Source organism: Dermacentor variabilis, chromosome 11 (genome assembly GCF_050947875.1).
Source record: "Dermacentor variabilis isolate Ectoservices chromosome 11, ASM5094787v1, whole genome shotgun sequence".
NCBI lineage: Eukaryota > Metazoa > Arthropoda > Arachnida > Ixodida > Ixodidae > Dermacentor > Dermacentor variabilis.
The window spans coordinates 30,195,073-30,339,251 of NC_134578.1; the positions used below are offsets into that span (position 1 = coordinate 30,195,073).

Here is a 144,179-nt window from a genome sequence, read left to right on the forward strand (position 1 = left end):
GAAAAGCCGGAAAAAGCCTAGGTGAAATAATTCAGCACAAATTGTAATTACGTTTCATGATCATATGACCTTACTAACGCCCACGAAAGTGAGCTGATTAACCGGAATATCGTAGCACAGTTTACATACTTGTTTCAACATTGGCACAATGTATGAGCATTACCTGGGCCATCAGCATCAAGCAGACCTCCCGGCGTCAATGCTTCATTGAGCGCGTTCTGTGGGATTTTCAGTGCTGCAAGGAGATCAATCAGCAAAAAAAAAAAAGTAATGACGACCTGCACCATTTTTATTGGACTGTATGATTACTGGCTGAAGTAAACACAAGAAAGAGACCAGTAATGCAAAAAAAAAACAATTTTTTTCAGTCATGTCTCCATTTCATTCCTGTAGCAGGCTTTATTGACCTCTTCGAATACACGTGACGCTAAGACATTTATTACTCTCCCCGCCTCAAACTATCAAGATTCCTTTTTTCTTGAAATCACTAGTAATGAAAGAATCAATTCCAACATTGCTACTCTTCATGTGAAAAGAACCGAGATACCGTGCTTGTTTACAATTGTATTTCATCGAAATGTGAGCGTCAGCTCTTCGCAACCAACCCGAATACGCAAGGTCCATCCGACGTACAATGCTTTTAATGACCCGACCAACAAGCAAACTGAAATAGTTCGAACAAAAAAATGTATTATTTCATTACTCTTTTACCCATTCAAGTTAGAATAGCCAGTGTCCACGTCTCGTAGGACGCTACGAGCGCCATTTATGGAAGAGGCCGTGCGGAGAACGAGCGTATACGGTCGTATTAGCCTGTGCTGCTGGGTCGCTAAACATTCTAGCTCGTAAAGCAATTCGTTTATAAAGCATGCGCTGGTTCCGCGTTTACGAAACTAACGCTGGCAGATTAGAAATCGAGTGTGTCGTAAAGGAAACATTGCGAGAGAAAAATTGTAAACCTTATACCATAATTCGCGCGCACAAAATAGGACGTCTATATTATTATGGTACTCTTATTGCGTTAGTTTTTGCGGTAGTGGTTCTCACGTAACAAGCTATGTTGCTGCCGCAAGGCTTGGGCCCAAGTCTCCCTGAACTCATTCCTATCTCCACTTTCAATCAGGGTTCAACCTGCCTACGCTAAGCTACAATGGCTGGTCAGAGCAGCAACGCAACACACATTCCTTTAGATTACGGATTAAAGCAAACGCACAATAACTACTGTTCCCCGCAATCCACCGAAAGAACACGGGTTATCAGCAGCTGTCAAAGAAAAGACTTCTGAAGGTCGACCCTGGGAGTCAGTGTTTGGACGAAGGGGCTCGCTCTCGCCTGAGAGCCGCACACAAATGTGATTGTCTCAGCGCTGTACTCTAGTCCGGTACGTTCTGTGTTATACCTCTATTGACTACGTCAATTCGTAATTTCACGTGAACTTTTCTCCTATTGAATCATAGATCCCTTAACATGGTCTGGAAAATCAAAAGTGCAACTCAGCTGTCACTGGCTTTCCGTTCCTCCTTAGGGAAGCTCCGCCGAAGGAGAAACTTGTTATATAAAGACGCACCGTACGCTTTCGCCATATCGGAGGAATAAGGAAAAGCTATGAATAGCTATGGTTCTACAATTTCCACCGAGTGACGGCAGCTGCCAGACTATGAGAATTCCAGTTCGCAAAGGCGCGACAAAAATCAGTGACACTGTGTGCTATGAGTTTCTTCTTGTGTATGTGCATCCGCCCGTTCATCTCGTGCCAGAAACTTGTTCATACGTCGAACCGATGACACAAGCTCAAAGCCAGAAATAACAGTCTAAATCTGACAGCGACTCTGTAAGGCTGCGATGTGCATAGTGTGGTGAGATTTTCACATATTTCTTTCTCGGATGCCGCGAGATTGGACACTGCGAATGGGAGTTGTACACATAATTCGAGTTAGCTGGGACTTCGTTTTCCCTATGACACTGTACAGAATTCCCCTTTGTGCCCTCCATCTAGTCAGCAGTCAATCATTCCCGCAAACGCTACACGAATATCCTTACCGTATATCCTCCTAAGAACATGAAGTTAGTTCCCTAAGAAAAAAAAATGTCACACTTGTTTCAAAGGAATTGGTCCTAAGACTAGCTATATTTGCCCACTTCAGGCGTTCTAAGCCTTCCTATCTTTGTAGCCTCTTACGCCATCAAAGCGGCCCAAGCTGCTTCTAAAAAGCGCGACTGGGTATGAGAGTGTGACTGGGATGTCGTCTTGCTCATTACGCCGTCGTCATTCCAACATCGTCATCTCACTCTGGTCATGCTGTTGTCGTCCCGCCTACCATGCCGATCAAGTGGCCTATGATAGAGAAAAAAAATTCAACAAGAGGGGACGCTCGCCGAAAACTGGCAACAGGAAATGCGTCACGCTAGTATTAATGTCATTCGTCAGCTGCGGCGAGCAACGAGAAAAATAAGGAATGTGAAATGAAGTCAACAGGCGTTGTGTAATTTTTTATTCTTTCCTGCTAGAACTAAAGGGCTGTGCGCACAAATGAATTTATACTTTGCGACTTATTTTTTTGTCACCTAGCAACAAGCTAACAGCGGAAGCCAGACGAGCCAGATGCACGCGCCATGCGCCAGACACACCACCGAGGCGAGCGAGGCCGCCTGCGCATGCGAACGTCACCTGTTGGGCGACCTGTCTCTTTTTACAGCGGACGCGTTACGTTTTTCGTAAATCTGTTTCGTGCCCACAGAAAACTCGGCCCAGCTGTGCGTAGCCGGGCTATACACCACCTCCTGGCATCACGCACGTGTAATGTGTAATAATGCGTAAAAAATACGAGAAAAACGTTTACGCAGAAACTCCTCTGGGAGTTGTCCAAGTATGCAGTGTTCCACTTGCCCATCTCAACGCAGCGCTGTGTCATTACCCTAGTTACGAAACTCGACTCGACTAGCCTAAACCCTCTTCAAACCTCATCGGCCGTTATCAACCTTATCGAACATGATCTGACCGTTATCGACTCTTATCGGTTTTTATCAACCTGGATGTCCAGCGAAGCTGTTGAAAATCGTCACTACACTTGCTGAGGTGCTATTCCATGCTTTATTGATGATTCGGATGCTTGTTTTGAGCTTCTTCTTTATTGAAACGTATGCTCTTCCGTGTGTGTTATAGGCGATTTCGATGAATGTGAGCACAATTCGTTTCACTGTGCAGAGTGCTTGTAGCCTCTTCCTTATGTGGGTATAAGCCATTGCATTTTTGCTTGCTTACGGGAGCATCATCAATTGCTTATAGGGATATGAACAATAGTTTCGGGGGGGGGGGGGGGGATTGAGCCATTGCATCTGTCATACTAGGAGGATGGACAAATTTTTGGTCGTGCAGGCATAGAAATGTTTACAACCCCATTTCCACAAATTATAAATTCGAAACCGATAAAGAGTCACAGACCTAGTCTGATGAAATATCCGACGTTTCGGAACCGCGTACGGGTTCATTGTTCACTGAGTTGGGAAGAAAATTCACGTCACTTTTGTAGCCAGCCCGTGACATAACGAGCTTGCGTAAATGGAACGTATAATCCCTGCTGTCCACTTCATCGCAGCTGGCGTCGACTGAATGATTAGCGATTCTAGCAGCCACCGGGATGGCATGTTCTTTTCCTTGGCGACAACAGTGTCATTGTGCTAGCCATCTTTTTATTATGTTTTTGCGCATGCACGGCAAAGGCGTTCGTCTTGTGATCTATTTCTTACGTCGCGTTTCTGGTCTTTGAGCTGCCAGGAGAACTTGCCTGTTCCGCCAATATATACATGGTGACAATCAGCTTGGTACCTTATACACGATTCCTGGAAATGATTCAATTGGGCAACTTGTCTTCCTCATTAATAAGCTGGTTCCGCGCCTTCCTGGTCGGGATGTGGGAAATGCGCAAGTCGAATTTTAAAAACACGCGTGACGATGCCTCGCTGACACCTTGTACGCAAGAGATGGGTGCACGTGCGCAGATTGTCGTGTTCTTCTGTAAGCTTGGCTGTAATTAAGGATGTAATTACAAAGGATGTAATTAACGCACATCGATTGCATATTTATTGTTCGTCACTCACAAATTCCCTACTTGGACGAAATATACATAAAGTACCCAGAATTGTTCGCCGAGGAGACCAGTAAAACCGACCACACGCCTCGTATATGGCATAAAAATTGAGAAAATACAAGTATTCAATCGCAAGTTTTAATAGTTATGAAACATATGATTAGCCAACGCCCTTAGACCTTTCTGTACCATTCATGGAAGTTTTCAAATTAATAATAGCTAAACATATAATTAGGCAAACTACAAAAATATTCTAATTTACTCCAAGTAACAACAAGTAGCATTACCTTGGTTTGGTCAAGCTACATGGTTCTCGAATACTTTTAAATTATGGCAAAATTACTTGCGACACATGGTATATACGCGAAGCGGGCTTAAGTGACGAAAATTTATCTTAAGAAGCTCATTGTATAACCCCGAATAATTAAGGAAAAAAAACAAATTCTGTGCTACCCAATTCCCTGCTTAGATGGGAGGCTGAAAAAAAATTATAGCATCCACATTGCCAATACTTCGAGGCAAGGCTGTAAAAGACAACAGCAACAAAAAAGGTAAATCTACGTAGCACATGTATGTTACCCTCCTGATAATGTCCAGCGCAGGACTCGTTCTTCTAAACTTCACGAACAATTCTTGCCTCTGCAGGGCTTATAGCAGGTAAGTCAATTGCACATGTTGGGTGTCTTTATCTGCTGCGCCACGCGCCCATGACTTTCATTCAGCACGCCCTATTTTATCTAGAAACATGGGGGAGCCTAAAGCTATTGTAATCGCTGAAAGTAGGTATTTCTTCCAGTGGAAAGTTATTATAGTGTTCCAGGCAAGGCCTGACGCTTTTGCTAGTGTTAGAGCCAGTCAGCCAAAAAATCAGCCCCCAAGCCATCCCTACAGATGGCTAACCAGCGAAGTTGAAACTTGCGGTCGCGGCGTTTATCAATGGGCTAACCCCGACGGTTCATTAAACAATGTCTTGGTAGGCTGCCGGACCCTGGGCACGCAGTTGCTGCTTGCGCTCGGCTGCACGTGCCTGTTCTTGTGCCCCGGCTGCGGCATGGACACCGCGTAGAAAGGCGTGTTCCCTGTTCTGCTCGCGGCGTTGCTGATCGAAAGCTGCCTGCTCCTCGGGAGTACGTACGACGTGTGGCGTAACCATTTCGCAGCCGGAGAGAAACTGCTGCGCGCGTGCTTGGATGCGACGGAGAGCAACGACATCACTACTGGCGCAGCTAATCCAACACCACACAGATAGCACAAGGCCTTTTCACTCCGATCCATAACGTCATGTTACCAGGCCCGAATGCAATGGAATCCCATGGAGGCACTCTAGGGTAGGTAGCAGGGATTTTGACGTCACCACTTTCATCACGCCGGCCTTCTCAATGGAAATTTCGGGCCACGTAGCATGACGTCATGGATCGTAGTAAACAGGCCTTGTGCTATATTAGTGGTGTTGGCTAGCAGCACTGCTTTCTATCTCTCTTTTTTTTCGAGCATGCGCATGGGGTTGCACCGGAGCAGTTGTCGGCGTACAGGCGACAGAAGGACGGACGGACGAGTCGGCTAGCCGTATACAGTTTCCCTCTACAACATTTCTCTCACTGAGCCGCGATGCAATGTGCTGTGTGAAGGAATGGCAGTGCTAAGGTTCTCGCAGGCTATACGGACAATGACGCACAAGAACGCATCGAGCAAACTCTTCTCGCTGTGTACTCTGTGTACTACGCATACAAACACAAGTGATGCATGCAAATTAATATTTAGTACTAATTATGGCTGTTGTATGCCGTCACAGTCGTCGCCAAATACCGTGAATGAACCTAAACAGCAAAGAAGCCATTCCTTACACGGATTCCCACAGTGCTTGTGATCTGCAAAAATGTTTCATCTTCACCTGCAGTTGACTGTATACACCTAATAGTGGTCATTTTCTTTAATATTATTGATCACCTGCCCGCTAAATTTGTTGTGCCTTCATTGCCATGATCTTGGAAATTGATAAATATAGGAACTCCTTGGGCACTGTCCTTTCAATATTTGCATCAGTGGTGTGTAGGAATGTTAGAGGAGTTGGCATTCGAACGGTTCTAGAAGGTTGCTGACAAAAATCTGGATTGATCACAGAAGCCGTTCGTTAAGCTTTTGCTAGAGTTGAGACAGAGAGCGTAATCAAACGGTACTGAAGACCCTTATGACGTAAACTATTTCTAATCAGTCAGCGAGAGTTTGATCTGACATGATTTTCCCTCAGCCATATTGATACACGCAGTTTCTAAAGCTTAAGATAAATCTTATAATCAACGCCTCAATTTTCTTTCTAATTGCTCAGTGTGGAGTGACAGAAGTTAAACGGACAAGCACATCGCACTACCGAGGCCTCGCATGTGAATCTGTCATGCAGCACAGCATCCTACTTTATAAAATGTAAAAAATGATGGCGTCTGAACACAGTCTCAGAGTGTGTGAGCGTTCACGAATATCAACATTGAGAATTTTTTTCGTTATTGCACTTAGCCCTTCTCTAGATTAGTCAGAGCTAGCGAAGGCTGGCTGACGCATTCATCTGCTTCCAATTTCAAAAGCCTGAACCTTCGTGCGGAGATTACTCTTTCTACAACATGCCGATTTTAGCGAACATAGAGAACATGCTATTTTTATAACAATACTTTCCTTGGTCTTCCAGGAAAAGGACCGCTTGACGTTTTCATAAACAACATCTGTTTTACAAGCTGACTCGCACTTTCCTGGAGCGCTGAATAGAGAACTACAGCTGCATACGGTCATGTCTTGGCACCACCCAGGCGCAAAAATGTCCACGCACACAATACACACGGCGTCTCGCGGTCGCTGCTGCGCTCTATATCGATCGAGAAAGATTGTCAAAGCTTGTTTGCGCAGCGTTTCGGGGAGCTATGTTTCTTTTTTTGTGAGATGAAATGCTACTGAGTCAGGTTAATAGCTGAGACATCACTCTTGCCTGCAAGCAATGTAGAAGGTGCGCGAAAAGTTACCCGTTTCTACAAAGTGTTCGAACAATCGTTTAAACATAATAGTATCTCGCTCTCTCTATCTGCTAATACATATTCTCGAACACTCATATTATTTGCTTCGTCCTAATTTTGGGGGGCAACACAACTGCTACCGCAAATGATGAAGGTGTTTCCTGTAACCCATTGCTAAGCAACTGCCGACCTGTGGGATTCGTGCTAGCGCTGAGTGCGTAATGTTGCATTATTTTGCATGCAACCTATTTCCATATCCAACACCCACTATATAGGTTAACAAAGTTTGTATCGCTGTCTCGATAAGTTCTCTGAGCTCGATGGCTCACAGAGATAGTTGTCAGCAACACCGCACGCACATCAAATGCCAAATAACTGAGATAATTTCTTAAGCTATCAAAGGGGCCATTTTGGCTCTAAGACACTGATTTCCGAAACCGGGATGTGCATTATAATACTGTATTGAACATCTTCCTTCTGAAAACGTGACAATGAGTGCACTGTTCAGGTTTTCCTTGCGCCAACTCATTACACAGTAACACAGAAATATTGCGGAATATCACTGGCTTCGCATGTCCCTGTCATGGTGCCATTTAATGCCCTACCCATGTCGTCTGTCTTTGGCATGCTGCCTAAGACACAGTTAAGAACCGTCGACTGGGTAGCTTCCTTTTGTCGCCGACCTTAAGCATGTCTATCCTATACCTACTAGCGCTGCTTTAAGAACTTTTCACATTCCTTGCTATCAATCTTTCTGTTACTGACTTGAAAAATATACGGCAAACAGCAAAAGAGCTGTATAGTACTGGATCCTTTGTGGGTCTAGGCAATGACTCAAATTGCGAGGTCTGTGAAATCTGCTTCTGCTGCAACATATTGAAGGGTTTTCGTTTCATCTAAAACTTGACCACTCCACACAATTCCAACATACGGGTGCATCATTTGAATTCCTGTACCTGCGTGCAGGGCCAGGCAGGATTTCGTAAAGGCTACTCAACAATAGACCATATTCACACTATCAATCAGATGGTATAGAAATGTGCGGAATATAAACAACCTTATATATAGCTTTCGTTGATTACTAGAAAGCGTTGGATTCAGTCGAAACCTCAGCAGTCATGCAGGCATTACGGAATCAAGGTGTAGACAAGCCATATGTAAAAATACTGAAAAATATCTATAGCAGCTCCACAGCCACCGTAGTCCTCCATAAAGAAAGCAACAAAATCCCAACAATGAAGGGCATTAGGCAAGGAGATACGATCTCTCTAATGCTATTGACAGCGTGTTTACAGGAGGTGTTCAGATACCTGGATTAGGAAGAATTCGGTATAAGCGTTAATGGAGAATACCTCAGTAACTTGCGATTCGCGGATATTGCCTTGCTTAGTAACTCAGGGGACCAATTGCAATGCATGCTCACTGACCTGGACAGGCAAAGGAGAAAGGTGGGTGTAAAATTAATCTGCACAAAACTAAAGTAATGTTTAACAGTCTCGTAAGAGAACAGCAATTTACGATAGGCAGCGAGGCATTGGAAGTAGTAAGAGAATACATCTACTTAGGCCAGATAGTGACCGCGGATCTGGATCATGAGACTGAAATAATCTGAAGAATAAGAATGGGCTGGGGCTCGTTTGGCAGGGATTCTCAGATCATGAACAGCAGGTTGCCTTTATCTCTCAAGAGAAAAGTGTACAACAGCTGTGTCTTACCAGTACTTACCTACGGGGCAGTAACCTGGAAGCTTACGGAAAGGGTTCTACTAAAATTGAGGTCGACGCGTCGAGTTATGGAAAGAATAATGATGGGTGTAATGTTAAGGGGGGGGTTAAGGAGAGAGCAGATTGGGTGAGGGAAGAAACGCGAGTTAATGCCATTTTAGTTGAAATCAAGTAATATAAAATGGACATGGGCAAGGCATGTAATGGGCAAGGCATGGTCATTAAGGGCGGGCTACGGTCTGGATTCCAAGAGAAGGGAAGCGTAGCAGGGGGCGGCCGAAAGTTAGGTGGGCGGATGAGATTAAGAAGTTTGCAGGGACAACATGGCCACAATTAGCACATGACCAGGGTAGTTGGAGAAGTATGGTAAAGGCCTTTGCCCTGCAGTGGGCGTAGCCAGGGTGCTGTTGCAGATGATAATGATTACCTGCGTGCTGATCGCCTCCCACGACCTTATTTATAGCGCCGTTTGCCTTTGTAAAAACACTTGCTCTCATGTTCATGGTCCCCATAATCGTCGTGCATGGGTTCCTTTAAGACTGTTGAAATCTACTGAGGCGGGCAGCACGTGTCGGCCAGGAAGTCGCGCTCCCCTCGTCTGCTACCTGGCTTTGCACAAGGATGCCAAAGATCCCGGCATAACAAGCTTTTACGCAGATTGCGTGATCCTAAGCAATGTAAGGAAACCCGAGACAGGCAGACTCTAGCACGTCGTTATTTTTTGTCATCTTTTTAAATATAAACTTAATTTTGATTTTTCTAAATTAATTCCTGCGAACTACTTTCCTGTGCACAACGCGTTTATGAAGCAATGCATCATCTTAGGTACACCTCTGTACTCCTGTAAAACATAGTAACCTCCAGTATGACCTGAATAAATTACGGCGAACGCCTGGACACTGGCCAATGATGACCAGCAATGAATCAAGAGGGCAGCTACGATGACGCCGTGATGACGAAAATGGGATAACGTCAATTCGCTAAATGAAATAAATAAAGTCTGCATTTGAGACAAGAGCGCTGACGACAGGACAATGATCTCTGCGCAGAAAGCTACGTTGGTTGGGTTGCGGCTTTAAAATTTTGTAAATCTCATTCCCCATTCATCGACATTGCCTATGCTTATTCTTACTTTAGTGCATCTTTTATCTAGCCCTCGAGAGCACTAGCTACCTCTCGAGAGCACTTAACAACGTGGGCTTTGAGTGTTAAATCGAGCGTTACACTCGATGTAACCCGCAAATTGGGCAAGAATTGTGGCTTCACTCGTTACTCAAAAGTTTGACATTTCGTGTCATCCCAGCTTATTGTTTTCGTAATTTGCGAACTCCTAAACGGCTCCTCATAAAAATTTTTGTGGTGCACTGAGCACGGCGTCTCGTTCCTGTAAGTTCCCTAGGTCATTGCGCTTTTCGTTATGGAAATGTGTCACCAGTAAAAGCAAACTCAATAAAAGTCATCTCTCGGGGTTTTTGCGAACCGGGACTGTTTTAAACGCCCTGCTTGCCATTGGGCGGCGCTTCGCGCACACACATCTGCTGCGTCTCGAAGTCCTTGGAATTCCTATGCAGCATCTGGGTGTTGCCCAGACGTCTATTATTATTTAGGATTTTTATAGGGTTAGTTGTCGTTGCATATAAAACATTGCGCTGAGTCAGAAAAAATTGTAGAAAAGAAGTAGTGTTCCGTCTACCTTGCCCCCTCTACTTTATCGTATATTTTTATTCTCGGTGCAATCTTCAATCTCTGTATATTTTTTTTAGGTGTCACTGTGCCTGTCTTCATTATCACTATGTCACGGGGTCTTCATTATCAAATGCTTGCCTCTAAACATCTTGAGGATTTGGTGGCCCATGACAGGTTCTCGCTGTGATTGAAGCATTACCTAACTCAAGGATTCTGAATGGTTACGTCTTTCCTGATTTTTTAGCGATATATTCAACCTATTTCTGACCCGCTCCAGCTTTCCAGGAGCAGATTCTTGTTTCTGAGCTTTATGAAGACAGGGACTCTCTTACTCCGAAGAAATTAAACAACGTACTGAAAGTGTTGCTGCATGCAGTGAACGTCGTAAGACAACTCAACACTTACCATTATTGATTTTGGTTGCAGCCACCAAAATCACAAGCGCACTCAGGAGAACCTGTATCTTCATCTCTTCTGATTCCCTTCTTTGAGATGCGCCCATATGGTACAGCATTTAAACAAGAAATTTCTTTCCAGATGTACCACGTCAACTTCTGCAGAATGATGTCGCAAAGCCAAGCTCCGATCGACTCCACAATAGTCGAAAGCTGACTTATCACGTATCGTGCAAGCTTTCTTGGTACCTTCCTCGCATTTCCAGGACCAATGACGGAAATAGAAAGTTGATACAATGCTTGTGCGCTCCAGAATGTTGTCCAGCTTGCGCATCGCAAAACGAAACAAAAGCTCGACGGTTTTTCCGCAGGAGCTATGAACCTAATGGAAGACCGGGTATGATAGCGGTGAGCAGAGAAAAACAATGATGCAATAGATGCAGCTGCGTATGCCTTCGTTTATGAATCGGTGGCAACTTCATAGTCATGTAAAACACCGAGTGCTCCGTATACCTACCCTCGGTGATGGCCTTTTCCTCACTTTGTAATTAAAGTTTTGCAAACTTTACAAATTAGTTTACGGAGATAGAGATTCCATATCAAGAGGCCAAACAGAAAAAAAAATTAATGCTTTCGTTGAGGATTTCCGTTTCGAGGCCCGCATTCACAACCACCTTCGTTCGCTAAATCTGTCCTAAAGCCACATTCGAACCAATCGCGATATTGGACCAATTATTTGTGAAAGCGGGTGGCCAATGGCGAAGAGCAGTTACTAACAAAAAGCTTCGCGAATTCGGCCTCAGTTTCCAGTCGGGGAAAATGATGTACTCCCAAATACGGCTCCAGTAGCCGATGACGTCTCTGCTGGCGATTTATTGGCGCCGCAAGAATAAAAGAAAATTCAGCACACATCACCGACTCATTTCGCTCTGAACCTAATTACTGCGGCAGGAGCAAGCCCTCGTTGAATCTCACAGTCGATACCAACATTATTAAGCTTAGCTTTCTTCCTCGTAACGTAGCTGCGTCGACATCTCACAAATTGTACCCGCTTGATTTGGTGTTTGCGTTTATGCAATGCTTCTGGCCGGTATGCATTAAAGTAACATAAAAACTGTATGAGGCTAACTTTGTGACCCACGCAGCGCATCAACCTTGACGTTTCAGGTGAATAGCGGTGTAACTTGTGCGGTTCATAAACACAAACAGAGCATGAGATTCAAGTAGTGACCGGTGCATTGCATAAATATAAATGTTGCATGAAATCACATGTTTCATATGTTCAAACTGAAGGACCTTGTATTCATCAGATTTATTTGCATGGGGATATAATTAGCTACCTCATTCAAACTTATTTTGACAGAATGTTCGTTGTATGTGCGATTTTTTTCAACAACTTGAATGACAGCACAGTCCTTGCGCCCGCGCGCTGGCTGAGGCTACCAACTACACATTTTCTAGGGGCAGGAATCTGACCCCCTTACCAGTGGTAAGCGTTTTGTAGTTCTGAGCCGTATTTGGTCAGGCGGAATCTATGGATCAAGGTGAAGTCGTCAATAACGCGATCACCAAGGGGATATTGTGAAGACGGCGCGACAAGAAAGTTGGCTAGGTGGACAAGCCGTAACCGCAAAACCAGTTTCGAGTTTTTAACTGCGGTCTAGTAAACTAGGTGATTTTGACCGTTATCTTTGCGCGTTGAATCTTATTTCGCGGGGAAGTTATAACGTCGAATTCACCACGCTCAGACTCAATTCTACATGAAAATGGGGGTTATGCAATATTGAAGGGAGCAGCACCGACAAGCACAGAGAGTCCATCCACACTAGGAATCAGTTTGAAGGAGAATACATGGATAATTAATTTTACACGCACCTAATGAAAGGATGAAATGGATTAGTATTAATGAAAGAGATTGGTACTATACCTTATGCGGAATACACCGAGTTTTTCAGGAAGTGCGGTCGAAATTACTTGAATTTAGGGAATCTGAAATAATAAATAATTTGCTGTGGATAAATTTCAACAAATTTTCACGATTGAATATGATTCGATGTATCCCACTGGCCCACCAACGTCCTACAGATGCCCAACAGAGATCCGGAGCCAGACATTCGAACGTCCCTAGGACATGCTTAAGGAGCTTGTGGTTAATTCTTGGATGTCCGTTGGACAGTTCCACGGACGCGAATCGATGTTCATAAAAACGTCCCACAAACGTCATAATGGGATATTGCGACGTCGAAGAGATGCCTAAATATGGATTATTTTATTGCATAATCCCAAGTACGTCCTAAGGACATTTTTGTCAGGATGTAGGACGCTTTTTGAGAAATTTTGTGTTGCCTATGGTCCAAAGGACGTTTGTCCGACATTTGGTGGTGGATTTAGGATACCCACAGGACGTGATAATGATGATGTATGGCGTTTTATGGCGCAAAGGGCCAGGTATGGCCTAAGAGCGCCATGTCTGTGGTAATGAGTTTGCAGTGTAGTTATGATTACTATGAAGTTGGTGTGACGTGGCTGTAAAGGGGCCTTAAAATATACGCTCTAAAGTGCGTAAAATCTGTATCATAAAATTATGGCGATGACTTATGACTTGTACTATGAACATTTATATGCATTTAAAAAGAATGATAAGATACGCAAAATATATCAGATTATAAGAAGTGCTAGAGCACTACTGCCTCCTTAGAGCCCTTGAAACACAAGGGTCTGGAGGCATGTGCTATACAGTACAGCTATCCCAGCGGCATCCTCTAAAGAGAGGAAGCGCTACGAATGCATGGGGCTAATAACATGTAAGTCCACATCTCTTAGGAAACGTAGGACTGTGTCTGTATTAAAAAGCGGTTCTGGGCCGAGGAACATTACTGGATGAAGAGGAATGTGCTGTCTGTATGCTAAGGAAAAATGTCTCATTCTCTCAGATTCGGCTTCCCGACACTCCAGGAGGACGTGGAGCACGGTCAGCCTCTCCCGGCATCTACCACAGGTTGGAGGCTCACTTCCGGTGAGTAGAAAATTATGGGTGGCAAACGTGTGTCCTATTCTGAGACGACAGAATAGGACATCTGTTCGGCGCGATTTTGTAGTAGAGGGCCAGAATCCTAACTGTGGTTTTATCAGGTGGAGCTTATCATCCGTTTCCGCGTCCCACATGCGTTGCCGGTGGTCTCGCAATCTCCTTCGCAAGAAAGGCCTCAGATCTGTGACAGGCACCGCAGCGGTAGGGTTAACAGCTTGTGATGCGATTGACGTGACCATCTCGTCCGCCAGAACGTTACCCTCGATGCTCCTATGACCAGGCGCCCAGCATATAATGATAAGCTGGTTAGATCTGTACGCTATACACAAGACGGAATACAGTTCATTAAGTACTGGATTTTTGTGTGTATAGAGTGACATCAGGGCCTTCACGACACTTATGGAGTCTGTATATATCGCTGACTTTTGGAGTTTTGGTTTTCTTATATGCTTCACAGCAGACAGTAATGCGTAGGCCTCGGCCGTAAGTATACTTGTTTCGGGATGCAGTACACCGGATTCTGAGAAGGATGGGCCGACGGCAGCATACGACACCCCGGCATTGGACTTCGAAGCGTCTGTGTAGAACTCTGCGCAGGAGTGCTTGTGCTAGAGTTCTAGGAAATGAGTTCGTATTTCGATCTCTGGCGCGTCTTTTGTTACTTCTATAAAGGATATGTCACATTCTATGACCTGCCACTCCCAAGGCGGTAACAACTTGGTTGGATGCATTAGGCGAAGCTCGAGGAGTGGGACACGCGTTTCATCAATAAGCTCCCTCACTCGAAGCGAGAAAGGCTTTCTTACAGAGGGGCGATTATGGAAAAGTGTAGTGCAGGTCATATCGTTAACAGTGTTAAAACATGGATGTTGATGATTGGAGTGTATTTTAGGAAATATGTAAGGCTGATGTAAGATCTCTGTAGATGGAAGGACCATTCATTTGATTCCGCGTATAAGCTTTCAATCGGGCTTGTTCTGAAAGCGCCAGTGGCTAAGCGGATACCTAGATGGTGGACAGTATCTAGGATTTTTAGTGCGCTCGGAGGGGCAGAGTCCAATCGTGATCGAATTAGGCTCTTATAAATATTCATCAGACACTTCCTGTCGCTACACCATGTTGAGTGGGATAGAATTTTAAGTAATTTCATTGTCCTTAGACATTTTTGTTTAAGATATTTAATGTGCTGTATAAAAGTAAGCTTAGAGTCCAGAATAATACCTAAAAATTTGTGTTCTTTGTTGATAGGTATTTGATGTCCACACAGTTGAACACTAGGATCTGGAACCAGGCCTCTCTTTCTTGTAAAAAGAACAGAAGAGCTTTTGTGGGGGTCCATTTTGAATCCGTTTTCGTCTGCCCACTTGGAAACCTTGTTCAAGCCCTGCTGTACCTGTCTCTCACATACTGTGAGGTTGCAGGACTTGAAGCCTATGTGTATATCGTCTACGTATACAGAATAAAAAATGGCCGGTGGCAGCCCACAGGACGTGCGTACTGGTTATAAATAAACATAATAGGGACGTTCCTCATAACGTGCCCTAGCGGTGCAGCGGGCTTGCTGCATATTACATACCATTGAGAAAGCTTGGCCTGGTTTTGTGTTGGCCTGTGGGCCAATGATGAAAAAGAAATGCATGGCTCTCGAGGGTCCACCCGCGTGGTCCAATACGGCGGCCAAACATTTTTGTCAGGGAAAAGCTTCAGTACCAGGAGACAGGCCAGGAATACAGACCACCGCATGTTAAAGCAGGCTAAAAAAGGCTGTAGTCCAGCTAAGCATTGTGCACATAAGTCCCTGCTACGGTAAGCTAATACATTTTATACAACTTGATAAAGCAGTAATAAGTAAAAAAAATATAGACATGCAAGAAATACGTCTTTCTCCAAGAAGGAACGAAGCTAAAGACAAGATTCTACACGCCGCTGAATCATTTGACGATCTCATTATAATGAGCATTTATTTCAATAAAACTGTTGCAGGGAGATCGCAAGTTCAGCCCTCAAATGCACTCAACAGTTTTCAATAAAGTGCATCAATTCAAAAGAATAAAATTAATTAATTTCTTCATACCAGCTCAGCGATTAGTGGTTATTTATGATGCAACATGGCTAGTAAAAGTGTCCATGAATTAAACTGTTTGCAAATGCACTTCGGGTAGCAAGAAAACTTAAGGATTCGCAGTGGCGCCACTACGGATGTTACCATAAGGCTTGTTGTGGGCTCACTTTCGTCGTAGTAGGCACTTCAATGCAAAATTTGCTGAAAAGTTCAGATATGTTAGCCAGTTAAGTTACCAGAGCCTTTCTCTAGGCCATACTTAGTAGGTACACACGCTAACACGAGTTATGCTAAAGACGTCACAACTACGTTAGGCATTAACGAAATTACTTGAGACTAGTTCAGTGGTTTTATATAGACACAAACAGGTGCTGCAAGATCATCCATTAATATAGCAAATGTACTCTGTATCCGTAACAAATTACGGGACAGGTCACCAGAGCAAACATTGACACTTTCATGTAGTGGCGAGACCACTTCAGTTGAGCTAATATTTTGCTGATGCACCTCGGCCAGTAAAAGAACTTTAAAAGGCCGCTACGAGGATGGGGGTACAAAGGAAGTTAATAGGAGGCCTACTACAGACTGGCTCGCTTAAGCGGTCGCAGGCACATAAATGCAGTATATGCTGCAAAGTCATCACCCGATGCATTTTTTTCAGCAATCAGTTCTAGCCAATAAACTTTGTGAGCTCGTTTTTTTTCTTTTCTTTCTTTTTTGGATTTCAATGTAACGCGTTTGCATCTTATTTTGTTTGCTTTGCTTCGCAGTAACCTTCTGTGTGCCTATGTGGTTCTCTGTCGTAACTGCTACTGTTGTTGTTTTCTTGATGGACCATTAATATGAAAAGCGTCATGTACCCACTCCTGCCCTGGCTACCAAAAGGCGGCCGGCAGTATTGAATAAATAAAAATAAATAAATAAATAAAGTTCAAAGGTGTCTTAGCCGCGAAGGAAGCCTACTCTAGCCCCAGTGGTGGCACACAGTAATATTACTAATGATTTGTAGATACACTGGTCATTAATAAAATTGCCGAAGGATTACTTCATCAGTTGAAGGCACGTACATTGCCGGAAAGTTCACAGGTACAAAATCAGTTACAAGACACTTGCTTCAGCACAAAACGAAACTGATTTCACAGGTATTAAAAGTTGCAAGATACTTGCTGCACTTGAGTGGTCACAGATACGAATCCACTCTAAGTGTTCAAATGCTCGAAGCACATTAGAAAGTAAACAGAAGCTGAATGCGACCTTCCGTGGTCACAGCGAAATATTGCTGAAGCCGTTGCAGGTACCTAGGCGACTACACTATTAACTAAAAGCTTGCAGCGTGCTCGCTTCAGCAGTCGTAGACACAAAAATGCATTGTACGAATTCACCTGTACCCAACGTTAACGGATGATTTGTGTGGGCTTTCTTCAGCGGTCACTCACAAACACAAGTTCATCCTAAGAATTCACGGGTGTTCACGGGTAACCAATATTAGCGAACCACTAAGCTTCCCCAACAGGATATCTCACGAACTCTACCGTGAAGCTGTCACTTGCCCATGACAATGATCCCCCGATGGCTTCGACATATCTTATCTAATTTCATATTATGTTTATCTTGCGGTTAGTTTTTACCGTGAACTTCCTCTAAGGCGGTTGAACAACGCGTTTGCCAAAGAGATCAAATAGCATAATATGGAAATTTAAGCATTTTGCTTTGGTGCTCATACTTGTTTTTTCTAGTTTTCTGCGTATGTGAAATGTCTGGTTCACCTTGTGCCTATATAGACCTTCCGGGAAGGAAATGGCTGCTACCAGTTCGCAACGGCTCTTACAAGAATATTTTCCCTTCGAATTACATTTCCCCTTCCTGATTAGTTCTTACTGCATCACGACATACTTATTTCTGGCATCTCCAACACTGCGTGACCGATGACAACAAAAAAAAAAATACAAAACTTCCGATGAAATTTCAGACCCTGTTTTATTTTTACCCTGTACATTTCTCGACTTTTCTCCAGTGTGATCAATATATTGCGAAGTGTTGTCGAGCCACAATAGGTTAGAAATCGTGTTATGATACGTAGGCCTTCACGTGTGAGAAAAAAAAATCATTTTTTTTTTGGCGCGGAGGTCTGTGCAAGCGCTTTTCACCAGCACCTAAATAGCGTAGGTTTGGTGACTCCAACAATACCCATGTGCATTCCTTTGTTGAACTGCGCCACAGTAAGACGCCACAAACACGGTTGTTTGCGTCTAAGTCTACGGTAACGCCGTATTCCGTAAATGATAATACGCCTAATGACGAACTAAAATTGTCAGCCGGTGACTTCCGCAACGAGAGGGCATCTGGTCTCAGCACAAGGGGGAGCAGAAGTGAAGGTTTCTGCATGCAACATTCATCCCTATGGTCTGGTGAGGCAAGCTCCGGCTTATAATATAACCTGAAAAGCGTCGTAGGCAGGTTTTGATTGTCATCGAGGAGGAGGAGGGCAAGGACGAGGAAAAACATTTATTGAAAAACGAAAGGACAAGCAGGTGTCTTTCTGCTTGTGCGGAAGGCGCCCTTAGTCCAGGGCTCCTGCGGCTCTTGCTGTCTCCCGTGCCCGCCGCACCAGGTGCTGCTGGTTACGAGGGTCCGAAATAGTCAGCACGGCTTCCCACTGCTGGGGTGTGGGGTTGCGTATTTGTGGGGCTTCCTTCACCTTGGGGCACGCCCATGTAGTGTGATATAGGCAGGCGTAGTCGTTACGAAGGGGACATTTGTATGAGTATAGTGCAGGGTCATTGCATGTAGTCTGCTTAGAGGGGGTATGTATTGGTTTGTAATCGTCGTCATATTACAGCGTCTTCACGTGACAGGGTCTTGTGTGGATGTGGGTATTGCCGTCTGTTCACTCTGTGGTGTTGTAGTATGGCGTTGTTTTGTAAAGGTACGGGCTTCATAAATGCGGCCGTATCCCTCTCTTGTGGCGCCCGGGAGGCATGAGCTCGGGCTACAGCGTGCGGACGCTGATTTCCACGGAGGGACTCGTGTCCTGGAGTTCATACTATTTCAACGAACGGCAATTGGGAGGCTTCTTTGAGAAGTCGATGGGCGATTGGAGGTATTCTGCCTCTCGCGTAGCTACGGCAAGCTGCCTGGGCGTCAGTAATAATTGTGACGTACTCACTGGTCAGACTAGAGGTGATGGCCAAGGCGGTGGCTGTCCCCATCGCTACGAAGGCGCTGGCAGTGCGGACCATCATCGAGACCACCTCTTGAAGGTTATAGTGGGCAACGCTGGCCGCAACGGCTGCTTTTTGGGGGTACTGCGTGGCATCTGTGTAAGTGTGGTCGGGACACTGCCATATTTTGTCTGTAGAGTCTTTGCGCGAGCTTGGCGACGACCGGCATGATGTTCCGGGTGCATGCGTCTGGGCATAAGGGCTACCTTGATGTGCTCTCGGGAGCTGGGGCCCAGATGGATTGCTTGTTCGTGGCCTTTGCCGTGTGTGGGGTAGCCTAGGCGCGCTAGGACTGTTCCTGTTGGTGTGAGGGCTGGGCGTTCTGGTTGGCTTGTGAGGTGGGCGTCTATAATTTCTGTTATTGTATTCTGGACTCCTAGGGCTTCAAGCTTGGCTGTCACTGTTCCCGGTGGTAGGCCGAACGCTTGTTTGTATGCTTTCCAAAGAAGTACGTCTAATTTATCTATCTCCTTGGGAGTGAAAGCTAAGTAGGAGCAGCGTAGACAATGCGGCTGATAAGGAGGGCCTGGGCTAGCTATGTTATGTCGTCTGCTTTCAGTCCGTATTGTTTGGTGAGGATGCGGCTTACCATTCGCGTGATTTGGAAGATGGTCTGCTTGAGGCGCTGGATGGTGTACTCGCCTCCACCTTCCTGTTGTATGTGGAGGCCGAGAATCCAGAGGCGGTTTACTGTGGGTATTTCTTTGTCGTCGAGGGTTAGTGTGATGTGGGGTATTTCATTGAGTTTTCTTCGTGATTTCTGTGATTCCTGATTTCTTACTTCACGGGGGAGCACCGGAGACCACTTGTTTTGGCACATTGCTGGGCGACCTCGGTCGTTTGTTTCTCTCCTTCGGAACCAGTGGTGATCTAGATAGTAATGTCATCGGCGTGTATTTCATGCCTGATTCCTGGTATTGCGTTGAATTTGTCAGGTAATTTCATCATAGCAATGTTGAAACGGGTGGGTGATAGAACAGCACATTCTGGGGTTCCTTTGTTGCGGGTAGGTAACGTCAAGGTTCTCAGTGAGCCAATGTCTATTGTGGCCGTGTGGTTGCTTCGAAAGGCGCGTATGTAATTGTAAGTATTATGACCACAGTTCATGAGGCTTAGGTTTGTAAGGATGGTATGGCGAGCCATATTGTCGAAAGTACCTTTGAGATCGAGTGCTATAATCGCTCTGGTGTTGTGTGGTCAGATGTGTTCAAGGAGTTGTTCCTTCAGCTCAAGTAGGGTGTCATGGGTAGAAAGGTGGGGCCGAAATCCGAACATAGTTTCGGGAAAGAGGTCGCTGGATTCTAGGTGAGGTTGAAGTCGGTTCAGAATGACATGTTCCAGAAGCTTGCCTAGGCATGAAGTCAGTGATATTGGTATCATATATTTTAAGCTGGTGAGTTTGCCTGGCTTACGAATGAGTATGATGTCCGCGTCCTTCCAGTCTGTGGGTAGCGTATCCGCTTCTCGATGATGATTAAAAACGTCAGTAAGAGTTTGAATGCTGGCATCATCTAGATTGCCAGGAACTTGTTATTTATTTTGTCTTTGCCTGGGGTGGTGTTTCGTGTGAGTGCATGGATTGCTTTTTGCACCTTAGTGATAGTTATTGGCTTGACGAGGTCGTACTTGTCGTTCCCGCGGTACGTAAAAGAATGTCCTTGTGTGGGTTCGAAATCGCCTGTACCGCGCCAGCAACTCCTCCAGAACCCGGATGGTTTTGGAGGACACGTTGTATTGTTTTCTGGCTAACTGCCTTGCTTTGTGTGGGGTCAATAAGATGGCGTAGCATCGACCATGTTTTGGCCATGCTAAGATTGCCCTGCAACTTGGTGCATAGTTGTCGCCATTTGTGATGGGTGAGCTCCCCAGCATAAAATTCCGCGGTTGCTTTGAGTTTCGCAATACGTAGTTTCAGTTTACGATTATGTTTTTGGCGCTTCCATCTCCTCACTGGACCTGGACGTGCTTCCCACAGGTGAATAAGCTGCGGGTATACGGCTGGTAGGTCTGTGGTGAGTGTGATCTGTTTTAAATGTCTGTCTACGTCTTGTTGAAGCTCTTGAACCCACTGTTCGAGATCCGTAATACCTGTTGAGGAGTCATCCGCTCGCTCTTTGAGAAAAGCTGTCCAATCTGTGAGTGTTCGTTTTTCTCGGGTGGCGTGCATGCGTAACGTTCAATGTGGGGACATGTATGCAGTGGTCACTGTCCATAGTTTGCTCCGTGTTGTGCCAAGTAGCTTGTTGTATCCCTTTAGTGAGGGTGAGGTCAGGGCATGTATCTTGGTATACGCTGTTTCCTAGAGGTGTGGGGTATGCGTGGTTTGTGAGGATGGTGAGACGGTGCTACCATATCATGTACTGGAGTGCAGTGCGTTTTGATGTGACTGTCGTGTAGCCCCATGCCTGGTGAGCCGCCTTGAAGTCGCCTACAATCAGCAGACTATTGTTTTTGGCTATGCCAATCGTTTTAAAGATCAAGTGGTCGAACTTGGCCTTCTTCTGCTTGGGTGGGCTGTAGATGTGCAGTATGAGAAGGGTCTTTCGGCCTCGTTGTAGTGGTAGGATATGAATTAGGTTATGATCGACGTCACTGCCGTCTATTGTGTGTTGTGCGGTTGTGAGCGTTGTAGCTGTAAGCGTGGCCACGCGGCTTTCAGGCGTGTAGTATGTGTTGTAGCCAACTTTAGTTGGGTGTGTGCCTGTTTCCTGCAGTGCGATTACGCTTGCAGTCGTTTTGACGCTACTTATGTACTGTCTCAATGATCCTTGCTGGCGTTTTTAGCTGCGACAATTCCAGTGCCACATTAGGAGTGGGTTTTCGTTCCTGTGGTTGTTTTTGCTATTCATCCTGGTTTACGGGTGGATCGGCAGGGTGTCCCAGCTCTACTTCCTGTTGTGCCAGTGTTCTCATTTTCTTGCATCGATGATCTTTTGCGACCCGTGCCTCTTCAATTACGCTTGCCAGTTGATGGATGCTTTGTTGCTGCTAGAAGCTACCGTTGCAGTACATCGACTTTCTCCTCGACTTGTGCGATTTCTGTCTGTTTTGCTGATTCCGCGAGAATCGTGGGTTCAGAACGTTCCGAAGATGATGGCATTGAGGGTGCGGTTATTGGTGTCGAAGGCTGAGGGCAAGTACGATTGGCGTATAGTTCTGCAATGTGCATGCGAAGTTTCTTGTTTTCTTCATGAAGACGTTCGTTTTCTTCGCTGATGGCCCTTAGTTCAACTAGAATTTGCAGTTGAATATCAGTATTATGTATGGGTGAAGAATTCTATGAGGTTTGTACTCTGTGTAGACGTGATGAGAGGGTGTTGTCTCGGTGGACTGTGTGAGAGGAGAAAAGCCGTGCTGACCAGCTCACCGCATGTGATCGCGGCGCACCAGGTCCGTTGAGGCTCCGGATCGCTCCTTGTAGGTTCCGCGAGCAGGAGCGAGACCTGGAGTGAGAACGCTTGCATTGTAGGTCTGTGCGTGACCGAGATTTCGATCGTGACTAATCCCGGTGGCTGGTACTTTGGGATGCTGAGTCAGTCAATCAGGGCACTCCTTGGAAGCCGTAGGATGAGGTCACTGGCATAAGGCGCACCGGGGGTAACAGGGGTGGTCCTGAGGGGGCTTCATATACCACACTGGGGGCATACGTTTACTTCATGAGTTGGACATACATCGGTTGGGCGGCCGACTCGGTGGCAGATGGGGCAGAAATACGTGGTTGGCCCGTATGGTTTGCATCGTACTTCATGGCTGTAGTATCGCACGTAAAAGAATACAGCCTTGCCAGTGAATGTGATCACTGCCGCTTCGGTTTTTCCGAACATACCGGCGTGTAACATTTCTCGGCCTGGTGCATAGAGCCCGTTAAGGAAGACTTCTGTGGGACTTCCTGCAGGAATGCCTTGAATGACCGCTTAAACGAAGTTTAATGTCATCAACTACACTCGAAAAGTTGAAGCTGCGCCTTTTTTATTGACGGATGTGTTGAAAATTCTCGGGAGAATGTACAGGTCGTCCGTCCCCTCCTGGTGTGATGAGCTCCAGTGAAAGGTCAAGCTGCCATTAAAGTCTATGACAGCAATTCAGGAGCCCACATCGAACCCTGCGACCGAAAGCATACGTATGATACCTGAGAAAATACGTCATACCTGATTCTGTGTCGGTATTTCTTGTCCTCGTTTCATAATTAGCCGTACAGAGACATTTCACTAACCAATCCATTATCGTGGAGTAGTTTCAGCAGTATAACTCTACTGAACCGCTTATGAGCGATTAATGTAAGAGCCTTCGAGTGCACGTCGTTCGACAGTTACAAAAAATCATTCATCTCCTTGATGTTACAAAAATAAGATCCCCTTTCCGCAGTATCTAAACGTCTTCTAGACAGCATCGCCTTCCTCAACGCTGACTCTTCTGGGACTATAACGTTTTCATGCTTTCAAGAAAAGTAGTATTAAGCAACTTCATTTCTTACCTTTAATGGTACGCAGCTTTCCCAGTTGCTTGTTCTTAAAAACTTTGCTGATATTACGCAACAAATGAGTTCATAAACACGAAAGGTGGTTCTGTTTGACAAATCTGCCGACACGCATATCCAAATGTAGCTATAGGCGCACCTCTCTCGCGTCTGTTCCATGTGAATGGTAATTTTTTACACATTTAACGAGCTTCCTCTATTCAGGTAATTTTTGAAATCTCAGACAAGCACGGTTTACAAGGTGGTTTACGCAAGGCGCAATTGGTTGAATTTACTAACGACTTGCATGCGCTAATTTATTCTACGTTTCTAATAGACTGCATATCTTTAGGCTTCTGCCAATCTTTCGGAAAAGTTAACCATAATCTTAATAATACTTAAAGGAATGCTGAAACAACAATTTTAAGGCTTTGTTTTTAGCGCTTCCTCAGTAGCAATTTACTGTACTGTAAAAGCACTGTAAAAGTGATGCGATACGTCGATGACTTTTTAATTTTTTACAATACTACCACTACTGACGCGCAGCCTGCTGCTGCTATAATATTTGACTTGTTCCGCACAGTTCTAGATTCTTTTTAATTGACCACGGACCATCCGTCAGACAACAAGCTTCGTTTACTAGACTTGGAGCTACCGTTCTCAAGCAATCATGTATGTTGGGGTTACGCTCCTCGGTCTCATAAGACCCTTCTCCCATTTTCGTCCGCGCACTCGAAGATAGTCAAGCGCGGTATAGCAAGATCCTGCATGAAGGCGGCCCTCATCCGGTCTTGTGACCACCAAGTGGATGTAAGCTTCGAAAAGCAAGTAGCCAGGCTGAAGCTCGCAGGCTTCCCGGTACCGCTTTTGACCAGCATCGCTGAAAGCCTCGCAACGAACCTTAAAGGAAAGCAGTCGGCAGCTGCTCTATCTGCGAATCGCTCACGGCAGATGGTGGCGGTTATACCATATGTGCACGAGGTTGCGCACAATCTCAAAAAGGTTGTCAGCAGGGCAGGAGTCAGGTTGTTGTTCACTGCGAAAAATAAGTTAGGTAGCCTGTGCCACCAAGTCAATCGGGTAACCAAGAACAACAAAAAAAGTTGTAAAAAGCAGCATAGACAGAGGTTTGTTGGTGACTGTTGTGACTGTGTGGTATATAAGATCCCCCTTTCGTGCAAGAGTTTTTATATCGGCCGAACGGGGCGGTGCATCAATGACCGCATGCGCGAGCACTCAAACAAATTTGAAAAATGGGCAAAAGATAGTCAGTTGTCACTGCATTGCAATGAATGCGGCTGCAAGCCATCTTTCGAAGGCGTGACCTACCTGTCAAAATACCGCGATGACCGCGCACGCCTTATTTCCGAGGCTTTCCACATTCACGTTAGTGGCGGAGCATGTGTAAGCCTTCCCTTTATTTCTCTCCTTCCGAAGGAGATTGCCTTCCTATCGCATTAATTGCAATCCCCCTGCGCATGCCCAATTCTGTTGATTCTGTGGTTTCAGATAGCCGCGGAGCATATATATGCTGACTGAAAGAATAAAGACACTTTGGTTGTTAGTCAGCGCTGTTGTCTGTGTCCCTTCGCTCGTCCCGTTGTTTAGCGCTGTTTTTATTGCTCGTAATGGTAAGGACACTCATTTGCCACAGCGCGCGACGATTGTTTAGTTACATACTCGTACATGACGACCAGTCGCGGTTTCGATTTCGAGGAGCACTTGGCGCACCATGACGTAAGAGGCATGCTTAGAAACCGCGATGATCACGTGAACGCGCAGACCAGTGGAGTATGCTGGCTTACTGTCTGCAATACAATGTGTTCTTGTTTCTTGCAATATTCAGTGCGAAACCTGTGCATCGCTAAGCCATCGCGATGCTTCGTTGCATAGAATTCCACTGCCGAGTATGATTCTGGCAATAATGAGTTTTGGCGTTTCCGTAAACTTCTCAACGTGCGTGGTTTCTAGTGTAAATAGAGAGGATTGAGGCAGGAACAACATCAGTAACGACATCTGATGACGCAGTGTCTAACCAGACAGCACACAAAAGTTATACTGCAACTAATATATTATGCTCAATGCTGGTTTAAAGCGTCTAGAGCGACATAACAATTCTCGTACCCAACTTGACTAGTGCAAGTCAATACAGATATAATTTGGGAACGCATGACATTTAAGTAAATCGTCACAAGAAGTTGCCGCGAACTTTACTACTGCCGGCCAAAGCTCAGAAACATGGGGTGCAAACGGTTAGAAATTTCAACGTGTGTTTCCTGTGTGTTCAGTGCAACACACGCATGCAAACACTGCTGAAACGTCTTCCGAACGGTGACAACAGCCAGCGACGTCGCACACAACCGAAACTTATTACGTAACATTAAAGAGAAAATTGTCATCCACGTGAACTGTACCAGAAGAACAAAAGCCTCTCAGTGCAAGAAAACTTCGCCTTGATTCGGGATTCGAACGCGGCACCTGCGCCTTTAAGGGGCAGTCACTCTACCATCTGAGCAACCCAGTAGGGCAGCAGATAGCAGAGCGAATGTGAATTATTCGGCAACTCGGCGCACTCGGACACTGAATTTCCAAATCAGTTCTCCGGAAGCCGGCATGGCGGAGGAAAGTACCTGAAATGGAAAAATTGTCATCCACCTGCATTGTATCTCGAAGCTACACAAGGTGACTGTCCCTGAAAGCCATTGGTTCCGTGTTGGAATCCCAGACCAGGAATAACTTTTATTCAGCTGGGACGCCTTCTTTCTGAGAAACCTGTATGGGTCTCCTGTAGCTTCTTGCTACAATTCAGGTGCATGACGTCTTCATTATACAAGAAGTTTAAAAGCTGCTCATTTATTGATACATTAGTTGGGGGGGGGCAGAGGAGGTAGGGGAGCAACTAGATCTAATCCATGATCACAATTATCTTCTGCTGTTGATAACATCACTTAAACATAATCTTGGCGACCGCGCAACAATAACTGTTAGCAACCAGCACAAGTGTGCGTTAAGACAGTGGCAGCCATCATGCCATTGTCTACGTAATGTTCACTTGTTCGATGAAGAAGTATCCCATATTTTTGTAATGTTAAATGTTATTTAGCACGGTTTAAATATTTAGTTTTTTATGACAGTTACAGTTCTTTTTTTACATACAGGAAACGGGATGCCTACCAGCACTGTCTTCCTTGCATTCTATCAACACACTCAACCCATTTTCTTTGTTTGGAATAATGGTGGCTCCGACACAGCCTACAAGAGTTAATAAAAATGAGCGCACGCGTGAGAAATCTGCTGATACATATAAACTGCTTATAAAATTTCCGTGGGTAAGTTTCAGAATACCATCCAACAACAATAGCCTATTTGTTGCTTTTTTTTTATTTCATACTGCAGACTCAAGCTACAAGGAAGTTAGGCCATATAGTGTAATATATCTCAGCGACACACAACAAAACCGACAACAGTGCTGTAATCATACTAACTTTATCTCGCAGTTTGATCTTCTGTTGCATAAAAGAATTCCACTTATATCATAGGGGGACCCTAAATTAATAACTTTGCCGGTTTAATGTACAGCACTGATGGCGCTTTCAAAGTTGGAGCATTCCAAGATTAGGCATACTTCATGTAGGTATACTTATAAAGGTTATGTATACGCTAAAATAATGGGTATACTTTTTTTCATGGTTATAGCCAATGTTGAAAGGGTAAGTGTTCCAAGCAGGGATGGTTGTTCTACCTAAACTATTCGTTAGTTTGCACTCAAGTTTTGCAGTGAGGTAGCACTGCGCCGTGGGCACGCTTTAATACTATTTCTGAGACCTGGAGACCCCGTCTGTAACTGTATGTATAACACTGTCTCCTTCCGGGACAGTTCCAGACGGGGTCCCTGCTCATCCCGGTGCTAGCTAAGCACGTGTGTCCTAGTGTGTACGCGAGTGGCGTGTGTGGACTGTGCGCGAAGGAGAGAGCCACCGCGGCTCACATCCTTTGGGACTGTAGCGTAAATCCGAGAGAAGCCAGCAAGAAGACGACGATCCCGCCGCAGCCAGGGGCTGCAACGAGAAGCTATGATCAAGAGATACAACTCAAGGCCGTCCAGCAGGTCTCGGCAGCTCTAGAGAGGCAGCGGCCGAACGAAACCGAGGAGAAGTGGGGCAGCACCCCCAGGACGGGGGCGGCGGCCCTCTCGAACCTGCGGAAGTAGCGAGGGACCAAGATCTCGATGAGCACAACGCACGAGACTGACGTAGTGACGTAATGACGACTGACGTAGTCCTCCCTGAGTGGAGGGAGCCTAACCAATTCTGCAGGCATTTTTCAATAAAGTTGTTCTCTCTCTCTCTCTCTCTCTCTCTCTCTGAGACCTGGGGCGCTATAACGTAAAACTATTCCAAACGTTTCTATTCAATTTCTGCAATCAACTCTCCGCGATTGGTTAAAAACTTTTTTGAACCACCCCCCCTTCACTTGTCTCTCACGCAACTTCACGAAAACCGCGATAGCTCCCCATCTGATATGACGTTTACACACTGATCATGCAGGAATTAACCGAACAAAAGAAAACTGGTTATTTATGATTCGACGCCTTTTCGCCATTAGCCATGCGATATTGGTCAAAAGTTTTCGGGCAGCACCAACCTCACCTGCCTGCCACGCGACGTCACAAAAGCGCAAAAACTAACCGCGTCAAAGTGACGTGTACGCGTTAAGACGCTTTAATATGCCGAACAAAACTGAATTTTTTCCTGAATCGCCGCAGGCTGCCCCGTTCCGAGAGGAATAAAATATGGCTGCCGCCGATCGCTCAGGCACGGGCTACTCGCACCTGACGGAGAGCATGGGTTTATTTTCGTATAATAAAACGTTTTGAGTGGCCGTGTAACGTTTTCGAGCACTTCGGCACGTTTACGCCCTCGTTCTGTCAACTCTTCTTTACTGAGTAACCGTTTTAGCGTCATTCTTAAGTTTCCGTAGCATGCCGCCGCGATTTTTGACCAACCACCGCAAGCTAAGTAAGGGAAAGCGGACCAATCGCAGACGCCGGCACCACCCACTTCACCGGTTATCGATATTCAGTGCAGTGGCTCGGCCCCATCGAATGCCCTCTCCACTTGAGCGGGCTCCTCACCTCTTGGGAGCCAATTAGATAAGGCAAGCCGCTCAGTGTAGGTAATGTTATTCGTTTTGCAAGCAAACAAAAGTAGCCTTCTATGAACGAGGAAAGCGTTTGATTGGTCTGTTCAGACAACCCTAAGGGCGACCACCCGATGCTTGCGTCGGCGGTTACGCAAAATTGACGTCATGAGATTGGAATCAAAACATATTGGAATAGTTTTACATTATAGGGCCCCATTATTCGCGCGCCCAACCTGCGATAATAGTCAGTGCGTATCGCCAGCGGTGGTCCCACTCTAAAAACGCGCTTCTGGCTCGGCAGTGGCAGCGCCACGCGTCCCCCCTACAATAACTCAAAGCATTCGTTGTAGTACTGACAGAGTACCCCCGTCGTTCCAATAGGGCGAGACTGATATTCAAATGCGGATCATTACTGTCGGCAATCCACGCATTTATTTCTACCTCGGTCCAACCAAATTTGGCCTACAAATTAGTGTCACTACGGGCAGCTGCATTCTGAGCGATCAAACAATCAATCTCGGCATGAAACGTGGACATACAATGTCGGATCACACGTATCTCGAAAGCACATAGGCATCTCATTTGAAAAGTGCAAGGCTGCAGTCGGTTCTTTTATTTGATTATATTTCTTACATTCAGAGTGCAGCATTTTTTGGAGGAGCTGGGCGTATGCCACGGCGTACTCCGACTAAAACAGTAGAACAATACATTCACCGACAACCAATGCAAGTGTGTGGTCTGTTTTGCGCAATGAAAATTATGTCACAGCATAATACCTTTACATATAGTGTTGACTCACAGCTATCTACAAGAGCACATATCTGGCAAGGTAATCGAGAATAATAAAAAGCGACCTTTCTTTACTTTCCGGATTTCCTCTATATTTCGGTTACCCATTCTTCGAAGATGCGCTAGCTATGCGTAGCTGCGTCTGACCCCATTGTTGGACGATCTTCTAGTGTTGGTATGTGTAACTGCGGAAGAAGGTTGTATGTGAGATACGTATCGTAATTTTTAAGCCTGCCCCTTCCCCCCTAACAGCTGTCATTACCACTCTTCCCTCGATAAGCATCATACATAGTCTTCGTTCTCGCGACAATGCCGCATCGATATCTCGCACTATGAAACTGCGAGATTTGTTTGCATTTTTGCATAGTTTTTTATCTTTTTACAAGCTTTACACGAGATTAACGTTGTGACCAGTTCGACAAAACACTCTAGCGTTTCTTCGCTCGTGTAATACAAATAAGACGTCGTGTCATCACCATCATATTGTCACACCGCTGTAGGTTGAGCGTGTTTGTGTGCGAGCTTCGATTACATGTTAACTCTAACGAAGAAGCATAGAAAAGGGACCAAGACAGCGTAATTCGCTGACTGCGACATTTATTACATGAAGAAAATTTATACTTTTGTATACCATGCATAATAGCAGCACTCCCTGTGAACACGTAAAACTGCTCTTTCCAAACATGCTGTCTCTTTATCGAGAAATTTGACAGATGTCGTAGTTACGAAACGCTCTCCACTTTACCTGATAGTCTGTGCCTCTGTAACTTCACGCCCATCCTTATCTTTATGGCCTGGCGAGAATCGCCCAATCAGCATACAAGGGATCCCTGGTGCACCGCTAGCGCATCGTGCTGTCTCGTCTCCGTTCCCTCATTGTTTGCTAGTGCTAAGGATTTCCATAAACCATGCTTCCCTCCACATCTCATCAGTACTGTAACACGCACAGGCCCACGTCACACACACAATTGCTAGCCTTACATGAACACGTCGGTCCGACAAATAAAGCTTTGCAAAAACTAAGGCGACGCTGGCTAGCCACAAAAAGCTCCAAAAAGCACCTACAAAAAGCTCTGGATAACGTGATGATGATGTATGGTGTTTAGTAGGCCCCTGAATACACCCATTTCCATAGTGATTGGTACCCTCGTAAAGGTTAGTGGCCATGCCGCAGGCAACGCGCACATGAATTTATCCTGGATGAAACAGGCAAGTAATGGAATCAAACAAGTAATAAACCGAGTCCATTGCTAAATGCTCGCTCTGTGCGAAGCTTGAGCCCGATTAGCCAATGCTTTAGCTTGAAAGGTAATGCAACCGAGTGTTATTGAAACGTGCTTCAGAATAGTAGTGCCCAGCCCGCAACAGAATCTACCCCGCCACAAAACTCGCAAACATTACTCCTAGCCCAAAGCTTCGAAGACTGCTCAGCGGCGTTCAATTGGACATTAATGCTTTCGCATTCTCAACTAATAGGAAAAGCTGAGGTATCACTCAATCTTTTTTATTGAAAGTAAGGTACATAAAGAAGAATTGGTAAATAAAAAATGCATGTGCAATATGACTCACCGGCTAGATCTACCTCAGATTCGCTTCTTTGCGCAGACGCCTTCGCTCCTGTCGTTGCCACCTCCTTTCTTCTCTTAACCACCGGCGTTCTTCGCGTCGTCTCTCCCGTTCTGCGGGATAGCAGAGAAATGAAGGTGAGCCTCTTCCGATGAGCAGCAGATTCCGGTCGTTGCAGTAATTATGAATTGATAATCACCGCCACACATAGAATAGCGGCACTGTTCGTAAAATGCAAGCCCTATGATATCTGCAAATTCTAACAGCGTGTAAATCTTTCTTATTTGGAAAACAATACGTGAACTCCCAGATATTACTTTCTAGTTTTCACAACTTGAACGTGTATTTTTCTGTTCAACACTTCTTGGAGTCTCGAGGGACGTATACCAGCGCAAGTGTGCATTGTTCACGATTATTCTGCTGCAGGATAGCTGTGGCAGAAAATAGAATTTGCAGCGGCTAACTTTTGTACAGTAAGTTCAAGTCAATCAAACGCATGTCTGCCTTGAGGCGATTTGTTGATTTGGGCAAAGGAATGTATCTTTTGCCAATCCAATTCCACTTGCATCTGTTTAACGGAAGCGCAGTTCTGTAATGTTACACTTGGATCATTCAGCAAGTACAAGAATCTGTGCAGCTGTATGCAGTTACTGTTCTCTGCTTTAAATACTGAGATTGTAGTGGCCAAACATTGTTGAAGTTGTCATTCACGGGCTCCTCAGTTGGCCGGACGCTCATTTGGTAACGACGATAAATGCATGCATCAAGTAATGTAAATATGATTTTTTTGTTAACAGCACGACCTCGAACAAATTACGTTTTTCCTTTCTTAGCAATGAGGAAGCTTTTGCTGCTTTATTTGACGTTTAAAAGTAATGCATTAAAAATGTTACATTCAGGTGACTTCGGAAATTTTCTTTCGAGCTCACCGTTAAGACTGAAAATCGTTTTATATTATTCAAGCACTTCATGCCGAAATCCAGAATTGCATTTGAAATTAAGATAGGCTATCTCAGAAATTGCCGCGAAAAGCACTTCAATGCGTTCAGCAGAAGCGGAGTTATTGGCAATCAAACATCCCCTTCATGGTTTGTCAGCTCTTTCTTCAATGACTCGCACTGCGAAGGCTACGACAGAGCAGGGCGTGCTCACATCTCGCCGCCTACTGACCGTCACCGTGGCGTGCAGTTCAAATTTGAGTGTGGATGCTCACGTAGGCGCAGGTACTTCCGCTTTTTCCGCCTACGACGACGACGACGACGACGATGATGACGATGATGATGACGTGTCAAACGCGGTTGTCCTCAGCGACCGGCAGTGCGCACTGCCAGCGGACTCGTCACGGTACCACGCGCAGGCCTCGGTGCCGACTCAGTTAGCAGACCGCAGCTGCATGCGACTTCAATGCGCATGCGCAGCGTTTGCATTGTGCACGACAGGGCTTCAGTGCGCACTCATGCTAATATGCACTAGTCTGGCCATACTGCGTTGCGCGGACCGGCTTTGCCCTGCACCAGCTTGCCCGACGGATAGTAGCCACATCAAACCTGAGCATTTCCAAGCGCTATCGATAGCTCAGTGCGAAGCGAAGTTTGCCAAGGCCTCTGACCAGGAGCTCCCAGGAGTGAGTATGCGCTCACAAGCGTGCATGTGGTCTGACCTTAAGTTTTACATGGTTCCGAGGCGAGTTGAGCAGTCAAAAATGGTCGAAATTAGTGAGACGCGATGGCTACGACACCGATAAGCGGGGTGGCCAAAGTTTAATTCCTACGCAGGTGTTCGCGGCTGAGCGTGAGCAAACGACTGTCGCATTTTCCAGAAGTGCGTAATTATTATCGAAATTCAAAAGCAGTTTTCAGCTTACTTCAGCCTGTTTATTGAACGGCGTCAATGAACATGCACATTACCCGTCGGAAGAAGCCCACTGATCCAAACACATTTCTTGATTGACGTCAGTTATTGACCAATAGTAGTCGCGTGTAGGAACCTACTATATTACGAAATGAAGCGTCCGGATACAGCAAATAGCAGAAAAATTAAATTATGGTGTTTTACGTGCCAAAGCCAGTTTCTGGTTATGAGGCACGCCGTAGTGGAGGACTCTGGAAATTTCGATCACCTGGGGTTCTTTAACGTGCACCTAAATCTAAGTACACGAGTGTTTTCGCATTTCGCCCCCATCGGAATGAGGCCGCCGTGGGCGGGATTCGACCTCGTGCTCAGCAGCCTAACAGCATAGCCACTGAGCAACCACGGCGGGTAACAGCAAATAGCAGGCTTGTGTTGAAAAAGAAAAAGGGCGTTTCAGGAGAAGGTAACTTTTCCGCTTGCGAGCTCCGCGTGGCGAGTACGACTGCAAAATTTGGCTGAGATGTTCACAGTAGCGTCTGCTATCCGTGTACTGTGCTTTTTCAAGAAGGCCTACAGGTGATTCAGAAACCCTTTAAATTGAGCAGGCTGCAGTTGTGGATATGAAGGCGTGCATTCGTTCACTACAACAAAGGTTGTTTTCATTTCATTTTTGTCTTTCTTACAGAAGAAAAAATTCTAAGTCCGTAACTTCGCTTAAATCGTCAGGTTCGTGAGCTGAGGAACCCTGGTTCAACTCTACCTTTGGACACCGAATTATTACTTTTTTATTGAAGAGACCAGAAACAAAGCGAAGCAGGAACATACCTACCCACCGACCTACTCACCTAAAGAGAAGAGCAACGATTACTTCATGTTTAAAATTGTCGTTGACTCGTACTAGCTAATTCCTGTATTCACGATGATATATTGGATGGGGTAGCAATTACGCATACCTTGTGTAGGAATGAGCCCCATAGAGTATGCCGTAATCCCGGTCCTTCTGGGTAATTGCCCGCACCCGAGTATTCGGATACTTCAAGCATTAGGTTTGGAATTCAAGATTGAAATGGGCCCAAAAAGTGTCACTCGAACACCTAATCTTGCATGGAAAGTCGTCTTGCCTATTCACAATTACTAATCATAAGACGACGGGCAGAAAACGTTCATAGTATTCAGGAGTGAATACCGCTAGTCGACAAGAACAAGATATTTTCATAATATAGTTTAAGTGCAAGTACAAGCGCATTGGTGCATCTTCTAAATAAGTAGGTCTTGATAAAATGATGCAGTCGGTGGAAAATGCATGCATTTATGATTATTAGTGTTGTTCTTGCATTGCGCGTTATTTTTTGGGCAAGTGCTGCGTTAAACCGCCTTTTCGTCATTGACCTACGCTACGTAGCAGCACTGCATTCCGCCCTGTTGATTTACGTTTGCACTTTTTCACTTGCCCCTTACCAACGACCACCTTGTCGCCACACAGAACCTCATAAGGAATGGTGAGGGTAATCTAATACATCGCATGCTGATGCAGTCTCCGTTAAAGCAGAACTGTGCAGCATTTCGCTTAATGATAATTGCAAAAAGAAACATGTCGCTAAGCGCAAGCGTGTTTTGGCGCATGTATCCACTTTAAGGCAGCAGTTTATAAGGTAAATAACAAGAACACATGAACTTCCATAACGTAAATGAGGTATATGCGAAGCGACAGATGGACCGCGAACTCAGTTTAATGCATGCCGCCAGCATCGTGACTCCTCAAACAAAATTATTCGCATAAATGGAAATATTACAACCTAATGCTAGGGATGACGAAGACGATAATGTTGCTGCCCCTGGAATAGAGCATGCAAAAGACGGATAGGCTTGGAACATATTCTCGAAAGAAACATGGCACAAGTAATCATTCCAAGGGAAGAAAAGAAATATGCATCAAGAAAAACGCCATAAGAAGAATAGTGCTAATAGGGCCGTCGTACCAACTGAACAAAATTGTGGAAAAGGTGCACGAGAACTCGAGCTGAAAAGCAGCAATAATAAAGATAAACAGAATTGCAGAATAAATTACTTCATTCTATTAATCGGGGAACACAGAACAGCAGAATAGACCAGGAACAACTAAAAAGACATTGAAATTACCACGTCAACGTTCTTCGCTGCACGTAAAGAAATCAAACACCGAAGGTGCGCGATGCCTACCCTCTCTTCTCCGTTGCCGACGCTCCTCTCGTTCCTCCTTTCTGCTGCGCCTCTCGTCAATACCAGTTGCGGCACCTAGATCGGCACCTCCACCCATCAGACCTACGCTTGAAAATACATTAAGCACTTACGACAAACCTTGTCTCAGTGGCTGGACTAAGTTTCTTCTTCGTTCCACGTCCTGTCCTTGTCCGCGAAAAAATCTAATAAGAACCAGATATATATGATCCTCCAATGACATCGCGCAGGTCAAGGGATACACACACAAGAGAAAACACACACAGCGCTGACTCCTGACAGGCGTTTCTCAGCGCCGTATGTCTCTTCAGTGATCGCCTCTCATTTCTCGCGCTGTTATTAGATGACCACGAACAACGGACAAGCTCTAATATCCTTTCTAGTACAGAGAGACATGATGTATTTTTGTCTGACTAAACGGATTGCTTTTTCTAAAACGGCTGTGAGCATAACGGTCGTGGCATTTCTTAACTAGAGTACTAAGGCGTGGCGAATATAACGCGAGCTTCAAAAGAATATTTACCGAAAACTTCTTACTTAAATTTTCATAAGAATCTTGGAGCAAGTTATTTATGTCGCCAATTTGGAGGCAGTCACATTTTACTGCAACGTCATTTTTTTTAAATCTTGAAACGCGTCTAATTCAGATGATAATCCCCCCCGTAATCAAATTTCAATACTCAATCCTGGCAATTTCTAAACCGAGCCAATTGGGGGCGGGGACACGTCTGCCCTCTTTGACGTCACAGGGGAACGCCCCGTGACAAAGTGCAGGACGAAGTTTGAATGGTTTCATGTTATGTAAATCACTAATACGGCAAATTGCGGCAGCTGCTTGCCAAGCGAAACCCGACTTATCAGTATCGGCCTCGACGTGCAATTTCAAACTTCGTCCCTCTTTCTGGCATCTGGTGTTTGCACCTGACCTAATGGCAAGGCTGCTTTATACGCTTTCCCGGTGCGTTTGGTTTCGACGCTACCGAAATTGCGCATTGAATTTCGGTTATTTATATCTCGAAATAGGTGTGCATTTGAAGATGTTGAAAAAATGCGGGTAACATAAAATATGATTGCCTCAGAATTTACGTATACACAACCTCCCGCAAGGTTCTCGTTAAAAAAATGGTTCATTCTTAAAATTTTGGTGATTAGTACTTTGAAACTCCCGTTATAAGTGCCAATGTATGTCCACCAAGTCTTGCTAATGCTCCGAAATAACGCCACGCTCCGGAAGCTCAGACCATTTTAATAAATATTTTGTATATTTCACAAGACTACCTTCTATTTTGTGCAATTTGAGTGACTGAATATGAATTTTCACCTCAAGCGGGACTCTAAGAAGAAGTCTCAATTTCTTATTTACCAAGTAAAAGATTATTATTTGCAAAATAGTTTCATTTTGGCAGAAGGCACCACGTGAGTAGCGAAGTGAGCTTAATGTTACCACACCTGGCTCCCATGATGTCGCTTGTTCTGACAATGACTGGACCAGTGAAATTGTTGTGTATTAGCAATAAAACATACACAGTGTTTAAATGCATACGTCAGTCTAGCTTGGGAACTACTGCTGGATAGTTTTCGTTAAAGTGAACAAGTGGGCCCAAATACAGCAAAATCTGAGAAAGCACAACGTCATGACAACCACACAACGAATGAGAAATTATTATACTTATGTGCGGCGTTTATTTTCCTTCCTTATTTAGGGCATGTTTCATTGGAAGAAATCAGCACAGTCTCTTAATATGACTGTAATTGCAGGGCTACTTCTTTTAGGAAGGTGGAGTGGACAGCTCATACCTGTTGAATAAATACGCTTTCTGGGGCTCAAGTTTGTCTCAATGTCATGGTCAGACAGTTCGCGATTGCAAGCAAAATGTGGGTTCACGCATTTCTGAATGTTCCATTTGGGCAACTGCGAAGCCCATGAGTGTTACCATTCGCAGTCTATTCACGTCCGCTCAATCTGAGCCGTTCTTCTCACGCCGTAATGGTACGTCAGTGCTAGGGAGATTAGGGAAAGGGTCATGGGAATGCGCGTCTACGCTGTTCCAAGTCCAATAGTACACTGCACCTCAACGCTACACCGTGGTGTGTCAAGAGAATCGAGCCATCAAAGAATGAGTATTCAGGCTGTGCAGTTGTCTTGACGCGTTAGTTGACGTGACATGCAGTGTCTTGACGCCACTGAACCCTTCAGTAGTGGCTCAATAATGCCTTCAGAAAATTACAAATCTGTAAGAAACCTTAAATGCGCATCAATGTTCCGAACTCTTAACCCTCCTTGTTACGGTGACTCAGCGGCTAGGGATACAAGAGCAATGTGGTTACAAACCTCCGATTGGTCCAGTCATCAATCCAGAACCGTAGGGGCCCAAGTTCGTCAGAGCACCTCCACCCAAGATGTTTCCACCATAGATTCCGGAACCTAAATTCGGTGTGCGTAAAACGCGTACAATGAAAAACTCTCCGGTCACTTAGGCCTAGATGGACGTCCTTTGGTCGTATATGTCATACTTCAACTGAAGGTCAACTTGGGTAATTAAAGTACTGTGAAACTCGGTAGACGAGACAAAGTAAGGCGAGACAGACGAGGGAAAAGCGCTGATCCCGTCTGTCACGCCAGGCTCTGAACCGTTTATCGCAGTTCACCATACTCAAATGTTCCTCATATTCATCGCAAATTGGCCCAATGCTCTACTTTTCAAGTTATGAAAAATATAGACATGTAGAGAGAGAGCGAAAAAAAGATACTACCGCCAGCAAATCACGGCAGCACCATGCAATAAATGTATTGCACGTGAAGGGAACTCCAGCAATACTCAAAGATAGTATGGTAGTTGCTGCCACAACTACTGAAAACATATAGAATCATTTCTGACTTTATAGCGACCACACTTTCACAGAAAAAAAGTAATAATACACTTGCAAATTCCAAATTCTACTGATTGGGGCGCAGGGCAAAATAGGAATGTTTGCTCTATATCGAAGTTTGATAAAACATCTCTAGATTTCAAGAGCGCTTTCGAAATGAGGTTATATAAAGATACAACAAGATATTCCTTTAACAAAGCATCGTAGCATCTCCAGCTAGCAAATTTGTTGCTAAAATCTAACACTGAAATCGCACGTTACGAAGCATTGTGTTTTGTCCCGTTTATTGTTTTCATTCAAAAGTTCGAACCCCAAATCACACTTTCAAGAGCAACTACGTCATTTCCGTTGAAGCGCAAAGGCTTGTCGACTGCGCATGCACTAATTTTTCTATTCATGCATTTACCGATGTTCTTGAAAGCGCACGCTGCGCATTGATTTTAAATTTCAAACCACTCTAATCGCCACAAGGTTCCTAACTCTCACTCTCTCGAATTGTGTCAAGCCTTCTAGTACTGACTATACTGTATACTGTAATTATTCGCTAGCTTCAGAAACTCATAAGCAACATCCAATTCGCACTCGCGTGCTATATTTTGTTACTTCAGAGACGTCCAATAGACACTTCGCGCCAGTCAGGCAACTTTGTTGTTGTTGATGCCAAAGTAAGATTTTTACCAACCTCCGTAGTCGACACCGGGAATGCCGTAGCCTGTACCTGCACCTGGCTCCATTTGGCCGAGGAAGCCGCCAACTGGTAGCCGATGGTCATAATGAGAGCACAAATAAAAAGACAATTGTCGTTTTTATCAAATGATTCTACCGCATGTTGGTAACCTCCAGCAAGTTTCAGTTTGTTCCTTAATTAAGTTTTCTGACTCAAATACGTACAGAATGAGGCGGCATTCTTACCAGACAATAGCTGTGATGTCGCTTTTTGGACTATTTCTTACGTTGTATTTGCGATTTACTTATTCTATCAGGCTATCTCTCCGTGCTCTACGTAACTGATTTACAAAACTTTTGAAAATTACGCGCCATTTGGTACAACTTTATCGAAGCACCCCCCCGCCCTTCTGTTGCAGTTTTTTGAAAGCGATTTAAAGCGCCTACAGTGATCTAGAGACTGCTGGGCGGGCCAAAATTAAGTATAAGTGGCTATTAGCAAACACCAACTAATTAGCTCTGCTATGACGAACGTATCATTTGGCTGCAACACGTTTGATAGCTCAAAACTGTGATATAAGCATCGAAAACCAAATGCATAGCGTCTATCAGGGATTTTGGTATGCTGTACCGAGTATTAAGAAGTGTGTACTTCAGCAAACTAATTATGAGTTAATTATTACTGCAATCATGCTGAAGCTATACTCTCAAGTGCTATATATTGTCACGAAGTAGTGACGCTGAGTACCGCTTCATTATTGTTTTCCCCCAGATGGTCAGAAAAAAGAGGAACCCGTTGTTACAATTTTCCTTGATGTTTGATTATGTTTGCCTTTCATAGCGTTAAAGTCCGCAGGTGCTGCTACATTACGACTTCGGCTGTGTCAGTGCACTATGACGTCACATTAGTTATCTCTTTTTGTCGGAACGAAAATCGAGGAAACTAAAAGTGAATGTAGTTTACGTTGCGCTCCTCTTTCTGAGAATTTGGTATTTATTCGGACATCATACTTATGCGCTGTTATTCTAAAATTATTCACTTGTTCAGCCATTTCCTTTATTTGGGCAAAGATCCTTACGTGTATTCTTTAAGAAGCACAAGCCTCAAGAGGGTCACTTTAATTTTTGAATATATTTATACGTTCCCTTCAAGACTCTTACGGAACTAGTTTAAACCAATCGGCAATCATAAGAGATAAGGGAGGTGCCACACAAGACACGAATTATTTTATGGCCCACAGCCATCGAAGCTTCAAGCTATACGGCAAAGCCAATTTTCCTGAATATCAGGAAAGAGCCCAGGTGAAATAATTCAGCACAAAATGTAATTAAGTTTCACAATCATAGGACCTTACAAATGCCCACGAAAGTGACCTCATTAACCGGAATATCGTAGCACAGTTTTCATATTTGTTTCAACATTGGCAAAACGCATGAGCATTACCTGGACCACCGACATCAAGCTGACCTCCTCTAAATCCTTCATTGAAGACATCCTGCGGGATTTTCTGTGCTGCAAGGAGATCAATCCGCAATCAAAAAAATAAGAGCAATGACAAACTACATCATCTGGTACGGGAGTGTATGACTACTGCCTAAAGTAAAAACAGGAGAGGGACCAGGTATGGAAAAAAAAACATTTTTTTTCACTCATGCCTGCATTTCATTCCTGTAGCAAGCTTCTTAACGTCTTTGAGTACACGTGAAGCTAAGACATTTATTACACTTCCCGCCTCAAGATATCAAAGCACTCATTTTTTTAAATAACTACTAATGAAACAATAAATCCCATCATTGCTACTCTTCATGTCAAGAGAACCGAGATACCCTGCTTGTTTACAATTCTATTTCATCAAAATGTTAATGTTAACCCAACCCAAGTACGCCAGGTCCATCCGACGTGTAATGCTTTTTAATGAGCTCACCTGCAAGCAAACTGAAATAGTTCGAATGAAAAATTTGTTATTTCGTTATTCCTTCACCAATTAAAGTTATAATATTCACTGTGCGCATGTGCTACGTCTCTACGAGCGCCATTTGTGGAAGAGGCAGTGCGGAGAAGGAGCGCATGGGGTCAGATTAGCCTGTGATGCTGGCTTGTTAAACATTCTAGCTCGTAAAGCAATTTGTTTATAAAACGTGCGCTGGTGTCGCGTTTACGAAACCAGGGCTCGCAGATTAGGAATCGAATGTGCCGTCAAGGAAACCCCGAGAGAGAAAAAATGGCAAACCCTATACCATATTTCGCGCGCACAAAATAGGTCATGTTTACTTTTACGGTGCTCTTATTTCGTCAGTTTCTGTGGTAGTGTTTCTGCCGTAACATGCGATGCTGCTGCCACAAGACTTGGGTCCAAGTGTCCTATACTCTTTCCTATCTCCAATTTCTAGAATATATATTGCGCTCACGCTGACCACAGTGTTCAACCTGCCTACGGTAAGCTGCAATGGTCGGTCAGAGCAGCAATGCAACATACATTCCTTTAGGTTACGGGTTAAAGAAAACGGACAATAACTGCTCCTCCCCGCAACCCACCGAAACCACACGTGTTATCAGCAACTGTCGAAGAAAAGACTTCTGAAGGTGGACCCTTGAAGTCACTGCTTCGACGAAGGGACTTGCCCTCGCGGGGAGCCACACACAAATGTCATTGTCTCAACCCTGTACTCAAGTCCGATGCGTTCTTTGTTATACCTCTGTTAATTACTTGAATTCGCAATTTCGCGTGAAGTTCTCTCCTACTGAATCATCGATCCCTTAACATTGTCTGCGAAATCAAAAGTGCAACCCAGCTATCAGTGGCTTTCCGTTACTCCTTAGGAAACTCCGCGGAAGGAGAAACTTGTAATGTAAAGCCGCACCGTACGATTTCGGCATTTCGGAGGAATAAGGAAAGGTTATGAATAGCTATGAATCTACATTTTCCGCCGAGCGATGGCAACTGGCAGACTTTAAGAATTACAGTTCGCGAAGGCACAACGAAAATCAGTGACACTATGCTATGACTTTCTTCTTGTGTATGTGCATCCACTCGTTCATCTCACACCAGAAACGTGTTCATACGTCGAACCGATGACACAAGCTCCTGGCTAGAAACAACAGTGAAAATCTGACAGCGACTCTGTAAGGCTGCGATGTGCATAGTGTGCTGAGATTTTCACATATTTCTTTCTCGGATGCCGCGAGATTGGACATTGCGAATGGGAGTTGTACACATAATTCGAGTTAGCTGGGACTTCGTTTTCCCAATGACAGTGTATGAAATGTCCCTTTGAGCCCGCCATCTAGTAAGCAGTCAATCATTCTGGAAAATGCTACACAATGTCCTTACCGTATATCTGCCTCAGAACACGAAATTAGTTCCCTAAGAAGAAAAACTGTCACACTTGTTTCAAAGGAATTGGTCCGGAGACTAAAATGATATTTCCAAAACCAGTGGCAGCTTCGCAGCACATCCACAAGCGCAGTGTCATACATGTGCAGTCTTTTGTTAATTACGGTTTCACTAGAACGGTGAATCCCAGCGATAGCAACCACGTGTGATCTGTGGTGCTGCGCAGCGCAAAGTCTTCCAGGCATCATAAGTACATCGGCGGCTACGGTCAGTCTGTATGCGCCAACGAGCGATGAACATTGCCACCTACCCAGAAGGCTGACTGAGTGCGACAATGAGACACTTCCAAATGCTACCATGTTTAGCATCCTTCTATAGCATATTGTCCAAGCAATTACTCAGTGGTCCAATGGAAGACGTCTAAGTGTCCACATTGAAACAAATAAACGTCATGAACAGAACGATTCCTTAATAAGTACAACCTTTCTAGCCTTTTTATGCTTACTTACTTAACAATTAGGTAGCCACAAACTGCCAGAATATGACCGAAAAGACACTTTTAAGCACTAACATATTCCTACGCTTCTATGGGTGCGAGCTTCCGGCTATTTTCTAAAAGATTACTCAGGGAAAAATTGTAGCCAAATTACCTCCTTTCAACGAATACATGTCCTAATCAACACAATTCCTTCATTAAAACTAACCTTCCTAACCTTTGTATACCTACTCGCTTAAACATTATGACAGCAAAGCATCGCCATCTTGAGTACTTGCATGATGATGATGACGTGATTTTCGTACACCTGACACATTTTTTATGGGCCCCATCGTAAAATACTTCCATGTTAAAATGAAACGGCACGATAAAACTATCACCCAAATCTATGTTCTTGGCCCATGACGCCTTAAACTCTCGAAATTTACTACTGACGCCACATTGAAACGACATCTTGCTTGTCACGTCCGCGAAATGAGCAGCTTTTTAATTGGTCAGTCTAGGCATATTAATTAAGGTGTATTAGGGTATGCATACACATCCTTGCTTTGAAGATCTAAGCAAGCGCAGGAGGTACCGCCACTGTAGAACCTGATTGGTTAAAACTTAACAGCAACAGTAAACCGAATGGCCACCAAGTCATGGCGAGACTTACCACAGGTAACTCTTACTACTGCTAGTGCAGCGACCATGGTGTTCAGCATTGCCAGCGACTTCATCGTTTCCCACTAGCTTGTTCCACCTGTGCAACCGAGTGCGCAACAGGCTACACTACTAGAGAAGCGGTGTTTTGGGCGCGAACTTATCAGCCTTGTTTCAGCAGCATTGAAAACATCAGTGCAGCCTGGTAAACAACGGCGCGGGAACAACCTTCCTTGTCGAACACATACCTCTAGCGCCTTGTCATCGTCATATACGATATAAAAAAAAGGCTCAAAGAAGGACAATGACTGTGGCCTCTATAATTGTGCACCCTTAGATCAGTTGGCGCACGCTATAAGGAATAACACTTCGACAAGTACAAGAAATGACAAGACCCTGGGCGGCCGACAGAAACGACAGTGTATCGCCATGTCAACCTTCGTTGAATATTAATATAGCTCTCTGTCTTTCTTTGATATCGACAGCGTGCCATCTCCACAAATAACTTTTCTTTGGCCTTCATGAGAAAAAAACATATCGCGTCTAAGCGTATGTCACAAGGAACATCGGCGTTACAGATGTGCAGAAAATGCTGAAAGCCTAATATCGCAAAAGCGTGTTCAAACTCGTTTTTCAAAGCTGAACTCACAACAAGTGTAGTGAATCCTCAGTAAACGCAATCACCATATGATGCCATGTTTCGTGGGATCATTTATGTCGGAGACAGTACGCGGCTAACACCACTTTGATAGCTGAATTATTTCGGAATTTGCGACTGCTTAAGCAGTGTTTGAGAGACTGGTCAGCAAGTGACAGCGCATTAGTTATCCTTTAAACTATCGCCACACACCATGTTATTTTTCTCTCAATTTCCAAAGCAAAAAAGGAGTCTTGTCTGAAAAACCGATGTAAAGTTTCATGATGGTTGATGAAACAAGGTGCTATAACTTGTGGGTTCTTCGTTGTAGAAAGGGAGGGTGCGTGGCTGAGTTGCAGAATTGCTTTCATGGGTTTTGGCCCAAGGATGGCAGTTTAGGATGCAGTAATGTACAAGCTTGCGCCGCTAGACGTTATCATTGTCTCCCTGTTTTATCAGAGGGAAAAAGTGTGAGTAGTACGACTCCTTTACAAAAACTAAGGGAATAAAGAAACTAAGAATCGCAAAGCAAACGTTAACATTGCCGCAGGATCTAGGCATTAATTGAAATCGCAGAGCTCATTGTTCTGTATAAAACCAAGAAGACTCGCGTACGTGGGCTTGCTGCTCAACGAACACCATATTTTCTAGGCTCAGTTATTTCCGCCACAGAAAGTCCCTGCAAAGCCTACGGCTTTTGGTCGGCCAACGAACCGCACTCCAAAAAAAATGTTCCAATTGTGTTGCAGTTTGAAGGCCACATAAGTGGAATTTCGTATGTTCGTTCACTGGGCGTGGTGCGTCAGGATAAGTGGTAGGACCGCTCTGCCTTGACGCCGTCGATAGGCTACAGCTGGGGTTATTTCTGCTCCAATTTTTACTCTTTTAAGGGCGACGGAATGAGGTCGTGCGAGGGCAAGATATCTATTTCTACCGCAATAATAGCCGCTTGTATTGTACGACGGTCTTGTGCGCATACAGCCGTCATTAGGCTCATTCATGCGTCTTGGGCCAAAGATTACAGTTGAGGATACAGTAATGGTACAACCACAGTGAAAAGTTAGAACCCGTAATTACCTTGCCTTCTGACCTGTCTCCAGATTCTTGGTCTCATTGTTAACCCACCAGTCACACCAACGCAGTCAAAACGCTGACCCTTCATTGTCGTCATTCCGCCTTAGTCTTCCGGCTCTTGTCGTACTGTCACTGTCATGCCGTCGTTGTCATACAGTCATAACACATTCGTTCTTATGAAGACATCGTGATGAGGTAGTGACCACTCCATCGTTTTCACGCCAGCATCATCAAGCAATTCTCGTCATGCCGCCGTTGTTACGCCTTCATCGTCAATGAGCCGTCGTCTCGCATTCGTTTTCATACCGTCGTCATGATCCCAACGTGGACGTTCCATTGTTGCCAATTTAACTTCGTCATCTGACTCGTCACGCTTTCGTCGTCATAGCATTGTTGTAATATCGTTGCCGTAACGCTGGAATTCTAACACCCTCCTCATTCGGAAATGCCAGCCCATGGTCTTCATGGCATCGTCTTTGTATGGCCTATGTCGTTTTATTGACGTCATTGAGTCTTCATCAATCTGTCACAATCATGCTGTCGTCATTTAATATTGATTATGCCGCAGTTTTCATGCCATCGTCGTCATTGGGTTGTCGTCAGGTAGTCACTCTTAATGCAGTCGTTCTCATACCATTGTCCGCATTTCTTCTTGATTGTGCAGTCATTGTCATTCCAGCTTGTTCAACTGCTTGCCGCCACGCTATTATCGTCTCAAACTCTTCATCATCCCACTGACTTCACGCCGGCGTCATCACGCTGTCCTCGTCATAGCATCGTTATAATTTACGAATTTTCATCTTGTTGTGTGAGGACATTGTCGTCTTACCGCCTTTGCCATGAACTCCATTCCGTCCTCATCTTTCATCGCCGGCAATGCTTCGTCGTCATAATATAACCGAGCTGCCGTCATACTCCTTGGCGACTTCGGCGCGCAAGTCTCGCAGAAATGCGAGCTGGAGGCGACAGCGAATATTCTATATAGCTGAAGCAAGGAAACTCTCGGAGTGATCACTACAGATCACGAATAAACATTATTTGAGCCCTGTCGTCTGTCTCTATATTGCTTGAACGCTAATCGCATTACTGTTAACAGTCATCATGAGATGGCTTCTGCCGCAATTTTCGTATATTTTGTACATCATCATCAGCTGCAGCAGCTTTTACTTATGCGCACTACAGGACGAAATTACCTCCAAGCGATCTTCAATTGCACCTGTCTTATGCTAGCTGATTCCAACTTAGGCCTGCAAATTTCCTAGTTTATTTTTTTACCTTTTTATTAGGCTGCCTTCACTTCTTGTTCGAGGTTATCAGAATACTACATTAGAGGTCGCAGACGTCAGCTTGCGATCGCGCTCAAGCGGCCTGGCCAGCCTTATCGCGATCCTCGGATCATGATCAGGCCACATCTGCATCCCACAGCATCACAACCGCAAATGCTTGTATAGTAACGCACGATCCTGATCAAGCTGGATCCGGATCGGCCTCGATCGCGATCATAAGTCCACGGGTAACACCAGTGTTACATATACCGCCACATTGCAATGCGCAGGACATGGAGACAACTACATACACTATATGCTGGGACAACGAACGTATGACGAGTGCATGATGACGACGGAACGACTAGAGTCGGACGACAAAACTAGAATGACGACGATGTAGAGATCACGACGGCGTCGAGACTACGAGCACATGCATTGTCACACAAGCTGTCAGACAACTTGGCCACTTGGGCAGTGTAGTAGGCGTAACGACGACAGCATGGCGTGACGAGAGTCAAATGATGAAGCTGGAATGACGACGATCGATCACCGCGACGGTATCACCACCAAAATCACAGACGCAATGACCCTTGCCGAAAGACAGCTTGGGTCGCTGTGATGGCGGAAGAGGATAGATAGATAGATAGATAGATAGATAGATAGATAGATAGATAGATAGATAGATAGATAGATAGATAGATAGATAGATAGATAGATAGATAGATAGATAGATAGATAGATAGATAGATAGATAGATAGATAGATAGATAGATAGATAGATAGATAGATAGATAGATAGATAGATAGATAGATAGATAGATAGATAGATAGATAGATAGATAGATAGATAGATAGATAGATAGATAGATAGATAGATAGATAGATAGATAGATAGATAGATAGATAGATAGATAGATAGATAGATAGATAGATAGATAGATAGATAGATAGATAGATAGATAGATAGATAGATAGATAGATAGATAGATAGATAGATAGATAGATAGATAGATAGATAGATAGATAGATAGATAGATAGATAGATAGATAGATAGATAGATAGATAGATAGATAGATAGATAGATAGATAGATAGATAGATAGATAGATAGATAGATAGATAGATAGATAGATAGATAGATAGAAAAGCAAACTTACTGCTCAATTCCAGTAATCGTTGCATGGCTGTGGAGTGAAGCAAAACGGAAGCTTGTCTTGAACGCATAGCGTCAAGCAATATTTATGGTCATGAGTACAACCAGGTTGAATACCTGATAACGACCAGAAGCTTCCCGCACAAGAGACGGCACAATGAAAGGAAGAACGAGCGTTTTAGAATGGTAAGCACTACTCTGCATACAAATTGACGAATATCTCTGCAACTACGTCTTCCGCCTTGACTTTTTTTCGAATGCCGATATTACCACGATTTCATTAAGAAACTTACCTTGCAATAAAAATACATTCAACCCTATTTCATACTCTTGGCTTAGGCTGGAGATTCATGGTGGCTAAAAAAAATAAAGGACCCCTATGTCACCACACCGCTGTTTGACTATCCCTAAGGCACATGAAGTGCATGTCACAAGCGACCAATTGAAATTCTCCCTTTCCATGCATTCCCCACCACTTTTCTTGCGATAAATAGAAACCTTCGCCTTGCCAAATCTCCGCCTCGAGGAGCATGTTGGCAGGCCTATGCAAAGTGCTTCTCAAGCCCCATTTCACGGCTGATTTATTTTTTTATTAATCCACCCTCGTCATCGTTCTGAGAATTCAAGACGAAGTGAAGTTCCTTCTATGGGCTTCGTAATAATGTTGCCAAGTTCGCAGTGCAAGTTTCACAATATATTGTACCTAGCTGCGCACATCACAACACTGCAAGTCTTTTTACCGATGGCTGCCGCCCATCTTCGAAGTTTCTGGGAACAGGCCCTGAAATTTATTTCATTTTTAGTTTACTTCATGTTGACGGATTACATCTCATTGTAATCCTCTGGCTTTGTTTTGAAACTCTCAAGGTAGTTTCAAGAAAATATAGCCTTTTGGTATCCTTTTATTTTCTTTGTTTACAACTGCAAACTTTGTTGGCACTGTTTTGCTCAAAATTAATTACAGGAGCTCCTACTTCGTATCGGACGCGTGTGAATAAAGTTACGCTAATTGTGCAGGCGAAGGTATATTGTGAAACCATTTGCATACAAATAAACTTGTTGATAGGATTTGCAAACTCGATCGAGGTGCTTTGCATCTGCTGACCTTGTTGCGGAGATTTAGGCTCACTGCATTCGAAAATCCAGCTGGAACGATTTGCAGCTGTGAGCTTCAGATGGCAGACAGATCACACAGTGGTGAGTTGCACCGACGGAAGCATAATTGCCAGCTCAGGTATGCCGCGTATTTTGCGTGTATTTGCTTATTTACTACAAGGCCTAGCACTTCTTTATATATCTGGTGGGACTACACAGTTACAAAACTTGTTACGCAATTGTAGTACACTGCACGATGGTACTCAAGGCAAATTGTAGCTACACAAAAATGAATTGGCGAATTATTGCGCAGATCAAGCAAGCACTCAAGCCTAAAAATTGAATAGAAATGTAGCGCGGCCATTTTAAGTCAAGTAAAACAAACTCCTTGTTCTACATGTTTGAAACGCCACACAGAGCACAAGATTAAATTGGATGTTGACAGCGTAGCCTATAGGAAAGGTCAACGTTGAAAATTGTGTTTGAGTGTTCGCAAAAAGAAATACTCATTTCAGTATATGATTTCTCACTCTAATGTCCACAATTCTCCAGGCACGCACACAAGATTAGAGATATAGCGTAGCGGTGAAGTTATAAACACCAACCCAACAGAGCACTCTAGGTTTTTGAAGCGAGCAGTTGGACATTTATCTTCATCGCTTATATTCTAAAAAGAAACTGGTAGTTACAAACGAATAGTGAATGGTGATGGTGGTGGTTCTGCAGCAGGCACCGTGTGCCTACGTAGCTGATGTGTAAGGTTTTATCTGGTTATACCCGTGGTTCATCGTGGAATAAATGCGTTACTTCACAATCAGTACAAGAAAATTTTTCCACATGCCAGCTTTGATTACTGTTAGAAGGTGCTAAGGCTAGCCCGGCATGCTTGGCCTGCAATTGTTCTGCCTCAGTATCTCATACGATCATAGCAAGCGTGTATCCCCAAAAGGTGGCTAATTCCTGTGGCCCTGCTTTTAAGCCATCTTTCTAATCTGCCTTTCTACGTGGGAAAAAGAAGCACCGAGCCCCAACGCACGCACAACGGGATTTCATGGAGTAGTTTTTCCTGATGGGATTGGAGTAATCAGGAAAGATTTTCTATCCCTCGTGAATGTCTTCTGGACCCAAAACTAATCGCCAAATTATGGCCTTGCCCACTTTTGTGTGCGTAACAGGAATCTGATTAAATTCTACCTGCTTGGGTTCCATGTGGCAGACAACTGATGGTGCTTCGGTTGTATTCAGTCAGTGAATTCAATGAAATGCGGTACATGACATGAGCCCTCAGAAAGCGTTGCTTAATTATAAATGGCGAAGTACTAAACTGTTCTATGATTTACCATTCTATCACAATTTCAACGCAGTTTTATCCCTACTATATTGCAGTTATTTGATTGGTTTCTTCACTGATTCAATGCACTTTATTCTTATAGAGAGGAAAGCACGACAAATAGCAAAAGAAGAGTTTCTGGAAACGTTGTCCAGTCGAACGCACGTGTACACAACAGGTGCTTGATGGCCTCCTACAATCTACAATAGACGCACGTGCCAAAAGCAGCTGTGTGATGATGCAGCCACTCCTGTTTTCTATCCTTCCAGTTTAAAGAACACACGTCCTACCCGCGGCTGTTGCTTAGTAGCTATGGTGTTGGGCTGCTAAGCAAGAGCTTGCGGGATCAAATCCCGGCAATGGCACAGGCATTTCGACGGGTACAAAATGCGAAAACATCCGTGTACTTAAGGTTAGGTGCACGTTAAAGAAACCCAGGTGGTCCAAATTTCTGGTGTCCCCCACTACGGCGTGCCTCATTATCAGATCGTGAATTTGGCTCGTAAACCGGATAATTTTTTAAAGAACAAGCGTCCTAATTTTTACCTCATGTATTTTATTGTTTAGTAGGCGTATGTAAATTACAATAATGCCGCAGCTCCTTCATTCTGAGTCCTGTACCATAGCGCACAGCTCAATGGCTGAATCATCAAGCATTGCTGTTTTATTATAGTACGTCATTTATGTTATGGCACCATCGAACTAGCACCAGGCGTCAAATCAGCTGAAGTGCGTTCATTGATTTCTTTACCAGCATTTCATTTTGGGCTTAGATCAATGACATATATTCGATTATTATTGAGCGACTGCTGCGCTGTGGTAGCAACGATATGAAGTGAGAAGGTCCATGGTCCACTCGGTGCGAGATCAGGCTAGAAATATTTATTTTATGCGGGAGCGTACATTTTTAGAGCGTACATTTCAAGTGCGAAACGTTGGCATGCCTACAGCTCACCCCTTTTATCCTACTTCTTGATTATAAACGTCAGCTAGCCCTCCACAGCTCCCTGGATTTTAAGACCATAGCCAATAGCTTTCAAATTGCACAGTTAAATTCGAGCGCGGTGGACAGCTAATAGAATCAGAAACGAAAGCGGAGTGCTGTGGTGATAATTTAAAGTTGGATAACGACGCACTCTTATAGACCGCTAAATATCACGCTCACAATCAATGTTTCAATTATTATGCTGCGCAGCTACTGCTATCAGCGCTAGGTGCTCTCACTTGTGTCGCCTCCCATTCCCTTTCTAAGACAAAACTTACCAACGGTGGCCTAATCAGATCAGCCATATTGAACTTACCATGATCAGTGACCGACTCAATGATGACGTTAACTTAAGAGAACATTGCAGTTTGGCGGAATATAAGCCAGCACAGCCGTCCTTATACTTCCCTGTCAATACTTGGGAACACTACATAGACTTGAAATAATGCGTGAAGCGGCTCTCGAGAGGTGTGAGATTCACTGCAACCTACATTATTGATGTGAGTGGACCCATTGGAGCTAACTAATGTTTTTCTGCATGACTGAGATCTAGTCTAAGCAGCCGCGTTTACGTATGGCAGGACAGGCCCATTTGACTGCTTTCAACTAATTTGACGTTCTCGGGATTTGTTCAGCGCGCACCTTCTTGCTGCTCAAAGAGTGCTCTGAAATGATAAAATATTGATTTCGAACAGAGCAATTAAATGCGCGATATCCTTTGTAGTACCCTTAGCTCCATGTCTTTGATTCCCTGCAAGCTCGCTTGTTCTTCTGAAAAATGTAGTTATCTTTTGTGCCACCCATATCAGCGAACCGTGGCCCATACTTCGATCGCCTGCGCCACTTCTCATTTGCAGTTCGTACTTTGCACGGTGCAGCTATGATTAGAAACTGCACGTGGCAGCAGAAGTTGTATAAGCGCACGCGAACACAGCTGCTTTCCTCAATTTTTTGTACGTGGAAGAGAAACGTCTTGCAGCTGCGCTTATATAAGGTCACAAGTTATACGGAGCGTTTCATGGGCATGATGAATTAACTGTAGAGCGCCGAAGAATGAGGACAGACGAAAAGAGCAGAGAGGGCGAGCGCTTTTCTTCTGTCCTGTCTTCACCTGGTGTCGTATTTCGGCGATCTAGTTATTTCGTCATGTCTTACATACTCGCGCAAGCTTCTGTGCTTTTGAGGTTCCATGGACGTTGTAGAGGCACTTGGCATTGCAGTGACGTAAAACGCTTCCCTTGCTTCAACGTAACTTGTTTCTAATCTTAAAGAAACTCTTTTATCCTACGTGTACCTTCTAATAGAGTCGTTGCGCCAGAATAACGAATTAACAGAATGAAGCGAGTACACACACACAGGACAACGGGCGGAAACTGTCAGCTGTCAGCGGTTGTCAATTATCAACTATCAACAGACTCACTTTTAATCGGTTCAGTATGTTCATTCGTTATTCGTCCGCACAAAGCTCAAGTAGGCTTAACTGAGTATCGCACTGCAGAAGTTTCGTCGTGTTTCCTTTCCACAGCGAGGCCGGAAGCCAGCCAGGTTCCTCTTCGCAGTAAATGGGGGGGGAGGTCACTAACCAGAGCAAACTGGGCGCCACCATAATCCACGCTCAGCTGCTATCAGCAAGCTTGTTCATCTGTTCAAAAAAGCGTTGACATAGTGGCAGTACTTATTTTCTGAAACGTGTTGCACCAGTAAAAAAAAACGCATGTTCTCGCTTGCAGCAATAATCATGGAGAGATATGCATCTCGTTTGCGGAAGCGTCGAGCTCGCTCAGCAGTGCATTCCGAGTCAAAAGAAAGTAAGTGGAATGCATGCTCTATCGCGCTAGAGTACTCGCATGAGTGCTAGTACAGGCATGTTATGAAACTCTTGCGCAAAACCAAATATTTGTGCACAACGAATCGTACATTCTCATGTTGAGCGCAATGACCTCCAGTATAACTGCTTTCGGTCAACCTACTATCTCGAGGCACCGTTCATTGAGCTAAATCTCGAAACTCTGACATCTTCCCCCCTCCAAATTACCTCTAAAGTAAGAAGGACGACGTTGTGCTATTAGAGTTCTGCGCCTAAGCACCAAAACTTCGTTAACCTAGCACGAAAATCACCGCCCCTTCCAGCCCGTAAAGATGGCCAAACAGCGAAGCTGTGTTAGTTACACCGAGTGTTAAACCACGCAAGTCAAACTTCGCAAGCAGACTATATTTTGAATCTTTTGTTTCACCAGTCTTTCTCTTCATTTTCGCTTTTGCGTGATTTGCGTGGTGAGCATGCTTTAGGAATGATGCCCTTTAAACTCGGCTCTTTTGGCGCGCAGCTCGAGGTCGGCCCTACGACGACGAATCCGCTCACAAGCCAACTATCGCTGACGCTCACGGTAGGCAGCGTCTTCCTCGGGCGTACGCACTACTCGTGGTCTTCCCATAGCTGTAGCTGGAATGGCATGCAAGGTAAATGTACCTGGTAGCGACGCTTCCATAGGAGCTTATACGTTCGAAACATGGCGGTTCATCGGTGGGTCATGGGGCTTAGCTCCATCTGTATGTGGAGGGAACACTCCCGTCGGAAGAAAAAATAATGTGACGCCATATCCGTTAAAAACAGAGGTGACGTAATTTTGTTTTCGAAGGCGCGAAATTTGTTTTGTTGGCCTGACTCTAGAGCTATAAATTCAAGTACACCGCCATTCGACTCTATGGGCGTTTAGAGTTTTCAGCGCGGAAAGCGATGCAGGAAAAGGCCAGCCGTACGGTTGTCGAAGTCGCACCCCTGCACAAAACATACTTTCTTTGAAGGCTGACGAAAGCTTTAGGTGTAGAGTGCTGATATCGTCGGATGCCAAGCCCGTCGGCCAGCGCAGTCGCACGAAACCGACTACACAATCTGGCGGTAGTAGCTCACTACTTTTGACTGAACATGTTTAGAAGCGATGAAGCTTCTAAGGCAAACTACGACAAGCGAAAAAGGGCAACGTGTGAGGGTGGGGCGTACTTCAACAGTTGAACTTTACGAGCGCGCCTTTCTGCACATTGCAAGACGTGCATTGCATCGCGAGTGATAGCGGCGTCAACGCCCCCTGCAACGATGGGCGCTGAAAAGAAATATATTTATTAATAATCATAAAATGAAGTAAACATGTATTTTGTTAATTCGTCGCGGATATATAAAATTGACCAGGAATTTTATTTTCGTTGAATGAGTCTAACTGTGTCTCGCTTGAATTTAAAAAAACTTTTTCTTTCCCAATGTTTGTTGCCTCCAAACATAATCGCGATTCAATCGCTGCTCCCATAACCACCCTTGCTGATGTCGGTGACAATTCGTACTGAACCGCTTTTCGCCCGAAGCTTCGCGACCTATTTGGATCGGCCTTGTGGAATGTGTGGAACCACTAATCCAAAGCTCCCTATATTGGGCACAAGGCCCACCACTGAAGGTGGACCTTGGATTGGAGTGGTTGGATTGGTTTGACAATAGGCGGAGCTGCATTCTTGCTGGCGCAAGTAGTGCCGGTATTCACGCGCTCCTAGCATCGCGTTTCAATAGCTGGGCACCATTCCTGGGCCGCAAACCGCCAGCACGACATTTCTTTTTTATTTCGTGGCAGGGTAGAATCAATCGCCGATATATTCGATGCCGATCGGGCTCTGTCGCCTAAAATGCAGCGTGTGGCAACCGCATAAAATTCGTGTATAAGATAGCGTTTTCACATGGGGAAAGGGGGTGACTCCAACCCCTTTCCCCCTGTTGAGCGCTTCTTTTCCTCTCGCTAGGTCACGTGGTCCCTGTTTAGCGAAGTCCGACAATGACGACGCAGGGTACGTATAAACAGCTCGCTGTAAAATTATCGCACAGAAATATTAACCGGGATTCTTTAGAAAGGTTTATCAGAACATTCAGAAAGACTTCATTCATAATCTCTGCAGAGAGAAACTGCATGACGACCAATCATCTCAACTCAAAGCAGCAAAGGCAGCTGTGAAGCCCAGCAGGCCGCTTTGAAGCGGTCTCTTGAAACATTATAACTGTCAGACTGATTTCCTCACGTATGATTTAGTAGACGCTTGCTATCACAAGCAATATATGAAGCTAACAATTAAATAATTCCGCCCGTTACAGCAAAACGCAGTTCCAACATTGGGTGAAGACAGTTTCGGAGTTATCACATCGATAATTTACTAAAGAAAGCGTTGACAATTTCTTGGCGATGAAAAATGGCTTGTGATAAATTGTAGTATCGGTCTCTGTAGCACATCCCAAGCATCCCTTTAAATGAAGCTTTGGTCACCACCAACCATTAGCGACTTCTTCCATTATATCTTCAACGTACTTGTCACTATCTGTGCATGCCCACTGCCGTGGCGGCTACTAGTCCAAGAGACTTTGTGATCCTACAGCACTTTTGATTACATTTGCCCTGTGGTAGTCTTGTTTATTAGCAATGGTTTTTGCGGGATTGTACTGGTTGCCGAAAGTATCTATCTGTAAGTTTGACGGGTGATAAATATGTTCTGGGAAGTCGCACTGATGATATGAGCACCTCAGCTTCGATAGAACTTGAATTCTCTCGATTCTGAAGCCGGCGTTCCATTCAATGTGCCATCAGGACTTTACTTTCTTTCTTTATTAAAAAATATACGTGCACAAAATACATTGTTGGGCCACTTGGCAATAGAGCAATCACATACACGGCACATATCACACGAATTCAATGCGAAAATTTAGGATAAGGAGACCTACGCGCGCCAGGGGGAAAGAATGTGATTCTGCGTTTTGTGCTCACCATGCTGCGATCTTGTACTTTTGAAATACAGAACATACATTACTCTCATTATACTCTTTAATGCATGGCACGAAATCAACAGCTGCGCGAGCGAGACTTTATTGGAACTTTTAATGTCTGTGTAGCGTGGACATAACTATGTGTTCAATTTTGACATTTATGCCTAGAGCGCTGCCTTTTTCTTGTCTAAAGCGAGTGCAACAATGCTGCTACAAATGGACGATTTGTGCTTTAATGACTCCCATGCACTCTTCACTTGAATATGAGTAGCTTGGGAAACGTTCCACTGCTGCAGAACCACTGCGCGGTTGTCGCAAATGCCTCATTCCTCATTTATAGCTCAGATATAGACCAAGAATGCTGTAAAAGGTCAGTGACTGCTTAATTTGACATCATGCAGTGCTCAATGGAGTCAAGAAAAGATTGACGTGGAAGCGCGTTAGAGAATATTAAGAGAGAGAGAGAGACATATTGTGGGCGCTTGTGGCCGCAAACGCGAGGAGTTATGTTTGACACCATAGTACTCTTGGCAACGGATGCTGAATGTGTGACAGCCTTTTAGGTCGTGATCATTTTCCTACAATTGCTTATTATATATTATGCTATAAACTCTAAATGATGCGTCGTGATATGACAACACAAGGCGTACAACTAACTAGGTGTCTTGAGACTAACGAAAGTTTCGAAAAGGCCATCCCCCAAATGTACGCATCTACTGCATCTAATGTGTGCTTGTATGCACTGGTGTGTCAGTGGTCCTGTACTCTTTCAGGAGTCCAAGATTTTTGTCTCACACATATATCGGTATGATATCTAAAATATTGCGCTTTCCCCGAGTGTTCCAAAATATTGACAAGCTCAAGCAGCGTATGGTTTTGATTACAGGGATGCAGCACGTGTGAAATTATTTAAACAAATATAAGCGATATATGGTACTTGCGGTTCTATTTTCATGACTCCTATTGCGGAACAGGCTATCGCGCAAGAAGCGTGGCAGAAAAAGCTCTAAGGCACTGCTGCTGCTTTAGGCTCGATAATCTTTCAAAGCGTTCTTTGGAGAAGTCGCTTCTGTTCATTAAAAGGTGTTGACTGTACACGTAATCATAAACGGTACCTGAGATAATCACCAGAAAGTCTTCTTCGCACATCAATAGCTTGTGCGCAGCGTTCATGGCACATTCAACACATGGTTACTTTGATCATGAGTACCTCGTATGACATCAAGAAATGGGAAGCCATAATCAGTATATATCTGCTCTTAAGTGAAAATCCCTATAGGAATATAAACACTATTGCGTGTCATGAGGCTTTCATGCTTTGCAGACGAGTTCCTGAGACACCAGGACCATGAACACTTGAAGGTAGCGCTAACATGGCCGAACAACTAAACTTTTAGGCTGTGCATGCATCGTCTTGCCTCCGGCATATCGTAAAGCCTACTCATGTTACCCGCTATAACTAGCACGCTCCTGCTTATATGAAAGCAGTGATTCAAAATGATGTCGATAAAACCTACCAAACCTTTTAAAAAATTGAACAGTGGACTGAGTGAATGCCTGCAATCGAAAAAAAAGGTGAGGTGCCGAAGCCATTGCATTGGCCTGGTACTGGGATTATTAAAAGAGGCATGCTACTCTTCATAACACGCAACCAGAAAGGGACAGGGTCAGAGTAGGCGTGCCAAAAGGAAAGTTCACAGAAATTAGGTCATTAATATTAACTTTATCTCTTCATATTTGCGTGTCCTGACTTGCTAATACCTATTGCCGTTCTTCTCGCACTACGAGAATCCACACGACATTAACATTTTCTATCGTTAGTTTCGATGCCTCGCAAGCACGACTTAAAAAAATATATTAGTACTTCATGATTCACCCGGACTCCATATACATCAGAATTTTTAGCAATGTTATTGACATGCGAACTTATAAGGAAACGTTTGTTTGTTTTTGGTATCCTTAGCCATTTCATAAGAATGGTGCTCACCACCAAGCTTCTTAGTCTAGTTTGTTACCTTTAACTACAGTACTGTTGGCATAAAGGTTCTTCATTTACCAACATTAAAGAGAATGAGGCTGTGGACTAAACAGATGCGCAGCCATACTACAATCGGAACTCTGACCAGACTAACTCGCTTGGTGCCGGCATTTCAGTTCTGCGGGGGGTGTTTGTGCCATGGTTTGTTTGCGTCATGGCGAACACCCAGCTACGTGCTACCAAGAGTCCAGACTACGGTCATCAAAAGCGTAATTTTCTTCTGCTGGCACAGCACCAACAGGTAATTTATGCTGCACACCAGAAGCACCGGCTCCTGTTGCTCCGCCTCCTGCAACTTCGCTCTTCCCTTGCTGATGGTTCTGGTCAGACAGATAGGTTGGCGAAGATAAACTCTCACTCTCCGTCACAGGCTGCTGTTGAGTCAGAAGGTCATCCGCTGCCTGCTCGCGTTGGGCCCAAATATGTGTCATTGGGTCATAGATGCCGGGATAGAACATTGGATATCCAATCGGTATCAGACTCTCTCCGTAGAATGGTTGTTGTAGTGCAGTGTAAATTCCATAGCCACTTGGATAGTTACCAGCTAACAGCTGAGCAGTACCTACTACAGGCAAAGAGTACGGAAACAAGCTGCCTAAGGAAAAGATATTCGGCAGGCCACGGAAAGTTTTTCTTCTTAGTTGCACACCAGAGTTAATAATCCTATACACTACGCTCCTTTTTTGATTAGTCGCAACACCGGCCGTGCTTTCACCTGGTATTATGCTTCCTTCTACAGTTTGTTCCCTGTTACCATCACGCGCTTTCGAATCTTGTCCTGTCAAATCTTCTGGTTGATTCTTGGAAGCAACAGTGGTGCCAGGAAGAGGAGCAGAAATTGTTGGTTTCTGCAATTCTGGAGCGTGCGACAGCGGTATCTTTTGTGTCCTATTCACCCCACCATCGTGTGTCATGCGACGGTGACGAGTTAGCGAGACCTTGCCTGTCGAATCTTTTTCTTTTGGTTGCTCTTTAGAATGAACCGTGGCACTTGAATCAACAGCAGCCGCTGCTATCTGTAACCCTGGAAGCCTTGAAAGTGGCTCGTTGTGTGTTGTCCAATTTACTGCACTGGGCTGTGTCACGCTACCGTGATGCGTTTGCGAGCCTTGGTGTGTAATAGTCATGCTTTGTTTTTGTTCATTTTTGGAAGAAACTGTGGAACTAGAAAGAGGAACAGACGTCGGTGCTCTCTGCAACCCTGCAGTACTTGAACGCCGCTCCTTCTCATGCACCCATTCAGTCGCACCAGGTTGTGTCATGCTAACGTTACGCGTTTGCAAAGCTTGTCTTGTGAAATCTGTATTTCCGTTTTGGTGCATGATAAATGGCACAGTGGCAACGGAACTAGGAACCGAAGCTGTTGCTGCCTGAAATTCGGGAAACCTTGAGAGGTGCACGATTTGCGGTGTGCGGTCAATCCCCTCAGGTTGAACGGTGCTAGCGCCAGGCGTTTGAGGGCCTTGGCCTACGAAATGCATGCTTTGTTGATTAAGGGAACCAAAAGTGGTACCAGAGAGAGGAACAGAGCGTTGGTCTGTGAAACCCGTCCTTTGTTTTTCTTGGCTGAGGTAACCAAAAGTGGAACCAGAAAAAGGAACAGACGCAGTTTGCCTTTGAAATTGTGGACGCATTAGGAGCACATGGTTTTGTTGCGTCCGACCAAGTGCGCCGCGTTGAGCCGCGCTGGCTTGATGTGCTTGCGATGGTTGGCCTGTGAAATACATGCCTTCCTTTTCTTGATGAATGGAGGCCACATTGGCACCCGAGAAAGGAACAGCAGCCCTCGATGTCTGAAACGATGGAAACATTGAAAGCGGCTCGTTTTGTTGTCTCCAGTCAACTATACTAGGTTGCGCAGTGTTACTTGGACGTATTTGTGCGCCTTGGCCTGTAAAATCTATGGCCCCCTTCTGTGAATTAGAAGGACCAAAATCAGCACCAGAAATTGGAACAGGAGCCGTTGTTCTCTGAAACTGCGAAATTCCCGAGAAGAGCTCGTTTTGTTGAGTCCAATCAACCGCACCAGGTTGTGCCGTGTTGCCACGGCCTGTTTGCCAGCCTCGACCTCGGCTTTGCGAACCTGTGCTTTCTGCTTGTTGATTAGTAGAGGCAACAGTGACACTAGGAAAACGTAAATGAGCAGTTGCTCTCTGCAACTGTGGAAGCCTTGACGACGGCTGCTTTTGTTGTGTCCAGACAACCACATCAGGTTGAGCTGTGTTGGCGTAATGCGTTTGCGAACCTTGGCGTATGAAATGTGCGTTTTGGCTTTGTTGATTAAGAGAACTAAATGTGGGAACAGAAAGTGGAACCGAGACGGTTGCTTTTGGAGACTCTGGATGCTTTGAGAACACCTCGTTTTGTTGCAGCCAACCAACAGAGGCTGTTTTGTGCTCCCTACCACCCTTAGACCCAGCGCCTAATATTTCTATCTGTCCAAGATAATTCTCATTGTTCACTGTGTTTTGGCTTTGTTCATTAAGAGAACTAAATGGGGGAACAGAAAGAGGAACAGAAACGGCTGCTTTTGGAAACTTTAGATGCCTGGGGAACGCCTCCTTTTGTTGCACCAAATCAACAGAAGCGGTTTTCTGCTCTATGCCACTTTGAAGCGGACCTCTTTTCCCACCTTTTGAGCCATAGCCTAATATTTCTATCTGTCCAGAATTTTCATTGTTCATGTTAATTAGGTGCCCGCCGAATGCCGTCCCCTTTGCACTAACACCTCCAATATTCGGAAGTTCCCCTACTGGAGGTCCGACACCGGGAATACCAGCTGGAGGACCAGTTCCGCCTAATTTTCCTATATCAGGTAGTTTCCCCACCGGTACCCCAACACCGGGAATATTGCTTTCTTCTTGGACGCTACTGGGTAGGCCTCCTTTTTTACTGCCCCCTTTCTGCAATATTTGTTCATCGGGAATCCAATCCTCAACCACCTTGCTCGACGTCAGGCCTTCATCGCCTTCCTGGCCTTTGTTTAGGTCAGGGATGGTCTCAGTGCCTTGCTGCCCAGAAAACCAATCCTCCATGTCAACTTTCGGACCTTTCTCGTCGTTCAGACCTCCCAGACCCGAAAGCTTTTCGTCACCATGAATTTTTTTCCACTGACCAGAAGTACCTCCCAGTTTGCCTCCCAAAAATGAATCTTGGAGCAGCTGTGAACCCTGATCTTTTGTACTGTCCAATTCGCCGGGAGAAAGAAATTCTTTAGTGCCCAGATACAAGTTATCGTTCCCTTTAGGCGCAGCCTGTTTCGAGCCCGGCTGCCCCTTGTTCAAGCGCCAAATATTGTTGCTAGCAGAAGCTTCCTCTGTCTCGACTCCTTGCCCCCCTTCGAGGCCAGTTTCTTCAGGATTCAGCACTGAAACCAGGCCATTTTTATGACCGAGATTTCCAAGCGCAGGAAACCTTTTAGCACCCAGATACAAGCTATTATTGTTCTGTTCATGTATAGAGTCTTGCAAGCCACCCTCGCCGTTGCTTGAGCCCCGAATATTCGCACTACCTAAAGCTCCTCCCTTCTGGCCACCTTTTCCACCCTTAAAACCAATTTCGTCAGGGTGGAACGCTGAGATTTCACCATTTTCGAGACCAAATGGTCCTACCGGAGGGAATTCTTTAACACCCAGATACAAACTATTGTCAGGTTTTTTAGCTGTGGAACCCTGCAAGTGAGGTTGGTCCTTATTCCAGCCCCAGAAACGGCCACTGCCCGAAACTTGCCTTTCATTATTACGCTGGCCACCCTTGAGACCAACTTCCTGTTGACTAAGCTGTGAGCCTTCGCCAGCGATATGACGCAGGTCTCCGAGGTTAGAAAACCGATCTACATCGAGATACAAGTCTTCGTCATTTTTTTTAGGCACAGAACCTTCAATGCCGCGTTGGCCGGTGTTCCATCCCCAGAAGTTGCCGCTTCCAGAAATTCCGGTTCCGTGACTTTCCTGACCGCTCTTCACGCCAATTTCTTCCTGACCTAGATTTTGTCGTCGGCCTTTTCTTTCGCCCAAATCTCCGAGGGGCGGAAATCCTTTAGTGTCCTGGAACAAATCATCGTCAACTTTTTCAGGTACCGAATCTTCCAAGCCAGCTTGGCCCTTGTTCCAGCCCCAGACGTTGTCACTGCCGGGAACAACTTTTCCCTGAACAATTTGACCCTCATATAGGTGATGTTTGTCTCGACCCAATTGCAAACCTTGGGCTTCCTTGTTACCCAAGCCTCCTAGGGTAGGAAATCCCTTGCTTCCAAAAAACAAGTCATTATCAATTTTTTTCGGCACCGACACCTCCAAGTCCTGCTGGCCCTGATTCGCGCGCCAGAAGGTGTTCGCTCCAACGCCTATTCCTTTAACACTTTGGGCTCCCTTCGCTTCAGGTTTTCTGTCAGAGCCTTTGTCTTCGTCAGGGAAACTGCACATGGATTCGTGTATGCACCAAACACGGGTGCGAACGGTGCCAAACGGTGCCCTGAGAACGAAGCCTTTCTTGCAGGAGCAGCCGGGTCCTTCGTTCGTCTCTGAACAGCTGTCTTCGCGAGCCACGTTGCACACACGAGGGCAGCGTTCGCGCTCCATCTCAAATGTCATGTAAGCTGGACATTTCGGCGGGCAGGTCTGGATTGGGACGCAGGGTCCTTTCTTGTACTTCCTGCAAATAAAGGAACGCCAGCGTCAGTATTGTTAGGCCTTCATAAACTGAACCATGGTAATGAGGTCCGCTGGAGCAAAATAAATCATTCTCTGTTTGGAAATGCTGATGGGGGCATCGATAACGATTACTTTTCAACATTGCAACAAAACGTTGTATTTGATGGCTTTTAATAATACATTTTTCACATCACAAAACAATATATCCACTATGACGTAGATCACAACGGGCGGCTCCGAAATATTACTGCTTAGCTGGGATTTGTCATGGTGACCTAATCAAACCACCCAAGCTTTCTTGTGCACTGCGCCATTATGAGTGATTCCCGCTATGGTGCAAAATCAATAGCAAAATATGGTGAGGTAACACCTGTACTGCTCCCATCGTTCTGCCTCCATCTTAATGCGTCTACCACGGCTACATATTTTCTGAGTTGACCTCGTGCTCGACAGTATATAGTGGAATTCAAATATCCATCTCATGGGGTATAAGTCACGTAAAAAAAGCTAGGAGGCTGATTTCAAGTGTAAAGGGGATATAAAGGCGATAGCTAAAGGTTTAAAGCCATGCCTCTTTCATAGATGCGTTAATGAAACCATTTACTAAAGCAAGTAAGTTTTCTTGCTTTCTATTGGCACTAGAATCTGATATATAGAGACTTGTTAGGCACATTTCCTCAGACATCTGTTCGAGGTTTTGTATTCATTAGACGGAGAACCTGACGGCCGGCACAGAGTAGTATTTCGTTGTACTGTCGCGCACGTATTGTTTCAGTGCTTACAGTACAAGGCTCTAGTACCTTGAAAAACTGACCCTAGATCGCGTGTATAATGGCATCATCACGTACGTGTAGTAGGCGAATATTTGCACGACTACAAATTGCTTGTTTTTTGGTGAGCGGTTTTTCCCTGTCAATCGCTGTCAAAATTATATCGCTACTCGCAAGACGCGCGTTCATGTATTGGAACTCTCTCGAACGTTACCGCCAATTTTGTAGGCCGTTTTATCAACGGCGCCACCATTTTTCGATCACATTGTAATCTATCGTACGGTGCCATGCTGGCATGTGGATAGAGCTACAGGGTCCATAGCGAAAGTACTGTTTACAACGAGTGGCAAGCTTTCGCGTTTTGCCGAGACTTGTCAACAAACTTTTGTAATTGGGAAACTTCTTAGCGTGTTGACACTACGCTTTGCGCGTCGACATAGCCGTAATGTGGGCGACCATCCTAGAGGTGTTGCCACAGCTCTGCCCGTGCTCTAAGTACGAGGCGCGTAAACTCCGAGCATAGTCGATACATAACTTACGTGGAACGCGTTGTTACTGAGGTCTAGCCTTCAGGCCTGTTAAGGTTTAGCGCTAGTCCTGTCTCCATCTAGTGTTCATCTGTGTCACTTCGCACTACAATCCAAGATTATGTTACCATACCAACTCGCCCAGGTGTCTCCGTATGGCATGCCGTATACCATCATCAGCTAAATTCCAATCAATGTAGCTAGCGAAACTCCGGTTAAATACGTTTTGCTTGCTTTCGCGCTCCTAAAATTTTTCATGGTGCAATTTTCTAAGCATTGTTTACCTGCAACTAGGGCTTCAAGCTTTGCAAAATAGAAGTGTAAAATACTTCGACTGGAACAGCTGTTAAAATGGAGTACTCAATAAAGCGACCTGGTGAATGCGGTCGTGAATATGCCACGTTAAACAAGACGTACGCAACGCGTTGAAAGAATATGCACAATCTTACGTATCGAGTGTGCCTCAGCAAGGGCAATTCTCCTACTCAAGAGCACTGAAAAGCAAGAAACCGCTCTCGGAAGCAAGAACATTATTTTCTGAAGTAATACAGCGCGCAATGCGTATCGTCAGCCAGTTCACTTGCCGGCGAGTTTCAGAAGCACGGGAGAGGCTCTCCATGGGAGAGACCCATCTGAACTAGGGGCGATGGGCAGACGGTAGGCAAGGCTTTGGTTACAGAACAAAAACTGACAAGAACAACGACACGTACTGTCTTCATATACGCCCCCGATCACCTTCAACCAGAACGTTGTTTTCCAAGCGTGATAATCTTATAACAAATTTCAGGATAGTGACTTTAATACAAGTGGACGTAGAAATAGTTGACTATTCGCACTAGTTGACCGAGTCGAATACGCACCCTTCGTTAATATCCCAGACTGATAATAAGTGCTGAGGCCGTCGACGTGCGCTCACTGGAAACGAAATCTTCGGAACATACACAAGGCGAAGCTGATAGCATCAAGTCTTTTCTGTTTATGCTGGTAGTTCGAAGACGAGGCTTAGCTGCTACCAAAGTGGTGAAGTCCACGAAGTAACCGCGGCTGAAGATGCACTTCACGTGCCCTTCTAAAAAACAGTTATTGTAGCCGAATGCAGTAAAATGGTAGCACGTTGACTTTGTGTCATCTGACATCGCAAAAATTACAGATAGAAAACCTTACAACCACAGTAATTCACCCTCACACCGCCACCGTTCCTAGCTGTCTCTGTGAGAATCGGCGATCCGCACATACAACTTCGTCGAGGAGAACGGCGCGGCACCCGCGTTCTGAGTTATAAATTCCTCATCGCCAATTAAACGGTCAATTGAACTCTTGTCTAATCAGACTGCATGCGTGATGCGAATAGGGTTTGCATTCCGGAATTCACGTGAGCATCAGCGATTACACTAGATCTAGGAGAAGTGATGGATAAAGAGATGATGCGCTTGACCCATAGATAATACTTCCTCGACCGATGCCTGCGCTTGGTGCTACCGCGCTTTGAGTGGCACCCGTTTTTCCTGTGCCCAAGTTCGCCCAATAAAATATGAAATTTTTTACTCAAAGTTTTTCTACTGTCTGTTTCTTAACTGTCGCTTCAACGTGACATCTCGCAGAGGTACTTTTCCATGTTTTACCAGAGGCCCCGTACGAACTCGATTCTTGCTTACAATGTTAACGTCACCAGCTATCAGCAAGTTATGGGCAGGCTGCAATGATTTCTGTCGGCATACGAGCACCTTCCTGAGAAGACCGGGAAGTTCACTCCCACGACCGCTCAGGTACTGCGGACACTGATCGTGCTGCAGCAACACAGGGGCTCATCGGCCTTCTGAGGATGACCGCTTGAAGACCCTCAAAGCTAGCTGAAAATATATGAAAGAGTTTCTATGTTCAACAACTGGAACTGCGGTGACATGCAGCGGCATGTGTATTTATGCTTGGAAGACGCCGTCAGGACATGGCTCGAGAGCTCGTCCTGATGGCGGTACACCGTTTCTGCAGCACCTTCATAAGTACCTTCACGAGCACCGTACGAAATAAGACAACCGAAGCTCCACTAACGAAAAAGTGCGCGAAAAAGACGTATACGAGAAAAGGGAAACGGCAAACACGGGCGATTTTCTTTTCTCTTTTCTCGTCTACGTCTTTTTCGTGCACTTTTCCGTTGAGATGGAACAGCACCAACTCGCCCAACTCTCAGTTTCGATGACGCTCTACTAGAAGTTCGTATGCAGCTACTTATTAAAAATATCATGGAGGATTACGATACTTCCTAATGCGAAATTTGAGTGCAGCTCTATACGTGTTCTCATTTCCTGATATGTTGGCTGACATGGACAGTCGACCTCGTGCGGCAGGTGCCTCGCTTATATGAAGGTCACGGGGGCACGCGTGGGCGCTATTCACAGAAGCCGCCACCGACAAAGCTCCCAGACGACGTGCGCAACTCTGGCGCCATTCCGCAGCCACCGTCGCCACAATACGCTTTCTTTCTCACGCTCTCACCATACCCTCCTCCGCTTTGCGCCTCGAGGCTCCGCGGCACTCTGCTCTCCGCTTTCCTCCTCGCACCTCTTCTCTCTCGCTGCTTTCTTCAACCCTCGCTGCATGCTGTGTTTGCTCTGATCTTTCGCTGTGCTCGTTCGCTTGCTTACGCCGGGAACGCCGACGCTCGCCGTATGAATGGGCGCCTGACAGCTGCGCTTTAAAAAGTAGTGGTTTTCACTGAATGAATCCCTCACGTCTTTCGACACACCAAACCTAACACGTCTGAAACGAAGAAAGTTCGCTTTCGGATGCGCATTGCTAAACAAGACCTCTTTGCCAGATAATGCGCAACCCACCCAAGACAATCACGGATTTGCCTGCCGAATCCAGAGCCACCAATAAGACGCTGGAAATGGGCGCAAAGATTTGTGTACGACTAGGCTTTATAGCCAAACAGGTTCTCAGGCCGCAGTGCCAACTCCAGGCACTTGGTTTCAGAGTCCTTACAGCGACCATTGGGTACATTTTGCGCGAATAACCGCGCAAATTGTTCCCGTGTTGCAGCCTCAACAGGCTTCGATCTCTGCCATTGTCCAAAAAAGATCTAGCATTTCTTCCGAGTTCCCAAAGTGCAGCCCGAATTGCCGCAACCCCAGCCGGAAGTGGTGGGCGACGCCGCTGGCGCCCACCGTCACGTTCCCCCGCCGTGCCCGCGTCAGGGCGCGTGGCGGAGCTATTCCGCCGGCAGCCGCCGCTGCCAGCACCCACGTGGGCCCGCGCGAAGCCCCAAGAAAGACGTACGTGTGGCGCACCCCCGACCGCCGCCTGCTCAATTATAGATGAAGAGAAGCCAGCAAAGTGTGCCGTGCGCATATCGCGAGATAGGACTACGAGGCTTCCCCATCAACGTGTCGTGCACATCAAGGCCAGTGACCACGTGACACCACTGGCTACCTGGCAACAACTCAGGGGAGACATCGACGACCTTCCCATTCACAGTCGCCAGGCCGACCGTAGCTCGCCGCAGTGCCTGCTGTGCACGGGTCCTACCCGGGGCTTGTCCGTTTCCCCATATTCGGAAATTGGAAAACAGCAAGTGATGGACGTGCGGTTGCTGTTCGTCGAGACGCCACACATTCTCCATCAGCGACAACGTCGCTGCAAAAGCCATCCCGACGACGTAGCAATGATATGCCGCCACTCAGGCAAGGCCTCGAAGCCGAGAATATGCCGCTTAAAGAAGACCTGATGTCGCGATGTAGCATGACTGGGACAACGCGATGCAGTCGTGATCTTACGCCATGACCTAACTGAAATGCAAGGCAAAGAACCACTGACCTCAACGTGCTTCTCGACGGCTACATTGAACTACTCTATAAGACACAGGAGCCGACTAGGCTGTCATCAGTGGATGCTTCGCTGCCAAATCGAAGAAGGTTAACACTTCATGGCAAGGCCCTCAAATCCGGGCAGCTGGAGGTCACCTAATAAGGCCCTTTAGAATCCGCATGGCAAGACTCACAGTTCATGACCGGAGCTATTTTGCAACATTCGGTATCCTGCAACAATGCCCACGGGACGTATTTTTCAGCATGGGCTTGCTGAGTCAACACAGGGCAGTCATTGACCCAAACTCAAAGTCAATAACGCTGACTATAGACCAAGCGATTTGGCCTGAGAAGGTACTTCGGCACGATGTCTTAAACGTACTCGACAACCAAATCACTATCACGCCTCGCGCAAGCACCATAATTTCCGTCAGCTCAGTAGCAGTCGAAGACATGGGAATCAACGTTGAGAGCGATTACCACCTGCTGCTCGACCGTGACATCGGCATCGCAAGAGGAATCGTCTAATTACAGGGAGGAAAAGCGCATGTAAAGGAGACAAACTTTTCGTCGGGAATGTAACCAACCCAACAAAAGCACGAAGACCACCTACACGGAATTTACGGCAGTCGGCAATGGGTTTGTTCTCTCGAATTGTATCCCACTTTCCTCGATGGCCCAGTTACGTGAACAAGCTTTTCGATTTTAATACGAGTCTTCCCAGGAATACACAGGACTAAACAAGAACAGCGTAAAAGCATCCGCCAAAGACACAAAACTGCTTTTCGACATCATCAGATTTGGCGAGCACCAGTGGCTAAGCATCGCGTAATAATTGAAGTAAGCGCATGACCACTCCGCGAGTTCCCGTATCAACTTTAGACATCAGAACGAAAAGCCATAAAGCCACAAGCTGATAAAATTCTGCGTGGTGAAATTATCTAGCCGTCGAAGAACCGATGGGTGCATTTTGTGGCTTTAGTGAAGAAGGATCGAAGTCGGCATTTCTGCCTTGGGTATCGTGACCTGAACATAGTCGCGAAGAAGGTCGTTACCCTGTCCCACGGATAGACCACGCATAGACCTGCTCTGAAGCACAGAGTATTTTACAGCGAAGCTGCCGATGGCTAGGGGAAACCGTTTGTTAGTGAGCAGAAACCCCTTCTCCACAAGGCGAGTGAGTGAGCGCAATGCCGAGACTGAGGGTGCGAAAAAAACTACAAAGGCACATAGAACGTCAGTTTTTTTTTTCGAATTGAAGCGCGGTTTCAGCGGCTACCTGTGGCGGAAACTACGTGTCTGTGACGTAGTTGTCTCCGACGTGGAGCCACAAATGGACAGAGATGCTCTCGCATCGAAGCACGCGTTTAGCGGCCACAAAGGGAAAGAGACCGCTCTCGCAACTAAGCGCGGTTGTAGCCGACACCTGTGTCTGTGACGTTGTGCCCGTCCGATGCGGGGAGAGAAACTCATTTTCACTCCAACGTTGCCATGGGACGGCCGTGAGTATTTCGTACTCCCGAGGAAGATCGAACGTACGAGGAACGACGCCGAGAGCAGCGGCCGGAATGTGACCGTCGACGTCGTTACGCCGTCCCGGCGGTAAGAGTTCAGGCGTTAGGCCGATCCGGCTGCCCGGGACAAAAGGGTGCCCGCGGAGCCGAGCACAAAAGACGGCCTCGAGACGGCGACGACGATGCCGACGCCGATAGCCGTAACAACCACTTCGCTGGTGACAAAGTGAGGTTTCGGAGAGACTTCTGGACCGTCACTTTGGATCGAGCTGCCGGGTGTGCGACAGACTATGGTTCGACAACGATCTGTCCAAAGTTAACGGAATTCGATCTGAGGAACAACAAGCGGCACGATTCCTCTCGTAGCAAGTGTGCCTGCGCTGCTGAAAAACACTTCCGTGTAACTCAGGGTTGCATGTGCAGTCGTACCACCGTGCCGCCTAACACAGCTTCGCTGGTGAACCACATTCACAGGGTGGAATGAAGTTCCAGTTTTTTGGTCTACAGGTCTCAAGTCTGGTTACTGGCAAATTAAAGTCGACAAGAGGGATCGAGAGAACACCGCGTTTACCACGCCGGACGGCCTCTTCGAGTTCAAGGTTGTACCATTCGGGTTTTGCTAAGCAGCTGCAACGTTATAGCACGAGATGTGCACTGTGTGGCTTAGCTTGAAGTGACAGAATTTTGGCGGTCTCGTTTGATGACGTCATCGTCTTTGCCGCAAGCTTTGACAATCACCTCAGGTGGCTTGGAACTCTTCTGGAGGCACTGCTGTCATCCTGGCTTAACCTGAAGTCGGAGAAGCACCACTTCGCAAAAAAAAGAACTCCTGTCCCTGGGCCATGTCATCAAGTCTGGAGCTGGTCCCGGCCCGGGAAAGACAGCCGCCATGTCAATGTTTCCACAGCCTGTCGAAGGATGGCGGCACGCAGAATCTTTCGCATGCGTGCCTACATTAGGCACTTTGTCAGGAGCTTTTCCCGCTTTGGCCTGCCTATTACTCATCGAACGAAATCAGACCTTGATTTGTAGTGAGACACACCGCAGGTCGAGGCATTTCAAGAAATAGAACGACGACTGCAATCGCCACCAGTACTTGCTCATCTCGACGAAGGGGCCCATACGGAAATCTACACCAATGCAAGTAGCGTAGGGCTTGTTACTTTGCTAGTCCAAAGGAAAGACGGACTTGAAAAGTAATAGCTGACGTTAGCCGGTCGCTGTCGGAAGCGGAAGCTAAATAGCCTACGGCCGAAAAAGAATTCCTCTCCATCAATTAGGCTATGGCAAAATTTTGGTCTTAGCAGTAGGGTAGAGAATCCAAAATTGTCAGCTACCGCAACAACTTGTTTTGCATTGGAAACCTAAAGGACCCTTCAAGCTACCGCGCACGGTGGAGCATCAGACTGCAAGAAATCAACGTCACCGTGGTCTCCAAGTCCGTACGCAAACACTTGGATGCCGACTACCTGGTTCGCGCTTCCATCGACGCGCCACCGAAAAACCAACAAGGCGGAGACGTCAAGCTCGGAATCATAAAAGCTGATGACTTCACCGAACAACAACGAGCCCACCCGCAACTAAGAAACCTTGTTGATTACTTGGATGGTAAGAGCTACTTTGCACCCAGGCCATTTAGGCGCGGGTTGTCCACGTTTCCATTACAAAGCGACACCCTCGTAAAGAACTTGTCGCTAGTCCATGCCAACTGCCGTCTCGTGTCGTGGTGTGTTCAGAAATGCGGCCTGAAGTTCTGCAGCTTCTCTGTGATGGACCAGTGCAAGGTGACCTCAGGCTTTTCTGTAGCTCGCAAGGATTCAGGAGAAGTATTAGTGGCCGTTCAGCACAATGCGTTGGCGGGCTAGTTGGTCGTGCCTGAATGCCAGCGTCAGCCCTTGCGTTCAAACATGCCGAGGTGGTCAGCGACGCAAGGCAAAACTGACAAAGCCTGCGCGATTGCTAGAGCCAATGAAGCCTCCTTGCTAACCGTTCCCGCAGATCTGAATGAACTTACTAGGGCCTGTGCCGACGTCAGCGTCTGGGAATAAGTGTATCGTCATCGCTGCCGACTCCTTACCCCCTACGCCAAAACGAAAGCCCTGCCTAAAAGTAGCGCGGTCGAAGTTGCGAAATTCTTCGTGAACATCGTGCTGCAACAAGGTGTTCCAGAAGTCCCCATCGTGGACAAAAGAACTTTTACAGTGCAGTTTACTCAAGCTATACTGCAATACAAGCAGACAAGTCAGCGGAGGACAGCGACCTACCACCCGCAGACGAATCTTTTTTAAAGAATGCCTGAACAAGACACTCGCCTACATGTTGTAACAAAAAACCTCGACGTCGAGCACAAAGAGGATGCCGTCCTTCCATGCGTAACCGATGCGTACAATACGGCAGCGCAAATAGCAAAACAGATAACACCGTTCAAGCTGGTTTCCGAAAGGAGTCCGGCACCGACGCCATGCTGCCGAACTTCTGCGACGAAGACAACCTCGACGTCATCGCATACCTTCAGCGTGCAGAAAAAGCTCGACAGCTCGCCTGACAGCACATCCGCCTGCGCATAAAGAACCAGCAAAAAATCGACAACTGGTACTACAATCATTCACAACGTTACTTGGAATACCAGAACGGCGACCATCTTTGGATATGAATGCCAATACTACGACGTAGACGCAATGAAAGTTTTCTGCAACACGTTTTTCAGAATGTGCAAGATATTCCGACGTCTCCGCGCACTGCACTGTGAAGTCAAGCCCGTGGGCATTGCGTAATTACAGCGGCGCCACGTACGAATTGAGCTTATTCACGTAGCACGCCTTAAACCATTCGACAAGCACTAGCTTAACCTCGGACTTCGTTTCTTACTTCTCTTGTTAACTTTAATTTTGTGCCCGTACCTTTTTCTTTAGTTTGTTGTTTTGTTTGGAGAATATATGTAGATTTTTCGAAGGATTTTGACCACCTGAACCACAAGTTACATTTAAAAAATCTTCAAGTATACGGCTTTAGAGGAACGTCATTGATGCTTTTAAGCAGCTATCTCGGAAGTCGACAACAGTATGTTGAAATAAACGGTCACCGATCCAATGTTAAAACTCTCTCTTCCGGCGTACCGCAAGGCAGCATTATGGGCCCGTTTCTTTTTAATATATACGTGAATGACATAACACAGATAGACAGAGAAATAAAAATGGTCATATATGCTGATGATGCCAGCCTCTTTTCAGCCTCGTCTGCCTCGAACGTGGTCATGAAAGCAAATACAGCAGTTAGGCAGCTTGAGAAGTGGACAAAATATAACGCTCTAAATATTAACACTTCCAAAACAAAGGCCATTATTTACCATCCAAAAAACAAGGATGTTCATATCAACGACGATATCATCCTTAATAATTTTAAAATAGAGATAGTAAATTCCTTTAAAATACTAGGTGTACTTTTCAATGAGAAAATGACGTGGGATGACCATACAAATTACGTAGCATCTAAACTGTCACGTGTCACTGGATCGATTTGCACTCATAAGCACCTCCTCCCTATAGAAGGGAAATTCCTACTTCATAATTCATTGTTCTGGTCCCATCTAAATTATTGTCATTTGGTCTGGGGGAAACATCCCTCACGAATCTACGAAAATTACACGTTCAGCAGAAAAGAATGCTCAGAATAATATACAATGTAGCATATGACCACCCATCTAAACCGCTCTTTATGAAAGACAACATAATGCCGATTCATGATCTGTACGCATACCGCCTAATCACTAAATACATTACCGACGTCAAAAATAACGTCTCGTTCATTGCACAACTGCCATCACTGCAGAAAATAAATTTCACGTACGCAACCAGAAACACAGATATTTGGTACATACATTCATTCAGAACAGGTTACGGACAGCATATGCTTAGAAACACTCTTCCACATCTCTTAAACCTGTGCCAACATTACAATTTAAATCTCCAACGCACCCGGCCAAAAGATTTGCGTCATTTTGTTTAAGTTATACGTGAAATGGCGGCACCTTCTGTTTGAAATGTACGACATGCTATTATGCACATTCCTTTGTTTTTGGAAGTGTACATTTTTGTAAAAATTGTCGTTTGTGATATTCCTTTTTGTCTGTACTCATATGCTTGCACTGTTTGCCTTTTCTTCTAAACATCATGTATTGTATCGGGGAGGCGAGAGCCTGTCAAGCTGGATATCTAGCTTTTTCTCTCCCCCTTCCACATCCTTGGGATGGAAAATAAAGGCATTATTATTATTATTATTATCCGGACGATGTTTTTAAGAGAAGGCGTTGACACGCGTATAAAGTGTTGCTTTAGAACGCAGCCTTTAGGCACCCGCTTTTGCGGTGAGCGTCGGCGTCGGCGGCGTAACCGAGCGAACGAGCACCGCCAAAGATGAAAAAGCGAGTAATACTTGTTGGGGGGCTAGTTGGTGCATGTTTCCTTAGAAGAGGGTTATAGCACCGAAAAAACACAACACACTCTCGCATTAACACAACACAACTCTCGCATTAAAACCCCAGGTGGGCCTTTAATCCCTCCCTAGGCATGCTCTATATTCATTCAGTGGTTTCGCCACGCAAAACTCAATAGATTTGTTAATCCCGGAGACAGCCTAATCAGTTAAAAGAAAAATACAGAAGTGTACTCATCCATAATTTTGTGCAACATTTTTTTCGCAATCGATTCTGTCATGCTCATTACCAAAGGACTTTAAAGTTAGCAAGGTGGTTCCATTATTTAAGCCTATCTACGTGCGTTCACCTTTATATTAGAGGTCAATTTCTCTAACAAGTGTGCCAAGCAAAATTCTCGGGCATATAATATACGCTAATCTCGTCAACTACCTAGAAACAAATTCATGTTTTTCATCTCGTCAGCATGGGTTCCGTAAATCGTTTTCCTGTGATACTCAACTTATTTCATTTACACATGGCATCTGTGCCGCGTTGGATAATGGATTTCACATTGACCCCCCCCCCCCATCTTCTTAACTTTTCTAAAGCATTTGATCTCGTCTCTCACCAATTACTTTGTCTAAAATTAAGTACACTTAACATTGACCGGAATATTATCTCATGGATTGAACACATCTTATCCAATAGAACACAATTTGTCTCAGCTAACAATTTTGACTCTTCGCGTTGTCCTGTCAGTTCCGGGATGCCGCAAGGTTCTGTTCTCGGACCCTTGCTTTTTCTCATTTATATTAATGATTTGCCTAACCGTGTAGCGTCCTTCATAAGGTTATTTGCAGACGATTGTGTCATTTAAAAAGTAATACGATCAAATTCTGACACTCTAAAACTATAATCTAATTTAGACAAGGTAACTAACTGGTGCGACACTTGGAAAATGCGACTTAACAGCCCAAAGTGCAAACTAATGAGGATTTCCCGCAATACTGCTTCGTCTAACCTATCCAACTATCACTTGAAGAACTCGGTACTCGAAGAAGTCAGTTCATATAAATACTTAGGCGTCCACATAACATCTAATTTTTCCTGGCAAACACACATAAACCACATCACTAACAATGTTAACCGTACGCTTGGTTACCTCCGTCGCAATTTCTCTATGGCACCCGCTAACTTAAAGCTACTTCTATACAAAACACTAATGCGTCCTAAGCTTGAATATGCCTCTTCTGTATGGGACCCTGGCTTGGATAACTTAACAAATGCAATAGAATCTATACAAAATCGTAGCGCGCGTTTGATTCTTACTAACTATTCTCGGACATCAAGCGTAACATCTATGAAGGCTACTTTAAACCTCCCTCTCCTCTCATCCCGTAAGCACGCTTATCACTGCTGCACAGAATTTATTATTACAATCCGGAATTAAAAAGTGTACCTTTGTCCGAACCTGCATGCATATCATCTCGTACTGACCATCGGCATAAATTGAGCGTTCCACACTGTCGCACGAACCAATTTTTTTTACTAATTTCTTCCTAGAACTACCAATGAATGGAATCATCTGCCGGCGTCAATTGTTAACATAACCGATACATCTGCTTTTAGAACTACTATTGAAGAATACTTTTGTTAATCCGCACTTTCTAATTTTTTTCTTGTTATTATTACACCCTGTTATCTGCACATGCTCTGTATTTTGTTCCACTCCCTTCTGTAACGCCTTCGGGCCTTGAAGGTACGATAAATGAAATAAATGAAATGAAATGCGCGGCCACGTGGTTGACGTGCTGAGTATCTCCGCGCCTTGCCGTCTTTACTGGCACGCTTAATTGCTATGGTAAAAAAACACTGTGCATAATGTAATAAGTTGCATGGTATTTTTTACCGCTTTATGAAAGTTTCGCTTCCCAGATTAGAGCATGTGGATTGCGTCTGCATAAACAAATTTTTCAAGGGAAGCACTGAACCGCCTTCCCGAACCATCTCTTCACAGATATTTCAACATGTGTATTGGATCTGCACAACTTCCATGCTACTTTTGCTAACAGAGCTCTGCAAGAACCCGTAAGTGGTTTTCTCTATACCGCATTCAGGCTGTCGTCATTAAAAATAAACAGAACAAACTTTCGTGTCTTTTTTTTTGCTGTTTACAAATCCAACATTGTTCGCAAACATTGGCAGCTGAGCAAATAAAGAAAGAACTAGGACACAGTGACGAACTGCTCTAATAACGACAACAATGCACCTCACGGAGAAATCTCTGTCAGGCGTTTCATGGTTTTCGTCAAAAATAGGTCCTCTCGTCAGAATATCGGCCACCTCGTCAGATTTCTTGTTTTCCTTTCACCCTTCATGCATTTGAATATGTAAGGGTTAAAATTTCTTGCTCAAGCTTACCATTTAGGCAGCGAAATAATTCCGTTTGCCTTCTGTAGAACGCTTAACGGGAACCAAGCAGCAATTATGCGAAATAAGTTTTAATTTCCGAACAGTGGCACTGAACTGCCCATGACACATACGCATTTATCAGAGTGCATGCGAAGCCGTCCCGCTAAGTGACCGAACGAAGGAAGTGTTTGGTTATACCTGATGTATCCCTTCATGCATTCGCAGCCAGGAACGCAGGGCTTGTCGCACTGCTGTATCACTCGCTTGCCGCAAACCGACTCGCAGTCGTTCACGCAGCTGTTGAAGCGCTCGTGCTTGGAGATGTCGCACTGGCCGCAGCGCCTCGCGTCGTAGCAGTTGTTGGTCTCCTCGTCGCGGTAGTAGCCGGGCTGGCAGATGCAGCGTTGCGCCCGGCGCCGGTACTCCAGGTGGCGGCCGCCGATGCAGTACTGCTCCATTCGCTCCCACAGGCGGGCCCGTCTCTCGTGCGGCAGCACGCAGCTTCGGAAACGGCTCAGGAAGTTTCCGTGCACGCAGCCTGCGCAGTTTGTCGCGCAGTGACAGGTGGTTGCACTACAAAATAACCGCAACGCCGTCATGCCATACGGGGCGTGATCGCAGCAGTTCTTTTCGAAGTTGAATGTTCGGAGTAAACTGGTAGGTATGTGGGGTCGACCCTGGGCCGTAGAGTGTTCGGCGTAAACTGTGGGTGTGTGGGGTTGACTCTGGGCCGCTGAAAATGCTACCACTTCCTTCCAAGTAGTTTTGAATTCACGTTTCGTCGGCGGTATCCGACAGCACTTTGCCAGCGTTATTAGCCGGGTCGGCTTGTCGTGGGAAATAAAAAATATTCCGCAAATGTCATGCATAAATTAAACTGACTCATATTTATATATGCAAATATTTGTCATATGTGCTGACATGCCGTCAATGAACAACCATTGAGCCAATCGAAATTTAATTTTCATACAACTTGACAAGAATAAGAAAGTAATTATTGTAATTACTTTCTAATATTGTAATTATTGTAACTAGTAATTAGTAATTAGTAATATAATTATTATAAAGTACATAGGCATAGGTGCTACCAAATAATGTTATTCTATTTCGAGGAGGGAGCGCGAAAATTTGTCTTCAGTGGCACTGCAACGTAAGAGTATTCCAAACTGTTCGTATTTAATTTCTACAATTCGCCCTATACGACTAGCCACACATTTTTTGGGACAAAGGAACTTCACTGTCGTACAGACGACGTCACGAAATCCACAATAACTAGCCCTCTGATATGACGTGTACACATGATTTATTCATTATTAGACCAAACATGAATAATATTTGCGATTGAACACCTTTTTCGCTGGCAGCCCTCCGCTATTAGTACAAAAGCTTTCAGTCTGCGCCCACTTTGTCTCTCTGACACGCGAGGCCTTGAAAACTGCGAAAACTAAGCACGTCAAAGTGGCTTATGTGCATTAAAGGTGAAATATTATGCCAAACAAAACTGAATTATTTTTGTTATATATGACAGCTCTCCCGTTCCAAAAGTTATAGAACATGGCTGCCCACCGATTGTTTGCGCATTGGCTATGGTAGCTATATCTCAGATATTAAACCCCTCTCTTCAACGAAATTACAACTGGTGAAAGTTTGCGCCCTGAACCCGCACCACAGCGTTTCCTACTATCTCTTGTGTATAGCTAAAAGCACTCTAGCAGGAATGTTGTGGCCACACAAGAATGAGCTAGTATGGCAACGCAGAACCTATATATATATATATATATATATATATATATATATATATATATATATATATATATATATATATATATATATATATATATATATATATATATATATATATATATATATATATATATATATTACATACATACATGCATACATACATATATACATACGCATACACAAAGCTTATAGTGCCACCGAATGCAGTGACGTTGAAAATGACAACAGAGAGGATGACACACTACTGCTCGAGTGAATGAAACACAAAACAGTTGTCTTTTTGGCTGCGTGTTTGATCAACATGACCATTATCCCTAGAAGTATATCTGCGCGGCATTCCTTCTGAAATGGGCTCTCCTGGTACGAATGATGAAACCAGAAAGAGTTGTGTTTAATAAAACGACATGTTTGCATTCTTGGCGCTCCTCACTCATGTAACTGTTCGCTCACATAAACGGGATAACTGTGGTTGCAATAGCGTAAAGAACAACCACTCTATCCTGATAAAATAGCTGCTAAATAATTGCTAACAAAGCATTCCGAACAATTATATCGGGCACACACGACACCCTCTAGCTATAAGAATGCTATGGCAATGATAATAGTATGACAACAGAATTGTTGTAAATTGCCTTGAAATGTACATTTCCAAATAAAGGATTGAACAGGATAAAGTAGATCCTAGTCACGGAGCATTTTTAACACTTCAGAACATCTTATAGCAGTTCTGTAAGCCAAAACAGGAAATAAAATTGAAGGATTTAACGTGCGTAAACTGCACATCTGGTTATGAGGGACTTTCTGTGCAGCAACTTAATTGTACCAAATGTGCACGTTAACGTTGGAACACTATACCCCCTGCCATAAAATAGTTCCCAAGAACCAACCTCACAATGTACTTTCTTTTATTTATTATAACAGGTACTCCGTTACAACAATCGTCATCTTATTGTTTTGTTTTGATACGCTTGTGTCCCACACTTGCATCTCTAATATTCTATGCACCATTATTTTTCTGCACATGGCAATTGAATATTGTCCAGAATTGTATACCGGCTTATGCTTGACACTCCCCACGCTAAGTGCAAGTAAGTTACCCTATTTCATTTTCCTACACTATAATTCAATCGGCCGTCTTTCAACTCTTGTATTACCGCTGGTGCTTTGTTCAAGACTTCCTAATTCAATGAGGTACTGTATTGTATATTTATGTCAGCTGCACATACGCCTTTGTGTTCCTACAACGTAGCTCCATGGTTGTTGTAGGCTTGTAGTATTTCTGGAGTGTTGTAGAAAATATACGTCATGCATCTGTAGCTTATGTTCTAATGTTAGTTTAAGAAATTTGCTATTGTACGCCATATTTTTACTTGGCTCTGGGTATTTTGCTCTTTCATTTTCGCTGCCATGCATTATATGTACAAAGTAGACGAGCTCACATATAAGCCTCGTGACATTACACTTGGTACTGTGCTTAAAGCTTCTAGGAACACTTGAGCAACAATAAAAAATCATTTTTAGTTTTACCTGACTTCCTCTTGTACAATCAGCATAATTTTAAACGTTTACCAAAAATAAACTATCATAATTTTTTACGCGCAATGAAACAAGATTGCGGCATGCAAGCCCTTTGTAGATGGCTTCTAACCAAGGCGCAGTCCCAAGTCCCAAGTTTAGGACTCTGGAATAGGCATGGAGAAAGGAAAAGTTAGGAAGGAGCACTGCGCTACATGATTAAGGCCAAGAATTGTTGACACAACACGTCATCGAGATATCACTGTGTACGGTAGGTTTCAGTGCTTATGCTGAGCAGTCAAAGCTGTAGCAGTGCAGCCAAACAGGGACCCATCCATTAGCAGTCATTCAAAACTGAACGGCTGACAAGCGAAATGAGTCGAAATTGCGGTAATCAGTTCTATGTAAAATCAGTGCACTGGAAATTATGGCGTTCTTTTTATCCAGGCCTCATTTTTGAATGCAAGCTAATGCAGTGACGAATAGGCCAAGCCGGAGAATGCCTGTACATCCCCTGCCTGAGGTCTGCCGAAGGTGAAATCCTGACATGCCGAGACTGCAGCCTAACACGTTCCTTACGGAAATAATGCTTCCAGAGAAACGTATTCATGGATTTAAGAGACAAAATCGGTGACCACGCTGTGGATATACAAAGATGTTGCTTAGTTGCACGTGCGTCCGGCACGTTACAAGGTGAAGTCGCGCTAAGGTAAGTCCAAAGAAAATGGGATCTCCAACAACTTCAAAGATAGTGAGCTAAAAAATAAAATTGTGGGGTTTTTCGTGCCAAAAACCTCTATTTGATTATGAAGCCCGCCGTAGTGGGGGACTCCGGAATAATTTGGACCACCAGGGGTTCTTTAATGTGCACCTAAATCTAATTATGCGAATGTTTTTGCATTTCGCCCCCATTGAAATGCAACCTCCCTGGCCGGGATTCGACCCCGTGACCTCGTGCTTAACAGCCCAACCCCATAGCCACTAAGCAAACACGCCGTGTAGTTCATGAGCTCAAGAGGGCTTTGGGTGTGAGCAAAATGTGCATGGTAGTGGCTGCACGGGCCATAGGATATGCGCTACACGGTGTGCAGAATAGCGTCGTCATAATCGCTACCCATCATCACCATCACCATCATGCGTCATGGTCAACACCACGGATCGATCTCTGTAGCTCGGCTCGCAAGTGTGCAAGGTTTGCTAGACGAAATGCACTCTTTGTCTTCGCCGGCTGGACGCCGCGGGCGCCGCTCTGCTTCCCCTTCAATCTTCTCAAGTAAAAGTAGGTATGATGACGCCCCATGTCTGCCACCATCACGTCGTCGTTACCTACAGCTTTGCGCAGGAAGTAGGCTCCCAACGCATGTCGTAGCATCCCTGCCATAACTCGCTGTGGTGGCGTAATGTCTACGTCATCGCAATGCTAAGTCCGAGGGCTCGGGGTCGAGGCCCGGCCGCGGCGGCCGCATATGGATGGGTGCGAAATGCAAAAACGCCCGTGCACTGTGCTTTGGACGTACGTTGAAGCGCCAGAGATGGTCAATGTTCAACCGGATACCCCCGCTACGGCATATCGCGGTTTCGGCATGTAAAACTTCTCAATTCCTGTCATTCTTACCAGCGAGCAGCGACTGCGGCTATTTTTTGGCGATGCACCAATTTTACCGTGATAGGTGTACTAGACTCAAGCCCATAGTCATTTCGATGTCCTCCTAGGTCGCGGTTCAAATCCACGGCAATCATATGAGATTAGCGAGAATAATATAAATACAAAAGTCGCACTGCACTAGGAAGGCTCGAGTACCGGAACCACAAATTTACAAAGATTTTAAGGATGAGTCAAGTCCTTTTTAACCTTAACATTGTATATGATAACTACAGAAGCGCTGGTCTATGCATCGATGCTACAACAAAAATTCATTTTACGACTCAAGAGCACGATGGTGCCGTCACATGGGATATTAAGGGCTGCCCCCACGTTCGGTATATAGGTTATGCGTAAACCAGCATCCAGGTGAAAGAATTTAAACGAAGCGAACTGTAAGAAGCAAAACACAGGTTATGAAAGATGAAGAACGTATGTGTCGTTCTATTTCACCACTCGGCACTGCCGCCTCTCCGAAAGGAGCGACTGGGCCAAAGTGGTCAATATTTCCTTTCTTCTCAAAAGCACGTCTCATGCCGATCTGGGTATCTTTATTCCTCTCTCTCTCTCTCTCCCTCTCTCTCTCTTTTCTTTTTGACAAAGCCAGCTTCTGTATCTTGCACGGCGATCAAGAAAATCCGAAACGCAGAATGTCGTGCCAGTTATGGATGCATGCTTGGCTACAGTGAAGCCCGATAGTCCGGACAGAAGCAGGCGAGACACACAGTCGAAGTGCTAACAGCTGAATACTTATTAGAAATTGGAAATTGGGAATGTAAGGAAAGTTCATTCTCCCTAACATAACATGTCATGAAAATTCCCTGTAGCTATTATGGTCGATGGCAGCGATTAAAAGCTTCTGTGGTTGAATGCATGTCTCTCCGTGTGTGTGTGTGTGTGTGTGTGTGTGTGTGTGTGTGTGTGTGTGTGTGTGTGTGTGTGTGTGTGTGTGTGTGTGTGTGTGTGTGTGTGTGTGTGTGTGTGTGTGTGTGTGTGTGTGTGTGTGTGTGTGTGTGTGTGTGTGTGTGTGTGTGTGTGTGTGTGTGTGTGTGTGTGTGTGTGTGTGTGTGTGTGTGTGTGTGTGCGTGCGTGCGTGCGTGTTTGTGCGTGTGAACTACTAGCGCAGTGCTTCCTCCACCGTAAATTCAGCAGAATGCTCGTCGATCCTTTTCCTTAAATTGAAGAACCTCCGGAAAAAAAACAGTTCACAAACAAGGCAGCACAATATTTTCAGGCGAGAAGAGCAACCGCTGCACTGAAGCAACATAAAGGCCACATTTCTGTCACAATCAGGTCCATTTCATCACCGACAGGAGTTTTACCAAAGAAGAAATGACGGTATTGTTCCATCGAACAATAGGAGCTCTATTTATGCTAGCCCAACCTGGGGCATTATATTTGCATGTAGCAAGCCTACACGACATGCAATACCTCTATCAACTGCAGACCAACAGAAGGCGCAAGAATGGGTTTCATCGCAAACTAAATATTGCCACAAGTCCTGCAGAATCCGCACTGTTTTCTGAGCTATAGGTGCACGCTATATTGCTGAAGGATTTGCTGAAGGATATTTGTTCCCGCAGTTCAGTCGCGCTTTCACAATAAACACACACATGAAGGCACATTTTCTTGCTTCCCTAATTGCTATCTTGCGCCAAATGTCTGCTTTGCATAAGCCCATTTCTCCGTATCCGGTCTCGTGAGGTGCTTTTTCAGCACTTCAGATTTTTTCGCTGATCTTTTGTGCAGATCTTGCAATGAGATTGCGCTCAAATGAACGTCATTGATGGCACACCGTTAAATTATCGTGTTCCCGCACTGCCATACTCTCATGCTAAGCTGATAAGCGTAGTTAAGGAAAAACGTAACAAAGAGCTTGTTTAGCGTACTTATGAAGAGATATAAAGTGCAATTGATCCTTTTTCAATGGGTAAGTATACCTTAGCCCCAAACTCGAAGCGCATCACATTCTCTATCGATATTGTGCAGCCAGTCCGGCAATGATGATTCCTATAGTATGAATAAGATGCAAGCCGCCGCAGTAAGGTACTTTTAGTTCTGAGCCTGAAGTTATCTGCACGTCGACGCATGGTCTCAGAAGTTCACGCCCATCAGCCGGCCCGCTGAAACGATGCTGGGGACAGCAGCGAGCACAACGGAGTGGTCAAAGGCCCAGAAGGCAGCACTATTGCTTCGCGTGGCAGGTCAGGATGCAGTCAGTATTTCAACTCGTTTCAAACGACGGCTGAGTAACATGACAATAAGGATTTAAGTGTGCAGAAGTTGCAAGGCTATTGCAGTCCGAAATGGAATGAAATATACGACCGCTATGCCTGCGGAACGCGCCAGCAGCTCGAAGACGAACCATTCGAGCAATTTTTGAGGGAAGTTCGGCTAAAGCCGCAGAACTGTAATTTCGGAATGCTGAAAGATTGAAATGGTTCAAGACCGACTATTGCGCCGCGCGAAACACACCAAATTGAGGGCGAGACTTCTGCGAGAGCGAAACCTTACGCTGGAGAAAGAAATACGGCAGAACGGCAGGAATTAATGTCAGACGAAACCAAGATTGGGCAAAAGGCGAAGCCCAGCTGAAGGCAGTACAAAAATAACAACGGAAACTATGCCCAAGAAAGGACTGCCTTTACTGTGGGTCAAAGCATCAACCAAAGTTGTGCCCGGCTTGGGACAAGACGTGCGACATCTGGCACAACACGAATAACTTCGCAGGCTGCTTCAAGGCACGAAAGAAAGGTTCAGAAGGTTCACTCATCCCGAAAGGCACAAGAAGAAACTGAGGACTCTAATGATGAGTTAAAAATCTAGCGGTGAGCGTCAAAGACGCGCCAAGAAGCTTGGAATGGGTAGTCACCACTAAGCTGGTTGATCGTGACGCAAGGCCTAAGATTGACAAGGTCGCGCAGGCCAGCCTTCTTCCCCGCACTCGTTCTCAAGCTTAGTAAAAAAGTGATAACTGGACCCTCAGCAAGGGTAGAGACAGGCTACAGTGGTGGCGTAATCAACCATTCTAGGGTTATGACTCTACCGCTCAGAATCGGCGAAATCGAGGAGCTCACGGACTTTTTTGTGGGTTAGAAATACGAGGAAGCGCTTTTGAGATTGGAGACTTCTGAACGCTTCGGTCTAGTCACAAGGGTCCAGTGCCTTCAGGTTCAAAGAGACTGGGAATATCGAGGTCCTCAACGAATTTCTACTGGAAGTATGCGCAAATAGCGGACCACAGTTTGGTTCAGAAGAATTCCGTTACTTTGAGAAAAAGTGCCACTTCACACACGTATTTTCGGGCCTCGGGTTCCTTCGTTCGAATGGGCTGGCAGAGAAGGGAGTGCAAGCCACGAAACTGCCGGGAACCCGATGTCAAACAGCACACGTAAGACAGCCGGTCGATGCATCCGCTTCCACTATTGACAGAAGGCAAGCTAGATACAATGTTATAGCCGAGCGGCTGGACTACGAAGGTGTGGGTCGAAAAGCCTCTCTCACCGCGGTCTTATCATGCCCGCACGGAAGATGGAGGCCACCTTCGTCGAAATTCTCAACACCTACTTAGGATCAACGATGATTTCAGCAAAGGTCAGATAACGCACGATAAGTGAGAAGATGCCACAGCAGCGCAATCGGAGAACATTCGGCGCGCTCCGAGCGGGAGCGCTCTGCAAGACGACCGGCGGCCGGACTGCGGCCATTCTGAAGCAGGTTATGCACCACCAGAACCACTGCCAGCCGCTCCACGGTCCTTACAATCCGCACTCAAAGCTCACCATCCATTCGGGACTTCCCTGGAACTCCGAGCTGCAACACTGCCCCCGGCTCCCTGACCCCGCCGGCCGCCCGCGATCCTGGCGTTACTAGCTGAAGTACGAGGACGAGAAAAGAGCCCTCTCGTCTCGTGTACGTAAGAGACCCGGCAGATTCCTTAATTCACGTTTGTTTTGTTCCTACATTTTACCTCCACAGGACGGGACGTGCTTCGGAATTGTGTAGCCAGTCTGGCAACGATGACGTCTATACTATGTATAAAAGCCAAGCAGCTGCAGTAGAATACACTATTCGTCCTGGGCCTCATGTTATCTGAATGTCGACGCAGACTCTCGCCGTCTTCAACTGGTTCGCATTTGAACTTGCACTGAGGTTCACATTGGTATGAACTGTTCCTTGCAGACGCCACACGCCGTGAGAGTTTATTGCAATTCGTCATGCTGTTCCTTTTTTGTGAATGGTGGTGTAAAAGCTAAAATGGGTAGGCTAGAAAGCAAATGTAAGTATATTCTGTCTATAATATCCGCGTGCTTTATACTCAAAGTAATTATGCAATGGCGCGAATAAAGTGACAAGTTTAAGGAGCATATTGTAACAATAATGGAATTCTGGCAATCCCTTTAAGCAGGAGTGACTGCAGGACGGTTAATTCGGTTTTCCCTAGCTCTCGTACCTGTGGATGAAGTGCTTATTTTTCCTGCTGGTGCCCACATCGAAAGAATCCTACTAAACATACCCGATTCTTCTTGAACTAATTGCTTAATATGCATTATCATGTGCGTTATGTCAGAGTGTCAGTCTGTTGCCTTTGCTGCTGTTCATTCCTGTTTCATTTCTTCTATTCATTTATTGTTGTTTAGATGTTCCATGCCGCTGTCATCAATAACTTTTCTTCTTGATAACAGTGGGAGAAGAAAAGCCGCCGCCGCCTGCAACCAGCGTTTTGCCAAGGTACTTTTTTGAGTGAAGCTGCTTGTGGCTAGGATCCCGGGATTTCTTCGTGGCACAACCTGACAGAAAACTATCATAATCAATAGCTCATATCCCCAAGTGTCATGGCTCATACGACCGTAAGGTAGAAGTTACAGGCACTCAGCAAAGTGAACACTGCATACATTGTTTGGAACGACACATACAGCGTAAAGAACAGCATTCAATAAAGAACAAGCTCAAAACAACTATCCGAACCACATATTTGATAACAAGGCGCTCCTGCGCCTACCTGCTATGCCAAGCAGGTATCGCTCCCCGTATACGTTTCCCGGTGTAGAATATTGCTGCACAAGCCGCTGCGGTTACGGTAGCTTGACTGTAGCATGTTAAGTAGGGAGTGACGTAACTATACTTTCGTACGTAAAAATCCCGCCCAGCAACTGATTTCTGTTCTCACAGTGCTATGAAAAGGCCACACATGGAGAGGCCTGCTCAAGAGCAGCGTGCACACGAGGCGTAGCGAATTTCACCTCTCTCTGGTCCACTCTCTGTAGGTGCACCAAGTAGCATCGCAAGCCACATCGCAAGCCATCGGAACCTCCTAGGCTAACAGTTAGGTAAAGTACGTGTGAATGTCGCCATGTGAATAATTCCCACCTACGTCGCAATGGGTACTCGTTCTAGTTGTCGCTTACAGCTTCGCTGTCCAACCACCTTCACAGCGTGGATTATAGACCGTTTTTCTTTCGCCAAGTTCTCTTCAAATACGAATCTCCTTATCGAAACGTTTGCTCCCCGTTAACGCTTTGCTTGCTAGCTCATTGTTCATTAATTCAAATGCTCTCTGCTGGACTGCTTTTGTCTCCTCAGGTCCGGTGATACGCTGCCATATTGCTATTCCACAGTGTTATTTGTGAAGGGTTTCTTTTTTTCAAACACGTTTATTTACGCCAGCATGAAGCCAATAGTAGGCCCGCAGTAGCGTTCAAGACAAATAATAATTTAACTCTGAAGTCAGTGTAGTACAACTCTAGAAAACAAAGCTAAGTTTCCGCAAAACGAATAATCCCGCCAGAAAAGGCGCGAACAACCTATTCTTTCTTATTCAAAGTACGCTTCCATGCCCACATGTAAAGATCAAGAAAGGTGGTACACTACGAAAGTACGCATTCGCGCCTGTGCTGTGTTTAGCGCTTTCTGCCGAAGACACACACTGACTGGTGAAATCACAAAGCTTAGGTACACCAGGTTGGTAGAGTTCACGCAAGGCAAGGGTAAGGTAATGTTCCTGGGAGAGAGTTTCTATTCCTGAAATGTACTTCAATTCATGCACATTAGAATGGTTATCCCGTTAACAGCATTTCTGGGAGATGGAATTTTATTCCTCTAAAGTTACCTGACTTTATGCCGTTGAGAATGATGACGGCATAATTTTTGTATACATATTTGGGTCCAAGCATGCTTATGTGCAACCGAATCAGCAGTACCTTCCGTTAGCAACCATAGGCACCGCGCCGAATGCACCAATCTTCTCTTTTAGAGGCTATGCATCACCAAGGTTCAAGATCCAGAGGTAGGCTTCTCTGTGTGCTTGCTAAAATTGCGTACATTTGTCATAGCAGGAAATATATAGGAAGGTACCCGTCGCGATTTTAATCCTCTCTGCATTAAATTTGTCCTTGAAAAGAAAATAGAGCAGGTGGATGTATGCAGCATTGCATGCAACTTCAGGTGCACCAAGTGCAAGCCTTTATTGACGTAAAAGTCCTTTATGTTATGCCAATGCATTGCAAGAAACTTTAAGTGCACCAAGTGCAAGCCTCTATTGAGGTAAAAGTCCTTTATGTTACGCCAATGCATTGATCGCAATACGTTTCACATATTGTTTGCAGGTCGTGGAAACTGGCGCGAAAAATTTTCCCTGCATACGTTGTTATATTGCACAATGTTGCCCTATTGAAGCAACACCGGGCAAACCTGCGAGATCGTTGCAGCTGTAAAGTAGGTAAAATAAAAAGCGATACTTGTGACCATTTATTGCGAGAACGTCAACGACTGGCAAAAGTATCAAAGGTGGTTAGCTAAAGTGTGAAATATAATAATAATTTCCGTAAATATTTGAATTATCGCTTAAAACTCCCATTATTTACCTTTTGCACATTTTGTATTTTGTGGCACTGCATTTCCCTAGCGTTGTGGCATAAAACCGCCAACACACTTCCCTACCAATGGTTCACTGAAAACACTTTACATAGTTGAAAGAACGCTTGATACAGCTCATTCTCTAAACAAGTTGGACATTTTCAACTTGAAGTACCCGTGGTCAATATTTAGGTTAAGCGCTTTAAGGTAGCGTGGAAGTTTCAGGTACTCGCGTCAAGATATTAAACACAAATCTGCAATATATTTGTAGAATGTGTACAAGTTAATGCATATGTCTGTTCGAAGAAAATGCTGTGCAAAAAAGGTTCTTTTTACTCAGTGCGATTGTTCTGCTGCTTCCGAGAATAAAAAGTAGAAAATGTGTTTCATCGGTTCCAGCAAATTTCCAGGAACAACCAACATTACCTTTTAAAAAAGGTGGCGTTTTGAGGTTCAGCTTAAGAAGAAGCTTCAGCGTGTGGCCATGTGTTTTGTCTACTAAAATAGTTGTCAGAATAAAGTGACGCTCTCCTCCGTCATCTATGCAGCGAATTTTGATGGAACTTCACCTGCCCTAAGAAAACTTCTAATGCTAAGGGTCGATAGGAGCAGGTCTGTTGTACAAAGGTTTACAGTCATTGCAGAAATCGGTGCCGTTTGAAACAAATAAGAAAATGGAAGTGACTATTTCTTTTTTTTTACTAATTCAGAAGGAAAAGTGATGTCAAAGTCGTGCAACCCACTCCAGTGGGTTGTGATGTGGGAGTGGGTTTTGAAAAGTTATGTATAGTAGACAGTTCCACAAGAAACGTTATATTGTAAACTGTACTTTCCTAATCTTCCCATGATGAAATAATGTTTTCGCACCCAAAAGAAGTGTACGAAGTTCACATCAATTTTGTCTGCTTTCATGGCTCATTCAAGTGCTGTTTATATATCTGAAACTATATATATATATATATATATATATATATATATATATATATATATATATATATATATATATATATATTGTTACGCATGAAGAAAACGATCTGTGAACGTGCTTGCGGTCCCGAGTGGGGGAAGGAAGAAGAGAACGACGCTGAGTTGATCAACCAGCTGGCCATACCACGTGGTCATACGCTGGTTGCAAAACCGCGGTATATGACCAGGGACACCGCAGGAATAACACACCGGGAGAGGTCGAAACCTTGGTCGTTCGTCGATGAAGCGGATATTATCATTTTCCCGCGTGTAGTGGGTCGGTTCGTGGCGTGTGTCACGACGATACATCGGGCGTCGAGAAGGCGTGCGCTGAGAGCGTTGGTCATAGCGCGGTGTCGGCGGGCGTGTTGTCATCCTCGACTGTGGGGCTGCGCTGTACTCTACGGCCGCTGCGGTAACCATCGGTTGCCAAGAGGCCGAACGTGGCGCCCTCATAGCCTCACGTGACGTGTACACGCCATGGTGGTCAGCAGTTGAATGCAACAGCTCTTCGCTGTGGGAAAGTTCCTCGCGGACAATCTGTCGGATGGTCGAAGGAAGGTCGAGGCAAGGACTCGTGTCCACACTGGCAACCGTCGTAACGTTTGCCAACCGACCAAACTTTGGCGCAATCCGACGCATCTTGAGCGTTTCAAACGTTCTGCAGTGCCGAATGACGTCGGACGCAGAACTGAGGCTCTCCTTTCCAATTAGAAAATTGTACACATCCTCAGCCACTCCTTTCAGCAAATGTCCCACTTCTTCCGACATGCGAGCATTGACCACCTTGCACAGCTTTAACACTTCTTCGATATATGTTGTGCATGTCTCACCTGGTAGCTGCGCCCGTTGCGACAGTGTCTGCCCCTCACGCTTCTTTTTTGGTAACCGAGTCCCCAAAACACGCCTTTAGCTCGTCAACAAAATGTTCCCACGTCGTAAGCGCGTCCTCGTGGTTCTCGTACCACATGAGGGCGGTATCGGACAGGGAGAACACCACATTGGTGAGCTGAGCGGTTGCATCCCACCCGTTGGACTTGCTCACTCGTTTGTAGTGGACGAGCCACTCTTCGGCATCTTCCCCCGCTTTGCTTCCGAAGGTGGGTGGAACTCGGTAGTACGGCAGTGCACTGCTAGGTGCTGCGCTCGGAGCGGCTCCTTCTTCTGGCATCTCCAAGACGGTCACGGCTGATGGCGGGAGGCCGGCAAGTCGACGGCTTCGACGAAGCTGCGGCAGTGACGGTTCCGTTGTTGTAAGCGGTACCCCGCACCTGCACCACTTTGTTACGTGCGAAGGAGACCGTTTGTAACCCTTACGGATGAAGGGGACCGTTTACTTAAGCTCGCGAAGGTGAGCGCAAGAGCGGCCAGCTGGTTGATCAACTCAGCGTCGTTCTCTTCTTCCTTCCCCCACTCGGGACCGCAAGCACGTTCACAGATCGTTTTCTTCATGCGTATATTTTAATACATTAGCATTAGGTGTATCAAAGTCTAGAAAAGCATATATATATATATATATATATATATATATATATATATATATATATATATATATATACATTCCAAGGCTTCGAAGTATGGCACGTTAAGTTCACCATGTTTGAACATGTCACCCTAGTTCTGTTCCTAAGACGATAAAACCATGTGCTGCAAGACTTCTCTCAAATTTTATGTTTTTCCTGTTGCAGCAACAATTTCTGTTGAAATTAGTGAAGTGGGCAGCTTCATACGTACTTGAATTGACAGTGTAAGGACTAAAGCTACGGAAACTCAATAAATGAGCAGTCTAAAGCCTCAAAATTAAGGCGCATTGTAGAAGTTAACACGTCTTACTTATAGGTGTTTTTTCGTAAAGACCTCTTTGGATTGCCTTCATATTTTATTATTCAGAGCAAGAATGCAACTACAGCATTAAGAACGTAAGTTACTAGACGCAGAGGTTCCTTTGCAGTTTGTGACAGGAGTCAGCGATATAATAACTTCATTATTCGTTAAACTCATTCCAGCGTATCCTGCTACTTCATGCGTTCCAACTGCGAAAGTTGGCACTGGAAGCACACTGTCGCACAATACCGGCTTGCTATACATGGAGACAATGAGAGTTCTCTCACAGGCGCCTCGGGTTATATATAGCAATGTGGCGATCCAAAGAGAAAGCATGCGAAGTGAAAGGGCTAAGTGACAGCTGCTGCTGGACCTGACACACGTTATCAGACTACTCGTGTTAATGACCTTTCCACTGAATTTCATGCTCTAACACATTTAGAACGTTTCCGTTACTGCTTTCGTGTCTGTATTTGATGATATATACGTAGGGTAGGGCACATGTGCAAACACTAGTTCGCTTGAAAACATCTTCTAATGAAGGACCTGGCCAAAATTTAGGATGTTGGTCTTATTGGCATATGTGCACGTGTGGTGACGTTTGCGAAATACAATAGAAAAGAAACACTTATTTTACTCAGATACCGAGATCAGCAAGCGACTTACGCAATGTCTTTCTCACTTAGAGGCTATGCGCAAAGGCTGAGAACAAGCTTAATTTTTCCGTGATCTGCGCATTCCCTGAACTTACTCTCACTGGCAAAACTTGTGGTCTGTATGACAGGGAGCACCTCAATTTACATTCGCTAGACAATCGGAGTATAAATGCATGTAAGTAGCACATATGTGTGTAGGCCTACTTTGAAACGATGCCACGAGTCTATGTGTCTGCCAGCAAAACATTCCGCTTCATAATCACAGGCGCCGTTCCCCGCTTTCCGAATGGTCGTCAATCGAATACAAGTTATCTGTTTAATCTCACAATGCACATAAGTGTCCATCTTTGTCTCTTTCTGTAGCCTCACATGATGCCTGCGACGTTTTGTGGTTAGCGCCGTAGCCACGTCTCTACGACAACACAATCGCTCTGCTAAGCTGTTGCACGCCGTGGTATCGCCATCGAAAGTAATCGTCGGTCCGGTTGTCTATGTATCGTAATCTGGCATCAGCAACATTTACGTGAGCCTAGGCTATCCAGTTAGCTTACTCCTACCTTAAAGGCCCATATCCGCGCATTTACTAATATCGTTAATACGTCTCAAGGTAGCCCAAGCCATTCTCTTTATGTAATTTTGCTCTGTCTAGACCGCTTATCTCCTGTCTTATGGAGTATGTAGCGTGAGCGACTCCACTTTACCTTCTTTAATTCCACGCTCAATTGTCAATCAATACCCAATCCATCTTCGAAAATTACATCGCTCATACTCGGAACCATGTAGCTCACCTTGCAAAAGCGCGCAGGCTACGGCCAAGGCCAGGATCCACGACTTGACGGACGCCATAGACTGTTTTGGTTTTGTTTGTTCTTCACTCTCCCAGAGTCGCGGCTTGTGGGGTGGCAGCCTGACACCCAGGCCGCAGAATCCAACACTTCGACACCTCTTTCTTTCTTTTTTCTGCCCTCCTCTTTTCTACGGATCGCTTTCGCCGTGGCTGCCGCAGCAGTAATAACAGTTGAGCACACTCGCTCGTCGAACAATGAGCGAGTCGCTCGAGAAGGCATTGTGAGTGTCCACGAAGGCGCGACATGTCTGCAGTACAAATAGAGCCTGAGACCCCCCCCCCCCCCCTTCTCTCTCGGCACATGCACACACATGCACGCAGGGGTCAGCTATGGCGCAGGTGCGTCGAGAAGCTATGCAACGGCGCTGAGAAGCACCTGATAGAGGACGCAAAGACGCAGCTGCTGCTTGCGCGCGCGCGCGCGCACGGCGACTGAGGCTCTGCAGAATCGGAGCGTAAAGTGCTGCCTCTAGGGTGACTTTCGTTTTTCGTTTGTTCTTGTTCCTTCGTTCCCCTTAATGCATGTGCGCTTCGTGCTCTCCTTGTTCTCTTCGCACCTTCTTGCTTGTTGCTCTTCCTCCTCCTGTTCACTCTCCGTAACTGAACATTGTAGAGCCACTCATATGGAGCCCCCGTAAGAGGAACAGAAAAGAAAAAGCACTCAGTCAATTTCGACGGGCAAAGCATGTTCTCAAAGTTACACACCTGTTAATATCTGTGGAAGGGGTTCATTACTAGAAAAGTCAGTGAAAGGTAAAGTTAAATTTTCTTGCATTTTGCGCCGAAACCACCACGCTGGTTCGTCCGTGGTATGTCAAGAAGCTCAAAGTAGTTATTTTTTTTACTTCAACCAATGTAGCTCAGCTCGCGATATTTGATTTGGTTCTTTTAGACCGCAATATGCTACATCTTTGCCAATAGGAAATTGACAAGCCCGAGCATAGACAATCGAAATCTATGAGGCGCCACCCATTTCTCGGTTTTTCCCATTTTCGGCGTTATTACGCCTTCTCTTGTGGCAAGAGTAGATTGATTTTGGTATTATAGAATACCAATTTACTTATTGTTCATGCCTAAAACATTGTGACTATGATGTATTTCAGGATCCGCTATCATTTTCTGTGTATGCAGCCTTTAGAAGCATAGCCTTCGAGATCTGTTTCTGACACTTTGATGGAGGCAATGCTGGCAGGGTCGTTGAGTTTGACACCACCTATAGAGCTCCAGCAACGTTCTCCCCTTTATTGTATATTTATGTGCCACTCATAACCGCTGTAGCGGTTATGAGTGGCACATGAGTGGCACAGACAAGAACGATGATAATGATGGCGACGGTAAAATAATGACGGCGGCATGAAGACGTTGGCCCTCGGCAACAGCACGATGACGACGCGATGACGTTACAACACTTTGCATTTACTTAGCAGACCCTCTTATTCTTTTCTATAGAGCCTCGACTCTTGCACTCAGAAAAAGAATGACTTTACTCCGCCATAAATTTATTGTTCAGCCCCACAGAACAGGTCTGCGAAATTTTCATCTCTCTACCCTCTTTTTTACAGCAGAAGTCGTTTTTATCGATGCATCCGCCGACTTCTGTTGCACGGATGAGATGGAAATTACGGCAATGTCTGAGGTGGCGCCATCGGGCTGACCTAGGCCCGTACGCTTCATGCCCAACGGGTTGCCGTTTGTAATCGGTAAATCCTCTTCACGGGAAGTAAACGGCGCCGTACAATTTCGCTACACTTTATCTCACCTCAGCAGCAAAGTTGGGGCGTTATTTCGGCGATCTTCTTGAGATCGGTTCTCGTTGTTGGGGTGTCACGGTCTAGCTAATCTTCACATGCATTTAGTATGCGAGGTGAGTGCAACAAAATCGTGGTGTCATCTGTAACAACTAGGCAAAACACGGTGAAACACGCCGCTCTGTGAAAGCCGGTCACCAGTGGCTTCCCCATTTTGTTGGAGAGAAATAGGCATCTTTTGAGCCATTTCACCGCAGACGACGGGTGCGTGGCATGGCCCTGGATTAGGTTTGCTGCCAGCGCCTACCCATCTACCCATCGATCTAAAAACGTTGGCTATGAGGCCGATGATGATGATGATGCCAGACTATGGTGCATATCCATAGGATTGGCCAAGGAAGCGGCTAGGTAGGCCCCTGGTCACACAACAATAAGAAAAGAAGTGGGAGAGATAGCAGTAATATTTATGTTGAGAATATTAGAAGGTAAAAATTATTTATAATACTATGATGTACATGAATATTTCTTTAAGAATACACGATATGAAGAAGAATGCGTTGCACCCGCCGCAGAGGCTTAGCGGCTGTGTTGTGCTGCTAAGCAGGAGCCGCGGTATCAAATCCCCGATTATGGCTTGCCTCATAATGAAACCGTGCTTTTGGCACGTGAAACACCAGAATTAATTCATTCATTCATTCATTGGAAAAATGTGTTGTTTAGCAGTCACTCTGCTAATGAAATAACAGAAGGAATTCAAAGCTAGAGAAAGAACATAACAAAAACACGGTGTACATTCATTTGCATTTCCTTTTTCCTATTTCTATATTGCACTTGCCAGTTCTTGGCCAATACCCAGAGAATGAGTATGTCACTAACATCTAGGCTGCACATCTACATCTACGGTTTCCTTGAAGACGACATGAAGGAAAAGAGAAAGAAGAAGCCATCATCTGGTGTGGATCGGTGCTCGGCAATTACTCATGGCTGAGAGGCGCGAATCTCAACCGCGCCGCAAGTCAACAGGAAGGCGAGAGTCCTCAGCCCCTCGTGCAGAGCGCGCAAGCGCGAAGACAAAGACCGCAGGCTCAGAAGCTCGCGAAACCCATGGGGGCCCTGATGAGGGCGGTTCTGGGCATGGTAGCCACGGATCCGGCAACGTCGCGCAGGAAAGGTGTGTGCCTCAGACTACGATGCTGGCGTCATTGAATTCACCAAGTGTGTGTGTGTGTGTGTGTGTGTGTGTGTGTGTGTGTGTGTGTGTGTGTGTGTGTGTGTGTGTGTGTGTGTGTGTGTGTGTGTGCGTGTGCGTGTGTGTGTGTGTGTGACGCTACTGAGCCCCGCCAGCAACTACCGCATCAGCAATTGCCCCACAAGGCAACATAAAGACGCTGCTCGGCGCGGCAGCAGCAGCGAGCGAATTGACCCTCGCGCAGCGCGTCGCGTCGACGTGAACTAAGCGTGGAAAGCACAGCGCATACGAAGCTACCGGAACTCTGCGCACTTTGTACACATCGCAGCACACTTTGGAGATGAGGCCCGCGCGACCGTACGCTTTGTCCACATCGCAGATCGCTTTCAAGATATGGCTGCCCCCGCGGCGTACGCAGCAGCCGCCGGTGGTGGCAGGCTAAGCATAGTCCTAGTTTGCCCTTGGTTCAGCTTGAAGGTCAGATTTACGGAAGCAGACGTTTTGTTTTTTTTTTTCATTTGTACCTGAAGTAGCAGAGCTATCACTCTAAAACGCAGAACGTTCTCTAAAATGTGTGTTTCATGCTGGCCGTATTATCAGAAAGCTTTAGCTCACATAAACGCTTAGCTCACATAAACTCACATAAACGCTTTAGCTCACATAAACGCAGAAATGCATTCGTGAGATAACGCCTGGGCAAAATTTAATATTTGCGGCATTTCAGACAAAGATAGATGCTAGTCATTGTCTAAAACGGAATTTGGTATATGGCCGGAATTTTCGCAGAAATTTCAGAAAATCTCTAAGCTCGAAAGAAACACAAGCACAAAGTTCTGGGAGGAAGAAGAGGTGGCCGAAGAAAGTAGATGCACTTCACGTCGGCTCCGTTGTCGTTCAATGATTTCGCAGGGAAGTCACCGAAAATCATCGAGCTTTTGCTACCATCTCACGCAGCAAGTTACCAAGAGTCTGCCGATACCAACTTCAAGGTGGGAATCCCATTTTTCGAACTTCTACGCCACATGTCCGTCTGTGCCACACCGGCAGCCACGGCAGTGGCTGCCGAGAGCCTAGGCCTATAGGCGCCCCCGCAAAAAAAAAAGTACGCGTGGCGCGCGCACACGCTCGCACGCAGACGGAAGAAATGGAGGTTCTCGTGCAAGGGGAGAACATTTTTAAAGAAGAATTTGAGGCCGGCACGGGCTGGAGTACCTTCGGCTCGAAAAAGCAAGCCGTTAAGAGATCCAATACAAACAGTTTCGGCGCCCACCTCGGCACCGGCGGAAGAAAGAAGCGCGAGCAGAAACTGAAACAGCAGTTAATCAAGGCCACCCGCATGCCATATCTACCGAAGGGTGATTTCAAGATTATCATCCGCCCAAAGAGAGGCCTCAAGATTGGCGAATTAGGAGCGGCCCGAGTAGCCTCGTGCGTCTACCAAGCTGCTGGCATACCCGGGGAGCACAGGGAAGACGACACCGTGTGTCTCAACGTACAACAGAACATAACCGTAGTGAGTACCCCCAGTGAAGCCAACGCAGACCGATACCAAAGAGTCGAGCGCCTCGTGGTCAACAGCCAGGCCTATGAGACCAACGCATATAAATCGGCACCCGACTTAACTTCCAAAGGAGTCATCAGGGGTATACCTCTCGAAGATTCACCCCGGGACGTCACCGCCCAGGTCGTAACCCCCAAGAATCCTACGGCGATCGCTGCGAAACGACTCAGCAATACCACCAAGGTCATCGTGCTGTTTTCCGGACTGAAAGTTCCCTCCTTCGTCCGCTATGGAGGCGCTCTGATCAGGTGCGCGTTGTACAGAAAACAACTTGACCTGTGCTTCCAATGCGGGAGACTGGGCCACCGCATGGACGTGTGCCCCAGTCCGCAGGACCGCATCTGTAGAGGCTGCGGCACGGCCAACCCAGGTCTCGACCACCAGTGCAACCCGCTTTGCCAACTTTGCGGGGGTGAGCACTTAACGGCCGATAAGAATTGCAAGGCTCGCTTCAAGACAGCATATATAGTCAAGAGACGACGATGGGAAAGACAACGACAACAGGAAGAATTCCTAGCATCGGAGGCTACGAGGGAATCAGTTGGACGCCCTTCCAGAGAGACCACGCCCCGTTCACGCTCGAGGGTACGCTCGAGAACCAGAAAGTCCAGATCACGGAGCCGCACACCCGGACCGGCCTGAACCGGATCCAGGAGCCGTACGCGTTCGCGTTCCCGCCGCAGCGGAGGCGGCCCGGCTGTAGATGAAGCCACCAACAAGGTGAGCTGGGCAGAAGCGGTCAAAGGCTCGTCGCGCCGCGGCGGAACTGAGGAGACTGCAGCTTCTAAAGAAATAGCAGAAGTGAGACGGGAAAATGCGCAGTTGAGAGAATTAATCTCACACCTCGCGAGAAATCCAGGAACTTAAGAATAGCCGAAGGGTGGAGATATCTCCCCGTCTGAGTACTTCTAGCTCAGGTGCAGCTGCGATAACTCCTAATAATAGCATGGAGGAGGACGACAACCCTCCGCCACCTAAGAGAAAGGCTCCAGCCATTAGCAACCAAACCGGATCACAACTGGCAGACCTAGGCCAGAAATTAACAGAAATGCGAAATGTACTGAAAGAACAAGCGGAAGCCGTCGGCAACCTCACGCTGGCGGTCTCGACCATAATGTCGAGACTTGACAAATTCGAAAGCAACGTTGCCAACCTAAGTCTTAGAGTAGCCAAGCTGCAGCCAGTTACCACCGCAGGGGCCCCCATAACTGGGGTCGCATCTAATCAATTCCACGACACCCCTGTAAACACCGCAGGAGCATCTGGGGTCGTTCAGACCTCCACCCCACGATCAGACCAAAATAGGCAAGCACGGTAAAAGAGGCGCGCTGACGATATGGCAGTGGAATTGCAGGAGTTACGCCGCAAAAAAAGCGGTCCTGCAACAACACCTTAAAAGCAAATCGAAACCCGATGTAATAATGCTACAAGAGACACACGAATTAGCAAAACTACCCGGTTACCAAGCCCCGGTCCCCCATCCGGGGAGGACCAAGCGGTAACTACTTTGGTATTAAGGTAGCGCAGATTGAACAAGTATTCGTAGAAATTATACCTAAAAGCAAGAGCCAATGCAGCACGTTTATCCTCAATCTATACAGCAAGCCAGCGCACATACGACAGCGCTTTCTAACCCTTTTTAGGAGGGCCACCGACTTTGCGGGCTCCCATCCCCTACTAATCGGGGGAGATTTTAACGCCCCGCACGGAGCGTGGGGCTATGCCTATACGAGAGCCAAAGGCAAGGCTTTATGGCAGGATATACAGGAAACAGGCCTGACCCTCATCGCCGACCCCAGCTCCCCCACCCGAATGGGAACAGGGCTGACAAGAGACACGACGCCCGATCTAACATTAGTGAAGAACGCAAGAGGAGCGAGTTGGAATAACACATTCGAAAACCTTGGTAGTGATCACAGAATTCTCGAAACGAAATTATTGGAGAATTTAAAGGTCGAACCAACAAAACCTTCAAATGGTCGGACTGGACCTGTTCCGCAAGAATCGAGCGGAATGACGCACGCGCTCATCACAGACATTCAACAATGGGCCGAAAAAGTGATGGCTGACGTCAATGAAGTAACAAAGACCGTGACGCCAGAACTTCCCGTCGAGAAGATCGACAGCCACCTGGTGCACATGTGGGAGGCCAAACGATCGCTTCAAGCCAGGTGACAGAAACAAAGACACAATAGGAAGTTGAGGAAACGCATAGCGTTACTCAACAAACAAATAGAAGAACACTGCAAAACCCTTAGTAAAGAACAATGGGATGAGATCTGCAACGAGATGGACGGACGGATTGGCACCGGTCACACATGGCGCCTGCTCCAACACCTGCTAGACCGACCAAGACCAAGGCAACATATAGGGAAACCATGCGCAAGCTAATACACACACACACACACCAAGGGCGAGGAAGAAATCCTTTCCGAACTCTGCGACAGATACGCCCGCACAGCCCAACTATTCAACACGGAGAATACACTGGAAATCCCAATTTCTCTCTGGACAGAGACTTGGCGAGGTGGAATCCGGGCCGCCTTGCAAAAGCTCAACACCAAGTCGGCCCCGGGACCGGACGGCGTAACTAATAAGACCCTTCGTAACTTGGACAACGAGACCATCTCCGAACTGACCAAGTACATTAACGATTGCTGGACCCGAGGATGCATCCCCGACCAGTGGAAAAGAGCAAAAATGGTGCTCATCCCCAAACCAGGGAAACCCCCAAATCTGGCCAACCTTCGACCAATATCCCTTACTTCGTGCGTCGGCAAGTTGATGGAGCACGCCTTCCTCACCCAGATCAACGCACACTTGGACGACGTGGAAGCGTATCCAGACACCATGCTCGGGTTTCGAGCTCATCTCTCCACGCAGGATACAATGTTGCAAATCAAGCACCAGATACTCGACAACAAGACAAGAGGTACCAGGGCCATTCTAGGATTAGACCTCAAGAAAGCCTTCAACAATGCAGCTCACGCAGCCATACTACGCAGCATTGCCGCACTCAATCTAGGAAACCGAGCGTACAGCTATGTTCAGGATTTTCTCACAACCAGGAAAGTCTCCTTAACGCTGGGCAAGCTCGCATCCGAAGACAGGAACATAGGCAGCATTGGCACCCCGCAAGGCTCGGTCATCTCACCGATGCTCTTTAATCTCATTATGATCGGCCTACCCGAGCGCCTCAATGCCATCGAGGGAGTGCATCACACAATATACGCGGATGACGTTACGATCTGGGTGTCCGAGGGAAGCAACGGAGAAATCGAACAGCGATTACAGACGGCGGTCGAGGTGGTGGAAGAGTACCTAGTCGGAACCGGTTTCGTCTGCTCGCCAGAAAAAATCGGAACTCCTCCTCTACCGCCCGACGGTTAGGGGAAGACCCCCCAAGGCTTACATCCAGCATACTGCATACGAAGAAATTTGCATATGCACCAAAGACGGACAAGAAATACCCAGGGTGAAGCAGATTAAGGTGCTCGGACTCATCATAGAATCGAACGGCAACAACGGAGAAACGGTCAGGCATTTGGAGACTAAGATCACGAACACGATGAGGCTCATCAGAAGAATCACCAACAGACACCAGGGTATGAGGGAGGCCAACGTCGTCAGACTCATACACTCCTTCGTTATTAGCCACATTACCTATGTGGCCGCCTACCACAACTGGTACGCGGCCGAATATGCCAAACTGAACACCCTCATTAGAAGAGCACACAACATGGCACTGGGCCTTCCAGACAGCACCAGCACGGAACTTCTGCTACAGCTAAGCGTCCACAACACGCTTGAAGAGTTAATTGAGGGACACCAAATCTCGCAACTCGAAAGACTAGCGAAGACACGAACGGGCAGGAGCATCCTGGACAAACTCTGTATAAGTTATCACAAGCAGCACGGCGACAAGACATCCCTTCCAAGCGCGATGAGGGAAAAGCTGCAGGTGGCTAATATACCCAAGAACATGAGCCCCGAATTCAGTCAGGGTCGAAGAGAGAGTAGAGCCAAGGCTTTACTCAAAGCCTTCGGTAGGGACAAGGAAGCGCTCTACGTAGACGCGGCAGAATACGAGGATCGACGTGCTTTTGCAGTGGCCGTCCTCAATACCGAAAAACAATTGGTCAGTTCTTGTAGCATACGTGTAAAAAACCCCGAGGTAGCGGAATAGAGGTGGCGATAGCCCTAGCCATCGTTAACCCCAGTTGTAGATACGTACTCAGTGACTCGCAGACAGCGGTCAGAAACTATGCACAAGGCAGAATTTCGCCGAAGGCTGAGGCTATACTCAAAGCCAACGCGAACTATGTCACCTCCGAGGAGACGGAGGAACGACACATTATATGGTTCCCGGCTCACACGTCCCCCGACACCCCCGTACCCAACCTCAACGAGGAGGTCTACCGCGTAGCGCGAGGTCTCACGTTCCGCGCCCGCGAAGAAGGATCCCTTCTTGGGGTTGGAAATCCAATGGAGGCATGGACAGAGAGGGACAGAATGACCAGATACTGTGATATTACAAAATTTTATAAAACTCAAGGCGGGTTTATCCGCCCCCTAACCCCAAACTCGACAGGGCCCAAGCGGTAGACTGGAGGCAGCTACAAACAAAGACCTTCCCCAACCCCGTCCATCTCAGAAGGATATATCCGGACATCTACTCAGATGATAACTGCAAATTATGCAGCAGGGATCACGCATCTCTTAGACACATTCTCTGGGAATGTTAAATTATATGCAAAGAAAATGCAGTTTCCCCAGATGAAGCTGCGGCGCGATGGACGGCCGCGTTGCGCAGCTCAAACCTCGAAAATCAACTATGGGCCATCCAGCAAGCCCGTGAGGTGGCGAGGAGACAAGATCTCCGGACCTCCTCGGGGGCGGCCTAGGCCCAGGCCACGAATTTGCCGGATTGTTAATAAAGTTGTTACCACCACCACCACCACAAAGTTTTCAAATCCGCAACTCTGCACCCAGTACACATACCGCAGTTCTGTCAGTTGCATCCGTCAGAACAGCCAAAACGGACATAACGGATATATTATTTCGTATCTCAAGTAAATCTGTCCCAATTCTTGCGAAGGGTTTGTAAAAGTCCTACTAGCACATTAGGGGTGTATTGGAGATGCATGTCTTATACTTCAAATTTGTGTGCTTTAGATTTACTATGAATGCAACTTACACAATTGCCATATTGTTTTTCATTGCTGAGTTGGAGACCTGTAAATTTGATAGTTTTGGTTCCTCGAAATTTGCGATCTTCAACAATTGAAAAAAAGATGCATTGACGATCCAAATTAAAAATTCCGCTTCTAAATGTCACCAGAGCTTAACCTTTATTTTTTTGCAAGAAACGTAATCAAACTTGGTGCATTGATTGATTTGTCCTTTTCCACGTATTTAGATATGGACCGCTCGAGCTAAAGCTTCCTTTTAAGTAAGTTCCTCAATACGCCATGTCCTTCGCAAATCCGTTCTGCGGAATCCTGCAAGACGCAGGAATATGCATGAAATGCAAAATTACCATCCACGTGACCGGGAGTACGAAGCTACAAAGCAAGCGAAAGCTAACCTGTGGGGGTTCCCTGTGTAGCTTCGTACTATAGACGGTTTTCCTCGCGCGATAACGGCAGTGAGAGTGCGGCCCCAAGAAACTTCCGTTCATGGGCCTTATCAGTCTATTGCCCCTGAAAACAAACGCATTTTTAAGTTGTTTCACTGTGCTCAAAGTGTATGTTTTAAGTTTTGAGATAAAAGACGTGCACATTACGCCTTAAGACTAACATATAAAATTTTTCCTATAAGTTACGGCAACCTTGACTTGTAAAATTGTTGTTATGTAGAGAGAAAAGTGTTGAAAATCGGCGTGCTTAGATTTCAGCGCACTCCTGCAATTCGATATCGTCGCCAATGCCTTTATTTCTCGCTACATTTAGCGGGCAAAGTCAGTGAGCAAAACCGGAAGCCGTCCAGGGTCTATGTTTGTCAACGACGATAGCGTCGATACAATCGCGCGCATGACAATGTTCCATTTAACATTACGTTTCAAAGCGAAGCTTTGTTTACCTTTTTTCGACTTTCCTGCTACTGCTGCTGCTGCCGCCGCCGCCGCAGCCGCAGTCGCAGCCACAGTCGCAGTCGCCGCCGCCTTGCACGCCGCTAACGCCGGCCACGTGGGGACGTGGTTGAGGCGTGGTCATGTCACAAGATCATAAAAGGCATGCTCTGTCGGTGTCTTCTTTCATGACAGTTGTTTATGAGCTGTCATTCTCAAAATTCCGAGGAACCACTTTGTGAAGAATGTAAGACAAGGTCAGCACCACTTGGAGCGCCTGCGCAATTATGGTTCAGAATGATTGTTTGCAAAGCGACGCCTGCAGCGTCAACACCGGATTTTCTGCGACACATGGCCTATTGCGTTAGCGCGTTACAGGAGTGTGGCACAAAGGAAGGACGACCGAGAAGCTCGTGTCAGCATTTACTCCGCGTCGCACGTGCACCATGCCCTCTGGACGCCCTAACTGGGCGTGACCCCCCACAAATGCAGTTCAGGAGCTGCCGCGCTTGTCTAAATGCTCATCCACAACAGCAACGTCAGTAAAGGGAGGAGGTGGGAAGGATATTAGCGAGGGAATAGACAGAGACGGGAGGCAGTTTTGTGAGCTACAACCCAGAATAGCGCCGAAGCGTGCGCTTGGTGCCGAGCAGATGAAGGAAAGCTTCGAACGGAGCAAGAACAAACACGAGCGCAGCAGGCAAGGTAACATTTCATAGCCCGTCACGACTGTCGTATGCCATCGATATATCACCGCCAAATAACGCCTATGAACGCAAACACCAAACGAAGCTTCGCTTACATCGATTGCCACAGTGTGTGGGATCTGCATATTTTTTATTAAAGCGAAAGCTCTACTAGCCGCGAACTTGCGATTTCGCCGTGGCGGGGCTCCGAAAAGACACATGACGTCACAAGGCGCGCCCCGCCACTGGTATTTCCCTCTCTCTCTCTCTCTCTCTCTCTCTCTCTCTCTCTCTCTCTCTCTCTCGCTCCCTAGTCACTACTGCGCATGCGCCACTAGTAGCACCGAGCCACAGGTGTTCCGCCGCTGCGCAGCACCGCGCCTTTCAGCGGCCGCCGTTTGGTATGACGTCACGCCGCGTTCCTCGTCGTTGCGCTCGCCAGCGTCGCATGCCTGATAACATGTCTGAGGATTGAAAAGGAGATCTCGCCTGCGCTGCAACCACAGTTCAGGCGGCAGTATGGACGGCGACAATTGAGATAAGCAGGAGGAGGCCTGAAATCAACATCGGAACCAGATGGAAATGAATCGCCCAGGAAACAGGCGAACATCGCGCCGAACGACTGGCTAAACGCCGCGACATAGCTAGACAACCAAACTAACCTGGACTTGCAATCAAGATTAACCAAGGCCTTAGCTTTCGCTACGTATATCTTGGCAAAGCCCAGCTAAGCCACTGCTATTTTTTTATTTTTTTTTTGTGTGTAGGCACTGTTCGCGATGTAATGTTGTTGTGATTCCGCGGGCTCTCCGCATAAGTTTACCATATTTTTCGTTTACTGATATTTACCCGCTTCTGTACCGGCTCTATACCGTTTGTTCTTTGCGTTGCGTTCATATAATTCACCCTCTGAATATATTATTGCAGGGTGGACTCGCACAATCCTCCTTCTGGTGAGACTAAGGTCGGTGAAGTAGCAGCCCCAGAGTTCTTGCCACCCACTTCGTCAGACGGTCCATCCAAGGCGCCACTGCCGAACGTTGGCAGCGCGCACGTGACTGCCGCGACGCTGACCTCGCGCCAACAGGTTCTTTCGCTACCGGAGAACTCTAAGCCTCCGCCAGATGCCACAAAGGAAGGCAAGGAGCGGCATTCTAAACGCAGGTAATCGGTAGCGTTGGTTCCTTCCAAATAATATTAGTCCATATATTATTATGGCGAATGTCTTGTATGTCTCACTGGAAGGTGTCGTTCAACGACCCTGTCGCCAGGAAACGTAGAACCACGACTGTAAAGTTGGGACGGCACAAAAAATTGCCGTGGTTGAACTCGGCTAAACCAAATTTGTCGAGCGATAGCACGTTTTTGCTTGCTTTGGGAAAGGACACTGTCGCTGCTCGGCGCCGTCAGCAACTACCTCATCTGCAATTGAATCGCAAAACAACACACAGACGCTGCTCGGCAGCCGCAGCGAGCGAATACATCTTCATGCTGCGTCTCGATTAAACGCGAACTAAGCATGGAAAGCACGGCGCATACGAAGCTACTGGCACTCGGCGCACTTTGTCCACATCAAAGATCGCTTTCTAGATATGGGCGCCCACGCGGCGTAAGCAGCAGCCACCAGGAGTGGCAGGCTAAGTCCCACTTCGACGTTGGCTGAGCTTGAAGGTCAGATTTACGGAACCAGGCGTTTTCTGGGGTTTGTACCAGGAGTAGTAGAGCGATCGCTTTAAAAATGCCACGTGAGCGAGTGGGTGAGTACAAATTTGCTAGGGTCCAGTGCGGACGCACGGAGACCCGCTCGTGCCACCGCTCGCGCGTTCGTCGTCGTCTTCATACACAGCTGGCATTCGCCTTCACGTCTCTTAGGCGATAGCTAACGACACGTTGGAGTTTATGCGGTTAGCCATTTCTGCGCACTTCACGAATTTCGCGGTATGTACCTAAACTCACATGCCCAATGAGCTAAGTTTTCTATGGTATAGCTTGGGTCATTAGGTGTCTGCTGGCCACTTTCTTGCCGAACCAACGTGGGCCACTGAGTGTGTACCGGAGGAGGAGGAAAGAGAAAAGTAGAAGGCAGGGAGGTTAACCAGAATAACGTCCGGTTGGCTACCCTACACCGGGGGAATGGGAAAGGGGAAAACAAAGATAACAGGGAGAGAGAGGACGGAAGAAAAGAAGGAAATTGCGGCAAGTTCGCTGACGCGTGTGGTTTTACAGAAATTGCAATAATAGTCACAGATGGTCGCACAAACCCGTCGTCCTTAAGAAACACAAAAGCGCCTTCACCGCTTTATGGGCTGACGGGCGACGGGGGCGGTGTTCCAGCAGCACCTGCACAGAAAGCGGCCGATTGTCCAGTTTTTGGAAAGCTTTGGCAAGTTCTTGTCTCTCTAGGGCACATCTTGGACAATAGCACAGCAGGTGGTCGATATTTTCTTCGGTGTCACAGACCTCGCATGCTGCACTGTCAGTCACTGCAATTAATGTAGAGTATGCCTTTGTGAAGGCAACTCCTAACTAAAGGCGACAGAGAAGCGTAGCTTCACGTCGGGGAAGTCCGAGTGGAGGTCGGAGTAGCAGGGAGGGGTTTAGTCGATGCAGTCGTGTAAGTCGTAAGTTTGGCGAGTTCCACTCGGTCACTGTGAGACCGCGCGCCAGGTGTCGAAGCTGCCTTGCAGCGTCAGTCCTCGAAAGCGGAATTGGAACGCTGCGCTCTTCTTGATGTGCTGTGCGAGCAGCGCTACCGGCGGAATCATTGCCACTGATTCCACAGTGGCCAGGTACCCATTCAAAAACGACCTCGTGGCATTTTTGTTGGACATCATGGTAAAGTTTCAAGACTTCGTATGTCAGTTGGCATTGACATCCGTGTCGGAGAACTGACTGCGTGCACTGTAATGCCGGCTTTGAATCACAGAACACAGCCCATTTTCTAGGTCTTTCAGAATCAATGAATTCCAGTGCTCGACGCAGGGCCGTTAGTTCTGCCGCCGTTGAGGTCGTGACATTCGAAGTCTTGAACCGCAGTGTCATTCCTCGCGTTGGTATAACCACGGCACCACCAGAACTGCACGACGTAGTCGATCCGTCGGTATAGATGTGCACGTGGTTGCTGTACTTTTCATGCGGAAGTAAGCTCAGCTGTTTTAGAGCAGGGGCCGGTAGATCTGTCTTCTTCTGTAGTCCTGGAATCATTATATGTAGTTGTGGACGGCTTAAACACCACGGAGGAAACGCTGGCTTGGCTGCATGTGCGTACCCTGAAGTAAACGACGCACGATGTCCACTGACAATACCGCTAAATGACGAGCAGGGCCTTGCAGCAGTGAGGCTCGCCAAGTGGTGGGAAGGGGTCCTAGCATAATGCCTGAGATGCATACGCATTGTCGAGTGTGTACCGGAACAACAAATTTGCTACTGACTCCTCTCTGGCCCAGTAGACAATTTTGCTACTAGTCGATTGGGTATATGCCACTGGGTACGAGCCCGAACAGACAACTTCGTCAGTGCTTATGTGGCATCGGTACGGACCATTCTAGGCCAGTCGCTCAGAATTAATGTGTTCAAATCACACATGGGGTACGTAGCCTTAAATAAAACTATGGTGCCTCAGTCCGCAACAGTACACCACCACTTCAAATACGGCCGCTTGATGGATATGAACTGCAACGGAGCTGGAGCCAGGATGCTAGGGACAGCGGCGGTTGCTACGGAATTTCAACTGCGGTGCAGTGATTACAGCAAGATATAATGAGATAGTATCATTCGGCGTTGTGGTTGGGAGCGAGATTGCCATTCTGCGAGTCTGCCGATGCTCCCGCAAGATTCCGTGATTCTGTGACGGCACGGGGCTGTCGCTTAGGGGCAGAATGAACGAATGCAACTTTGTTCCACACTTCAAAAGGAGTAACGGGACAGCGAGCGAAAAGCCATGGTGCTGTAGCTTGGGTGTGCCTGCCTCCCCGTAATCAAAACAATAATCATAACATATAAAACATATCCCCATCATCAATTACGCAGCCGTCATAATGAAAGATTCCTAATTGCATTAACGTTATCAATCCCTTCCATATTAAGAATGCACCATGAAGTTTTGTTAGCAGAATTAAAAAAAGTAAAGTCAGTTCCACGCAGTGAAAGCTGTAAAGACATAGAAGCTGGTTGCCGTTTCCTCAAGTTTGAACTCGCGTTTAGCGCGGTTTTCATGAAAGCATTCTGTCTCGTTGTCGTCGTTTTGCTAGATTTGAGCTTCGGTTCCCGACTGCGCATACTCTTTAGTTGCGTGAGGCTGTGATCAAACGACACTCTATCACACACCTCACAGCTGTGGTCGCACCCACGGTCGAGAAAGTATCTCTTGTACCGTCCATCGGGGCTCTCCGTGGGAGGAATCTCTCTGCGTCGACGTCTCTGCTCGGCCTACTATACTCTCGAAGTTGGGGGTTGGCTTTCCTCTGCTGGCGCTTGCCTTGGCTTTCCTGCTCTTGAAAGTGGGGGGTCGGCTTGCCTCCAGCTGCGCTTGGCTTGCCCTTCTCGCTCTCGAAGCTCGGGATTCGCGCGAAGTTGCTGCTGCCGCTCGCGCCGAGCGGAATGCTCGGGGCGAAAGGGCGCGCGCCGGCGAAACGGCTCCTCCTGTACCGCTCTCCTCCCTCTTCAATTGAAGTCGCAGCGCTGGATTAACAGGGACATGAAAGACGGCAGGACGTGCGCTCTCCGGGCGTGCGTCTTTCATGTCCCTGTCAATCCAGCGCTATGACTTCAATTGAGGCAACCAACCAACTAGCCCAAAAATCTGCCCTTCCCCCGGCGTGCGCTCTGATTGGTCCGCTGATCCCCTCCCCTTCCTATGCGCCCTCTGATTGGTCCGCTCCCATCCAGGTGGGGCCCAGCTCTTTAATCACCGCTACTACCTTCGGCGGTGAGCTCCGGAACCTTCCCCGCTGCGTGACGCCAGACGCCGGACTACGAAGGCTCGACTTAGAACAGCTCCGCTGTTTAAAAAACGTGCCATGAAAGCAATGGCAATGGTTAGCGTGACGCTCGATCTCCTGGGACAATGCTCGAAACAACCTTCACGAACGTATGCGAATCTGAGGAACAGGTACACCGAATTCAGTAAAGCTGTGTAAGCGAGTTGTCACACCCTTCGTCGGAAGTACTAGGGGTTCTTTTTGCTGGCTCATCTGCAATGATTCATCAGCGACGCTCTGGTTATACGGTCGCATAGGGGCCCACGCATAGTGTTCGTTGTTGAACCTCGCCGTCAGCTTTCGCCGCTGCAGCCGTACGAAATACTACTTGACGTCCAGCGTGACCCGGTAAAACGCGACGTGAAAACCAAATTTGCCCATTACTGGCTGAAGGAACCACGCGAACAAGCTTTTTCGCATTCATTCGAAAGAAGTATACGCAAGGCTACTTTTATTTAAAAATCATCGATAATAACGTATCAAATCTAAAACTGGCCAATTCGACTCCCGCTGCTTTACCGGCTGTTCTCGGATTTCCGTTTCATACCGAGCACATCGCCGCACGCCGTTTGTCGCGGCACGAAACCGGACAGTCGTGGAAGTTTTCTCATTAAAACTTCGCCACAAAATATCCGAGGCGATATGTCGGTGAGACGCAATTAACACGCGAGGCGACTGTCAATCTGCAGCAGACATATTGCAGGGTCTATCGATGCTGTGAATGTACCTGCCATTTACTGGAAAGAACTGTGATCTTAAAGCCTTTTTTGCGATCGGGACTTTCTTTATTACACTTAATATTTTTCTAAATTTCGTAGCATTTACTTTTTCTAGACACAACAAGGCGTTTAGGCTATGCGCGCATAAGTCATCGCAGCATTCACGTGGCAGTATGTCCTCCGTGATGATCAATTCGCCAGCCAACGCAGGCATTCCAAGCCAAAAGGACAATGTTCGAGCAAACCCGCGCTATAGCACGGGTTTGCTCGAACATTGCTATACATAAACATATTTGTATATGCAGCATACACATATGTATACTGAGCATCATGCCCGATCCGGCTGAACCACCCTACTTTAAAGTCCCATAGACACTATGGCAAGTAATTTTTTTTAGTACTTTCTTTTTTTTTTATTGTTGAAAACTTCAAGTTTCTAACTCTCAGTGTGCGAGCAGCGCTTTTCGCCGTCGATGCCACGACAGCACTTCGGCGGAGACCGCGGTGCTGGTGACGACAATGGCGTAAATGCGCTTCGGGGGTGCGTATAATTATATAGCTTTATTATAGCGTACAACAGGATACGCATGAACTTAGGGTTACCCCGCAGGGGCGTCTGCGCAAGCAGGCGTTTGGTGCGTTGCGACACCACGTACCCGAGCACACGAGGGTTGGACCCTCCCGCGTGTTGCCGTGCGCGGCTCAGCCGTGTCCGGGGAAAAGGGGATCCTGGGGGTTGAGCCGATGCTGGGTGTTCGGACCTTTAAGGCCCCCCGGCGGAGGCAACACACCCCTTTGGCCTCTGCTTCACGTAGACGGCACCCCCGGACTGACTCACCCGGGGGAAATCGGTAGTTGCCTTTTCCTGTCTCTCTCTCCCTATTACCTTCGTCTTTCCCTTACTTTCCGCCTTTCCTGTCTCCTTCTAATTTCTTTATTACTTCCGACCTTCTTGGCAGCAAGGGTTAACCTTGTGTGAGTAGCCAACCTTGGTTATGTCATATTGGGTTATAGTGGCAACGTACAGCTGGCGTTTGCAGGCCCTGTTTTTCAGGCCCTGCAGCGTCCCCTTGTTGGACTCCATGGTGGGTGGCTGGCGTTGCTGCCGAAAACTACACGTCCACACATGGCTACTTCCTTCCCTTCACTACCTGATCGCCCTCAGAAAAGAGGGCGCACCGATGAAGTCTTTCAATTTTTTGGCCGCCAAAAAGAATCGTTCCCGCGTTTCCATGTTATCCATTCTACAAAACCAGATAAACCAGTAAGAACTATCTCACCCTTCCTTGTTTCGAAGTCATTGACTGAAGCCTTTGGTCCTGGCTATAAGGCGTCGAGGATGGCAAGCGGGGATCTCCTCTTGGAGCTCCGCGATCAAAAACAATATGAAAAATTGTCTACACTAGTGTCATTTGGGGAAACCCAGATAATTATAACCCCGCACCGCACGATGAACACCACCCGTGGTGTTGTCTCTGACGATGACTTGATGGAGCTCACTGAGGCTGAACTCTTGGAGGGCTTCAGTGACCAGAATGTTATAAATGTTAAACGAATTAAGATTAGGCGAGATGGAAAAGAGATCAAGACGAAACACCTGATACTCACTTTCGGCTCAAGTGTCCTTCCCGAGTCCATCGAGGCTGGTTATATCAAACTTCGTGTTCGACCATACGTTCCCAATCCTCTCAGATGCTTTAAGTGCCAACGTTTCGGCCACAGTTCACAGAACTGTCGAGGCCGGCTGACTTGTGCCAAGTGCAGTGACAATGAACATTCCTCCGAAACGTGCCAGAACACCCCACACTGTGTCAACTGTGATGGCGAGCATGCCGCATACTCGCGCGCCTGCCCGTCCTGGAAAAAAGAAAAAGAAATTGTGACCATAAAAGTAAAAGAAAATATCACTTTCAAAGAGGCACGGAGGCGGGTGTCATACCTGTCTAAGAGCAGCCTTGCCGATGTGGCGCGTAAGGGGGCAGCGTCACAAAGGCCTCCGGCGGCTGTCCGACCCACAAGCAGTGAGTCGGCAGTTACGCCATCTGCCCCCGCGGCGGTCGCAGCTAGCGCTGCTCCGTCAACAGAGCAGGGGGGACCATCGACCCCGAAGGTGGGCGCAGCAGAGGGTGCCCCAATCTCCCCGGCCCCTCCCAGCGCTGGCAACAGCCGGCGCAGCCAAATCCCGCAGGGTGCCCCATCGACCTCCGGGCTGGTGGGCGCAGGGGTCTTGCCCTCCAAGGCGGGACCCTCTCGGGAAACTTCTCGCTCGCAAGAGCAGGTGTCCGGCGCCTCACAAGAGGCAATGGACACTACACCTATTCTCAAGGCGCACCAAGCGCCTAAGGAGCGGCGACGCTCCCTCGAACGCTCCAGAAAGGGCAGAACCCCCGTTACAGGGCCTCGAAAGAGCTCTGTAACCTAAGCGGCATCACCTCAATTTCCGTAAACACAGCACAAATTTTTCTTTAAATATGGATACACAAATCATTCAATGGAATGTCAGAGGTCTTCTTAGGAATCTCGATGATGTGCAAGAACTTATCCATAAACACAATCCGAAAGTGCTGTGTTTACAGGAAACACACTTAAAACCAAAACACACAAATTTTCTTCGACAACACGTTACTATTCGCAAAGATCGCGATGATGCTCTCGCATCATCGGGCGGTGTTGCAATTATAATTCAAAAAAGCATAGCCTGTCAACGTTTGCAGCTACGAACGGCCCTTGAGGCAGTGGCGGTTCGAGTCATTCTGCTAAACAAGCTTATCACTATTTGCTCACTTTATATACCCCCACATTATAAACTAAGCAAACATGAATTTCAGTCCTTTATTGATGAATTGCCAGAACCCTACGTTGTTCTTGGCGATTTCAATGCACATAACTACCTGTGGGGCGACCCTCGTATAGATGCGCGAGGACGTCTTCTCGAACAATTCCTCTTTTCTTCTGGTGCTTGTCTGTTGAATAAAAAGGAACACACATATTACTCTCTTGCAAATAGAACCTATTCTTCCATAGACCTAAGCATAGTCTCCCCGTCTGTACTGCCTGAACTTGAATGGGAAGTTGCCGACAACCCTTACGGCAGCGACCACTTCCCTATACTGCTAAGATCACCTAAAGAAAATGAATATCCACCACACGCTCCTAGGTGGAATATAGACACAGCAGACTGGGAGAGGTTCCGAAACTTAACTAGTATATCATGGGACGACATGTCTTCTTTAGAAATCGATGCGGCTGTGGAGTACTTCACAGCCTTTATAATAGATGGTGCATCTAAATGCATACGTGAAATAAGCGGCTCGGCATGCAAATGGCATGTCCCGTGGTGGAACCATGAATGCAGAATCGCACGTAGGAATCAGAACAAAGCGTGGGAGATGCTACGCGCTTCGCCCACTGCAGAAAATCTTGTAAACTTTAAAAAAGTAAAATCCCAAGGTAGGAGAACCCGCCGACAGGCCAGAAGAGAAAGCTGGCAAAAGTATCTATCGAGTATTAACTCGTTTAGGGATGAGGCCAAAGCCTGGAACAGAGTTAATAGGATTAGAGGTAGGCAAACATACTCAGTCCCCCTGGTAAACACACAGGGCGATTCACTGCAAGACCAGGCCAACTCACTTGGGGAGCACTTTGAGAGTGTATCAAGCTCAAATCATTATTCGCAATCCTTCCTAAAATATAAACAAATAGAAGAATGCAAGCCACTCATCAATAAATGCCGAAAGAATGAACCGTACAATTGTCCTTTTAGTGCTGCCGAGTTGAAAGCTGCCTTGAGCGCATGCAAGAGTTCCGCACCAGGATCTGATAGAATCATGTATGAAATGCTCAAAAACTTACACAATGACACGCAGGTTACACTACTCACACTTTTCAACACCATCTGGGATGCAGGGTACCTTCCAACCGCGTGGAAGGAAGCCATTGTAGTCCCTGTTTTGAAACAAGGCAAAGACCCTTCCTCAGTGGCAAGTTACCGCCCGATAGCCCTCACAAGTTGCATTTGTAAGGTGTTCGAAAAAATGATAAATCGGCGACTCATTCATTTCCTTGAACAGAGCAAAATGCTTGATCCTTATCAGTGCGGCTTCCGAGAAGGGCTCTCCACAACCGATCATCTCGTGCGTGTTGAAGGGAATATCCGGGACGCATTTATACATAAACAGTTCTTCCTATCGGTATTTCTCGATATGGAAAAGGCGTATGACACAACGTGGCGTTACGGAATCTTAAGAGACTTGTCAGAAATGGGCATCCACGGTAATATGTTTAACACAATAAAAAGCTATCTGTCAAATCGTACCTTCCGGGTAAAAGTCGGCAATGCACTCTCACGTCCTTTTACGCAAGAAACGGGTGTACCCCAAGGAGGCGTGCTCAGCTGCACCCTATTTATCGTGAAGATGAACACGCTTCGTGCTTCACTACCACCCGCCATCTTTTACTCTGTCTACGTGGACGACATTCAAATAGCTTTCAAATCTTGTAACCTCGCAGTCTGCGAGAGACAGGTACAGCATGGCCTGAACAAAGTGTCAATGTGGGCAGACAAGAATGGGTTTAAGATCAATCCTAACAAAAGCTCTTGTGTTCTTTTTACAAGAAAGAGAGGACTTATCGCAGATCCTTGCATAGAACTGCGTGGACAACAGATACCTGTAAACAAAGAACACAAATTTCTAGGTGTCATACTTGACTACAGATTCACTTTCGTCCCCCACATTAAACATCTTAAAGAAAAATGTCTGAAAACAATGAACATAATGAAACTTCTGTCCCAGACTACGTGGGGTAGTGACAGGAAGTGTTTAATGAATCTATATAAAAGCCTCATTCGATCGCGACTAGACTATGGTGCCGTGATTTATCACTCTGCCGCCCCGAGCGCACTAAAGATGCTAGACCCTGTGCACCATCTAGGAATCCGACTGGCCACTGGCGCTTTCAGAACGAGTCCCATACAAAGTTTATATGTAGAATCAAATGAGTGGTCACTTCATCTGCAGAGAACATACATCAGCCATACATATTTTCTGAAAGTCCACTCAAATCCTCAGCATCCCTGTTTTAATACCATTAATGACATGACATATGCTACTCTCTTTCGCAATCGTCCCTCCGTAAGACAGCCTTTCTCGCTGCGTGTGAGGGAGCTTAGTGAAGAAATGCACGTTCCACTCCTCGAGCTTCGCCTAATGCATCCAGCCAAGCTGCTACCTCCTTGGGAGTGGCAGCTCATACAATGTGATATATCTTTCGTGGAAGTCACAAAGCATGCTCCAGAGATTGAAATCCTAATGCATTTCCGGGAACTCCAGCACAAATACTCCTGCACGGAGTTCTACACAGACGCATCAAAGTCACACGACGGGGTGTCCTATGCAGCCGTCGGTCCATCCTTCTCGGAATCCGACGTACTGCATCCGGAAACTAGCATCTTTACGGCTGAGGCCTACGCACTCCTGTCGGCCGTAAAACATATAAATAAATCACAACTCCCGAAATCAGTTATATACACGGACTCCCTCAGTGTTGTGAAGGCCTTGATGTCTTTCCGAAATCACAAAAATCCAGTATTTAATGAACTCTACTCCGCACTGTGCAAATCATATATATCTAACCAACATGTGATCGTATGCTGGGTGCCTGGACATAGGGGCATCGAGGGAAACGTTCTAGCCGACCAGATGGCCACATCAATCTCATTGCATGCAGTTAACTCTACTGCTTCGGTCCCTGTCACAGACCTGAAGCCTTTCTTAAGAAGGAAACTACGAAACCACTGGCAACGCATGTGGGACGAAGAAATAAATAATAAACTGCATGTAATAAAGCCACAATTAGGTTTCTGGCCTCCTGTAACAAAATCCCGCCGGACAGATGTCCTATTCTGCCGTCTAAGAATAGGACACACTTTTGGCACACATAACTTTTTACTCACGGGAAACGAGCCTCCAACCTGTGGTAGATGCGGGGAAAGGCTGACCGTCCTCCACGTCCTACTGGAGTGTCGGGAAGCCGAATCCGAAAGAAAAAAACATTTTCTCCTAGCATACCGCCACCACATCCCCCTTCATCCTGTTATGTTACTAGGTCCAGAACCACTCTTTGACACCAGCGCCGTCCTAGGTTTTTTGAAAGATGTTGTGTTGCATGTTATTAGCCCCACACGTTCGTAGCGCTTCCTCTCTCCAGAGGATGCCGCTGCGATAGTTATTTAGAATAGCACATGCCTCTAGGCCCTTGTGGTTCAAGGGCTCGGGTGAGGCAGTAGTGCTGTAACCAATTTAACATCTCGCATATTTTAAACAATGCATCATTCTTTTACGATGGATTTTAATGTTCATAGTCATCGCCATAATTTTATAGAACGTAGATTTTACGCACTTTACAGCGACTATTTTTAGGCCACTTTACAGCCAAGTCACATCTTTCATAATACATCGTTAACGCTACCACTTGTCATGGCGCTCTTTGGCCAAACCTGGCCCTTGCGCCACAAAATAACACACATCATCATCAACTTAGGGTTAGCGTTGCTCGATACGTGCTGTGCAAGTGTGACGACCTGTCAGGAATTTCGCGTTGAAAGCGGTCAATTTCGCCCTCAATGGGAGTCAGCGTCAGGGAACATGGCGGGCACAGTCGTTGTGCTCCACTGTTTGGCTCTTTCGTTCCCAACTCATGCTTGTATTTTCTTCAGTTTTTTTTTTATGCTGCTTCGACAACAAAGTACTTGTGACAACTCGGCGCTCTTACCGATAGACATGGCCTCTGACGTTTGGCAAGCGTGCGTGGCGTCACGCCATGCTGCCGGATCTCGGAAGCCATAGACTACGAACGTTTGCTTGTGTTCTGTATTTCATATAGACGGCGCTACAGACTGAAGTTACAATGGTCATCACAATTTGCTGAAAAGTAAGAAGGGGTAAATGCCAATTTGGTAGGTAGTGTGCAGTCATTCTCGTACACCATTGAAATAGGTTGACATTTAGTGTGCATTTTATTTATTTGTGCTTACGGAATTTAACATCCAGGTGTCATCGCCGATTTTTCAGGTTAGCGTTTCGTTCGGTTACGCTAGATAAGGCCCTGCTCTGCAGCGCACCATAGCGTTAGCATTGTGTCGCCCGTTAAAATTAATGCAAATACTTTTATGGCCTACCAAAGCTTTCAGTTACTGCTGAAATAGCATTTGAGAGACCGGGAGTCCGGTACAGTGAGTCTTTTCTACTGGCGCTATGTGTTGTCTGTGTACAGCGATAGAAAGGGTACTTTATTGACATTGATTGAACAAAGGTAACGGAAACAAAAATACCACAATAAAAACTAAAACTACATAGGCACCTCGTCGGGCGTGTAGATTTATTTACCAACCTTTCCTCGTCTGCTGTTCTAAGTACTCCAAGCGTTAGTATTATCTATTATTACGCGTATATGCAACGCCATTTGTCTGCTTTCATGTATTAAGTGCATGCGGATTACTTTTGCTGTCCCTGTATTGTTAACGACGTAGACACTAGACAAAGATGGGGTAGGAATACTCATGTGGCGCGGCCTTTGCCTGAAGCCCCTCACAGGCTGCTGCAAGGTATCTTGAATAAATGAATAACCAAGCAGGCTTTACTCAACAGGAATCGAACTGCTCACGTTACAAGACAAAGCAAATGAAAACGATGGCGCGTTGGCTGTAACAGACGCTTCTTCGCCCTGTTTCACGTGGCCACCCTGACGTGATTCCTTCTTCATTTCAGGTCGAGCCGCAAAAGGAGCTCCAGCACACGAAATGTGGACGCGACAACGTCATCCACCTCCAATCGGGCGCCGTCCATATACGATCTCGAATACAGCGTTACCGGTTATCACGACACCTTAGGGCATCCCTTACCACAGGCAGATTCCAAAGAACGGCTGTCCGCTTCCTTCACTCACGCAAGCGCACCAGCGCGTAGGAGATCGTCTAAGCGCAAAAGCAGTAAGGGAGCAGGCCCTGAAGGGAAAGACGTTTCTCAGCGCTCTCCCAGCGACCCGTCTCTCCCTACAAGGCCCCATGAAAAATACGAACGACTAGCCGAAGAACCCGCCAATGAGCACGTTACTAAAGTTGGCGGGGAAGCGGACCACACGCCGCAGATGTCATTCCAAGGCCGAAATGCTGTTTGGTCAAAAGTCAATAAAGAGCTGCCGGCCCCCAGAGACGCGGAGCATCAGCCAACCGAAGGCACTGTCCTGCTGCAGACGTACACTAGCGATGGGATCAAGAAAGGGGTCGCTGCTGGGCCCAATGATGCAACCCTTCCGAACAGCTCATGCGCGAGGGATGACGTCCGGAGTGTCGAGACGAGCAAGCCACCGAAAGGTACCGTATACATTCTAATCCCTATGAGGTGGCGTCCAAAACACGGCGGCCATGACGTGTTTACTGCTCCTGCAATCGCTTGCAGCTCATGCAGCCAACAAAAGTGTAACCTTCGAGATTGGTGTATGTTACTATACCCTTTGAAGGGTGCATATTCTTCACAGAAACTTGTGCCCCCGTTGTCAATTCTTTTTATTACAGATTACACTAGGAAGAAATTATGGGAAACCTATCAACACAGCAAAAATTTATTGTAGAAAATGTTTTTTTTTCTGACAAATGCTTTATTCGCATCGAAAGTACACACGCACAATGCCACAGAGTAATGTACCGCCCAAAATGTGTAGCGCAATTTATGGCGATCAGTTTGTTGTCCCAAAAACACGTTTTAACAGAAGAAGAAGCACTTAAGCAATTGCTGCGAGAAGAGGCAGCGTGCGTGGCCACACCGAAATCACGACTATGTGCACCTTATGTACGAGAATATGCGAACCGCTACCGAAGTAAAAGGAAAAGAAAATTGAATAGTATCTCTAAGCTTTGGCCATCCAACGCTACCGGAAACGCGATAGCGGTTGCCGTAAAAACACTACCATCTCCTCCACACATGCGTTGAAGACATCAGACCACGCGCGTTCGACCTCGTGACCGAGCGAAACGGTAAACAAAGTCGAGTTCAACACACCGGTGAAGGGAAATACCATTTCAAATGACTTTGAGCGACTCCATTGAGGTAGCAGCGCCTCTAAATAACCAGTGGTATGGAATACGTGCGAAATATCAAACATTAGATCAGCACCGTATGTGTACGGCAAGGACCCTCAAATTATGATATGTCCAGTTCATATCTTCTGATGCTGTCAGAAGATATGAACTAGACATATCACATTGAACAAATTATGAAATCATTGTCATCTTCCGCAGGTGCATTGTTCCGTTGCCGTCATTTTTTCCCAGAGAAAGTAAAGTTGTACATATATTATGCCTTGTTTCAAACGCATCTGAATTATTGTGCGCTTGTATGGGCTACCACCACGAAACGCAATCTTCATGCACTTCTTCAACTTCAAAAACGAGCACTTCGACATGTAGCGAATGTACCTTATTTCCATTCTACTGCGCAACTTTTTGAAAGTTATAACATAATACAAGTAACTAACATTTACGAATACAGGCTACTGTATTCTTTTTGCTTCGGCTACGAAAAGTTTCAAATATTTTTAAAAAATACGTCACGACTTGAATATGACAGAAGTGATGCGCGTACCCGCAGCAAAGACAGGTGTTTAGTACCGTACAGGCGTACAAATTACCTCATGCAGTCGCTAAGACACACGCTACCTTCACTGTTAAATAAATTTGGGAAAGAAATTGTTATGACAAATACCTTGACTCGAAAACAGCTTAGAGCATATTTTTGTAAAGAAATTTTTGAAATGTGATCTTTGTAATTATTGTAAATGTAACCCATTATATTTGTATACAATACATTGTATTGTATTTGTATATTGTATTTGTATTTGTACTGCTGCCATGTGAGGGCCTTCAGGCACATTCAAGCTGTATGTCGCAGCTTTTCGCCTGGAGGACCCCCAACAAGTTTGTCGGAAATAAAACATTCGATTTGATTTTTTTTTAAATGTCTAGAAAATAAGCCCTTGTTGAGGCGCAAATTCCAAAGCACGCCAGCCGTGGCGTGATCTGCCTCCTGGAGACGCTATCGGCGTATGCAGGCAGCAAAGGCACAGCCTTCGAGATTGGGGTCTGTAAATCGGAAGCAGCCGACACTAGGGGCGCGGAATAGAAAACCTATGACATCAGCGGGCTTGGACTTCAAAACCACACTGGTGATCGCCGCCGGTACATAGGAAGCTAACGTCGAATGGCGTCCCCAAGCGTCGATAAGGGACGAGAGCACTATGCTCGGATGACGCACGCGGAGGTGTCGCGCATTGCTCGGCAGATAGGCGTCGTCGAGCGCTCTGCACCAGTGTAACGAACTCCGCGCAGTGCAGCCAAGGCTTAGGCTTCCGTAAGCCAATCAGTAGTCAAAGTAGTCTGCGTGTTCGAAAAGGAGGAGTTACCCGACGCACACTAACCGTTTCGCAGCTCCTCCATTTAACAGCATATGGCGGTGGGCGATCAGTTGCAGGCGATGATGCATTACTTCTGTTTTTGTGTGCTTGGCTGACCCAACGTACAGCTACTGGCGCCCGGCACGACGTTGGTATGATGGCGAATAGAAGCTTCTAAAATTCCAGTAGTGCATGGTCCGGCCCCGCTCAAGTACTTAAACGTTCTCCGCGTTTGTTGAGTGGGTTGAACTGGACACCAGTTTTGTTCGATACGTCTTTAAAACAAAGTGCGCAAAGTGCACTGCAAGAATAGGATACTCTATGACGAAGCAAGGGTCCGCGTACTTAAGCCTGTCTTGATACCAATGCTGCAACCACATGGAAACCATGTAGGATGGATTGATGGAAGGATGTTATCCGCGTCCCCTTTGGAACGGGCGGTGGGTTGCGCCACCAAGCTCTTGCTATTATACTGCCTAATGTCCTACCTAGGTTAAACAATAAAAAGAAGACAAGAAAAACACTATGAACTCCCACAACCAAATTTTCTGATCCCCTATGGCGAACTCTGGTTTTGTACGTCTCCGTTTGATTTTTTTTTCGTTCCCTTTATTTTATATTTACATTGCGCCGCCACCTGGCGTCAAATATATTAGTTTCATGTCAGTAATTATTTTCTTTTTTGTGTCAAGACAGCGTAATAACTACAAAATGCAAAATAAGATGCACACGCATGAACTGCGGGAACTTGCAACTGAAGGATACACCTTCCGGCCTTTGTAATAGATATTGTGTAAACAACAACCGGAGGTGACGAAAAGTACTTCGCCCATCACTGCCTGTACCGTGCCTTGTCACGTCAACCACCGGCAATTGCGCATGACCTAGCAAAAAAAAAAACTTGCAGAAGAAAACTTAACACCTTGGGAGCTATTCTCGACACGCATGGCGGCGGCACGGCCGCCATTATCCGCCATGTTTACTCTCTGATTGGCTGTCGAGAGGCCACGTGATTTAAAATTTGTTTCGGGAAGCGGAAGTCTTGCAAAATGCAATTTCGCGTTTTCATCAAGACGACGAAACGTGACGTGGAGCTGAAAATTTTTTGCACTAATACATTCTTTCGGTCCTTGGCAGCTATATTGCGACGTTAGCGCTTCCAAAAGAAAGTGAGCGGAAGCGTACAGAAGCCAGTGCAATGCATCTTCAATTGGTCCAATAGGTGGTCCATGATTGCCGCCATGTCAGCTTGCTGAGTGGCTGAAGGAATATCCCGTGAGGAGCATTACAGGAAGGGCTGTTTCGTAAACGTGATTTTGACGATGCGTGACGTTGCGCTGGGCCGTTATTGCAGAGATTTTCCGCCATAATTTGTGGTTCGACGATCCGCGCGAATTATGCTAATGAGCAGCTATATGCAATGGTGGCCGAGAGGAATGCGTACCGCCACATTTTCCCCGTCGTTTGGCGCAATGAAAATCTTTTGTTCATAACGCACGCTATTAGTATTTGCATCGCTCTCGAGTGGTGTTGGCATTTGTGTTCTGGGCAATCACATTTTAAAAGAACGCGTTAATATGAAATAACATTGGTTGATAACGTTTGTATTTTCACTGCTGCATTTGTATCAAAATTTATGACAACGGCGTCCTTATAACTTATGAAAAAGAATGTACGTAAGGCGCCGCCTCGGAGTGGGGCGAGTAACCAGCGAACTGAACAAGAGATGGCAACGCCGGCGCTCGCGTCGCGCAAGCGGATACCTCTGGAGCGCGCAACGCTGTCGGTGATATTCGGCCGTTTTTGAGCCAGCCGAGTCGGACTGAGTCACTTGCGTTTCGCGACATAGCGATAACGTGCCCTAGAGCGTGCGCATCACCACTCGTAGCTCACGTATGTTGTCTCAAGGTAGAAAACAAGCGCGTTGGCGCCAGTGTACGATGACTCATTCCGTTTGCCGGGTGCACGCATCATAGTTAATGAAGCAGAAGACGGCTTGTACGCAGCAGACGACGGAAGCGAGAAGCGCTTTCGACGGAGTAATCGTAGGCTTTGATATAGTTGCATTATCTTTTACTCGGAAAGAAAACTGTTTTGCTTTACGGAGAACGTTAGGTTCGGTGCCTTCATTTCGGTTTCTTAGGCAAAACGTCAAGCTTGCGTCACGTTACGCAAGCTAAATGGGCCCATCAGCGCCATTTCGAATGCGTCGCGCCTTCGTCACGCCTCGAAGAAAATGGCGGAATGTCACGAATAGCGCCCCTTATCGCAGAAGCTCAAAAACCAATGGCCGCTCAGAGAAAGGAAATGAACTGCAAAGTTCTGTCAGAACACGAAGGTATTCAACAAAAATTACAGCAGAACCCTTTGGGGCTGGAAATAATGCGCGCCAACAAAGCATGAGAATGATAGTCACCACTTAAAATTGCCGAAACTTCGTCCTTATGGCATTAAATGGCGTTGTGACTTCGCTATTGACGCGCTATTGAAGGTTCCTTATTGAACAGCCTATATACCCTATAACTCCCATATCGAATAATCCTGTATGAAACATACAGGATACCATATCAGAACCCTTCTCTCCTACATGTCTTATGATGTTTTTGGGTGTAGCAGTTTATGAGGAATGCAGGTTCTTTTTTTTTAATAGGGTTGCCACAGATTTCAACGATCAAGCATAAGCAACGAATCTCATTGTGTTTTGCGTTTATAAATAGATCATTACTTCACAGGTTAGGTTCATACTGGCAGATAAAACGCCCGAAACAACGTCGTGAGAATATTTGATACCTCAATCATGCAGATCACTCAAATTCATGTACTACCGTTATTCCCATGGCAGCTGAATGATCGTAGCAAAAGTTCTTCTTGTAAGCCTAGTAGGAAGCTGTGTGGTCCGAACGACGCTGGGATTACAAAAGTTATCTCTCCGTTTAGGCCCGTATAACGGCTTTCAACACAGTCCCTTCCAGTATAGTCCTACAGGCTAAGCATTCATGGCGATGTCACATTATAAGACAGCTATGTGCAGTAAGGTTAGTACGCTCACCAAACTGCTGTAGGCATTCGCATGCAAATGAATTATTAAGCAACGGTGTCATTCCTGCCGGCAAACATGAACACATCTCACTCAATGACCGCGGACACTCGCAGTGAGAACGTTTGCGTGAAGAAGAGTGGCAGCGGTCGAGGGCGAATTCCCCTTCGTGCTGCCTCTCACTCCAGCGCGAATAAGGCGCTTGAGAACATATAGCGCACACGAAGTCATCAGCTGTCTCCGCTATCACCCTCCTTTACGCGCGTGAGCAGACGCCGCCGCATCAAGCTACCATCTTTCTCGGCTCGCCTTCGCATGCTTTTCCGCGTACCTACAGCATATAGCACGTGACCGCGATATTATCGCACTTTCACTTCATTCGAAACACCAAGCCGTAACCTACCACGACGGAGGAAATTCGCCTGGAGTGTCCATATAGTTTTTATCACAATAAAAGGGCGGGTTACTGTGTTCGGCAAGTCTAAAAGCGTCAAACTACTTTTCACAGAACCGTAACTAAGGGGATCAAAGTCACTATAGAGTATGGAGAATGCATGGGTACATATATGGTGCTAGAGACAGCCAGACACAATTGTGAAAATAAGATGACGTAAACGTTTGAAAGATGTTGTCTGAGAGAAAGAGAATTTAAAACTGACAGCAGGTGACGAGGCGAATCAACTCCGTCTGGCACAGCGAATAATATACCGGTGTCCAATTTCTCAGTAAATCTCAGCTTCTTGTCTCAATCCCAGTTCGAGCACACGTCACCCATCCTACTGTCCAACCGAGAATCACTACTGCCGGGATGCTGTGCAGCGCGTTCTTCGTCATCTGCGTGGCCGCTGCCTCTGTCACCTTGGTGCTCGTGACCAACTACGATACCATCGAGCAAGTCGCGTGCATCGAATCTCCGTGTGTCGCGGCCAGGCGGGACTTGTATGCCCTTCTCAACACCAGTGCAGACCCTTGCGTCGATTTCTACGACCACGTCTGCGGGCAATGGGTCAACCGCGAGACCGGAGGCAGCTTCCACGGCGACAGCGTCAAGGCGTTTGAGGTCAAGTTGCAAGAGGCCATTGCGTCCGACCAGCTTGGGAACTACGAGAGAGAAGGTGCCAAGGTGTTGAGTCAGGTCTACAGGACTTGCGAGCGGTACGTGGCAGTCGAGACAACGCTCACCCAAGCCCTCGAGTCTGCGGATGCCTTCCTGTCCCTGTCGAAGCTTCAAAGAGCCAACAGTAAAGCTGTGGTCGCCGGATTTCTCATGCGCACCTGCCTGGAGACTGGTTTATACTCCGTGGTCGCAATAATGATAGTTCGGGACGGAGGTGAGGAGCCACTGTACGTAGCCCCGGGTTCATCCCTTAACAAGAGGTTCTTGAGGAACGGCGACAGCATGGGCGCCACGACGAGTGAGAGCCACTCTTGGCGTCTTCTGCGCCAGGTGCTCGAAGCCTTCCCGGACGTCAAGAACGCCACGGATGTCGCGCAGGTGCTCTACTGGCTCGACGCCGACTTAGACATGGCGTTGGAAACACATGGCAAGTCCTTTCTAGAGCGTGCTCCCTTTGACGTCGCCTTTCGTGGCTTCGTCGACGGCGTCACGGTCCCTGAGTGGCTGAAGGCTGCCAACGTTATTCTTCCTGCCTGGCGTGCTCTGGGGCGTCGAGGCACCGTACTGATGAGGGACGCGAAGATGGTCAGGCACGTCTTAAGCGTTCTCTTCAGTAAAGGCACCCGGATTGCGGCGCTTTACTTGTCCGCCTATTTGGCATCGTACGTGGCCACCATGGAAAACGACAAGCGTCGAGTGGTGTCCGGCGAGAAGAGCGTGGCATGGCTGTGCCTGAGCAGGGCCAGAGAGTGCCTCACCAAGACGTGGCCGCAGCTGGTAGCCACACTGCTACGTGCCCGAAGCAGCGCAAGTCTCCTCGAAGACATATTCACCACCATCAAGAAGGCATCGACGAGTCGCAAGATCTTCACGTGGCTCGGCGAAAAAAGTCGTGGGGTAGCCAGTCAGGAAGTTTCCAGCACGCCGGTGGTCATCCAAGAGCCAATCGATTCGAAAACTAATTACAGGTGTGGTCACTTTGTTTTCTCTCTATTGAATCCTACAGCTAGGTTTCAATACTATCAGTGAACGGAACTATCTCTTTGTAACGCCATGAACGAGAAGGGGGAACCGAGTGTCCCGATTTTTCTCAATGTCAACCATATCAGTCCAACAGATAATGAAGCGAAGCGAAACACAGGGAAAGTTATTTGATGCTTTAACTGAAGTGTAGAAATTAGAAGCTAAGAGAAACGAAAATACAAGAAAAACAATTCGCCGCCAATGTGAGCGGTATCCACACTCTACACACTACGTCAGTTTATTCCAAGCATGGCAGGGGGAATTTCGGATTGCATGAATTTTTAAACAGAAATTATAGGCTGTTGTTTCTGGCAGGTTATACAAAAAATAACGTTGCATCAAGGTTCGCTTTTGGATGCCCTTTCGACAGTTTTTTTTTCCTGCATTCACTTATAGATATAGCGCAATGCATCTAAACAGCGTGCGTCGCGTGGTATAATTGTATAAAGATAACGATCAGTATTCCAAATGGTAAATTCAATGTAGATCAGAAAATTATCTCATTGTCTACAATGACAGAAGTAAAAACGCATTGTCCCTTCCTTGTACAAGGAGACTTGCTCACAGTTCCCTTGTCTGAACGATGGCTTGCATCCTTTTATTAGTCAACCACTGTTGATGACTTTATCTCTATTACCATGCTAATATCCACCATATATGTAGTGACTAATAGGTTGCAAGATCAAATCTTTTCGGCCAATATGATGGCACAGTGTGTGATCGTCTATTTGATGTGCAATGTACAGGCGCAAAGCTACGATAACCTTGGCAGAATGCTCTCTCAAAGAGGCTATAATCGGCAGCGCATTTGCAATTAAATTAATTCACATTTTCCCGCTTCCTTGTTTGCGTCTCTTCCTGAGGGTTTAGCTTTTATGTTTACTGCTATCGCTGAAATCGCAAAAGCGTTAGTTGGCAGTCAGAACTCTGTTGTGTCCGTCTTGGACTTCGCGCTTTTGCTTTAACACAGCCAACGTGTTTAGTCAGCGCATTTAGAGACGAATATCTCGTAACCAATACCGGTCTAGAATGAACAATAATCCTGTAGGTTTTTAGTGGAATGTAACTGCGCTCTGGAGTAGAGATTACGCACCTTGAACATATCAAAGACATGTTGTTGGACGAATTGATTAATTGTGTAGTTAAAAGCATGCCATGGCACAAGGAAGACATGAAGAAGACTTACAGCAGTGCTGGTATTCAGTTAACAACTTATTTATTCCAGTAATCGTTGATTAAACAATTATTTGTCTGCATATTCACCGAAAAACAACGCCACCAGGGTTTTTAACAACACAGAAGGCTGTTTATCAAGCTTTTTGCCAGGCATAGAGGCGCCGTTCGCGTTATTGACAAGCCTGTCAACTTGAGGAAGGGTGAGAAAGGTTGTTTGATAGCGTTATAGTTTTAGTTCTAATAAACATTCGATCGGGCTTTGTTTTCAAGCGATAGCTGATTTTAGCTACTCCAGTTAGAATGGATGGCGAGCGGGGACTGGCGATCTCGCACAATAAATAAGCGCAGGGCGTAATACAAGCACGGAGGAGGAGAGGTGAGGAGGAGGAGGCATATGTGAGGACGTCACGCAGTGGGGCACCGGGGTCGAAGCGCGGACAGGAACCGCGCGTGGCATGACAGCCCCGAAATCACGTGACAACCACGCTCGTCAGCGAACCCGGGGTGACGTCATAACAGCCACGCCACCGCGTTCACCGGATGCAGCGCCATGCGCCTCGTCTGATACGCGCTCATACTCTCCTCGGACTCCAATACTCTCCTACATAAGTGATGCCTCTCAAGCGCATTGTCACAGCTCATCAGGTAGCAGACAGCAACTTGTGGCAGAAGCAACCGAAGATGATGGCCACAGTCAGCGATAGCTTTCTTGTGTAACAATGCCTAACCTATCAACGTTGCCAACCGCGTCCTATCCTATACACGTTGCTGCCTATCCATGTTGCCAACCGCAATTCGAAACAGTGCCGAGATACTTTGTGCAATCAAAGGAGCCCAATTGAAACTTCCTGCGCCTGCTGATATATCCATAAAGCTCCGTAACCCATGGATGGCGTGGGAATATGCAGTAGGTTGCATAAGAAAGCTATCGTTGACTTTGACAATCACCTTCGATTGTCTCTGCCTCAATTTTATTAAAACCCTCGCTGAGGTTTTTTTATGCGCATGCGCTGACCATGAGCTGTTTTCTTGTTTTTTTTCCGAAATAACTTATTTGTTCCTCGAGCTGCAGCGCTATTATCTGTTTTGTCCTTGCCTCTTTGCTGCGCTACTTCTATTTATTAACTGCCTTGAGCACTACTACCCCCCTTCATTTACACGTTTGCAGGATGCCTACTGGAATTTATAACTTCGCTCAGGTCAATCCATCCCCATGTTTCACGCGGCTAAAGTTTCTCTGCTCATCTGCGCCTTGTCAACAAACCACACTTATAATCCAATTCTAGCCTGTCCAGCCAACAAACGTGGCGCAACGTCTCCAGGCGCTGACTTTCTGCCGAAATAAGTCTTCGTTTACCTCTGAATAGTTTCGTCATTAATCCACGCAGGGAACTGGGGCTCTGGCGGTATGAGCCATTTGAAACCGCTCAATCCAGCATATAATCGAACAGCCCACATTAACTCATGTTGTAGTGTACGGACAGTGATACACAAGAGCAACCTTCCAGTGGGACAAACAGGTTTGCCACTAGGCGAAACTGTGTTACTGTGGTATAAAGCGAGACTACTCTTCGTTCTCAACCTGTCAAAACGTGTATTGCCTGCCTCCGCTAAACCGAGCTCCTAGCAGATTCATAGGGCAAGCTTGCACGGAGAATTGCCCTGTAGATATTTCATGAAGGCAAGCCTTGTGATGAAGGCTGGCGCTATGGCATCAAGCTATCGTAATGAAAGTTACCTAGATCCCAGGCACGCGAGGATCGGTGCAATCGCGAAGCTTTGATGACCCAGCAAAGCCAAACGGCGTATTGCGACAGGAGACGCGCTACAGATTTCAGTGATGATGTAATTCAGTGAGTAAGTACAAATAATTTTCCCTATGTTGCTCTTGGCGTCCTTGTTTGTAGGCGTCCTCTCTCTCTCTCTCTCTCTCTCTCTCTCTCTATATATATATATATATATATATATATATATATATATATATATTTATATATATATCCCTCTTGACACCATGGTGGACGTTGCCGAGAGAGCGGAACTTTTATTGAGGGATTAAACTTACTGAACCAAGAAGCGATGCGCTCGGCCTTGTGGGAAAGCGACACTGCGCGACACAGTACGATGGGAGACGCGCAGCGAATTTCAGCGATGAACACGTCCCGTGACTTCTATCTTTGCCGTCAGCTATATACAACATGCGCAAGCTCACTTTTTACAAGTAACTCGTTCTTATGAGACGTACCTAGCAAGCCAAGCGTCTCATAGTGAAGGCTTTTAAGAAGGATATTCTTAAAGGTGTTTTATTCAATCTATTCCGCCACGTGTCCATGGCCTAATGGTTAAAGTGCGATGCTGGGGAAAGCAGGTTCCAAGCCAAGAATAGCAAAAAGGTAATATATATATATATATATATATATATATATATATTACCTTAAGTACAAATAATGTTCCCTATGTTGTTCTTCGCGTCCTTGTTTGTAGGCGTCCTCTCTCTCTCTCTCTCTCTCTCTATATATATATATATATATATATATATATATATATATATATATATGTGTGTGTGTGTGTGTGTGTGTGTGTGTGTGTGTGTGTGTGTGTGTGTGTGTGTGTGTGTGTGCGTGTGTGTGTGTGTGTGCGACCCTGTCAAATTCGCTCCTAGGTCCTATGACGGGCCACACAGAAACATGTATGACACACAAACCGCAAAGGGGGCTCAAGAGTCCATATAAATTTAACGCTTTTAAAAAAATTTAACATGTATACTCGTTTGATTGTTGAAACACCTCGATATGTGTCATGCCTAAACACTTACGAAAGCGCGTACCGAAATTATCCAGCGGCCTGGACATCGGCGGAGGAGCCAACAATGGCTCAGTCTTCACTGACAGCGACGACCATGAGCACTCGTTCGCGTCCAAGTACTGGCTTGCCCGACAGCACGACCAGCGGGTTCGCATGGTCAGCCCGCCAACCATGCAGGATCAGCACGCCATGCCTCATGGATACATTGGCGACGTGGCTTATTTGCGACGCGTAGGCGTCGTCGTTGTGCCCGGCCTTTATCACACGGAGCCGTACATGTACGGCTCCGACGTGCCTTCCTACTTCAACTACGGCACAGTGGGAGCCCTCCTGGCGAGTCAGGTGCGTTGCGTGGCGGTAACTCGACTGACAGCCATACCTCACTACGCACACCAATCTACTCACCGCCGAAGCTTCGACTACAGGGGGTTCTCTTTTTTTTTTTGCTTTTTCAGTGGACAGGAAGTGAACGTGGTAGCTGAGTGGCTATGGTGTAGGGCTGCTGAGCACGATGTCGCGGGTTTGAATCCCGGCCACGGCGGCCGCATTTCGACGGGGGCGAAATGCGCAAACAATTGTGTACTTAGATTTAGGTGCACGTTAAAGAACCCCAGCTGGTCCACATTTCCGGCGTGCCTCATAATCAGAAAGTCGTTTTGGCAAGTAAAACCCTATAATTTAATTTTTAACGAAGTGAACTACACATAATTTACCCTATTTATTAGATATTGTGTCCGCTGCCACAGGCAACAGCTTTCATAATTTTGAAATGTTCAGCAACAAATGGTAAGGTAAAGCAATTTGGTGTAGCATGCTGCTAGGTGCAGGCTATACCATATGTCAAGCGCTTCGCAATAACGTTTGTTGCCCGTGGCTCTAGAGGAAATTGATATTTTGTACAATATATACTTAATCGTTACCGACAATGAAAAACGAATTGAATTAGATAGACTTGATTCAACTGTACATCTTTAAGGTTAGGAAAGGAAGACAATGGGTAGCAAAGCCTTAGGGGCCGTCCCACCAAGGGCGAGAGTTGCACACTGGCTGTGTGCATCTATATGCAAGTGTGTTGTAGATTGCAAATGACACCGAATGACACCTTACAGTTCCTGACTGAACCTGTAAGGAAACCTGAATAAATAAAATGTCTAGGCAGAAAAGTGAAGGCGAGGAACCGCCATGTCATTTTAGAAGCTGTATAGCAAAACAACAGACGCTTTCATCTAAGCTAACTGGAGCGATAAATTGCCTGGGATATATATGAAGGTTCTCATACGTGCATGTGGCCGGTCAATCTGATCAAGCGATTATATTTTTCGGAAATCATAGCAGACCAGTTGAACACACGACCTGACTTTAAACGGTATTGGGTTACTATAATTTTCTTGGATTTTATGAGGATACCGGCAGTTGTCTATAAGTTTGAGACTGGAACGAGTCCCTCGGCTAATGTAGAAAATTGAAAAACAATTGGAAAAAGGGCCAAAGCTCAAGAAACGCCATAAAGAAGGATACCAAGCCACAAAGCACCAACAATAACGTGTGATGCGCATTTTAACGAACATGCAACGGTTCAGATGTCAAATGCCGTGCTGCAATAACACGCATTAGGATCTAACTGAATACATTGAAAAAGCATAAAGCAAGATTCACAAGGAGTGTAAACTTGCTCAGAAAATTGATGCCAGGATAATTTGAGGCAGTAATACAAACCATCCCACAGTTTTAAGCCGCAGATGAAGATGTCAGTTTTTAAGTCTTCTAACGGGATTTTAGGCAGTACAAAAGTTGAGGTGACAAGTAAACCTAGTGGTAGTTTTATTGTGAAGAAACTTATCAAAATTAATTTGTGAGAAAACTACTAAGGTACTTAGAAAAGCCGTTTGGTATGTGTTTCTCGATAACACTGTTCAGCATCGCAAGTTACATGTTCAGGTTATTCGATTCCAGGTGGAGCATGTTCGCACTTCTACTTGCACATTCACAAGATCAGACAGCAGCCAACGTAAAGTTGTCACTTGAGGCACATACACAGCTGCCTATGTTACAGCTCGGCAAGACCGCGGCCAGCTCCTAGTGGTCCCAACTAAGAAACAACATTGGTCACTGAGCATGTGATAGAGGTGGGATATGAACCGCAAACAAGATGAAGTTGCCTAAGAATGGTAATCGCCACAAGAATGCGTTTTGGTCGATAGAATCGAGCTCAGCGTGAGTGATTCAAACGAAGTACTGTAATATTAAAATGGCCAAAAAGTCGCGTAATACTGAAAGCGTCGACACGTAACTCTAAAGCTTCGGTAGATTTTGAATGTTTCTGCATCCTTGAAAGTCCACTCCAGCGAAGTTTCGGGCCGCGTAGAAAGCCTAGCTTTCGAAAGTGTAGATAAAAAGCGGCCTCCATGCAACCGTATTAAGCTTGAAATACGAGTGGACGCTTAGCAAAACGCACGAGAAAGTAAATGTAGAAGAAACTGAAAAACAATTACAGCAGAAACCATATGATGATGAATGTCGACGTCAGGGCGGTCAGCGACGAAGGAACTTAGCAAAACGCCGTATTGCCACCGCAGAAACGCGTCATGCTTCAGCACCCGTGCAGCCGGGCTCCCCTCTGGTGCTTAACTATGGACACGCTGCGTCATCCAGCTGCACTGCCAGGAAGTCCGCGCATGGCGCTCGTGTGAATGTATCGTTCAGAGAAGTTTGCCTGATTATATATGACAGGAATTTGATTTTCCCTCTTTGCCCAGCAGATAAATTTTAAATAATTTATTTTCTATTAAGACGTGCTACATAGCTATGCGAAAATTGTTGCAAAAGTTGGCGATAAAGAGGTTCATTGAAGAGTAGCAGAGGCCCAGTGACTCGTACCCAGACACCCATGTTGGAATCCAAAAAGTCACAGGCTACATGCAACACATGCCACATGCAACATACATACACGCTACATGCAACGCGATCACAGCGTAAGCTGGAGGAGCTCCATTTTTGGCACTACGCCACTACAGGGCCTTCGCGGCGAAGCCTCTTCGCGTCGTTTTCACAAGATCAGAATGAACTGTCCGCCGGGCGCCCGCGACAAGCTGCGGCTTGTCCTGCTCTCTGCACTGCGGTCTGCTGAGCCCGATGTCGCCTTGGTTGCAGCCGCGTGCGTAACTCTACGATTCGTTTCTTCGGCAGCGCTTCGCACCTTGTCATGAGGTGCCATAACGTGTACCGAAGAATAAACACAGGTATCCAGACTACGAGGCGCACACATCTCAGCTCTTGACCCGTGGTACGGTACCTTGCTGTTGATGACGATGATAATGAGGGTTTATTGGCATTCCCCTCGAAACAGGGGGGTAACAAATAGCCACCTAGCCTGCTTGAGTTAATCAGGTCCAGATACGCACGGCATGCAACTGCTGTATGCAACTGCTACATGTCGGGACACCTGGTGGAATATAATAGAACTGCAGTGCAAAGTTTGGACGTATCGACGCTATGCGGCGCGTATGTCACATCGTAAAATGGTCACGCTGTCACGCTGTAAAACGCTCATTGAAAAGCGGTGTATTCCCAGCGGCACGTACCCATTTGCCAAAGTTGGCCTTAAGCAGATTCATTGGAGAATGGCACGTACCTAGTAACCGAATTTGGCGTCAGGTTTATTGAATTGCGGCACAGACTAAGTCGCACATAAGCAATGCTCCAAGTTGTCATCAAAGCGGTTCTTTGAAACGCGACATATACCCAATGCCTCATGCAGTTGTTCTGACGGTTGGTTTCGAACCCTTTTCCATCAGCACAGCATTCCCGATGCGCTGCCTATTAGGCCATATACCTCCCACTCCCAGTAAACAGTTGGTTAGGTGACCAGCGGCACATATGCAATGTCAAATTCTTCCTGACCCAAGTTGACCCGATGATTGGTTTGCACCCAAGTTCCCTCATCACAGTGGCGCGATGCTCTAACCACTAGACTATGGGCCACCCAGTGACCCAAGTGGCGGGAAAACGGTCAGAGACATCGCCACGCAGACAGCCCCTGGAAAGTGCGGGAAGTGCCCTGGGAATGCTAGCACCTGCTACGTACCGAGTGTACGACGCAGGAGCTATCAAAGTTTACTTCCTGCAGACTTCTGTAATCTGTCGCAGCTATCATTACGTTTACGTGCCATAAAAAAATTCGTGAAAAAATTCATTTACGCTCATCAATGATACACAACCCCTTAACGCTCTCACGCATAAAGGTGAGTACGCTAGACATGAGACAAATGGAGCACCTTTTATACACCCTGTAAGGTCGTTAAAATGTTTTAAAACGAATTATGAAGCTGTTTGTTCAGTGTTATGCGATTTGCCCACAATAAATGGCTGCCTATGATTGTGCCATAATTTTAAGGCTTTTTTTCTGTATTATGTGAGTTTCCACTCTCTTTACTGCACATTCCTGTTTAAAAAAAGTTACCATAAGTAGCTACGTTGGCTTTCTGAAACTAGTGCAATAGGAGAAAAGCAGCGCCTCTATACTTCCATGGCTGCGTGGTTAAGTATTTTTTCTTGCATAAGCGCGACTCAAGCCATATCCAGATAACTCACACGTCATCCTAGCGTGAAAAAAAAGTTATTTCCTTCGGGAACCACACGACGCCGCTGATATCCGCATTTAGAGAGGCGTTCGCCTGCTCCCGGGAATAATAATGGCGTTAAGTGTCTTCCAGTCACTTTGAGAGTTCATGAGTTCGGGCTCTTGCTGCAGTTCGCCGTGCTTTCTTAGCACTCTTCTTGATACTGCACGCGGCTGCAGTGGCCGGCGCCGCGTACCCTTCCAGTTTCGTGCACTAGCATTTTAATCAAACACCCAATTTTACCTACAGGTGGCAATTATAATGCACCCAGACTTTGCTGGGTTCAGGCATGGCGGGTCCTGGTGGGCCAGGGACACCCACGACAGGTACTCCCTCCGCATCCGATGCCTCGTCGACCTTCACTACCGGCTCGGCTTCAAGGATCAAGTTGCTGAATCACCGCAGGTACGTTGCGAACCTAGTGTACGCAAAAGGACCATTTTCACAGTGCCACCGCTGCCGCCGCAAAGCACGCTGGTAGTTATAGTGGTCAGTGGGCTCTGTGGCGACCGTGGCTGAAAGAACGTCGTTTCATACGTCGTATTTCATCTTTTTACTTGGAAGACAAACAGCCTTTATATTTCCGGAGAAGAGATGAGAGCGGCGGCACCATTTAAAAGGCATTACATCAGGAGCAACGTCAATTGAAAGTTACGTTCGCAAAATAATAAACTCGCGGAGACAGTGATACCGCATTTTCCTTTAGCTAAAATATACGGCGGGTCCTTATAGGTGGCGCCGTCTTTCAGTGTATTGGCAAAACAGGATTCTCATTTCATTTTGCCCAACAAGCGATAGATGGCGCCACGGCTTTGTTGTCACTAGGGTCACTAAAAAAATTTTACAGCGGCTCTAATTGTCAAGAATAAAACTTCTTTTTTTCTTTTTGCCTGGCGTCGCTTAAAATGCACGGCGGCAGGAACTAAACTAACAGAGAGATTACATCATGCAGCCAGCCAGCCTTGGCTAGCCAAATCTCCACAAAGGCACTCACTTCGCTTTTTCCCTCGAAAAGTTGGCCCAACAGCTGACGGCCGAGATTGGAAGATTGGCGAGAATGTTTAGCTTCCGATAGATATTTATCGATGCGCCTTTGCTTGGAACCGGTACAATAAAACATAAAATTGAAGTACAATAACGACAAATTTCCCCCTGTGAGCATGGTATAGGCACGAAACTTCAAAATTTAGGTAGTGGTGCAGGCTTGGTTGCTCATGGAGACCGACTTCACAGGACATGCAGTGGTCGTTTGCACTCTTCTAAATCTCCTATGAATGCGAACCAAGCAGCCATTTCTCTGCAACGCCCCATTCGTGCTTGCAATAAAAAACTTTTCGTAAGTTGCGATATAATAACGGATACTCGCTAATGTTATCATAGTACCTTAAAATTATTTTATGTGAATTGTGAATAGGTTGACCATTGAGCATTCGATAAAGTTCCCTGCCCATCAAACACTGAAGCAGCTAACTGAGGTCTGACAGATGTGTTGAACAGCTAATTCAGAATTCTAGTAGCTGTCTTGATAAAACATTTTTTAGCCTTTAATGGCTCGAGGTATTTCAGTGAGCCCTGCTAAAGTTTAGCTGAAAGTTGGCAACGGACATTTCGACAAGAACTGAACACTTTAAGTAGGCATTCACAAATTTTTTGTTGGGGTGTCCACAGTTCTAATTCATTATTAAATAAAGCACGGACATAATAAATAGTTTATATTGTCGGATAGTGCTGCACAGGTAGTTGTTCGAGATGTGAGCCATCCTTTCTTTACAAAGTGCCGGTAGACCGGAAATATTGTAGCATAGCCTGATTGGTTAACAAGCACTTCTTGCTTAGACCAATCATTGAATGCCGCCTCTAATAATTATTTTTAAATGAACACAAGATATGTTTTGTATACGAGTGTCATGCTAATGTACATGTTTGCCCGAAACATGCATGTCAGCTCTGCATGAAATGCATCATTGCGGCCAAAATGTTGCCAATGAGTTCTGGGTCTCCTGAGAGCTGAAGTAGTTTCTAGCCGGGAAAATTTTTCTCGGTGATGCTGCGGTTCCGCCACAAATTACATCATGGTTGCAATTACAGGTGGAAAGTAAGCATGACACCAGCATACAAAACAAAATGCAGTGCTACAATGAATTCCTAAAAAAATAGATGTTTCACGCCTGGAAAAAGTCTCGGCATCACACTATCCACCAATATAAAAATTTTTTTCTGATTTCCATGCATTATTTAAATGTGAATTGGAACTTATTTTGTGGGGGCCCCTCATAAAATATCTACCTATGCTTTCGTAGCATGACGCAGAAATAATAGCCAGTTCTTCGCCATACCACCCATTAGTGAGTTCCATAGCATACAACATGCTACCTGAACTGAGAAATAAATCGGAATGGCCGTTATAAATCTTTTCGCTCAAGCTGTACAAATTAGCTCGTAATGTTCTGTTGTGCCCGAAGGATGAATGCAGGCTAAAACACATCAAGACTTCTTCACACCACATGACATAGTCAAACTTTATTGCGTAATAAATTGGAAACTATGTGGAATGTGTAATTAAGAAGAGCGAAAAATGAAAGCAAAGGTGGCTGCACATGGATCTTGAAGACGATGGCTCTCGCCGCCATAGCAGGCCAGGCTGCCAGAGAAATTTCCCGGCGCCAAGTCCTCTCTGTGGTGCAATCTTCCTTCATGTAATTATCGCATACTTGTCTATCACTAATACTACTTCGCCTTTCCAGCGGAATTGCAGCCCCTCTCTCTCTCTCTCTCTTTTCTGTGAGTCCGAGTATAAGCGCTGCTGCACACGACTGCTGTTGATTCTGTTTTCGAGTGATACCGGCTTGGCCTCATTTCAGTTACTGAGTGAATTATACAGTGTTCCCCAACTATCATGCTCCAAGACTTAAAGTAAGAGCACATGCGTTACTCGAAGAAAACCAAGTGCATGTTCTTTCCGGTACTGTGGAGTAGCCGCTAGTAATTATTTCGTTACTGAAATTGAATGCGGTAAAAGGAAATAATTATCTAACACGAGAAGTACTGTCCTAATTAGCAAATGTGAATGAGGCATTTGTAGGCACCCCAAAATGCCATCCAACTGTGGTGTTTTCAGCGACGTACTAATTGCGTGCAATTTCTACCGACTGGCAAAGAAACCTCACGAAGTACGAAAAATACCACCTAAGGGCGCTCCCACCCGCATCAAAAAGCAGCACCTTCAAATGGGCTGATTGAAAGCAACTGCATTGCCTGTCGCAAACCCGAAGAGACAACGCATCACCTTGATAATGGTACGGAAGGAGCACCAACAGCAGGTTTCGCGGTTTCGTAGCTATTTCTTCCACTCGTTTCTACGTCACGATTATTATCCGTCTCACAAGGCCGATTGATCATATTGATAACAAAAGGCCCTTGATAACGTGGCCGGAGGGCCGCTCTGACCACGCCTGAAATGCGTAAAACAATCTAATATGCATAGAATGTTTTAAAATATCGGCTTTGCTTGCACCGCATCGAAAGACTGCGCGCGAAGCTATATTTCGCGCCGGAAACTTGCTTCAGACCAAAGCCAAATTAAAGTGAACGTTTGATTTTTCATGAAAGTGTATACGTTCTGCAAAAATTGGTTCCTGTCAAATAGTAAAAGCGAAATAAACAAACCGGGAAGCAACCAACGTGTAGAGAAAAGGCAAATCCGATGCGTTCAAGAAAGTAAATATACGACTTCTACATGAGCCGAATTGTCAATCAGGATGTCTACACCAAAACAAAACAAAAATCAGAAGTCAGTGTGCCTTTATTATCTATGAATTCGTAAGGTTTGTTGAACACCAGCCTAGAGGACATGTTCGAATAGGTCTCCCTTTGCAGCTATGCAGTACTGTGTCCGTTTTATCACATCTTCAATGGCTTTCTTTATGACCGACGCCAAATTTCTATGGTAGAAATCCGTTTCCTTGCCTTGAACTAACCTTACGTCCATCTTGATCATGTTAGCACGATGTTTCACATAAGCCAAAAGAAAGAAATCGAGTGGAGATAGGTCAGGTGGCCTTGCCGGGCAATTTACAGGCACGAGTCTTCCTATCTATTGCGCATGAAAAGTCGCATCCAGCCAGTTTCGTGCTCTGCTCCTGCTGAGTGTGGGTGCCCCATCTGGCTGATACCACAGAAGTGAAAAACGTGACATCAAGACTTCGCTGAGAAACTCATCCACCACTCCTTCAAGGATTTCGTTCACGTATGGATGGAAACAACTTTATTTGAAATCCGGCAAAGTAATACTGTCCAGTCAGTGTGTGATCGAAGAACCTGGGACCGATTAAAGCACCAGCGTAAATTCCGAACTACACATTGAGCGACCACTTGTACTTGGTGCCGGTTGCGCTTTACCGAGTGTGGATTTGAGTCTGTCCAATAGTGTGCATTATGCAAACTTACCAGGGCGTTTATGCGAAAATTGCCTTCATCTGTGCACATGATGTTGCTCAGAGTCCTGAGACTCATCGGTTTTTGTGAGGATCCTCTTCAAGAAATTTAGACAATTCTACAGGTCCCTATCTTCTAAGCATCGGTGCTGGTTAAGGTGGTACGGGTGAAAGGCCGCCATTTATAATCCTCCAAACTGATGACTTGGAAATGGTACCTGGGTTGCCACGTCCCGCACGCTAGCATGAGGCTTTGAGGCCATAAATGCTAGAATATCCGTGCGTAGGCTAGGACTAAAAAATTGAGTCTTCCGCCGCTTTTTGTGGAAGCTGCCGGTTTCTCTCACGTTTTCATAATTTCTGATCATAGTCAATGCGTTTGGTCTACCACCACACTTCGCCTGGTGACTGATGTAGATATATTTGCGGCCATACTATTATTGCCATTTGCACGTCCCAAGGCAAGGATCATGTTTACATTCTGCTCATTAGAGAAAGACATGGCGACAGCGACGAAACCAAACCACCTTTACACCTGTGTACTGACGTTGTCAATTCGCTCTTGTGTTGGTAGGTTTTGTGGCAAAAACGAACTCATCCGCGCACTTTACTTACGCTAACACAATAGCTATATCTCAGCTTGTTTCCAATACCAAACGCGACATATTACATCGGCCGGGGCGCGGCAGTTTAGGCACTAGCTCGAGCACGATGTTTTTTTTTTCCTTTATTTCGTTCTGGATAACTCATAGGGAGCCTGTTCGAGGACGCTGCTTTATGATCCGGGTGAGAGCTCAGTCACGTGGTATTCTCCATGTTTGGCGGGGTTTATTTATCAGTGGTAAAAAAATGAGTGCGCTGAAAATACCGCAGTTAGATGTCCCTTGGCTGCACCTTCAAATGCCTTATTGGCACTTTCATAACTAGGAGAGTACGTCTCGCGTTAGATGATTACTTACAATTACCAAAGCAAATTTCAACAACGAGAAAATTACTGCCAGCTAATCCACTTTACTGTAAACAATATGAACTAGGTTTTCTTCGAGTAACGCATTGTTCTTTTGAATCTTGGTGCATATGACTAATTGGGACACCCTGTAAATATTTATGACCTTTGCATGCTACTGAAGATGTTTCCAACCCTAATAAATGTTATAAATTATTAGAAGTGTTTTCTTTTTCCAGAGTCGCTAGCGCTGCTTATTGTAAAGAGAAGCAATACTGAGACACACAACATCCATGTGCATTTCACACGCCATTGATAAATGACTCTGCCGAAGGGGTAACTGAAGTCTATAGGTATATGTATATAGTCTAAAAGAGAGGTATATTATACACCTTATTTCATTTCCCTTTTGCTGGTTTACGCGTCTTTATGGTGAAAGGTGGGCATTCTTCAGATTTGTACTAGTAAAGGTACCTCCCCTCTTTTGCGTACAAAAGTCACGTTGGGTTGGGACCCCACGCCCCCGAAAAAGATCCTGGGTACGTGCTTGTATAGCAGCACATATTGAAGACGACCATTTGATCCACGGGACCAGCTTCAGCATCATGACCTCATGGCACGTGCACTTCCTGTGAAATGACACCAAGACTGTTTCGTAGAAAAGCTCTTATATTAAAGGGGCCCTGAACCACCTCTCGGGCTTGGTGAAATAATATATTCCGGGGGTAGCATACGCTGCTGTGATCATCTCAGCCAATTTTTGCTGTCGCATACGCAGTGCGTGGAGCTCGCAAGCGGATCGCGAAGTCCCCTTTCTCTCAAACGCTCTCTTTTCAACAGAAGGCCCTGTCCCCACTCTCTTCAAGACGCATTGTTTTGTCATCAGACGCACTATTTCGTCATTCCCTTAGACGGCTGCTATTGGCCGATAGCTGACATCAAGCTGCGGTCGGCTACATCGCATAGATACCGCGGCCGCCGCTGGGTGCCGCCACGAGTTTAGAAGGTGGAGTGCTGTGTGCACGCCCCAGTGCGCCGTAGCCTTCGCAGTGCAAGGCATTGAAGAAGGAACGGGCGCACAGCGGAGGCCGTGTTTCATTGCCAATAACTCCGCTGCTGCTTAACCTATTGAAGTACCTTTTGCGGCAAAGTATTTTGGAAATAGCCTATTTTCACTTCAAATGCCTTTGCTCCACTTCGATAAAAAGTGGTCCAGGGCTCCTTTAAGTTGTTTAGGTTACTCTGACGCATTCCAGCATCTTTTCTAGGATGTTAAGGTCCAGCGCTTACATTCACCATTGAAATAGAACGCGGAAAGTTGAAAACGTCATGTCAGTGGGTACTGTTCTAAAACGCTTATAGCTAGCCATATAGCAATCATTGTATACACGTTCTTAACAGGAAGTACTGGAGAAAATTTATACTTTGGGACGCCCTTCTGTAGCATGTCTTTTATAACAAAAAGATAATGATAGATTGATACACAAGAACGCAACGCAGGAGCAGCAGGCGGCCATGTACACCATCGTCCAGGGCCTGCGGCTTGCCTTCGACGCCATGGCCGAAGACTTTCGAAACCACGCCCCAAACTACGGCGTCTTTAGCGCTCACTGGCCGGAGGCGACGCGCATCTTCTTCATGCGCTACTGCCTGCTCTGGTGCAGTGCATCCCGGCAGCCCCATCCGCTCACGCCGCGCGAGATGTGCTTGCTGCCAGTTCACAACATGCCAGAGTTCAGTGACGCCTTCGGGTGCTCCGACAGCGCGCACTACATCAAAGGACGCTGCCGAATGTAGAGTTGGCAGTGTGCTCTTATCTATGTGCTCTTCTTATTCATCATATCGGGCTACAATCAGTGCATTTTTCTCATGCGGCTTGTTTCTCACTTCATACGGCCATGCATATTTCGATATTGTCCGCCTGTGACTGGTGAACACGCCTGTATTTCGTGTGCTAGCTTCTACCTGTGCCTGAGCTGTGCACTGCGCCACCAAGCCATTCGAATGTTTCGTACAGAATTTAATTTATGCTCACGGCTAAAATGAACTGGAAGAAAACTGAAACCGTGCGTGCTGCGACCATGCAGCGAAGGCACACGAAAGGAGTACGGAGCAAGGTACAAGTATCAGTTAATTTGGGGGCCATACTAAACGTGTTTACAGTGTATAACGTAACTGTCGGCGTTATAGAACACACACTGTTTCCAAGTGATGTGACTAGGCCATAGCCTGGTGATTTTGTATTTTTTGCTTTACACTTTTGGTGCTTTCATTACACAGTTATACACAAATTAAGTGTTACTTCTGTGGTTAGAATCTGTTAGAAGTCAGCCCTGTCTGTGTCCTTTCTTGTCACGTTTAGCCTTTCGCTATGAGCGTATTTAGGAGGACGAAGCAAGGAGTCTCCGTGACGTACATTTATAATCGGACCCTAAAGAGAACAATCATTTCATCCGAAGTATAGTAACCTAACCTTGTAAAATACCAAAGGAATAAGGCGCTGTGACCGTGAGAGGTCACTTCGTGACGCAAAACGTTTAACCGGTGGCAACGCCACCTTCACGTTTCCTCAATAGCTTGCCGTGGCGTCGTAAATTTAGACGACGCCTGCTAAAGACTAGATATGTTTTAGTGGCAAACATGGAACATATTGTATTCTAAAAGCGGTAAATACCATATTTAGCTAGTTTCAATAACCGTTTTAGAGCCACAATGACGCAAATATGTAAAGAAGTACTTTCAGGTCGGTGGCGTCACACTGACGTATGGGCGCTGGGGTTTCGGCGGAAAATTCTTAAAAAATGTACCGGTGACCTTTATCGTTCTCTTCTAATAACTTATTGCCGCTAAGTTAACCAAAGTAGTTTTCAAAGAATTCTCAGTCCATAAACTGATTTAGTGTTTTCATTTAGTGTTCGCGCAACGGATCTAGAATGGATCGCCTTGTATTAAGCACAGCCTGCTGCGTCAGGTTATACAGGCGTGTCGACACAGTGTCGCGCCGACTACACTTTTCGCAAAAATATCAAACGAAGCACAGTAATAGGCACATGTTCGCAAAATGAACGGTTCCTTCCATTGAGAACCACGCGATTCCAGCTGCGTATTTCTGCCCAGCAACCTATTTGTGTTAAAACAACTATTGTCTGCCTCAAATCGCGACAGGTATTCGTCGCGCCTGCAGGCGAGTTTTTCGGTGGGAACTCCAGCGCCATCTAGGGGTGTCCTAGCAGATTCCGCAGGTTTCAAAATAAACATCGACACGTTTCCGCTGGAAACGGGTCGCGCATCAGATGCGATCGCTAAATTCACGTGGGACTCACGGCCATCGTCATCGGTTGATTGAGTAGAAAGCTGTAGACGAACCCCTGCCGGTGTTGTGAGAATAATGAGTCGATTAGAGGATTGCCAGTCAGCCGACCGGAATACTAACGCTTTCGAGCGTAGTTCTTATATGTGGCCTGAACACTGCAGTGATATCACCCACAAAGACGCTTGAAACTGTCTACTGCTGTTTCCATTGTTCCGCTCGAAAAAAAGAAACAGAAAACATCGTGCTCCGGTGCTCAAATTAGGGGTCAGCGCGTTCACACGCCGAACTCCCATTAATTTGCATTCCCAGTCAGTTGTAAATAACGAGAGCTATCAAGGAAAAGAAAAACAACAGCAGATATCAGCGGCTCCTCCAGCTCTATAATATCTGCAATAGAAGCAGGCCGCCACCGATTTCCCATGAAGGAACTTTTTGCTCTGCCACAGCGCCATCTTCGGCCGCTAGAGCACTTTATTTGTTCATTAATTTTACCCCAGTAGCCCCAGAGATTGGCTATTGCGTGAGGACAACCGTGAAAGGATGCATGTCCGATTGTGCAGGGTTTTGGCGGGCACGTCTTTTCAGCCCCGTGCGGTTGTGACAAAAATTCAGCGTAGGTAAGTGGAGATCTGATCCTGGGCCGAGCAAACGACTTTACCGTGGTTAACCATTACTTCTTGTGACCTCCACAGTACATGAGGAGACGCCAACGCTCCTCAAGTGTGCGGTTTGAACGAAGCCTATGAACAAAGATCCACGCGCGGACCTCTCGGACGACCCACCCCTGAGAGAGATAGAGAGAGAGAGAGGGCTCTTTATTAGAAAAGCAGAGAATTTTGCCGGCGCGTATATAACCGCTGGCATGCTACTTTGTAAAAGGATGGGGAATGAGATTGAAAGATTCCAGAAAAGAGTGGGAGAAAAAGAGGATAAAAGTAAATATGAAATGTCCGAGTGGACCTGATACTAATATTTACAGGTGACATGGCGGGTAAATTTAGGCTTTTGTATAGAAAGTGTGCAATTTTTAAAGCTTTCCTATTAGACCAATTTCTGTCAGGTATTTGTACAATAAATCCAAAACCCGTCGCTACTTTGAAGGGCCGGGCATTGGACCTAAGATGCTCGGCAACGTTAACGGTTCGTGGCAAATCATGTTCATTTGGTGCTCAAAAAATTGTCTCTCGACGCGGTACGCGGGGTAGTCTAGTAATATGTGCTCAATTGTCTCTAAGTTGCGACAGTTATCACAGTATGGATTAGTGGTAAGTCCTATGCGGTACAGATAATTTTTCGTGTATGCCACGTTCAGTCTAAGACGGTACAATATCTCTAAGTGTCGGGGAAGTGGTCGTGGAATTTTCGGTCTCATTTCTGGGCCAATGTAACGCAGGAAGTTATCTTGGTGCAGCGGCAGATTCAAGATGCGGTCTTTTTCTTGATAGGCATATTTTTTTGCCATGTCTGAAGCGTCGGCTTTTGCAAAAAATGTTCTTTTGAACGTGCGGTATTGGAGTCCATTTCTGGCAGCTTCGTCCGCTCTTTCCCTGAGAGTTAAATGAAAACCAGTCTCAACTGACGCTATGCGTACTGCAGACTCAGGAAGTGACACTGCCATCACTTGATGCGGAGGGCGCAGGCTGATACAAACTCGCTTTTTTCCCTTGACAAGGCGGGCAAACAACAATGCCGAGTGTTATATTGAAGGAATTGCACAATAAAGTGCAATCTCTCCCCGGCTTTCGAGCAAGAGCAGAGGGGCAGTGAGTGCGAACTCTCTTTTCTACGACTGTAAAGAATAAACGCACTTCTCTGCACAGAGTGTTTCACAGAATCGTTGGAGTGTCACAATTCCGGTCTGTTGGCGCTACCGTTTTCTGAACGCAACGAGGAAATTCACTCTACTATTCGGTCGATTCGCAAGCACAAAAAAGTTTGTACGCAAGCGTTTTGTGCATGACGATCTTGTCAATGCGACGTAACTGTGCGCAAAGTTGAGAAATTGTTTAACAGCCCAAGATGGCGGTGCTCCTAAAGTGAAACGAAAATCATTCATTCTATTGAAGGTACGGAATACCGAGATATCGGTGACGCAGACGGCAGCAGTAGCACCGATGGCGATTTGGCCGGAAGCTGCATAGTCGACGTTCAGTACGTGAATGCACATCCAAAACTTTGTTTTACTCTGCACTACATTGGTATAACCTCGGTAGGTAATGGTACAGTTAGTAACATTACATACTAAACAAAGTGCAGTGACTATTACCTATTGGTCTCAGCTACGTATTACAAACGCAGTTAGCACCACCGAATGCAAAGTTTATAGCCTGCATCGCATATATCGGACCAGCTCTGGGTCCGCATATGTGTGCAGGCTAGAAACTGTCCACCCGCTAGTGCTTACTGCGTTTTCAATTGATGGCTAAGTTACATTGGTAAGTTACTAAATTTACTATCTCTATCATTACCAACTGCGGTAATACCAATGTAGTAAATAATATGATGACTAAGCAATAACTACAACGAGCTTTTTTTTAAGAGTGCACTTAATTCAGTGACAGCTAAT

The 144,179-nt window shown here is 46.1% G+C and overlaps 1 protein-coding gene and 2 long non-coding RNA genes across 3 annotated transcripts; 1 reads left to right on the forward strand and 2 right to left on the reverse strand.

Annotated features, from left to right (window-relative positions):
* Positions 1 to 23,205: 23,205 nt before the first annotated feature.
* On the reverse strand, positions 23,206 to 35,721 carry LOC142564194 (uncharacterized). Its single transcript, XR_012824522.1, has 3 exons — positions 35,210 to 35,721; positions 31,163 to 31,272; positions 23,206 to 23,308 (listed from the first exon to the last, which is right to left on the reverse strand). It is a non-coding gene; the product is annotated as an uncharacterized LOC142564194 (long non-coding RNA).
* A 19,670-nt stretch (positions 35,722 to 55,391) lies between these two features.
* On the reverse strand, positions 55,392 to 92,034 carry LOC142564105 (uncharacterized). The gene is made up of 3 exons (XR_012824488.1): positions 91,691 to 92,034; positions 75,900 to 76,239; positions 55,392 to 62,262 (listed from the first exon to the last, which is right to left on the reverse strand). It is a non-coding gene; the product is annotated as an uncharacterized LOC142564105 (long non-coding RNA).
* A 30,958-nt stretch (positions 92,035 to 122,992) lies between these two features.
* On the forward strand, positions 122,993 to 140,572 carry LOC142563178 (neprilysin-11-like). Its single transcript, XM_075673728.1, has 4 exons — positions 122,993 to 124,269; positions 128,338 to 128,644; positions 133,171 to 133,326; positions 139,801 to 140,572. Exons 1-4 carry the CDS (start codon positions 122,993 to 122,995, stop codon positions 140,095 to 140,097), a joined length of 2,037 nt encoding a protein of 678 aa, XP_075529843.1. The 3' UTR covers positions 140,098 to 140,572.
* The last annotated feature ends 3,607 nt before the right edge of the window (positions 140,573 to 144,179 follow it).

Excerpts from the sequence above, each read along its gene's own strand:
- LOC142563178 (XM_075673728.1), top strand. The coding sequence starts at position 122,993 with ATGCTGTGCAGCGCGTTCTTCGTCATCTGCGTGGCCGCTGCCTCTGTC. Across the intron at positions 124,270-128,337 it reads GATTCGAAAACTAATTACAG|CGGCCTGGACATCGGCGGAG; the intron begins GTGTGGTCACTT and ends GAAATTATCCAG. Across the intron at positions 128,645-133,170 it reads GAGCCCTCCTGGCGAGTCAG|GTGGCAATTATAATGCACCC; the intron begins GTGCGTTGCGTG and ends TTTTACCTACAG.